Source organism: Tinamus guttatus, unplaced genomic scaffold (genome assembly GCF_059628265.1).
Source record: "Tinamus guttatus ecotype Peru unplaced genomic scaffold, ASM5962826v1 Tinamus_guttatus_pri_ptg000356l, whole genome shotgun sequence".
Taxonomy (NCBI): domain Eukaryota; kingdom Metazoa; phylum Chordata; class Aves; order Tinamiformes; family Tinamidae; genus Tinamus; species Tinamus guttatus.
This window is the reverse complement of record NW_028288890.1, coordinates 1,229,887-1,371,348: the sequence shown is the minus strand read 5'-3', so window position 1 is coordinate 1,371,348 and position 141,462 is coordinate 1,229,887.

The following is a 141,462-nucleotide window of genomic DNA, read 5'->3' as shown; positions in this document are numbered from 1 at the left end:
TGACCCGTGCAGACAGAGCTCTTCTCCAGAGTGCAGCTCCCTCATCTCTTTCCCTTTGCATTCTAGAGCCAGTCCTCTAGAGAGAGTTGAGAGACGATTCAGGAATTGCTTTTTATTATTATTACTATTTTAAATTACGCTTTTTGAAAACTTAGTTTGGGCCATTTTCGATGTTTTTTCTCCCTCTCCTAGCTTGAGTTTTTGTTTCTTTTCTGAAAAGAGAGAAAGATAAAAATGAGGACAAGTGTTTTCTTTGGTTTCCTTAGGGAAAAAATCAGAAATATTTTGGTAGAGGCGAAAGGCACCGAATCTGAGTGGCAGCCCCTATCTGATGCTTGGCGACAGCCGTGTGCGCTCCCCACTTCCCTGCGGAGCCCCTTTCCTCCTGGCAGCAGCTTTACTTGGATCTGTTGATGGGGACAGCCCTCCCTCGCCTCCGGAAGGCTCCTGCGCTCCATTCCATGGCTGGGCTGGGGGTTGGCCTCACTGGGGGCTGGAACCCTCCTCCTGGACCCGCTTCGAAGCAAGAGCGACTTTCCAGGGCGGATAAGTGCACCCAAAGAGCCTGGTCCTGCAGCGCTGCGCCCGGCGCCCAGGCTGCTCCCGGCTTTGCTGGGGTCGGGGCGGGAGGCTGCCGGGACCTGCGCCGAGGGGTGGCCCTGCAGGGACCCCGCTCGCGGTGGCCTCGCCGGGGCCGTGACCGCAGTGGAGGCGACAGCCCCGCGCTCGCTGAGTGCTTTTCTCTGTCAGGACGCGCCAGCCGCCGGCCCCATCCCTGTGGAATGCGGCCCTTTAAGCTTCCCACTTAATCGATTGCGATGAAATCTCCCTGAAGATCCTGCTTCTTCTCTTGCCTTTTTTTTCCCTGCAGTCTGCTCTGATACCTCAGCAGTCCTCCTTCAGATCCCTGCGTAGCCCATTAGCGTGTTTGTACTCTAAAATCTCCTGCCCGTCTCATAATGCAGAGGAAGTCATTTCAGGGTGTTTTTCTCCTTCTGAATATCGATGTCGATGCTACTGCAAGTGGCTCTTTCTGTTCCTGCTTTCACCCTTCTCTCTTGAGCTCACACTTTTGTTACTTGGTGCTTCAAGTCTCCCCCTTCTTTGGACAAGTGCTAATTGGCTAAAATTAATGAAGTAGAGCTGAAATACCCCTCGCAGCCCGTAGTCATGCTCTCTCCCCAGGTTCCAGCCTGCTTCTCTTCAGCCCGTTTTGCTGAATGCAGTAGATGGCTCTGCATCACTCCAACCTCACCTGCAGCATTTCTGGCTCTCATAGAGAAGCTTTAGCAGCCCCTTGTCATTTTTGGTTATTTAATCCCCCAAATGCTTGAGGGTTTTTTTGCTGCTCCTGGGGTGAAGTCATTTGATCGTCTTTTTTTTTTCCTGTTCTGGCTGCTCCTGTTTGAAGCTGGGTGAGCGGCTGCATTTGGAGATGAACCTGCATCCCCTGCCGGGCTGCTGTTTGTGGGTTGTTCCCTAAAGTGAAAGGCCAGGACCAGGTCTGGGACCTGATGCAAATTTGCAGCCTTTCCCTTGATTTCATGGCTCTTCTGAAGAGGCCCCACAGGTAAATCCTGTCCCGGATACACCCCACAGGTATATCCAGGGGGATATTCAGGGACTTTGCAAGAGATGTGGTGCTGGTTGGGTTTGCCTGGCCAGAAAGCCCAGGGGGCTGCATTTGCTTGGTGACTCTCCTTGTGGTGACATCGTCTCCCAAGGGTGAGCACACCCTGTATGGTGGCACTTGGGATGAAGCAGAGCCCAACACCCCCATCCATGTGCCCTGCAGGACGGGAACGCGGCGCCCTGACCCGTCCATTCCCCAGGCCCGTCTGCCCACGTGAGGATGAATCAGCCGCTTCTTCCATCCGTTCCCTTCCCTCAGCAGGATCCAAAAACCTGCTGGGCGCTGGATTTGCTACCTTGACACCAGCCAGTGTAGGAGTGGTGAAGAAACACCAGCTTTTCCACAGACATCTCGGGAGGGAACGCGGTGAGAGACGAACACAGTAAGGGACGAGCTCTGTGGAGCTGTTTGCAGGTGGGCCAGCCCCTTGTGCAGTGCAGGCTGTGCGTCTGAATTGCTCCATCTCTTATAGAAGGATTATGAGTAAAGAAGCTGTGTGCAAAATGTGATCACAGGGAAATGCGGAGTTGGCTGCACCGGGTGGTTTGGACAGAAAAAACTCATAACCAAAACTGATTTCTTGCATTGACCCAGATTCCCCATGTGCACATTCCCTCACTTCTCAGTTACGGATGTGAAATGGGCAGTAGAGCAGTCAAGATAAATTCAGTGCTGAGTATGAGGTTTTTGGAAACCACAGTGATTAGCAAGTGTCATGTAAGCATCAGACACACGCTGGATTTAGAGTCAGATCAAGAGAAACGCAGCCCAGTGTTACAAAGTGCAGTTCTGCATTGGCTTGGACCAGCCACGTCCGCTGCAGTGGGACATGTTCCGAGCGATGGGCAGTCTTGGGTGCCTCCCGTGGAGCTGCGAGCAGCCCCGTCCCCTGCAGCACGGCTCCCTCCAGGCCTCGCTGAAGCAGCTCTCATTTTTCCAGACGCACCGTGAGCGGTTCATCTGGCAGGGAGGACCATTCCTCACACGGATGATGGGGCTGTCACACATGCCACCAAGTGCTCCCTGTCTCATCTTTCACTGCTCTCGTTCGGCTGCGTTGCATTGGAGGAGCTGCTCTCCACGCCGCGCTGCTTGGAAGATGTTTTTGTGCCTCTGTTGAGCAGTCAATAATCTGCTAAAATCAAAACTATCCGTTTGCCTTGTTCCTATCAATAATGCTAGCTGCTTTTATTGAATCTCTCTGTTGAGCTGGCTGCTGATCTGATCTTTGTCGCTGTAGCATCTGACTGGCGCACAGATATATGGAGGACGTGGTCTCCTTGGCTGGAGAGATTTATCTGTCTCTGTTGGGCTGGTCAGCGGAGAAAGGAGAAAAGAAGGCAGAAAGAAAAGAGACGGATGTATGAGATAAAGAGAAACTGCGAAGGCAGACGGAGGATTGATAGGGGAAGAGAGGAAGGCAGGAAGGATCGAGCGGGAGAGGCAGCAGGAGGGGAATGAAAGGCCAGGAGCGCTGGGAGAGGCCGGCCTGGTGGGGCGGGCGCCGCGGCGCTGGGGAGGCCTCGCTCCCTGCCCAGAGCTCGTTTGGCAGAGAGGGAACGCAGGGATTTAGGCCGTCGTCAGATGGTGTCTGAGGGCAGCGCTAATGAGATCACAGGGGGTCGGAGAAAGTGTGAGTAGTTGAAGGCAGCAGTTCCTTCCCAGGAAGCAGCTTAATCAAAAATATTGTATCTTGTCAGGAGTCAATGAAGCACAGTTGAGATGGGCGCGTTTTTATGTAAATCCCGTGGCTGCGTGCTGGGAGAGCCGGGCCCGAGCACGGGCCGTGCGCCGCCCGCCCCGCTGCGCTCCCCCGCGCGCGGAGCCTCGGCGCGGGCTCCCCGTCCGCACGCAGGACAGGCCCTGCAGGAGGCCTCTCCTCCCGCACCGCAGCCCTGCCGGAGCTGGGGACGCTTTGGGAGGATGGCAGCACCTCCTGCCACCTCCTGCTGCTGCTCGGGGAGGCCCTCAGCTCCGCTCTGCCCTCCCGCCTCACGGGGATTCATCCTCTCAGACTCTGGGAATGGGCCCGGGAGCCTGGTTTGGTTTGCACGCGGGGCTGGAGCGCGCAGAGCTGCACGGGGAGGCTGCTGGAGCTGCAACCCCGGCACCTGGCTCCCCTTCTAGCAGCTCAGCCTCTGCGTTATTCCTGCTGCCTTCACGGGGTGCTCATCTCTCAGCATCTCCTGCTGCTGTTCTAAGTTGTCCCCACACCCTGCTTCTCACCTGAGTTTGGTGATATCCTCAGAAAGAGGCTCCCTCTCCTTTCAAAACGATTTAAAATTTGCCAGGTAATTTTTGGGTCAGGTATTTTTAGGTTTTGGGTTCTCGTAGCCTGTCACTTTTCAGGCCCTGCCATGCTCCGGAGGAGCAGCACACATGTAATTAGCAGGCTCGTCTCTGCCTTCGTCGTCTGCTCTGAGCCCTCCCGCCTGGCCGAGCGCCGAGATGAAGCACTGTCAGCTCAGGTGGGGGGATGCAGCCTGCAGGATATCTCAACACGGAGCAGAGATGAGATACAGTGTCATCAGAGGGATGTAAATGATACGGAAACTCAGACCAGTCCCAGTTTCAGTTCTCTTTATCCAGCTTTAGCTCCAAGGTATTTTGTCAGCAGAATTTTGCCACCGGTCCTAATGTCTTTACAGCCTCTGCCTACTCTTAGCAAGAGGAGACTCCCAACCTGGTGGCCTTTACCAGGCCTGTTCAAGAAGGGGGATTCAAAATTTTCTCTGAAGATGCCAGCAGCCTCCTAAGAGGAAACACAACCAGGATCGCGACCTTTTTCAGGTGAAATGTGAGTCACTGCCTCAGTCACATCAGCCCTGATGTTTTCTGGCCCAAGCTGCTCCTGAGTAGAGCAGTGTGTTAACTGTGGCCTGTGATAGGAAGGAGGTTAATTGAGGCAAGAGTTAGAGAGCAGCTGAGAAGGGACCAGGAGAGGTTATTTATCAGAGCACTGTTTGAGAAAGAAAGGATGTAGCTTTGGAGAGTTTGGAGATTAGGCAGGACAGGGTTTCACAAAGAAATTTTCAGGAGGGAGCAAAGAGTGGTTTCTTAGGCCATGCCAATGCAGCAGAGCTAAGCTGAGAAGAACTCGGGTGCAAAATGCCTGCGTGCCCTTCATTTTCCATCTCTGCGTGTCCCTTCTCCTGCCAACTGAGTCCCCAGTTGATCACTTGATCTGTGTCGTGGCTCAGTGTGGGGCACTGAGCCAGCAGACCAGATCCCGGTGGTCCTCACCGGAGCCTTGCTCCTCTGGAGGCAGGAGATGTTCGGAAGGGCTCTGGGGGTTGCAGAAGGTTAGATGTGCTGCAGCTGCAGAGAAAGGCTGCTGGCTCCATATGCACAGAGGCAGCAGGTCAGAGTTCCCTTCCCTGCATGGCAGCTGTAATATTGCATTCAGTTCTGCACACCTCATTACGAGAGATATTGACAAACTGAAGAAGTTCGAGGAAGAGCAACAAAAATTATCGGGGGTAGGGGGAGTTCAAAGGGGCTGATTAATGAGAAAAGATTAGAAAATCTAATTATGTGCAGCTTGGCAAAGTGACAGCTAGGAGGGACATGATAAGAGTCTGCACATATTGGAACAGAATAAATATCGAGGATGTATAATATTAATGTTCAGCAACTCAAGAGAAAAGCCTAAAGAGGCGAAATCTCAGTGGTTATCAGGAAAATATTCTTGCATCTGTCACATTTACTGTAGGGGAAGCTGAAATCAGCTGGGAGTTGTAAATCTGGGTAGACTGAAGCAATATAAAACACAGCGATGGAGGGAGTCGTGCAGTGGTCAGCTGGAGAAGGGGGTGAGGAGAACTTCCTCTTCCGTCCCCGTGACAATGTGATGCTCTTGCCATCTGGGTTCCATTTCGGTACCGCGCTGTGCGTGACAAGGACCTGCTTCGTGTCAGATTCACACGGGATGCCGAACCACTCCATAGATTTATGCCAATCAAGTATCTGTTCCTTTTCCTCCAATTTTTCTCCCTTGAATCCCCAAGTGGTTCCCTCATTAAAACCATCCTAGCATGTCCTGAGTTCTAGCAAACTGGGAGGTCCAATGCAGCTCCAAACGTGAACACAATAACACATTCTAATGAATCCCTGTGCTAGAGGTGACCCAGGATGCTCCTCAAAGGTCTAGGTCTTGAGGTGCACAAGAGCTTTCAAAGTGGCCTTGCATGAGACTCGTCCCATAGGCACTTGGCCAGGCCATGTGTAATTACAGCCGGTCGGGGGCTGTGGCAGGAGCATCAGCAGTGGGTGTAATGGGAAGCCCATTAGGGCTGCTGGTCCCTTTGCAGCAACTGTGTGATCTCTAATAGCTTCTGTTCTTCCCTTTCCCGCAGAGGAGGTTGATGTTTCAACTCCTGCTGGAGCACTTTGTGCCCTTAGCGCTGGAAGTCTCAGCCTTGGCTAAGATGGTATCTGCCGCACTTACAAAGGAAAATAATATTGGGGTAATCCTATCCTGGCTTTTCAGCTCCTTTAAAGAAGGCTTGGCGGCTGGAAATGCAGAAAAAAGGCCACGTGAGCGGCGAGTGCTGCATGGAGCCGAGGAGGTGGCAGAGCAGAATTTAGCGCCAGCTGCTATAAAAGGCTCCGAACGAGGGTTTTTTGTGCTGCGGCGCGTGGAAATTGGCAGCAGTGAATTTGGCTTCCGAGCCCTCGGCCGCAGTGTGAGGCGTCTGTATCACGTATTAAAACTAATGTGGTTGCGGGGGGGGATTAAATCAGGGTTTTATCAGCATAAAAGAGCTCAGAATACAAAGCAAAGTTAAACTCGGAGACTAAGGGACTGACTCTAATTCGTCAAATATCCCCACTGCTTGCAGTCCCTAATGAGAACATGTGTAACAAGCCTGCAGGGTTAATTTTACAGGGGAAAAAAATTCCAATAAAGCTCCATGAGATTTTCACGTTAAATTAATGTAACGAATGCTTAAAAGCCTTTCTAATTAGGCATTGTTATTAACAGGAATGTCAGGTGAATGAAATCAACCCCTGAGCTGACATTTCACTCATGCGAACTCGCGAGTTGGTGTTTAATCCATCGCACATTGCAGCTGCATCCTAATGTGGCCCCGGGTTCAGCGCCGGGGCTGCAAAACGCGGCTGTTTTGGAGACACTCGAGCGTTTCGCGAGCCCTTTGCCCCGCTGCCCCTCCTGCCGGGAGGCACTCAGTGTTCAGTCAGCTTGTTGGGGGAAAAAGGATGTAAATAAAGCAATGCCAAGGAAAAACAGTAACTTTGGGAGCTGAGATGAGCAGCTGTGTGATTCTTTTTCCGGAGGCGACGTATCCTTGGGGACTGCTGCAGGCCGGCAGCCCTGCTGCCGCTGGTGGGTGGAGTGGGGCTGGCTCGGCGCCGTGCGTCTGCTGAGGGGCAGGACTGCAGCAGAGCGGGAGCCCCCGCGCTGCCCTCGGCCCAGTCCCCTCCCAGAGAGGCCCTCACCCTCCGCAGCCCTGTTGGGACACGGGGACGGAAGCCCTGCCCGGGGGACACTGGTGGAACAGGACGGTGGCGGGGCCGGGACTTTCAGGCATGGCCCTGCTTGCTTTGCCCTGCGATCCAGGGACCTCCCGGGCCTGTGCACAGACCAGCTCAGAGACAAAGAGTATCTAGTGATGGCAGGGTGAAGGCTGGGGGAAGGACCCTTCCATTTCATTAGGAAAGGAAGCTACAACAAAGGATGTACCCCAAATCCTTCCTCCTACCTGGCACTTGTGGCAGCCAGGATTTTACTCAGGATGTGCCGATCCCCAGACTAGTGTCTTCACAAGGTGATTTGTCCTCCCGGGTCTCAGGTTGTGCAGTCCTGGGATAGCTTCTGATCCTCCTGGTGACATCTGCTCCACACTTCCCCTCTTGGCTAGGTGAGCACCAACAGCCAAGTTTATAAACGGGTGAAAACTTCTTAACCGGCTATTTCCTCCTTCTCCCAAGCTCTGAACCCTGCAGAGCTGCTTGGCCAGGCCATGCTTGGCCATGGTCAGTCACACTGAGCTGGGGACGGTGCTGCACCTCTTCCATGCAGGTCATCACTGAACTGAACGTTAGGAGAGGTTTTCCTGGACTCTTGTCCTGGGGATCTCCAGCTTGGCCACTGAAATCTCTGGGATTTCACTGCATTTTCAGACTTTGGTAGGCAGCCCACAGTTTTTATTAGGTCAGCTTCATCTCATCTTTCTTCATTACTGTTTCATCACCGCCAGATTCATTTCAATGCTGTTTTTTTTTTCTAGCTAGCTTGTTCTTATCCTTTCATGGTGCGTTTCCACATCTGCATCTCACATCTCACCTCTGCAGACTTTTTTTTAACTCTCAGCAGTTGTTTGGAGCTAGACATTCTCTGAAGAGGAAAAACAACAGTTATTTCAGTGTTGGGCCTTAATTTCTGCTCTCAGCTGCTTGCTTTTAATTAATGCCTGTAGGAATTTAACCTATCTGCTTTGTTGAAACCTCTGGCTATGAGCTGCTAAATGAAGTGTTCGGAATGTTCTTACCTGCTCACGGGCATGACTTGATTTGATAGATTTTCCGTTCTGTATTTTGGTTTGCTTTAAGGTTTCAGTCATCTCCAGGACTCTCCCTCTTACCCTTCACTATAGCCAGTTCACTGGCAAATTCAACAGTGTTGATATGGGGCACTTCTAAGTTTCCTCCGGTTTGAATTGTAGATAAAGGATCCAAGTTATTTAAAGGGAGGTCCTGCTCCTGGGGCCATTTTCCCTCTTGTTCCCGTCTCTGCCGCTCGTCTTCATCCGCAGGCTGAGGAGCGGCGTCGGGGTGGAGCGGTGCTGCCTCGTCCTGCGTGTTGGAGACAGGAGAACTCCGGGCATGAATTACTGCTTTGTTCCTGGGCAGAGCTGCAGTGTGTTGCCAGGGAGAGAGGGAGCCACAACTGCCTAATGAATTTTCCAGAGAAAGGAGGAGACAAATCTGCCCTCGTGGAGGAGTCTGATAGGAATTTTTCATATCACTTTTTATCTCTGCGTGTCTCTCCCACACCCATAGACACAATTTTTTCCCACCTCGTGCATACTTCAACACTCCCTGTGCACCTTCTCGCAGTCCCTTCCAACCTGCTGATCCCAATGCACCACTTTCTTTCCCCTCACTTATCTCTGGCAGTCCCAAAAGTCTTTGTTCCCCCGCCAGTGCCAAGGAGGGGAGTGCGGAATCTCCATGCTGGGTGATCTGGCCTTGGCAAGATTCCTACCAGCAGCACCACAGCTCTCGGGGCCCTCCGAACTGGAGCCTCTGCCCAACGTGTGCCCTCCCAGCAGGGCAGCGGCTGAGCCGGGACTCCAGGAGGGTTTGGGCTTGTCCCGCTGGCGCAGGAGACGCTGCGGTTCTTCCTGCGGCACCTCCCGGCACACGCTGCTTCGCTGGTGCTGTGGCCCGTGTCTCCCACATGTTCATTGAGTCATTAGCAGGGAAAAGGCCTATTAATTTGGATATACTCCCCTCGGGGCACAAGGGCAGAAGAATTCCCCACCTAGTCCTATCTACTCTTTTTTTTTTTTCATTTCATTTTCTGATGAGGTCTGCATGAGAAAGTGGTCTTTGGAGCCAGCTGGCTTGTTGCTATGCACAAGGTATCGTGCTGCTCAGAGTCTGATTGCTTTTCTTATTGAAGATGTCCGTAAGCTGTCGGCACACACCCAATAATGTTCACTGCCTTAAATGCAGGTTTTGAATAAGATACTGCTCTGTGCAAGGGCCAAAGGAAATGTAAGACAAACATTTCACAAATCATCCACAATGCGAATCTCCCCTGACTAAGAAATAGCATTAGGTCGCCAAGTCGCCTCCTGCTCCTGCCTGAACTTGGGTAGATGGTTCAATCTCTTTGTGTCCAGGTTTTGCAGCCTGGGAGATGGGAAAGCTTCTCCTGCCACCTTCACAGCGATGTCAGGGAGATAAAACTGTGGTGCATGGAGTCCAAATGAGCAGCTGCTTGCTGAGCCCTTGGTGCAGCTCCAGAGTTTGCCTCCCTTGCCATGCTCGTAGCTTGGAGTGCTTTGGCCAAGCTGGAGGGAGATGTTTTGCTAACACACGAGGACTTCAGTTTGACTGAGGTTTGCATGCAGAAGCAGCACCAATTCTGCAGCCATAGCAGTACGTTTCCCTGATGCTCAGTAAATTGTGCATTTGCATCTGTGGAAGAGTCAGCCTGAGTCTCAGCTTGTGAAAATGGCACTCACAGGGGTCATGTTTTACTTCTAGGTGTTGCTTCGCAGTAAGAGACAGACATGGATCCCTGCGAAAGATTCAACTTGGCAAGGTTGGAGCTGAAATTGAGGCTCCTACTGCACTCCATGCTTTACAAGGAACTTCACCAGTCTCTCTGTTTCTCTCAAAATGATCTTGACAAATTGGAGAAATGGTCTGGAAGAAATAGGATGCAATTTAATAGAGATAAGTGCTGGATTCTACATCTAGGCAAGAATAATGAACTCTTCACATGTAGCGTACAGAAGTATGGAGTTGACTAGGCAGCATCCTGCAGAAAAGATTGGGGCTCATTTTTGATCAGTGTGTGAATGAGAGTCAGACACATCAGGGTGCTGTGAAAAATGGGTCTGGACATGAATCCCAGCTGAGAGACACAGGAGATGGTGCTGCTGCTCTGCCCAGCATCTGGAGGTGCAGCCTGGACAAAGCAACAGGAGGGAGCTGGGAGCAAGAGGGTCTGGAGCGTGGAAGAACCATCTGCAAAGAAGGGCTGAGCACGTTGAGGTTGTTTCGTCCAGAAAAGAGAAACTCAGCAAGATTAGAGGAGTTTTTAAATACAGAAAAGACCGATGGAAGTCGAATAGGAATAATCAGTTCTCTGTGTCTGTGGGAAGAAATGCAGCTAATAGCAGTTCCAATTATACACTTGGAAAAGTCTTCCAGGAGTGAAGATACAAAGTGTTAGGGGTGATGTCTCAGGGGGTGCAGAACCCGGGATTGGTGCAAGCCTTTAAGAATGGCCTGGACAGAGGCAACAAAGACACCGAAATAGCGATTCTGCTTGGAGACAGCAGGCCCCACGATGGTACTCCTGGAGATCCCTTCCAGCCCTGTGATTCCAGGACCCTCTGAGTGTCACGGTGACGGTTAATGTCATCACTTGCGCAAACTCCGTAGCTGGGTTGTGCAGCAGGCAGTACTGGAGTTGGCCTGCAGGAAACCCCATGCAGCCGTTCGGAGCGCGCTGCCCTTCCTCGGCCTCCCTCCGCATTCCTGCGCTCCGCAAAGCACTGCTGCAGCGTCCCGCGCTCGGAGGACGCTCCCGTAATCAGCAGTTACTGTATTTGGGCGGCATTGCGCCGTCCCTGGCTCCGTGAGCTGGCTTCCTGGCTTGCTGGTTTGTAGCCGCCTTTGGAAATTTCCTGTTGTCAGTCAGTCAAGTGCAGAAGGAGTGGAGGAGACGGCTGTTCCTTCAGCCCCTTGGGAGCACAGCCCACTGGCTAACCGGCAGGATGTGTTTTGCAACATGTGGTGATGATTTTTCTTGAGGAATGTGTAACGTGTTCCCGCAGGGCCTTACATTAGTGGCCTGCATTTAAGCACTCCTTTTTCCCACCATATTAAGTGAAATTGAATAACTTAGTGCAACCCTCGAAGAAAAAGGAACAGTGCTGCAAAAGGGAAACGTTATTGCATCTGCTCCAGGAACAACCTTCTCTGTGTCTTCCCCGTAAATGTCTGCTTTCCCCTGTTTAACAGAACGAGTAATTAACGATGTTAATTTTAATCTCATTTGCTAATGAAGGCAGCCTAATTGCACAATAATTGGCAGCAGCTATAGCAGAAAACAGAAAATAAACCCTGCATATGTAATTCACTCTAACTTCTTTCTAATTGCCTCTCCAATGGCTCTCCATCATCAATGGTGTCTTCAGGGGATTTTGGTAATGAAGAGGAGCACGGGAGGCAGAGGAAGATGCTGTCGCCACGGAAAGGAAGGCGCCGGTATCGCAGCCTGGTCCTTCCTTCGCTCCCTTCTTCCCATCACCGGCTCCCTTCCAAGTGACTCCTCTGTTAATCCGCTTCCTTTTGTTTTCCTCTAATTAGCTCCTTCCCTGCCTTGTTCTCTCCAGCCCTGCGAGTGAATAACAGCCAAGCAAACATATGAGGAGGGAACAGGAGAAGGAGGTTCATTTGAGGAGAAGCAGCTGTCATTTCCCGCATCAAAGGGGCCCGACGGAGAAGGGAGGGAATGCAGCTCCATTGGGCAAATTGGAGATGTTCCTGGCTCTTCTGGCCAAGGTCTCCCTGAGAGCAGAGGGGTGGGAAAGGAGACATTTGTTGGAAGAACTCACAGCGGGCAGCTTGGAGAGATGACACTGGCTGGAAATCCCAGCAGATGCTCCCAGAGGTTCTCATGATTCACATCTCTTTTAGCCTGCTGGCCTTTGAATGAAAGCGGTCTAATTAGTGGAGCTCATTGTAATCAGTGTCTCAGGGCTGCTGAAGATCTGGAACGGGAGCTGATTCCCGAGCTTTGAAACAAGATGTGAATTCCCTCTGCGTCCGTGGGATTTCCAGAGCTTGGGGCGCTCGTTGCCATCGTGGTGTCACCTGCCTGCACTGCTTCCCTTGTGCACCCTGCCTGTCCCTGGGGAGACACCGTTGGTTCGCCCTGGCCTTGATGCCAAGGGCACAAGGACGTCACCTGGCTCCGAGCCGGCTGCAGGAGCAGTTGTCCCCCCACGGGACTTGTCCTCCCAGCCCGCGCCCCGGGAGCAGGCTGGCGCAAACCCGGTAAGCGGGGAGGGGAGGCCGGGTTTGCCTCCTGTTCCTGAAGGATACAGGCACCGTTTGTGTATTCGCAGGGCGCGTGACGCCTTCCCTTCCCTCAGCCCGCTGCACTGAGCGCGGGATGGCCCATCTCCCTCACCATCCTGCTGCTCTGCCCCGGGACGTGCTCCGGAAAGCCGAGGATCGTGGTTATGGCCTCACTGCCTCCCCTGCGGGTACCGCTGCCCTTCCCTTTCCTGGAAAGGATTCCTGCTAAGCATGATATGTTGAGGTCCATGCTGAGCTGGTTCCAACCCATCCCGAGGGGTTCAACAGCTTCCTGCAGCCGGCCCGTGAATTAGCGAAGCCACCAGCAGCAGCTGCTGGGCCAGCCCTGGGGCATTTCGGGGCTCAGCAGAAGTCAGATGTGGCGCTCGGTGCCCTGTCGCTGCCCGAACGCGCGAGCAGAGCTCAGCAGGGCCCTCGGGGTCTCCAGCCCTTGCGGGCACTGGCGAGCACATGAGGCAGCTTCACAGTGAGCATCGACTCGCAGCTAACGGAGCCGAAGCGCGGGGCCGGTGTCGCGGCTGAGCCCCCGAGCTGGCCCGGAGCACGGGAATCCGTTCGCTTTCGGATGGGCTTGCAACGCTCCCGAGCGCTCCCGGCCTGGTGCGGAGCGGGGCTGCGCGTGGCCTGGGCGCCCTGTCCGTGGGGACGTTTCTGCGGGCAGGATGTGAGCGGGGGCGCGGGCCAGCTCTGTGTGTCGTTCTCAGAAGGGGTCATTGCTGACAGATGTCCACAAGGCTTTCAGAGCCGGCAAAGCTGCTAAACGCTAATTTTTTAAATGAAGTTGTCAACTGATCTGTGATTTGATTGCGCAATTGCAGTGTTCAGGATAAATCATGCAGAAAATCATCTAATTAAACTAATAAGAAGTCCAAGGCAGGAGATGTTTTCAGTTGTTGCCTTAGTCACCAGAGGAGGAGAAAAGGCACTTTTGGACAATTTCCTTTGAGGCAGTGATGGAGGTGAGACTAACGTATAAATTCAGCATGGCCTCCCTGCAGCCTCGGAGCCCCCCGGATCCCAGGGGATATGGAGGTCCTTGCAGCTGGGGCAGGACCTTTGGGATAAAGTGGGTCCCCACGTCGCGTCACTGAGTGTTGTACAGGGACACCCTGGTCCAGTAAAGGGATTTCAGAGGTACCAGAAGCAACGAGCTCCCTTCAGTGGTGATGGAGTGGCTAGCAGGGCACCCTGCCTTTGGTGCCCAGTGTGTGGGGCGCGAATTCTCAGCTCCCAGGCTGTAAGTAGGAGTGGAAATAAGTGCAGAGCATCCAGGCGGGCTTGTGGGATGGATGCTCCTTCCCTGGCGCCCTGTGTTATGGGATCTGCCTCTTGCTTCACGTAGTGCTTCCGACCCCGGGCTCTTCTTTCAGATCCTGCCTGCATCGGCCTCTGTTAGAAGCACCAGAGCTCTGCAGTTTTACATGGATAAAAGCCATTTTGCGTGGATGGAACTAAAGCAAGGCAGTAAATAGTAACAAAAAATATCCGCCCCGGCACTTTCAGCCCATCTTTCATCTTGGCCGATTTCCCGGTGTGCTTTCCCTGGCAGGCAGGGAATGGTGGTATGGAGCAGCCTGGTCCGTGCGCTCAGCCCCCTGCTTTCCTCGTTGGGTCAAAGTGAAGGAAAACGTGTGGATACGCGAGGCAGGGAAGCAGGATTCAGGCAGCAGCGAATTACCCCAACCCAGCAGCTGGAGCAGGCGGCCGATTTTTGTTTTTTAATTAGCCAGAAGGTGTTTCTGTGGCTTTGGGACGGACAGAGCAAGCGCAGCCGTGCGGGCTGGGGAGGGGACAGGGCAGGGCGAGCGGGCAGAGAGCAGAACCGTCCCGTCCGGCGCGCTGCGAATGAGACCTTGGTTCTGGAGCAGCATCTGCTCCAGGGCTGCTGGCAGCCGGCGAGGAAAGTGAAGGGTGGGAGTCGCTAACTGCTAAATCACCCCAAACTAAAAGGATAATGCTTTGCTTTTGGCTTACATAAAGCGCTTTGGGTGGCCTTTAGCACCTTTCTTCGCTCTTTCTCATCTCGCTCGCTTATTCTGGTTTGGTCATCGAACTGAAAAATCCTTCCTCTGCTCCGCTGGAAGTAGAATTCCGTGTCAGAGATTTTCTCAAGTAGCGGCGGCGACAGGGGATGTTGTCGGGAAAGGCGGTGAGGGCAGAATTAATCCCAGCTCTGCACTTCAGGCCTCGGAGAGCTGTTAACTCACAATAACACCTTGGGGTATTATTGATTTTCAAAGTGTCTGTCTTGTTTTTGACAGCATAATTTTGTCATTCTCTGGTCATTTTACTTCCTAATGGGGGGAAAAGTCAGAGGGTCAGGCTGATTTTAGTGGGGAAAGAGGGTTATTTGGCTGTTTTGTAGCCCTGGGAAAGGGGTCCCTGCGTGACTGGGGAGGCTGGTGGGGTGTCATTCCTGGTCATGCCCCAGGTGCACCAGGCAGCCTTCGGCCCACCGCATCCTTCTGCTCTGAACCGATATTAAAAAGTTTTGGTGAACGCAGGCTTTGCACGAACATCCAAAACGAACTTCATGGCAATGGAAGAGCATGGAAGAGGAGGGAGATGTTTCTTTCCCACTCTTTCTTAGACTTTCCCTTCTCCAGTGGGAAACTGAGGAAGCAGAATGAGAGTCTGAGCCCTTGGAGAGCAGGGAGGGATCTCCCCGGCCGGTCGCGAGAGCCGGGTAGGCCGGGATCTGCCGCCAGCTCCGTGGGGACACACGTGGGGACACTGCAGGGCAGGACGGCGGTGACGAGCCCCAAAAACCCTTCCGGGCCGTCTCACTGCACCTCTCGCACAGCAGCAGCTCCAGAGAGCTGTGCAAACCTACGGATCAGCGTCCTGTTAAGGACCTCAGCAGTGACTCTCCGTTAGCAACTTTCCTCCCGCTTCCTTGAGGCTCTGGAGGTCCGGGAGGGAAGGGGAGGAGGGGAGGCTGGGGAGAGACCCTTGGCAGATAAGTTTCCAGCAGCTCATTAGCTGCTGGGAAGATTTCCATGCGCGTGAAATATGAGACTGCTAATTTGTATTTTAATATTCCTCCTGTGTCCCGTCGCGCGTATAAATTAAGTAAATTCAATCAGGGGCTATCCCTTATCTCGCGCGTGCGTGCGCCTTGCCGGGCCGCCTCGGAGAGCTGGATTGGTTACGAGCGGGAGGCGATGGGCAGAAATCAGAGATCTCTCCTGATAGAGCAGAGCGAGGCAGAGCATCGATCGCGGCAGCCAGACAACAGCCTGCGCAGGGAAAAAACAGGAGGAAGAAGCAGGCAGAACCGTCCCTCTTTCCTCTCCCCTTTCAGCTTCCGGAGCTTTGAATTACACGTGAATGAGAGCTGACTTGCTCCTTTTTTGTGGGAGAAGTGCACGCACAGAAGTCAGCCTGCCGAGAGCTACGGCTCCCCTGGCCCTCGTAGCTTGGCCCCCTCGCGTGCATGTAGTATTTTGTATTACTGTTTATGAGGCCAGCTTTAATGCCTTAATATATATGTGCAGTGTGCCAGAATTACAGCTGGAGGGGGAACCGTAACTTTGAAATTCTGACTTCAGTGCATGTAAAATCTCAGCTGTGATGGTAATTTACTTGGGTTGTTTTGGTCGTGGTCGTTTCCCCTCCACAGTTCCCTTGCAGATGCAAGAGCAGGGGAAGCGGCCGGCGTTGCTGTGAGGCTGCAAAGCAGCAGCAGCAGCGGCTCCGCGCGATGGCCAAAGGCCACGTCGTGGCTCCGGGGAAGCAGAGCGAGGCCCGGGACACAGCAGGAGCGGGGCAGGGATCCGGGGGGACGTGCGGCTCGCGCGCTGCTGGCAGCGCTCGCTCTGGGCTGCAGCAGCACAAGGGATGGGGAAGCAGCACTTCCCCAGCCCACCCAAAGCTGGGTGCTTGTCAGAAGGGCAGGGTTTTACTTAGTTACCAGGCGGTGCAACTTCTTCTAAGGCTTTTCTGTTTCTTATCTTCTGGGGATAAAGAAGCTTAAAAACATCCGTGTTTAAACAAAGGCTCCCCTGGGTGACGTGTGCGGCCTCTGGGCCCTCAGTCCTGCCGGGCTCAGGCGGCCCACGCGGCGCTTCGGGCCCCTCTGAGCTGCAGGGCCGGAGCTTGGAGGGCGGGCAGGGACACCTGGGCACCTGCCCTCGGGGGTGATTTCCTTGGAAGCCTGGCTGGGCAATAAATAAAGGGAAATGGGATTTTGAAAGGAAAAAAACAAACAAACTGGTCTTCAGAGAAAGGTAAGCTGAAAAAAATCAGCCTTCCTGCAAAAACGCGCTTCCTCCGTCTCCACTCCCCTTGCAGAACTGCTTAGGAATTCCAAGTGCTTGCCGGCTGCCTCCGAATGCCCCTCTGGATAAAGCCGCAAATAATGAGACATGGAAGGAGCCTCTCGCTTGAAGACACCTCCGCCTGCCCCTGCAAGGGGGGAGCTGGGGGCGCCGCGCTGCCCCGGAGCCTGCGCTTAACCAGCGTGCAGCAAACACGGCAAAAGCCTCCCGAGGATCCCCGCTCATCTCCCCCAAGGCTGCTGTAGCATTAAGTTCTTATATCCAAAAGCAGCCTTTCAAATTGCTGCCTGGCGAGTTACATAAATCCTCACCAGGATCCTCCGGGACTGCAAGCAATTACACTAGGTGCTGAGGAAGCAAGCGAGAGCTCAAAGGATGGTTAAAAAAATCAAGATAGAAACAACAAAAATCCCAGCGTCAGTAAGAGCTTGGAGTGGGACGGCAGCCGCTTGCTCAAGGAACGGCAGTGGGACTTGTGCGGAGCTTGCTCCGTGTTGGCCCATTCCAGCCAGTGTCCAAGGGATTTTGGCCATCTCTTAGCCATGACACTGCTTTGGGAATATCTGGGAAGATGGATTCAGGCCCTAAAGGAGGTGCCAGCCGGAACCCAGAGAGTCCATCAGCGGGAGTTAGATGTCTGTGGTCATGAAGGCATCATCTGACCAGGGAAATTCTCCTCTATGTAGACTTCCATCCTCCTCCTCCTACCTGTTTGGACATGCCTGGCTGCTCCGGGAAGGATTAGAGATGTTACCGCGTCCTGTTGTGCGACAGCAAATGGCAACAGGCTGCAGTCCCCTTCCTTGCAGCCAGCAACAGGAGCAAGAAGCCTCTGTGAAGAGCCTCTGTGAAGAGCTCTCGCAAGCTCCTCCTGCGTCCCCAGACAGAGCGAGGAACCAGCGCGCAGAGATGGAGGCAGCGGGGCTGCAGCTGCCCGGACCGGGTGCACGCGCGGCGGCACCGCCAGCCTTGGCCCTGGCAGCGCCCGGGCACTCACAGCTCCACTCACACTGCCCTGCTCTGGGGCTGCCTCATGCAGAGCCCATCTAGGGCTCTCTCCAGTGCCTTAGAACCACCCACAAGTGTAAGCCGCTACATTCCCTGCCTTCCCACATCCCCTCAGGGCAGTAATCTCCATTAGCCACCGTCTCCACAGCCGATGTCTCCGGAGTGCTCCCAGCTCCGCGCGTGGAGCCCGGCGTCCCGCAGGCTTCTCCGTGCGGGTGCTGTTTGCCTGGGCTGGCGCCAGCCCGCGTTCCCCGGCGCTTCGCTCTCCATTAGCCCCGTGACGCCGTGATCCTTCACAACCTGACAGCTCCAGCGGGTGGCTGAGAGGCAACCTCTTTCGTCAGGGCTGGAGAGGGTTAGAGTTGAAGTGAATACATCAAGTAGATTTAACAGAACTGCCTGCATTCATGGTGCTCATAACACATGCATTTCCCTAATAGACATAGGCATGGATTTAACTGTCAAGCAGTTGCATTAAGAAAATGGATAACAAATCCTAGAGACATCTGAGCGCTGTGTGGCGAAGGAAGTTTAATCCAGGTGCGCTGTTGTGGCAGATGTGTCACTGCCTGGCTGGGGATGCAGTCATCACTATGATCCCTAGCGCTGCTCCGGCAGCCGGGCCCATGAGCTGCCCTCGTCAGCAGGGAAAGCAAAGCCCGGGCAGCCGGAACGGCGAGTCGGCGGCCAGCAAGGAGCCGCGGGCCGAGCCCCGGCTCTGCTCGTGCTGCCAAGTGAACGGCCGCTCTGCGGACAACCAGAGTGGTAACAGGTCCCGGCTGCTGCAGGAGGGCGGCCAGGGAGCCGCGAGGCCGGGGTGACGCACGGCCCGGAGGACGTGGCCGCTGCTGCCTCCTGCTCTGAGGGGTCGGCAGAGGATCAGCTGGCTCCTCAGGCTGGAGTTGTCGGGTTGAACACCCTGGTCTCGGGACCCCCAGGCCGCAGTGCGGCCTTGTGCCCGTGGGCTGTGTCCCGTGCGTGCCAGCACGCGGCTGAGGACAGTCACTTCTTGTCGTCACTACAGCTTCATTCTTTGCCACCTGACGTGGTGGCATTTGGCCCTTCCCGGGTCTCTTTCCTAGGTCGTATAGTCCAGAACTGCCCGACTCCTCGGCAGCACTAGCTGATGGAGACAGGGTGCTAAAGAGGCTGAAGAGAATCCCTGAAAAGGAGGAAAGGGAGTATTTATGGGCCACTGACATCTTTCTTGGTGTCTCCAGACATCTTTGAAAGACTTGCCTCTTTCTTTGCCAGAGCCAGCCAGCCCTTCATGTGGGAACTGCACAGGTCTCAGACGACTTCAAAGCAGGACGGCTGCATTCACGTTCCCAGCTGCGGGGACTTTCAAACTCTATATTTAGGCTTTTCTATAGGACAAGGGACAGTCAGCATGGTTTCTGCTATAGAAAATTGCGTTTCTCCGACCTGCTTAAATCCTTTGGATGAGTTAAGAGACCAGTGGATAAAAGGGAATGAGAGAGTATATATACACACGGTCCTCTCTCTGAATTTCAAAAGCCTTTTTCTCTGATACAGACCCTGACGGAAAGCTATCAAGGCGACACGGTGACCAGGGGGTGCAAGTTAAAATCCCTATGATAGATTAAGGCTGTTGGAGAGAATAGGAAGAAATGGGCAATTCTCAGCAGGAAAAAATGTGATTGTCAAGGAGTTCTCACAGGTCACTGGTAGAGGGGAATATTATTCCCTCTATTTACTAATGATCGTGGCCAGGGCTGACTGGAGAAGTAGCCAAGTTTGCAGGTGACACATTCTTGTATTTATTTCCAAGACCAAAAGGGGCAGGAGGAGCTCGAGCAGACCTGGAGCCCGGTGTCTCCGTGACCGCGTCTGGCTGGCGCTGGCCGGGCTCTGCTGCCGGGAAATGCCCCCGGCTGGCGCTCGAGGCCCGTCCAGGGCGCGCGCCTGCCCTTCCCCGGAGCCGGGCTGCTGGTCTGGCGCTTTCCGCTGCCGTGTGTCCCCAATCCGAGGGCTGCGGCCGGGAGCGCCAAGCCAGGACAGCTTCCCAGCGCCGGAGAGGGCTTTCTAATTAGCCTGCAACCTGCCAGGGTGTTGTGAGAAGGAAGTTAATTAGCAGAAGCCGTTTGGACAGCTCGGCCCAGGCAGGCTGGCTGCTTCACCTCTTAATCCCGTGCGTGTGTTTGTTCCTCTACCCACAGCCGTGTGCGGCCCCGCGCAGCCCGTCCCTGCCTGCCCCTCGCCAACGCTCTGCTCTTCCCTTGTTCCTGGGGAGCTCCGACTGCTCCTCCCGGGGGAGGCCGGGCCGGGATCCCGCATCCCGGCTCGAACGGGCCGGCCGGGTGCCCCCGCGCTCCCGAGATCCGCAGCTCCTGCGGGAGCCTCCGCCGGGCAGCGCCGCCTTCGCTTCCTGCAGCCCCTCGCTGTCCCCACAGGAATTGCAGCTAAATTGAATTAATTAACTTCTGGTCACACTTTTAATTGAGTGTTGGGAGGCGGAAAAAAGAAGGGAAGTTAATTGAGATGAGAGGAGATGACACCAAGCAACAAGCTCAGGTTAATGTGCGTTGGAGTAGCCCAGACAAGAGCTCCTGTGTTTGTAGTGGGCTCAGAAAACCTCCCACATCGTGTTTATCCACCCTGTGTCAAACTGCTCTCTGGATTTGGGGACAGGAAGGGATTTTTCTCTCCAGAAGGGACTACTGAGATTAAATATCCTGGCCATTTCTACTCCCCAAATTTTCTTTACCCCACATTGGCCATTATACAGTTTGCATCTAAACCATGTGAAAATTGTCATAGGGCAAATAGTTCTGGCCTGGTGGGTTCCAGACCCTGTCAAACAAGTGGTTCTGTGCTGCTCTGAGAAGACTTGGTGGAGATGCTGCCCTTGCCTGCAGACAACATAAGCTTCACCTCCTGTGGCAGCTTTTAGGCCCTCTGACATTTTGATCTGCTTCAGGATTTATGGGAGGAAAGATGGTGTCTCATCTGTTAAGCGCAGTGCCTCAAATAAGGGCTGCATTTCAATGTATTAAGATAGTTATTGTATAATAATTAAGCATCCGTTGTTGACAGAAAACATATTTATGGAGGTTTAACAACTGCAGTCTGTGAGATAAATAGATGCTTAGAAGTGATTGGGGTTGCACATACTGCAACTCTCCGTTAAACTTCAGGGGGAGGCAGAACTTGGTGCTTGGGCCACTTTCATGACCAACAGCTGATGAGAGCAGCTGAAAATGAAGAGCTTCTTGCAGAAGGGGACTCTGTTCTGAGAGTCCCTCTGGACGTGCAGCCCGGGGTCCCCAGGGTGCTGCTGTGCTCGGGGTGACCGGCCAAAATCCCCCATCCTTGGTGGCGTCACCGGCTGCTGCCGCCGTCCCCGCGGGAGCCTGCACCTCGCTCCGGCTGTCCCAGGTTTGCCCGGGTTTCTTGCATCCTGCTGCTCCCCCTGGTGCAAGGACTCCCTGAAAGGACTCGCTGCTGCGGCAGCCCAGAGGCCGGAGCTGAACGGAGGGGGTAACAGGGAGGATGGGGACATCAGAGAAAACACGCGAAAGAGAAATCTCTCTGAAGCCCGGCATTAGGCAGGGATTTGGGAAAGTTGGGAAGATATAAAAAGAACTTGAGAGATGCATTTTCTCTGGGATTAAGACCACAGAGTCCATCTCACTGTGGCTTTTAGCTGCCTTGAGGCTGTGTAACACACAATCTTCAAAGAGGAAATCCAGAGAAATAGAAAATTAATGGTGTTTCCTCTCCCCTCAGCCAGTCCTGCTGCACTCTGGAAGTGAGAACTTTGTAGAAACTCGGGATAAGCAATTGAAATTAGACTTACGGTCCTGTCCGGAGGTCATGGTGCTATCGGATGTGCCGCAAACAGAGTCCCGGCTGTGGAGAACTTGCTTCTGGGAGAGGGGTGCATGCGGGCTGGGGTGAAGTGCCCGGAGCAAAGAGCACCCAGGAGCCCCCGTGCAGCTCTGCAGGCCCCGCTGTCCCCCCGGAGCTGCTCTTGGCCTCCGGAGGAGCCCAGGAGAGTCCCGGGAAGAGTGGGAAAGGGAGGAGCTCGGAGATCCATGATTCTGTTGGGATGTTGTCTTCAGAATGAAGAACTGACCGAAGAGGAGAGTTGTTCCCGGGCCCTTAGAAAACATTGTTTTTTAAGGCAGAGATGCCCAGCAATGGGCTGGATCCCATGGGCCTGCGTCCCTGCGCTCCTTCCCCAGTGTAGCGGGCACTGAACTGCTCCTCTGGACAGCACAGCCTCGTGCTGGGGGGCTTTGGGGATGTTTCCATGTGTCCCGCAGCTCTGGCCGTGCCTGTTCTCGCTTGTAAATCTCCCTGTTTGCTCCGAAGAGTCCCGGGCACCGCAGCTGGTCCCGCTGTGCTCGCAGGGAGGGCTGGCACGGGGCAGAGCCCGGCTGCACCCGCATGGGACAGGGCTACCACGGCACGTGTGCCCACCCGCTGCACCCACATGGGACAGGGCCACCACGGCACATGTGCCCACCCGCTGCACCCGCACGGTGCGGCGCCGCCACGACACGTGTGCCCACGCGCACACGGGCACGGACGTGGGCAGGAGCCCGGGCGCACACGCAGAAGGGCTTCCCTCCTTCACCCCCTCATGGCTTCTCATTACCACAGTGTCTCCTTTTATTAGAACATAGTTAAACCCAATAAAACGATCATTATTGCTGCAATTATTTCCAAACAGATTAAATATCTGCCATGCTCCCAGTTACAGTATAAAGCAGGAGGAGCCATAAACCATCCTAGTGCATAAAAACAGGGAGGGGAGCAAAGGGGAGGTGTGACATTTCATTTGGCTTCCTCATGGGCCTGTGTAGTTACTGGGAACATTTGCATATTTTTAATGCTCTGCCTCTTTAATAAATTCCTCCCTCCAGACACATGAAAAACGGTGCCCTCGCCGAAGCATCACTGAAGGATGAGGCGTGTTCGTGGCTCCAGGCTCTTACTTTAGCTGCAGAATAAACCCAAAGGGGTATGAACTGGTATTTAGAGCGAGGGGAGGAGTGGGAAAGGCAGGTGGGTCACTTTGGTATTTTCTGTCCACCGTCACAAAACGCCGCCTGTTTCATTTTTCACCTTTTTGTAGCCTGACCTCCTTTGAACTTCACCAGAATTCCCCAGGGTAATATATTTTCTTTGCATTCAGGGGCAGGATTATTTGCTATTAAATTGGAATTCAGGAAAGAAGACGACTTTAATTCTTCTCCTGACCTGTTAATCTTCTGGGAGTAAAAATATTGCCTGTAATTACAGGGTTTTCTTTTTTTTTTCCTTTCTGGCTTGAGTTCAGGGCAGACCCCAAACTCGCACTTTAAGCCTCTTATGGCAAATTCCTCCTTCCTGGGAACAGGCTGTTCTCCCGCGTCCCTGCGAGCCGGCGCTGAACGCTGAACGCCAAGGGGGGAGCACAAACCAGCGCTGGGGTCAAACCCGCTCTGAGCCTGGGGGCTTGGAGCACTTCCCGCGTAAACCCAACAAGGGCTGGTTTAAACCCAGCAGGAGGAGGGCCGGTCTGACACCTGAGAAGGGGAAGATGTCGCTACAGCTGCTGCAATTCAGGCAAAATGGAGCCATTTCCCTTGCAGAGACGTGTAGTTTGGAGGCAGCCTGCTCTCCATGTCCTCTTTGGGCCAGGGGTCCCATCTCCAACAACACGTTGCAGCAGGTAGCACTGTGCAGTGTGGAAGGGCCCTCGCAGGAGAGCACGTCCAGATCCATCTCCGCCTCCCGGGAAGTGCTGCGACGGCCTCAGGAAATTTCAAGGCCTTGAACTTGGCTTGAAAACCCAGCACCTGAGTGAATTTCCTTCCCCACCTCCTCTTACCCCCTTTTCCTGGCTAGCCCAAATGCCACTATCAAAGAGATGCTAATAAATCAAGAGGGCTGCGTTTGAGGGTCCTTTCTGCATTGTGCCTACACGGGCTCTAATTCTGCCTGGCAGCCTGAAGGCACCGAGAATGCAGATCGAATCGTAAATAAGAAGAATTGTAGTTAATGCACTCCAGCAAGTTGCTTTCCAAAGCACCTCAACTGACTATTTTATCAGCAGAACAGAGCACGAGAGAAATTGTAGATGAAACAAATACAGAAAATACATTAAGAGAGTAAGTAATGAGATCTGGGTGAAATTGCATCTTATGAAAAAGTAATCTGCAGCTTAGTGTGCAAGGAGGAGGGATTTGATGGAGTAGAGGGACTCTCAAGGAAAGGATGAAGGAGCACATTACAAACAGACAGCGACAGCCAGGTGTTTCGTGCAACGCAGGGAAGTAGTTAAATTAGGATGTAATGGAAGAGGTTATTTTAATATTCTCCTTTATGGATATTGGTGTCAATATTATCTCAGGGAAGGAGAGAGTGAGGGAGGTGGAAAGAGGTGTCTGTTTGCAGAACAGGCAAATAAATTGCATCCTGTGCAGATCCGGGAGTCCTTTTGTGAGGGAAGGCGGAGACGTGGCAGCCGGTGCTGCCGCAGCTCGCGGTGACGCTCCGGGGCCGCACGCACGGCCCAGCGCCGCCCGGGTGTCCTCCCAGCCCCGCGGGTCCGGGGAATCCTGGGGACTGCGGGAGGCAGCGGCGCCAGCCCCAGGGCTGTGTCACCCCCTGCGAGCACAGACCCTCTGGGTGGCTCCTCCTGCAGGAGATTGGAAAATCTGACCGTAAATGTCACCCAGGAAGGTCGCACATCACAGCAGGCCGCACAGCCTGGGCCATTCCTGAGGCAGCGCAGACCATTCCTTTAGTCCAGAGTGGAATTTTGGCAAACTGAAGTTTGATGAACTCATTTGCTACCTTTTTACAGTCCAGCTCTAATACCTGCTGTTCCCAAGCAAGCTGGGGAATTGATTCGTTTCACACCAAGCCAGAGTGGGTAGTTTTCTTCTGTTGTTATAAGTTGTTAGTCAGCAGTGGTTTCATTCGGGGCTAAGGGAAATGCTTTGTTCACCAGCAAATGAGAAGTGGGAGCGTTTTACCCTTTCAAGCACGCTTGTATGTAGGGACGTGAGTTTGAGAAAAGAAAGGGCCCTCTGCAATGAAAAAATAGAGTTATGCTTGTGAAAAATGTCAAAGTTAAAGGTTCCAGACTCCCTTTCCGATGCCGGGAGGGCAGATACTGCTTTCCATTTTCTTTATGAACATGGTGCCAATCGGATGTTTTCCAGCCCAACCTGTGTCAGTTCTAGTGGGGGTAGAGGATCTAATCACAGGCTCTTGAACCCGAATCTGAAACCCGGACACAGTGTTTGCTTTCCATCCTCACCACGTTTGTAGCTTCTTCCATGAGACAGTATGGACTGAAGCCTGGGAGGAGGAAAAGGAAAGGCAAGAGAAGGCTAAAAGGAAAAGGGTTTGAATTGCTTCCAGGCCCTGGGCTTTTTATTGACCCTTAGCCCATAGTTGCTGCGTTCTGCAAACCGTCAGGTGTGGGGCAAACCAGGCGATTGAGTTTTACCGCTTGTTCCCATACCTGGTTTTTGGACAGCTTCATCCTCCGCAGCTCCTCCTATTCCTTACCTGATCTGAACCCGATTGCGTCCTCCTGGTGCTATTGGGAACAGAAAGAAGATAAATTAGAAGGAATCCTTCTAACAAAAGGCCTCTCGCACAGGGCAGCTTTGTCCCTTTTTCAGTGGAAAGGAGAAAGCTATTTCCCTGGCCAGGGCTGCTGAAATGAATGTGGCTGAAATGCTACAGTGTAATTAATTAAAGCGTCTCCAGGACCTTCGGCGCGTCGCCCATACACGGTGCCCGTAATTGGGTACATGGCGTCCAGGCAGGTCACTGCTGGCTCCGGGCCGCTCGCAGACGCGTGTCCAGCCCTGGGGGTCGGCCAGGCGCTCTGGGCCTGAACAGCATTTGCCAAAATCCTTTGGGGGCTTCTGGATGTGAAGGGGAGCGGCGCTGCTCTCCCTGGCATCTCCCCAGGAGCACTCTGCACCCTCGGGTACCTGCTGTGCTGCAAGGAATTTGATTCTTCCAGGAATCCCAGGATGTGCCGTGCTTGGGAAAGGTGCTTTCTAGGATGCTTTTGCAATAGGCTTTACTGGACTAGCATGAATCACCTGTGCAGCAATTTCTGAAAACGTCGTCTTGGCGAGTTTGGGGGCAGCTTCTTCCTGTGGGATAGTCCTTGTGCCTCAGGGCAGCTGTGTTTGGGTGCTCAGGCTCTTAGTTCTTTCTTTTTTCCCTTGTTCTGGCCTGGGAGGTGACTAGTGCAGCGAGGAGGGTAGGCAGCAATCTGGGGTGCTGAGCAAAGCCTCAGCCTGCCCACACTTGGGCCAGTTTGGTCTGGGCTCAGGTTCTGGTTCTCCAGGGTCTGAGGCAAAAACTTCGCCGTTACCAACTCCATCACCTGATTCCACTGGACTTTAGGCTGGACCAGGCAGATTCATGACACAAGGAAGGCAGAGCCGTGAGGGAGGGCAGCCGCGGAACCGCACAGAAATAGAGCTTTAAGCACTCGAGAGGCAGAGCGGTCAGGAAAGCGTTTTGTAAAGCCCACTCCATGCAAACAGGGCTAGCGACTGAGCACCCGCGCGATGGGTTTTGCAGCAGGAGTGTTCGTGAGGAGGCAAAGGGATCCACCTGACCGAACCTTCCGAACGCCGTCTCCTGGAGGAGCTGGCAGTGCCTGCAGACCAAGTGCTGCTGGATTCCCTGTGTGCTGCACGCGGCAGGGAAGAGCGTCCCTTGCTGCGGGGGCTCCGCGCAGGCAGCCCGGCAGGGAGCGGCGGCCGTGGCAGCGAGCGGGAGACGGGACCGGGCCGTGGAGCAGCGGGATAACGGGCTGGAAATGAGGTGCAAGCAGCGCCGCTGCTTGTGGCCCCGCGGCCTTGCGGGCCCTTTCCTGGTCCCATCCCAGCACGGGGAGGTCGGTACCCGCCTGCCCCGGCCCTGCCCCGCGCCCAGCGAGGAGGCCCCCAGGGTCCCGCTGCTCCGGGGCGCTGGCTGGAAGCCCGGCCGGGACACGGCTCCGTGGGGAGCCCCAGGCAGCTCCCTGCTGGAAAACGGCCTTCTCGGGCTGTCCCCCCTGTTCCGTGGCTCTTCCTCCCCTCCTTCCCCAGCCCCGTGGTTCTCCCGCTCTCCAGCCCATCTCTTCCTTGGGCTCCTGCTCCAGGGCGCTTTGTCCATGTCACACAACGCGTGAGAGCTGAAGAGGGGGAGGAAGGGGAAAATACAACTTTAGAGCAGAGGCAGTAAGAACCCGGTTTATTATTTATAATGCTCAGCTGTAAGCAATAAACACAGGCACCAAATGTAAATTCTGCCACTTCCCCTACCCTCTCCATATAATTCCCTGGTAAATTCACATCATTCACTGTCTGCCTTAATGCGCTTCTATTTGTCGGAGCTACGGATTCCTCTGTGTGATTTTTTTTTTCTGATGAAATAATATCTCCAGGAACAGTTCTCTTTCCCTGCCTTCAGTCTTGTAAATTCAATTCATTTAAGATTCCAAGGGATAATGTTCTGATAAAATGATCCCCTGTCTCATTGCAGGTCGGTGTTGGGCTGAGAAGGAAGAGCCTCATAACTTACCATCTGCAAGGCTTTCTTCTCCAGAAACCAACAGCTGGGTGAGCAGGACCATTTGATTTCCTTTTACATGTGGTAGAAATTTTCCTTTTACATACGGTAGAAAATGAGTGAAGTGAAAAGAGAAGATGGCAGAGAATGATTGTGTTTAGGTTTGCAATGGGCTAGAAGTGTCGCCACTGCCAAAAAATTGCTGCACTCCCACAAGATCTGCCCAACCAACAGTACAGAGGGTTTGTTTAGAGTGAACCAAGAAACACAAAAGCTGCATGTGCAAAATCTGGACTAAGCCATTTTAATTAGGCAATTTAATAAAAGTGAGGGAGAGACATAGAGATGCCACTTCTTTTTGATGGGAGGATTGTGAAGAGGAGACTCATTTTTGCCACCTTCTCCTACAACTGAGCCCTATTTGCAAGTGCTACACAAATGGTGCATTTTTTCCCTGCTAGAATGTCCTTCCAGTACCAAAAACTTGAATTTGCAGCCATCTAAGACACGGCAGATGCTGTGTTTCCCAGTGAAACAAGGACACCACCGCCCTTCCCGGGCTGGTAGCCGGAGCTTGGCCGAGCGGCAGTGGCACTGGTCTCATTAGCGATGCAGTGTGACGACTTCAGCGTTTCTTCATGGTGCTCTCAAAGCCCATAATAGCTTTGTTTCAGTCACTTAATGAAGGCTCCTCACTCACACTCATCATACATCATATTTGCGATGGTTCCTTCGGTGTGGTTGGTGCTTCAGTGGTAGTTTTGTAATTTATGACACTCTTAGTGCCTTAATTATGCCGTCAGCTCCATCTGTCACTTAACTGATATGAGAAATGATGGGATGCCATTAGGCAGCTAATAGTTGCTGTAAAGTGTATTGTTTTATGCTGTTAAATAGCAAGAACATAAACAGTTTTTGCTCCCCAATATAGATGCTTGCTTTGGTAATGATATTTAAGAGGTTGGTCTTGACATCTGTCCTTCTGCCTCAAGAAGTGCTTCAGGAAATAAAAGGAAACCATCAGCAACAGCCCTAATTAGATTTACTATCAGATGATGATCACTTGGCTTCTGTTTTTTTGGTGCTGATGGAACTTTTTATTTGAATCTTGGGGCCTTCATTGCTTCTCATCTTGATCTTTCATGATCCAGCTGAGAATGTGGCGTCTTCAACCCTATAATTACTGGCTTTGCAAAATTTGCATTTGAGCTTCTCAGCTTCATTTGTGCATCTGCCCTCTTTGCTCCTACGCCAGGTATTATCCTTCCTTTGATTAAATTAAAGAGATAGGGAGATGAGGAACAGGAGATGGTGAGTCAGCTCTGCTGGAGGGGAAGACTGAGGCGCCTGGTTGCCATTTGAGATGGCCAAGTTAAAACCTAAAGCCTACAAATTCCTCTCAGTTCCTTGGTTACCTTTAATCCATTTCCCAACATCAAAGTTTCCGACGTTAAAGGTGCCAACATTGCTGCTCCGAGCTCAGCAGGGGGGTTGTGGTCCTGGCAGGACGTGGCTGCCGGGAGCCCAGCCTGGGCCGCAGGGAGCGTCGCTGCCGGTGCCGTGCGGTGACGGACCTTTACGGATGGCGCCAGCAGCGGGAAAAGGTGTTAAATGTGGGGGGAAAGGAGCCGGAGCCCCCGGCAAGCAGTAGTGAAGGTTTCCATGAGGCAGAGGGGAGCTGAGGCCGCAGCCTCTGCAGATCCCGCAGCTCCCTGCGGCCTCTGTGTCCCTGGAGCGGTGCCCCGCGGGGGCAGCTCCTGCAGAAAAGCAGCAGGACGTGGGACCTGGGAGGAACTGGAACCGCACGAGTACGTGTCCCTTTCCAGTTCTGCTCATGTATTCCCAGGTAGAGCTAAGAAAAATCCCCAATTTGTCTCCCGCCGCCCTGGCTCTTCCAGAGCAGCACATCTCCTGTCCAATCTGGTCTCCACACTCGTCAGTGCCCACGTTTGCCGTGCAAACAGGACTGGCCGTATCCTCGGCAGGGAGCCAGGAGAAACCCTGCGGCGCGCTCGTTCACTTCCACATGGAATACTTGCAGTTCCCAGTGCCACAGCATGAAACCCAGCACCCGAAGGGCTGCTCAGACAGCTCCCCACGTGCCCTGTGATCCTGTTTGCACTACTAGCCCCGTTCCCTGGATACATTGGGTCCTCCCAGTCCTCTTGGGCCGGGCCCAGATTCCCATTAAACCGGCACGACTCCGTGCCGTGACCCGTGTCCTCGCATGCGGGGGGTTAATTCGCGTTGGCTGCTGGTCAGGCTCCCGCTCCGAGGAGCAGCCATCAATCAGCAGGGATCTGCTGGCGTCGCGCGGTAATAAAACCGGAGGGATTATTTGCTGCTGTGTCATTCGTAATAAATGTATCCCAAAGTGCTTTGTAGAATTAATTAATAGCCAAGGAAGAGAGAAATTAAGAGCTGAAGACCAGGAATAAAAGCTACCGCTGGAAGTGGGTTGTGGAAGTCTCTGCTGGAATAAATGCTTGCGTCGGAGCAGCAGGGCCAGAGGCTCCTTGCAGCCCTGCTGCCTTCATCCCCACCTCGGTTTCCTCTGTAACAAGCAGCGACCGACGATGTCGCTGGGCGCCGCAGCTCCGTTCATGAATGCTTATAAAGTACGTGACAGTGTCCAAGCGAAAGGTACTCTGTAAATCCCAGGTTTTGTGACATGTTATTATTGATGGGAACATACGACCTCAGGAGTTCCCCTCCATAAAAAGGGTGTAAGATGGCAAGGTCAGCCCAGGAAAATGGACTGTCCTGGGTCAGGGTGAGAGGGATAGAGTCAAGAATGGAAGGGAGGGGAAACTTACGATTTAGATCCTGATTTTCTTCAGGATCGGCTGCCTGCCCGCCTGCAAGTCCTCTCTTGCCTGCTGAGCCCGGCACAGGTCACAAAGATTTTAAGGTTCTGCTTGGAAATAGGTGAAGGAACAAGAGAGAGGCTGTGTTAATCCCGCTGCGGAGGCAAAGGCTGTAAGGAATGGTCAGGCTTTACTAGGCATCAGAGAAGCCACTTGGGAGCAAGAGATGGGATTGCACAAAGTGAGGGAAGAGGCTGGGTCAGCATCTCTGCCTCGCCGGGCACTGCTGAGCCGTGCGCAGGAGAGCCCGGCTCTGCTCAGCGGATGGACACAGCACACAGAGCGCTGCCCGCGCTGCCTGCACCGCTGCGCAGCCCTGAGCGGGCCGGGAGCATCCCGGGAGCCACCCTCATGCCCACGGATCACCTGGAGTCCTGGTGGGCACCGGGCTCCAATAGGGGGGACGATGCTCAGCGCTGGGAACAGGACAAGTCCCTTGCAGTCCCGCCGAGCAGCCCGGCGAGGAAGCCTGGGTTCCCCGGCCTGCGTTCCCTTTTCATTACATTGCAGCACCATAAAGCAAAATGCCAATTTTCCTTTTAAACATCTTTTATGGCAAATTTGATGTGACTTGACAGATTGACAGCGCTGGTGACTGACGGTTCCCGTTTATCTGCGTGCCGCGGGCATGCAGGCTCCCCTGGCCGAGGCAGTGCCGGGACAAGGTGGTGGGCACAGCCCGCGGTGGGACCTGCTGCCACCCGTGTTCCCAGCCGCTGGCCTCTGCTCCCAGGTGGGTTGGAGCGTCGGAGACAGCATTAGACCCATCTCTTGCACGCTGGCCTCAAACTGATGCAGTTAGGGCAGAGGGGAGAAGGTGGGTAGGTTAACGAGGCTGCTAATGAGTGTTCAAAGCAACTTGTATCTCACATGGCCTTGCTGAGAGAGCCCTCAAGCCCTGTTTAACCCCCGTCCATCTCCTGGTGAAAGCCTCCACGCTCACCCACCATCCTGATGCTCTGCTGGAGTTACGTCCCAGTGGGACCCATTTCTCTTCGCTGGTGCTTGGCCATGCTGTCCTCGCCCTGGGGATGGAGGAGCTGGACACAAACGTCTTGCAGTCACCTGGCAGAGCCAAACAGACCCGTGGGTTTTCCGGAGGGCGCCTGTTGCTCAGCAGGGTGTTCCTGTGCAGGCAGGGTCTGCAGCACAGCATGACCATGTGCATGGGGAGCATTCGGGCCCTCGACAACCTGTGGCACCTCCTTGGTGACAGCCCAACAGCCCCTCCTGCGCGGTCAGATGCCGCACGGGACAGATGCCACCTGGGAGGGTGCTCAGCCCACAGGGAGCAGCCCTTTCCCTGCAGCCTTCCCTGGCATGTGGGCTCCTTCCTTTCAACTCTGCCTTTCTTCTTCCCCAGCATCAGTTCAAAGGGAGAGGAAGAAAGCAGAAAGCTGCAAGAAAAAACAAACCATTGCCGCAGTCACGGGCTGAGCGGGCAGGAATGGCCCCGTCTGTTCTGCTGACTTGGTGCTTCCAGGCGTGTGAGCGGGGCCACGGTGGGAAGGGTGGAGAGGAGCGAGAGGAGCCGCTCTGCTCCGTTTGTGCTGACAAGAACAATATTAGCATAACAAAGACTGTATTTTTCAGCATCCGGCAAAAAAGCTAAGAGATGCAGAACAGCAGAGGCAGCGCCAGTAAATGCACTCTTTACTTTTCTCTCCTCATCTGTTCTTCCCTCTTTCCCTCCCTCACTTCATTTCCAGGCTTCATGGCACCTCCAACACACTCCAGCTGCCAGCGGTGCCCAAAATAATCCAAGCACGGAGTGTGTCTGAGCTGCTGTGATCCCCGCAGCTCCTCGGAGCCAAAGTGCCGGCTGGAGAGCTGCAACCTGCCAGGTGCCCCTGCCCAGGACGGGACGAAGGGGGAGCGCAGGGCCCAGGCTGACGGGGAGGCGTCCTGGGCTGGTGGCCCGGTGCTCAGTGGTGCTGTCACGCTGTGACACCCTGCCACAAGGACTCCTGGCCCACCGAGGAGACCTTCGGGGCAGGCCTTGGTGCAGCTCCTTGGGCCATCGGCCGCGTTCCCTTCGCGGCGCGTTGCTCGGAGGAGCTCCGTGCACGCGAGGTGACATCCCGCTCCGTGCTGCAGAGAGCGCAGCCGCCTCAATTATTCATTTACCGCGTTCCTTGACGGATGTTGCTCAATTCACTGTGAAACCGGGAGCGAATGCAGAAAACAAAGGAGCTATTGTATAATTGAACTGGGTCTATTCATTAAAGCAGGTTTTAAAAATGGCACTTTTTTCTAAGAAAATTTTAACAGGATCATTTTTTTTTCTGATGGCTTAATTAAAAAGAATCAAAGTCTCCACATCTTTCATTAAACACTCCTCAATGGCAAGCCCTCAAGTTTTCCGTTCCTTGGTTTAAAAGTTTCTTTTGGTTGACGGGGAGCGGTTAGTGCTCAGCTCCAGAGACTTCAACCCAAGTGTTCCCAGGGTTATGGATCACAAGTCGACATCTTCAGGTGAGCAGACACTGGCTGTGAAAAGTCTGGTTTCATTTGTAGTCTCACTTCCTTCCTGAGAAGCCGTTTTGTTAGAGTATCACCCATCTTCACTATTAATAACAGCTTCATGGTGTTAATTTTCACAGCGTGTGTAGCGAGGGGTGGTGCACGACGTCCGTGCCAAATGAACTCCGCGGGTCTTGGTCTTTCTTCTTTTCTGAAACAAATTAGGAGTATCCAGCACCACTGCCTGCTCAAAGCAGGGAAGGATGGGGTTGCCAGGTGAGCACAAGTACAGAAATATTCTAGTCCTTGTTGGGCCTTTAATGAAGCATTTACAAGATCAAACAGGAAGAGGTGCCCTCCCACGGCCTTCCTAAAGCTGTAATTAATTGCAGAGTAACTAGCATATAATTGCTTTCCCAAGAGCACCCCAGAGAGCAGGGTGATACCTTGACAAAGGTGCAAAAGCACACAAAAGTTAATTAACATTAAGAATTAAGTGGCTAATTGCATTGTTCTGACAGCTCGGCCCTTGCCCTCAGCGAGGTGATGTTTGGAGAACGTTTCATCCCAGCACTGACCCTGGGGCCACTCCTGGCTCTGGGACTTCCACCTGGTCCAACCCAGTGGCTCATGCACTCGCAGGAGGTGCTGCTGGGTGGCTGGGAGAAGATCTGCCCTTTGCATGCTGTTGTTTTTCCCTGGGTGACACTACCTCTCCCCTCTCCTGCAGGATGTGCTTCTCCCTGGGGCCTGGCCAGGCCATCCTGGATAGACCCTGAAAGGGCTGGAGATGGCTTTCCTGCCCTCCCACCACCATGGGGCCGGTTCCTCCTTGGCAGAAGGGGGGCAGTGAGTGATTTAGACTGCAGCTTGTTGCCAGCAACCCAGAGCTGACCCTGTCCGGATGGATGGGGACACGGTGCCAATGCACGTGGTGCCGCTGCACTCACTGCAGGGCTCCAATGAGCACGCCGAGATGAAACGTTCGACATCCCCTGTACTCCAGCGAAGGGACCCCTGTCCGACAGCTGCTTCCACAGAGGGGTTTTAGAAGTAAATTGAAAACCTGCGTGTTTGATGAGCGTGTCCCGGCCTGAGCGCCTGGCCCTGCACAGCTTGGTGACATGCCCTGCATGAGAGGCAGTTTGGAAAGGGCAAAGCCTGTGCAGGGGGAGGGACAGGAGCTGGGTGTAGATCTGGCTGGGCCTCATTGCCCAGAGACCTAGGTGGGTGCAGAGCGGGCTGGAGGGAACTGTGCCCCCCTTTTGGTTGTCCAGAGAGGTTGAGGACTTGTTACTGCTGCTCCCACTGCGAGCCTGCCTGGGTAGAGCTCAGGGCAGTGCATCCCTGTCTGCAGTGGTGCCACTTGATTCTCTATAGATAGAGCAAAAGCTTGAGCCAAAAGACATCTGTGCAGGTGGCAAGCTCGTAATTTGGGACGTTGAAGATTCCTCCTGGTGCTGAATTCAAGTAATAACTCTGTCAGCTCAGCTCTGCAGAGTCCTTTTCACTGTTTGCTGGATGTGGAATCACACCTGACCCTCCCTTTCCAGTCTGTTTGGCTCCAGTTCATGTACAGGTCCCTTTTGAAGCAACAAGACGCTAAGTCCCGATGCCTTTTGTAGTTAGCAGCCTAGTAGTTAGTAGTTGTGCTTTTCCGCAGGGACCTGGCAAACCCGGCGGGGTGGCCCCGGGACACTCGCTGGGAGCTGCAGAGCTCCTACACGCAGGACGGGGAGCAGTGGCCAAGCAGGACCCTCCGTGTGTGGTTCTCTGAAAGCCTTCTTCAAAGCAGGTGGAGATGCCACGAAGGCAACTCTTAATTCAGAGCTTTGAGACTCAACAGCTCCAGATCTGACAGTAATGCTGGGTTTATTTTATTTTCGGCATTAAGTACCTGACCGCGCTTATCTTGCCCCTTCCCTGTGTTCCTGTGAGCTCCTCTCGGCAGGGCTACCAGGACCGCAGGCAGCAGGATGCCGCAAGGAACCCAGGGCCCTTGTGGAGCCCAGACAGGCCCGTGCCTACCAGGAGGATCTCCTGAGAGGTTCTCCCGGTGCTGGGTGCTAGTGAATTAGTGCGAGACTGATGTGTACTGAGGGCTGCATGTGTGAAAATGCAGCTCAGGCCTCTGAGGACCTTCCCGGTACCATCCCGGGTGGCAGGAGGGCTGCTGCCTTCCAAGCACAAGGCGGTTTTCAGAGGATAGAGTTTATGAGCCTGTTCCTTGGATAACAGCACTTGCCTTAACCTCTCCCCTGGCTCTTCTCCCTCGGTTATGTTGCTGTTAATTCCAGGGATATTTCTTCATCTCTCAACAGTCCCAACACAGGCACGGAGGTGATAAACACAGCATTAGCCCTGCTTTGTCAGGGGGAACACGGCTTCCCTGGCAGAGAGTGCAGGGCCTGAGCAGAGCAGTTGCTCTCCTGGGCACCATGTTGGCTGCGCCCAGCTGTGAGGCATCTCCTCCGGTTGTGAGGTGTCTCCTGTGGCTGTGAGGTGTCTTCTCCAGCTGTGAGGTGTCTCCTGCGGCTGTGAGGTATCTCTTCCAACTGTGGGGTATCTCCTCCAGCTGTGAGGTGTCTCCTCTGGCTGTGAGGCATCTCTGGCGGCTGTGAGGTGTCTCCTCCAATGTGAGGCGTCTCCTCTGCCTGTTAGAGGTCTCCTCCAGCTGTGAAGCATCTCCTCCGGCTGCGAGGCATCGCCTTGAGCCTCGCACCGCCATGGGAAGAGCGGCCTGAGGCTCCATTAGCCGAGTCATGGGCTTGTTTTCAGTTTGCCACCAGCCCTTGGACTGAGTCACCCCTCAGTGGCCATCTCCATGATGGCCCTCAAGGGGTGCTGGCCACAGGTCTCTCCTCCATCCCTGACAGTTTGGTCCTGGTGAGAAAAGCCCTGGCAGAAGCTTGGACTGGGTGGGAAGGTCATGTCACAAGTCCTAACCCTAACCCTAACCAGCGGCAGCCTCCTCTAGGGTGTGACCAGCACAACGGTGCCTCCTCTCTCCATCACCATCCCTGTCCATGCCCTCATGCGCTGCCCACATTTAAAAGGGGAACTCTAATGGAATCCATCACACATCTCCAATTTCTCTTCCCCCAGGTTCAGCCTTTTCTTCCTCTCCTGTTTTTTTTTCTTTTAAAAATTTTCCTTTCTTTTTAGCAAACAACAGTCAATGAGAGAAGGAGGTTTTCAGTTAAATTGCTGGTTCTCTTCATCTCTCCCCACCCTCTTTCCCTTCCATAAGGTTTATGCATTTATTTGGATAAAAGGTTTTAAACAATAAAGAACTGTCTGCAGTAATTTGTGAAGATAATAGATTATCCTGGGAGGAAGCCTGGGTTGAAAAATTTTCTGCTGCAGAATTCAGTCCTTGTCATTTGGTTATTTTATTAGGAAAGAAAGAAAAAGAGAGAGGGCAAGGGAGTAGGAGAGAGAAAAATAGAATTACTAGGCTGAATTATTTGCTAGAATAAATCCTCCTATTTTTTACTGGGCGGCATCTGAAGGCCTGTTTTTTCCACACACGTTGCCCACCCTCTGCTCAGGACCGAGCACTGCCTGGTAATTTTAGCAACGTCCCCATGGTGGGAAAGCTCCGATGGCTCCTCTCTGGGAAGCCAGCAGGGTCCTGGATGAGAAACACTCGACAACTCTGCCCTGGGGGCCTGGAGATGAATGTGCCTCACCTGCAGGAGCCAAGGTCAAGCTAAAATTTATCAGTAGTTCAGATCTGGACCTGGATTTGCCATTTAAGGCCCCAGCTTTACATTATAGGTCTATTCATAAACACTCATTAGCACTCTGTGAAGAGATACTGTGATAAATATGGACTAGCTAAAGAACTGATCAATAGCTGTAGGGATTACTTTTCAACCATAGCTCATGACTGCATTCGACACCTTCCACTGATGGTTTTAATAAACACATGCTGCTCCTGTCTGGGACATGTGTCTAAGATTGACTAATCACTTATAAACAGCTTGTAAAGGGACGGTTGATGAGAACTGCATGAATAATTGCTTTTCATTTTACTGCCTAACCTGAAAAAAATGTAAAATGAGATTTTTTTTTGAGTAGTCCAAAATAGAAAGTTGTTCAGCTTCTTTTTTTCTTGCCGTAAAGGGGCATATGCACACCAGCCTTCTCCACCTTCCAAAGCCTTTGAAATAAATGAAGGAGTTTGTAAAACACAAACAAAAATAGTTTTCTCTTTGGTTTGGTTTAGGTTCATTTTTCCCACTTCTAAAAGTATTTTAAAAATTAATTTGAGGTACATGTGAACTTAAAGTAGTGTTTTCAGTGGAAAAGGTTTTATTTTCCTGTTCTGGAAGTAGAAGATATCTTTGAAACTCAATTTAAAAATCTTTTGGCAGAGAGGAAAAAGTCATTTATATCATCTATTAAAAGTGGCTGAAAGAGCCTCAAGTCACTGCCTTCTTCAGACGCTCCTGTCATTCCTCATGCAGCTCAACCACTAGGAAGATGATGTGATTGTAACTTGCCTCTAAAGACTGACCTCCCAGAGTACAGACGTTTGGACAGCTTGGCATTTCCATGGCTTTTCTGGATTTATCCTGTTGCTGTCTCCTTCCGCAGATGCACCTCAGGAACGCCAAAAGTGGCGTGGACTGAATTCAGATAGGACCTGGATCAAATTTACTTAAACTAGCTCAACCCCGTGAGGAGGTTTTATTCTTTTTTGAACGGTTAATTTGGGTTTTGCTTATAAAACTGATCCTTAGCTGAGTGAAAGAAATTCAAGAAGCTTCAAACACACTAAAGCGGACCAGTCTGCTCCAGGGTATAACCCCATTTTCCTTTCAAGCAGGAGTGCTCCTATAAACGAGTCCTTCCCTGTAATAGCTCTAGAATCGCTTATTCTGATTCCTTTGCCTCTTTGGTTCTGAAAATTCGTCTCCGGCAAAATAGGCAGGACAGTGGGAATGTCCTAGCAGGGGTCAGGCAGCCCCTGGCTCACGCTGCGCCCCGGGCACGCGGCGGCACCGCTCACTGCCCTCCTCCTCGGGGAGCAAGGCCGGCGCCGCTCCCTGCTCCGCGTTGTCGGCCGCGTCCCGCGCCGCAGCGGAGCCCAGCGCCGTGGGCCCGCACACAGCCGGCACTGCTGGACCCGGGCACAAATATCCGGCACCGCTGGATCCGGGCACACACGTCTGGCACCGCTGGACCCGGACAGACGCATCCAGCACCGCTGGACCCGGGCACACAGATCTGGCACCGCTGGACCTGGACACACACATCCCCTCGCACTCCCACTCATCGCGTGGGGATGCTCCGTGCCCGGGCATCCTCACACCAACTGCATCCATTGCCATAAAGTCATGGCAACTGTGGGGTTATGTATGGAAACCTGGTAGCTGCCGGAGATATTCCCCATTGCGAGGATAAGAAAAAGAGCAAATACTGGAGAGAAGGTAATTTCTGGAGCAAACACAACTGGGAAAGATCCTTAGCAGGGATATGCTGGCAAAGTTTCCATGACCGGTATGTGAACAGTGCGTCTGTACCTGGAGTTGCAGGGATGGCTACGGTGACACTCGTGTGTGCACAGCGACACAGACGCCCAGGGGACACGGGGAGGGCAGTCTGGAGTCATCCAGGGGAGCAAACCTTCTGGAGGCAGCTAGATAAATAACCAGTGCAGCAACATCCACCACAGTTTAGTGAGCACAGCTGGTCTCTCCGAAGGAGTTCAGAGTTAATTCCACCTCTGCATTGAAGACTTTCAATGACTCTTAATGAATTTAAATGATGGGGATTTTCTTTTCATGCTTCATTGCATATGCTCTTCCCATTAAGATGCTAATTAAGAATACATCAGCCCAAGCTGGGAGAAATGTGGACACCGGGCAAAGTGGAGCTGAGACAGTGTCTTTGGGGCTACTCAGTGGGACCTTTTATTGGAGCCTGATAAACGATTTGCTTCAGGTTTGCCAAGTTTATGTCCCAGAGTGAGTTAAGGTTCACTGTGGCTCTTGTATCTTGATGTGCTGTTTGATTCCACCCGGACCTGAGGGCAGAGAGGGATGCTCAGCCAGCAGGGCTGTAGACACCAAAGGCAGATGTCTGCATAAGAACAGGCTCCCTGGGACCCTCGGGCACCAAGGAGAGGACCTTCCTTGAGGCACAGCTGGTCATGGACACAGCAGACACATCCCTCAAGAGCTGGTGGATACCAACCTGCCAGCACTGGCTTAGGACATCCCTGAGCAGAACGTGCTGGAGTTTGGGGCATATTCTGGGTGTAGCACTCGATGCTCTCCCTGTTCTCCCGCTTTTCCTAGGCGGAGATAGATGCTCTCCGCCTGTACGGTACCTGTACTTGTAGGTGAGTCCAAGCGAGCCCTCGGTTCCTCTCACTGGCTTTCCCTGCCGAATGTGGCACACACTTCCTTCCAGGAAGGCATTTCCTAACAAGCATCAGGATTGGGTCTAATATTGTTCAGAATCTGTCTGGTTTGCAAGGGGGGCACAGCCATGGGATTTCTTGATGTTCCAGATGGGAAATTTCACCCTCTGAAGTCCCAAACCCTGCTAGGACATCTCAGCAGCAAGGCTGTGGTTGAGAAATTATTACTTTTAAAACCTGCAGTGAGCTACAGTCTTTGATTGCTTCCTAAGTCAAGGGGAGGGGGAGAGAGAAGAAAAGGTTTATAAATCATGAAACCTATTAATCTAATCCTAGAACAAATTTACAAATTCTAAAATGGATTTGCAGAGCCAATGGAAAAAAAAAAAAGAAAAAAAAGGGGGTTTGCAAATTCTGACAATTCTTCCTTCCTAAAGAGCCTCAGTGAGCGAGGTTGTTCCAGGCGGTGCCTGCGGCCCTCGTTGTGAGGGCGCTGCAGGTGCCAATCCTGCCCCGGACACCCGCGCTCCGTCCCGGGAAGCTCCGTCACTGCGGGAGCGGATGATCCTTTACATTTAACTGCTTTGCGGCTGCTCTCCTTGCTAAGTCGGCCGTGGAAGAAATAATTCTAAATGGTGCTTTTTTAACAGCGGCAATACTCTTAATGGCTCTAATTGCCTTTCGTAGAACCAGGTGCGGAGCAAGACTGCGATTGAAGGAGGCAAAGAAGTGCCTGAAAATGTGCAGGGCTTAGAGCTTGGCTTTCATGACTGCTAGGAGTACTGATGTGTATATAAAGATATATATATATAGGAATACTGGAGGGGATCTGTTCCTGGTAAAGCCAGATTGTAGGTTCACAGAGCATGGTAGGGCTGAGAGACCGTGCTGGGAAGCAGGTGTGCTTGGAAGCATCCAAAAACTGGAGCGGCAGCAAAAGGGCTGGCCAGAGGAGCGAGAAGCATGTTTTGCCGTGAGACTTTTGGCTTATTAAGCAGAGCAAACCAGAAGCTGAGTGGGAGGAGGATTACAGCCTCCCTATAAATATCCCAGTGAATAGCGCCATGGAGGGAGGAGGATACAGAAATATACCGAAGCTTAAATATAAACTTGTCATAGGAGAAAACGGGCAGGAATACTTTTCAGAGGGAAATTTAAAAAAGAGGTTGTGCTGTCAGGAGGAGGGAGGTGGTTGCGGGCCGCAGAAGTGGTCCAGGAGCAGCTCCGGGCCCGGACGGACGGTGCAGGGAGAGGACGCCCGGGCAGGGCTGCGCGTGGCCCAGCTGGAGCCGCCTGCGCTGGGGACTTGTTTTTGTCCTCTGTGATGGGAGATGAAGGGCCCGGCCGGAGGGGCAGACGGAGCGATGGCACCTGTGCGGTGGCGTGGCTGACAAATCCAAAGGGATGCAATAAATTAGGAGAGGGAGGAGTTTATTTTCCGGCTTTTGAATGCGTGTCGCACTCGGCTGAGAGCAAAATTAATTCATTCGTTAGATTCTCTCATGGCGTGGGCAGAGAGCAGCGTGCTCCGGCGCGCTTCCCTCGCTGTGCAGCATGCCCCGGGCTGCAGAGCTCACCTTCCCGAGCCCGGAATGCGCGAGGGCAGCAGCCGGGGGCAGTTTCCCCTTGCCCCTCCTGCAGCCTGGAGGCAGCAGGGCCGACAGACCCCGTGTCCCTGCCCCCGGGTGCATCCGTCTGCACAGCCGGCCCCGTGTGCGGGTGCTCTGGGGGCAGCGAGGGCTCAGCGCGGAGGTCCTGGCAGCTTCCAGCTTTTACAGCTTTCTGCAGATGAGGGCTTGGGATGTGCTGGTGCACAGATTGCCCTGGGGCGTGACGCATATTGTGTTTATTTGGAGTAATGAATCGCAGAGGCGCCGGAAAACCAGTGTCTCCAGTGTTATTCAAAGGCCAGCGACAAGCTCATCTGAGTGGAGCTAACAGCGCGGCGCTCGGCGGCTGGACGCGGGCCAGGCCGCGCTCGCTGCGGCGCGGCCGCTGCAGCCCGCCCGGGCGGCCCTGTCTCGGGTGGGAGCGGTGGCGCCCGCACGGGCTCTGCGGGGACACACGTGCATCCCCGCGGTCGGGGTTGTGCCCCGGCCGCCGGAGGCTTCGCTCACGCAGGGTCCTGTCCGCGATTCAGCTCAGCCCGCGGGAATGATGCCTCCCACCGTCCCCAGCCGGCCAGGACATCCCGCCTCATCCTGGCAGATCCATCCTGGCTGAAGCTGCCCATGGCTTCATGGCCCCTTGGCCAGCATGCAGCAGCGCGGCCGCCCTGGGCACGGCGCCCTCGGCCCTCCTGCCCTTCAGGTGGCCACAGCAGCACAGGCCATGTCTGGAGCCCCGTGTCCCCAAGAGGAGACACGAGATGAGGCAGCCCACGTGAAGAAAATCAAGGCTCTGCAGCCGCTTAGAGCCCCACGAGACTCAGGCCGTGTCTGCTTGTCCTGACCTTGAGTTGTCCCATAACTGTGATCCAAGACCCACGTGCAGGGCCTGACACACGAGGTCTTCCTGCATGTGCTCCGCAGGGCTCGTTCGGATGGCATCAGCCTGGAGACTCTCCAGACTTCCCTGCCTCCACCGTCACCCTGGAGGTTCCAGGACCTTCCTCAGCTCCTGCCTCTCCAGCGCAGCTCAATCGTGAGTCCCTTCACTTTGATACCAGCAACTCATGGGCACGCGATAGGCGATAGCGGGCGCAGAGCTGGGGGTGCCGGGCAGGGCCTGTGGCTGCTTCCCCCCACATCTCCACCACCGCTCACTTGCTCGGTGCATCCCTTCCTTGGCTCCACAAGCTCTTTCACCCCGATGCAGTTGAGTCGCTCCCCGCAGCTGGAGTGGTGGCCGTGGGATGATGCTCAGCCGCGCTGGGAAGCAGCCCCCGCTCGCTGCTTTCTCCTCCCTTTTGTCCCTCCTTGCCTCTGAACGTGCATGGGAAGCACAGGGAAGTGGCTGCTCGGAGATGGGTCCAGGCTGCGGTTCTTCCGCAGTGTTTCCTTCAGTGTTTTCCAAGACAACGTGTAAGAGAAAAGCAGTTTGTGCACAAGAAAGAGGAGCAGGGACTTTTAGTGCATTGGCAGGGAGCAAAACAAACTGAAGAAATATGGATTCCAAAGAAATGTCAAGCTGGGAAGAGCAGGAAGATGGGGCAGAGCTGTTTACTGATGCCCCGAGCTGGGGGCTGCTGCAGGGCCAGCTGAAGGAGCAGCTCACGGTGTTTGTGCCCGAGCCCCTCAGGCTGGATGCGCAAGCTTGTGGGTGTGTGCCAACAAGGCTCATTTGGGCTGAGAAATTGCAGATGAAGATGATGCATTCATTTATCTGTTGCATTCACTGGACACCGCCGAGTCCCTCCCCAGATCCCGGTGCACAGAGGCCTGTCCCGTCCCGTTGGCCTAGGAGAGGAGAGGCAAGAACGGCCGCCGTCCTCGCAGCCGCAGCTCCCGTGCACAGCACAGATGATAAAAACACACGAGCAAAACTGCAGCGGTGTTAAACTGTTCCGGTGGCCTCTGGGTGCTCTGCACAGCTCACACAAGAGCTTTCAGTGGGAAGGGCTGCAAGAAGATGTCTGTGTTTCTCAGCAATGACATGCTGCTCCTGAGCCCTTTTCTTATTGCATTCTGTGTCCATCTTATCTGCTCCGCTCCTTGGGTCAGAGGCTGCATCTTCTCTGGCTCAGCACTGCAGGGTGCCCAATGCAGACCATTTTGCTGTTATTTTTTCTTGCTGCTTGTTTGCTCGCTTAACTTTGGGGCTGATACGAGGTGCAGAGCAGCCTGAAAAGGCCCACTGATGCTCTAAAATAGCTCCCTGCATAGACAGGCCTTTACCTGCGGCACGAATGGCGATTCCTCCATTAGCGCAACCTCTTCCAGTTCTAACCCGCCTCACTGCCCACAGTCAAGGTGTCTGTGAGCAGAGCTATCCTGGGACAGTTCCCCCCGGCAGCTTCCCTGGGCGGCTCCTTCCCCGGATCCCAGTGCTTCTGACACCGGAGCCGTGACCTGCCGAGCTCGCAGCTCGCCGGCCGGAGCTGCAGGGATTTGGGCTGTGGCAACTGGAACAGCTGGAGCAAATTAAACCTGACCTCTCTCCTCCTCCCACCCTCCAGCATCTCTCTGGTAATTTAGGGCATTTATTGGGCACAGACGAGCGTGTAGAAGCGAATTCTGTGGCGGTTGCGAATCCTGTGGCGCCAGGCAGGCACCGCGGTGCTCAACGCAGGCCCCAACCTCCCGGGTTTCCCCTCCCCACACCAGTGTCTGCATCCCATTTACCACGCCATAAAACAGGGCCGTGCACGGGGCCGCCCTCGGTCTCTGCATGTCACCCATAGGTGACGGGGCGCCGCAGTCCCCCAGCGCCGCGGGGTCCCCAGGAGAGGCCGGGCCCAGCGTGGGGAGAGCGGGACGCGGCCCCCGCGCCTGCAGGATGTGCGGAGCCACTGGGTGTCAGTAGCATCCCGCTTCCCGCTCCGCGCGCGGGGCAGGCGCCGGTGGCGGAGGCTGGGGGGAAGCGCCCGTCGCTCCGGGACGGGGGCTCCACGGGGAACCCTGCTTGAGCTGCTGCTTGCTGGCTGGGTTTCTCCCGCCCGCGGAGGCACACGGAGAGATCCGGCCATGCTCGGAGCCGCAGCAGTAGCTCCGGGATGAGCAGGATGCCCCTCGCAGTCTCTGCTCCCTCTGGAATACCCTCTGGCTTGGTCAGCGCAGCCCGTTGCTGCTGGGGTTTCTCCAGCGAGAGTCAGGCTCTGACCCGGCGTCTTCCATGCGGTGCATGCGGAGCTGGCTAAGGAGCTTCCTGCTGCTGCGGGTGAAGTCTGCTGTGTCCTGCTGCTGGGGACGTCCCGGCGGACACTGGAGCTCGCTCGTCCGCAGGTTGGAGTGAGGCTGCGTCAGAGACGGCTGCTGCGGCGGTGGGAGATCCTTGTTCACGTCTTCCCTGCGGCCCGTGAACCTCACGGCTTGGCTGCCTCTGGCAGGTGCTGTGGGGAGGAGAGCGCAGCTTCCTGCGCCCGGAGCCCCCTGAAACCCGCTCTGAGAGCAGGGCACGAAGGCCAGAGGTCTCCGAGCTGCCCCGGCGAGCGGGCAGGGGCTGCGTGTGCCCGCGCTGCGCCGCGCTCTCCGCACCCTCCTCACGCCCCGCGCAGGCACCAGCCCTGCGCAAGAACCTGCCCTCCCGAGGTTGCCCAGGTGCCCGCAGGGGTTACATCTACCCCTGCCCCATCCTATATAGCCCTTAAGGTGGGCATGGAGGTGCTCAGCGTTCTCGCATGCCCCTGGGACAGCGGCCGGGCAGGGGGAGGCACTTGGGTGTCCCTGCTGCTCCCTGTGACCATGAGCAGGAGGGACAGGAGGGTGGCCGGGGTCTCTGTGCCAACACAGCCAGGACAGGATGGGTGTAAGGGCAGAGGAGTCGCGTTCTGGAGGGGCCACTGCTGAGGTCGCCTGTCACAGGACAGGGAGCGGGTGCCTGGGAGCGGCTGCTCTAGGTGGTCCTGAGCCCCGGGCAGCCCCTGAGTGCTCTGAGCTCCAGTCCCGACCTTGTCCTCCCTCTCCGAGCTCACGTGCAGGGACATAATGACGAGGGCCCTGCGTGCGCCTTGGAACACGCTCCTGCCTGCAGGACGGGACTAGCACCTTCCTGCTGCGCCGGGCGGCCCGCTGGGCACCAGCAGTGGCAGCCGATGTAAATCAGAGTTAACATCACACCCGACGTGCGCGGCAGCGACGAGGCTTCCCTGCGCAGATCAGGAGCGATTTGCCTCCACTTAGCGTGATGGATGGCTGTCTCGTGCCGTTAGCAGCAGGGAGATCCGTCATCCCCTGCCCAGGGGCCGCAGGTTTGGCAGCTGCAGGATTGGATTCAAGCCGGGCGCGTTCAGCCGCGGCGCAGCCCTAGGGGCTGCCAGGTCACCGAGCCCCCGAGCCTTCCTCACACCTTCCTCCCCTGTCCTCACCTGGAGGGCAGCAGCGTTTTCCTGGTGCTCTGTCTGCAATCCACCCATGGAAGGGATGCTGTTATCCTGGTGCATGAGGCCTGCTGGGAACGCTGTCCCGTGTCCCCATGTGCCTCTGCACGGCGTCCTCAGAGGAGAGAGTGGAGAGGAAGGACCAGGAACCAAGTCCTTGTGCTCTGCCTCTTCACCGACTTTGTGTCCTCCAGCGAACGGGCTTTTTGCATGAGTATTTTCAGGGTTTGGGTTTTCTTGGCTGCAGCAAAGTTGTGTAGGATTGGACAGGGCTTAACTACTCACTAGCTACGGGCTTCATGGGTCCTTAGGCCTGGAGGAAACGTGTTGTGAACGCGCTGAGGCCCCACGGTGTCGGTTCACGGATGTGCTTGGCAGTGGTTGCTCAGAGCCATCCCAAGGCGGGAGGCGCCGCAGGACGGCACCAAGGGAGCCAAGTGCTGCTGTACGAGCAGCTCCCTGCCTTGCTTGTGGCCTCATTTCTATGTTCCTACTTTCCTTTTGCTCCTTTTTTCCCTTTATCAGCTTTAACAACCAGAATTGTTAAATCCTGTTTTTTTTTTTTTTATTATTCTTCCTTCCGGCCCAGAATATTTCAAACTTTATTGTTTTTCTAGAAATAGCTATTTATTTTCCTCTGCTGTTACTTCCTGCTTTCATCTCTCTTCTGTTCAAGTCAGTAGTCCCCCTCCTTGTGAATCTGTTTTCCCTTGAGACCTCCCTGATTTTATTTTTTTTCCCCCATTTCTCCATGCCGGCTCCTCTCAGCTCAACAGTTTTTCAGCTTTCCTCTCCTCATTTTCAGCCCTTTACATTTATTTTTCATTACGTCCTCTCTCCTACGCCTCCCCGTATCCCCGCCAAGCCTTGTGCAAAGCAGCCTGGAGAAGAGCAGGGAGCGCCTGACGGAGGGCAGAGCCCAGAGCAGCCGCCTTTCCTCTGCCTTGCCCCGTTCCTGCCGCTCTCCCTGTGGAAGAGTCGTCTCCAAAGGAAGCAGGGCCTGTGTGTGAGCCCCGGCGGCTGCTGTGAGCAAACCCGCAGCACGGGCTGGGGCTCGGCTGCAGATACGTGCGGCAGAACGCGGAGCAGGCAGGGAGCCCGCGGGCCGCTGCGGGTTCCTGCGCGTGCCCGGAGCGAGGTGTGAGGAGGGTCTGGGGAGCCCCGTGCGCCGTGGGGAGCTCTCGGGCTCCCGTGCTCCGCTCCTGGACCCGGCTCGGCAGGGTGCTGCCCGCCTGGATTTGGTTACGGCTCTGTCCGGGCGGGAAGCCTGTGCCAGGGGGGACGGGCGGCACCGCGGGCGGCTCTCCCTCTGCCTGGGCACCTGCAGCAGCCGTGGGGTTTGGGCTCCCTGCAGGGCATCAGGACAAGGTGCCACCCAGGCCGGGCACAGACTGGGGATCCCCGAGCTCCCATCCCACTAGTGTGGCCCGGGAGTCTCCTAAAGACGGACACGACGGAGGGATGGGGTCACCCGGCCACCCACATTGGCCTTCTAGGAGGGTTTGAGCACTCCCCTTGCAGACCTCAAAGCTCTGGGTGTTGAAGCCGCCCCCTTGAGCTGTTTTTTTAGTGTTTTCCTTTTTCCTCCTCTGATTTTTATTTGTGAACCTCATTTCGGCGATTAACCTCAGGGCCAGCGCGTCGCCTAAGAAAGACGTTCCCACTTCATTAAGAGATAATGGAAGCTGTCAGAGATTTGAAGGATTGCGCTGGTGATGGGAGCAGGAGGGGGAAGAAATATATTCGTGGCAAAGTTATATTTTCATGTAAATTGTTTAAAGATTTAAATGGTTTCTATTAGAATGGGTCACTGGGGCTCTGCAAAGGGCTAAATTAGTCCTTCTGTGCAAAAGCATAATATTGTCTATAAATGCAAAGGAAGAGAGCTGTTCGTTTTTTTCCTTTCACTCCCTTGTTTCATCTCCCTCTCCCTGCCTCTCCCCTTTCCGTTCTTTGGTCTTTCCTCTGTCCTGTTCTTATTGACAGGTTGTACATGACACGTTGATTTGGCCTGGCCTGGCCAACCCTGGTTTCTGACCAGCCAACCCTCAGTGGGGTTGTCCCCATCAACCTCCTTCGGAGCTGCCAATCCCCCCGCTTTGGGTTTCCAGGGACACAGAGCCCCGCAGGGAGGGAGGGAGGGAGCTGGGTGATCAGTTAATTGCTAATGACTGTCCCAAGCGGGCTCTTGCCTTGCCTGCTGACTTGCTAGGTGGAGCGACTGCTCCATTGCCCTGCTCCAGGCTGGCTGGTAATTCATCTGCAAACAAATCTTCGTATAAATAATGACAAGAAGGTAATTTGCTCCAATATTCACAGATGCACATGTTTTTGCACACACCATCGCCTGCCTAAATGGGACGGCACCTATGGGGAATAAGTTCTTCCTCCCGTACAGATTGCAGCCCCGTTCAAGATCCAGCCTGCCACAGGTGGATGCTACTGAACGGGGAAGAGTGAATTGCTTTTCCCTGTGAGCACATGCTTGGGCCTGTTAAGAAAACCTGTAGCTGCTCTGCCTGTCTGTAGGCACATGTTCACAGCTGAGTCCATCCTTGCAGGGGCATTTGGAGGTGAAAATACAGTCACACACATGTGCAGTGACACAAGTACCTGTTTGCTTTGTTTATTCTTGAGTTTTTCCTGCCTTCTTGCAAAGCTGTGTGGCCATGGAGGCCTCCCCCATCATGACCGTCCGCAGTGATGAACTGGTTAAATTGCACTGCGGTTATTGCACCTGTAATGCATACATGACAACAAGGGGTCTAGAGGCATAAGACAGCGTTAGAGCAATGTGTGCAAGGTGCAGAAGCCAGGGCAGAGGCAGGTGTGTGCCTGGGCTGCTCCATGAGTCCCTGCCAGGCCGTTCTGGTCTCTCTAACGTCTCCTGAACACCCAGATGTGCAGCACTCGGGCAGGATTCCCCCCACGTGCCCACAGCAGAGATCCCCGTCGTCTCTCAGCGGCGCAGGCTCCACTCCAGGGACTGGAGGGGAGGCTCTGGCTGCTCCTCACACACGTGTGGAGGGCACCTGCAGCGAGCTTAGGGGTTAGGGTGCTTGGGGTGGTGGGAGGTTTTGTGTGCTGATGAATGACAAGGGGAGAAAGATACAGGAAAAATAGAGATCTGTGTGGAAAGAGAGTGAGAAGGAGTTAGCAGAGACGGAGCAGCAGTGATGGAGAGGAAGAGAGGATCACTGGACTGGCTCATGGCAGGAGGGTTTTGGTAGCGAACAGATAAAAAGGGGCATTTCTGTGAGCATGGGGAAAGCCAGGATTTCAGCTCCTTTGTGGAGAGCGGGGAAGCAGATGCACTGCCAGCCAGGAGACCTGCAGGGAGAGCAGGCCCACATGTCCATGTGCCACCTTCGGGCCTGTGTGCCCAGCAGAGCTCAGAAGAGGTAGCTCTGTGTCTCCTTCCTTATGGACCAGTCTGACTATAACTAGGGGACAGAATAATCAAGGGTACCAAGCCACATAAAGCAACGTGAGCTGTGTTTATATCACTGGAATTTGAGACGGAGGGCATCATCTTCCTATGCTGTTCTTGGTGGAGAACGATGGGCAACTCACTCGCTAAGTCAAGCTGTAACTGTGAGCAGCTCTGGGCCGGGTGCTAGTTTGGGCCAGGCTGACGCTGGACCCGGGAGGAGGGCTGGGCTGCTGGGTGGTTCTCACAGCAGCTGCATCCTCCTGCTTTGCCGGCTGCCCTACAAGGCCTCCGGGCTCTGATCCTCATCCCACCCCTTCTCCCAGCTGCTCCGCTTTTGGTTAAGCTCTGTAGAAGATGGAAGCCTGGAGTTGTAACAGGGCTGCAAGCAAGGCTGCCTCGGGGCTTTGTGTAATGACAGAAACTCTCCTTTCTCCACAGAAATGTTTTCCCTGACACCGTCTACTGTCATATTTGCCATGATTGGCAAGTTCATCTCTGCCTTCTCGCCCCTCATCTGTTTCCAATGGATGGGCTCCTGGCTTGCTGCAGAGCCTCCTTTTGCAGGTGCTTTGTGCTGTGGGTGTTTCTCAAGGTCACTTAGTGTTCTTCCCACAGGATGTTCCAGCTGTTCCCTGCATAGATTCCTCTCAGCTTTGGAGCATGAGCAATTTTTGTAAATCCAGTATGTCTTTCTATGCCAAATGCATCAATGGAAATGCCCAAGACGTGGCCCGTGTTTGGTGAGCTCCGGTAGCACTCGTTGTTGAGTTGGTCTCCTCTATTGCAGAGCTTATGCGAATGCCCGCATAGGCTACATGTACTAGCTGCTTCTTGTCTATAATAATCGATCCTCTTCTCCAAAAACAGTGCCAGTCAGTGTCATGTCCACTAACTCTGGACTAATGTCCTTGTGGTTCAGTGGAAGGTCTGTCAGAGAATCTCATTTTCATCACAGGAGTAGCTGCCCTTGGTGCCTGTCCGCCGAGGGCACTAACTCTCTGAAGGCAGTTTTTGCTCCTGGGCTGTGCAGTGCAGGAAGCTTTGGCTGCTATTTCAAGCCCAATCTGAATTTTGACATGTTGGGTTGCTTTTTGCAAAGTTCGGGCTGTAGCTGTTGGGTGATGTGGTCACGCAGCGTGGCATGACCTATTTTCCATAAGAGCATGTTGCATTGGACCCCGTTCTCCCTTCATCTCCCAGATTGGCTAGAAATCCAAGCATGCTGTCGAGGTCGGAATAAAGGATCCGTAGCTGTCACGATTACTTGTGCCCCATTTGCTTAAGCGTGGGTGCTCTGTTTGGTAAACTCGAGGCATATGGTTCCACTCCCAGTTTGATACATGCATTAAAATTCCTAACTACCATGCTGGTAATTTTGTATGCTAATTCATTGCAGATAACCTCAGCTACTGACCTGTTTTAATTTCTGCTTCCATTTAATTTAAATGGCATCAACTTCTGATCACTGGATCCATGTTTATTTTCTAGGTCAACCTCTTCTGTAATGTCCTCACACTCACTAAACTGCAGCTAAAATAGCCTTGCCTTTTCCTGGATCAGTAACCATTTGGAGACAAAGTCTGTTTATTATCATGCTCAGAAATAAGCGGTGCCTGCAATAAGCAACATTTGCTCCGCAATCTGTGCCTCAAAAGTTAAAGTCTCTGTGATGACTCAGTCCCGTTCTGACTGGGGAGATTTAAACTCGACCTAAGAACTCATGGCAGAATCTTTCCCTCAAAAAATTCTATTTTTGTCAGTCTAACCCATCCTGTTTCTCTCTTTGCTAGTCTGATTCTACTCTTTATGCTGTGGAAGTAGATCTGGTGATTACATATTTCTCCTTTGCTCCCTACACGTCTCTCTTTCTTAAAGTATCTCCTGAGATTTGCTGCCCTTGACAGTTTGGCAAATTTGGCAATTTTTGGCAATATCCAAAGTTAACCATGAGAATATACCCTCTGAACAGATTCCTTCTTCCATGAATAGCTCAGCACCCTCAAGCCTCCTCCACAGCACCAGCATTTCGTAGGCCTGTTGGCTGCAGGAACCCTTGGGACAGTCGCCCGAACTTCCCTTCTTTGAACGCCTTCCAGTTTGGTGTTGGAATCTGCCATGAAGGTTTCTGCAAAGTAAAGGACCGTAGATAACTTTTAACTTAAACCCATCCAGATATTTTTGGGTCCTTTTTCCCCGTGGCAGATTCCTTATCCTTCTTCTCTTCAGCAGTTCCAGGCTAGCCGTAAGCTCATCATTTCATCATACAAAGGCCCCACTCACAAGTGCCCAAAGGCAGCCTGTTTCCAAGGCTGTGGAGATCTCAGGATTCTTCCCCATCTTGTTTCTTCCTGATTCCAAATTGTCCTGTTTCACGTGAAGTCCTTTGAGTGACATCCGGGAGACACTGTGATCTCCACGGCTGCCTCCTTCCCGCTGAGGTTGGTTTGACATTCCCAGTCAGAAAGTGCCTGCAGATCTGGAGCTGTGATGCTCCAGATGTAAACGCTTTCTGTCATGAGGGTATCCAAGAGTGACACACATGCCAAAACGATTGAATCCAGTTATCTTTATTACCTCTTTTTCTTTGTTGGGGCAAATTGTCACCATTTTCCTGTCCCTAGGGTTAAACATTGAAAATCTCCCAAATTCCCTTCTGGAGACTCTCACATGAGATCTCGTTTGTTCTCTTCTCCCTTTCATGATTTTTGTTTTTCCATGTAGTATTTGGGACTTGCTCTGTCACAGCCTATATATATGTATATTCAACCTTTTTCTATATTCTGTATGTTGTTCTACAGAGCAAAAGTTGAAGAGGGTGCTCAGTGAAGGGGTTGGATGGGGTTGGATAGCTGCCCTTGAGCAATCTTCCTGTCTATTTATTTTGCAGTTTGTTGTATTTTATAAGGCAGACAGAAGAAAAAGGTGTTAGCACCTAGAAGGTCTATCCCAATTGCCATATCCTCAGTTTCCTTCCTCCCATTTTACTAGCCCTCATCTTTCAATGAATCTGAGCCGGGCCCACATCTCCACTGCCCTCCTCATACCGCGAGGACATCACAGATCCCATGGTTTATTCACAAGCTCGCTTCGAGTCAGTTCTTGGCGTGTCGCAAGGGGAACAGGCCGGTGCCGGCCGCAGCCTCCAGCCTTTCTTCTCCCTCCCTCGGGGCCTTGGCATCCGAGAGCTCCTCCAGCTCGAGGCTGGGGCTCTCAGGACACGCGTCCCCAAGGCCCGCGGCCGGCACAGCCTCCCCGCACAGCTGCTGGAACACCGGCAGCCTCTTCTTGGAGGCCAGCGAGCGCCCCGAGCCCTTGCCCGGCTTCTCCAGGTGTGCGGGGAGCGCGCGGAAGAGCGGCAGGTGCTCCGGGAGCGGGAGCCAGCAGTCCACAGCGGCCCTGGGCACGCGCTTGGCCTTGGGGTGGCAGGAGATGGCCTCCTTGAAGGCCTCGTGGGCGTCCACGCTGGCCGCGGCGCGAGGGGCAGCCACGTTCTGGCAGCCCTCAAGGAAGACGTATTTGATGGCCCTGCTTGTGTGGGAGAGGGTGCGCTCGGCCAGAGGGCCCAGGGTCCGGCCTGCGCAGTGGGACGGCGCCGGCTGGGCTCGCTGGGGAGCTGGGGTGGACATCGTGGGGGTCTGGCCTCGAGCTAGCGAGGGGGTCGAGCTGGTCAGGAATTCTCTAAAAAGAGAACAGAAAAACAATTTTTGCACAGAGAACCTTCGATTTTAAGAATTATTTTCTACCTCCCGTTTTCCAAACAGACCAAGTTTGGCAAAATATACTTCAAGAACAGTAAGGTAGCTCCAGCATAGACATTCAGGTCAAAAGCAGAAGTAGATAATCCACCTAAAATTAAGCTAAGACTTTGCTCTGTTTGTCGTATAGAAGAGGCTTGAAGCTGAAGAAGCCCTTACAGATGACTGCGCTTGCCACCAGCCTGGCTGTGGGAGTGTGTTGTCAGTGAATGGCAAGTTGTCTCCATCGTTCTTGGAGCTCTTGCTCTTCATAGGAATGCAAAACCACTGAATGGGTTAGGGTATGAAACTGAATCTTCAGGGAAAGGTTGACCTACTGCACTCTAAATCAGCCCCTTTTGTTCTTCCATCATGACCCACTGAATATTTAAGCATCTTCCCAGATTATGTACATAGGCTATGTAAAATGCAGATTCTTTGGGGAAAAAGGCTTGGAGGCCTACATTTCCTCCTGCGTGCTTTGATACCTGGTAGAAACCTACAGAGCTGACAGAGAGAGAGAAGGCAACCGACCCAGTTCATGGATAATTCATCTCATGCATAACTCATGCCCACACATGTCATGGATAATTTAGAATAAGGGCTTACAGGATCAGGATCTGATATGGAAGTGGAGGGGTCTCTCACAAACCCAGCTGGTGGGAAACTCTGGCTGTGGAATGGAGGGGTTGGGAGGGTGGCAGCGTGTCCATGGATGGGACAGTTGGTGATGGGTCAATTCCCCGCCGCAGTCTCCCAGCCTGGCCTCACGCTTGGCACAATGTTCTTTCTGTCTGTGGGAATGGGAAACCCCAGAGTGGTCAGAGGAGACCAGCCATCCCCTCCTGCTCCTGTGTGGAAACAGCAGGTCTAGTATCTTGCTGCCTACCAGAAATCAGGAAAACAAAACAAAAGAAAACAAAAAAAAATCTTCCAAAGTCTGAATGTCCAGTTGCAGTAAAGAGAGAGGCAACGTTGCCGAAGAGACTTGGTCTTCTCCCAGCAGAAAACAGCGGCATCTGGACTGTTACCTTAGATGTACTCAGGAATGAGGCTTCGGATGGCAATTGCTCAGTGAGATCTTCACTCCTAAAGGATCCACTTACACAGATGCCCATGGACCCTTTGCTCCTATAGTGCTGCTCAAACTGACCATCATCGGTAACTGGAACACGGTTGGACTGTGCGAGGGCAGACTGGACCAAGAACCCCAGTGTCCTTTTCTTTCTGAGCTAATATTCTCATGATGGTTGTGATATTTCCATCCATTTTGCTAGGGCATTGGGTAGTATCTCTAGTATGAGATGAGTGGAGTTTGATATTTTTGTCAGGATTGCTTTATTCTTCCTTTTTTCTCTTCCAAACACAAACAAGATGGGATGTTTGAAACTTTTCCATGGCATGAGAGCTCCAATATTTCGTGTTGTGTGGGAAGAAATCCGTACCCTTGTTCCAGCTTAGGCTGCACCGTGGTTACAAGAAAGGCACTTAGCACCCAACCAGCGTCCAGCTCCTGAGGTTCATAGGAGGCCTGATCTTAAAGCACAACTTGCAGGCATCAAACATTTAAACAGACCAGTCGAAGGCTGAATTATTAAAATCACCCTACATGAAATGCTTCTCTGCAAGAAGATGAGCATTCTCCTTCCCTGGTTCATTGTCTCTGCGGGATGTCAGAAATACTAAGGCTCATTCTGCCTTTCCCATCCCCCTTGAGATACTCAGAGCAAGTGAAGCACTCCCAGCTGCCAAGAAATGTTGAATATTTATAACTTCCCATAATCACAGAGGCAGGGACCATTCCAGCCAGCCTAGTTTGGCAGGCTTTGGCCTTGCTTCCTATAAAGGAGCAGAACTTGCTCCCAAAAGGGTTTTTCACCATCCTGGAGCAGATCCACGATACAGCGTTCGATACAGGGGGCAACCCCTGGCAATGGCTTCAGGGGCAGAGATGCCCCATACCTGCTCTTGCACCTTCTTTTGAGTGAGAAATACAGATTTTTGCTTTGCCTTGGGATGTGTCTCCACAGCTTCAAACTTAACAGCAGAGAAAGAGCAAGTCACAGGGAAAGTTTCCTGAATTCCTTTCCATTTTCTCAGTGTTGCTATCTCCTTCCTGCGCTCAATATAGGTTTGCTTCCACTTCTAAAAGAGATGCAAACCAGATGCATCTGGTGAAGTAAAACAAGCATATTTTTGCTTTCTCCAGCTTATGATAACTGAGGGAATAGAGAGAATTAATCATTAAAAAATACATCGTTCTTTGGTCAAAATGAAATCCAACTGGGCAGAGCAGGTTTGTTTTTTTTTTACTTTTATCTTCTCGTTTGTGTTCCAGCACACACAGAAATCGTTTTTGAAATTCTTCATAAGCATTTGATATGAAAGGAGAAGCCCTTGTCTTTTTCCTTCCTTTTTTTTTTCTTATTTGTTGTGAAACAGGCTTATTACTGCCTTTCAACTGGCTCTATCATGTAGCACATTGAGAGACCGGTCTGCGAAAGCTTCTGATAGGGAATGTCTTTGACTGATCAAGGTGCTTGTGTGCAAACACTTTGTGGATGCTTGCAGTCTTCATAGATAAGAGATTTGTCAGGCTAAAAGGCAAATTATTTCCAGCTGGGTTCAGTAAGACAAATTTTAAATTTTAAACAAATTCCCAGGTGGAAAACAGGATGGGAGGCCTACATGATTGTTGCAGGCCGTAGGAGAAGTTCTGTCTGTCTTATTCAACAGCTCTTTTCAACAGGGGAGGAGCACAGGGTTTCCTTGCTGCTATGCGGATCTCGGAGCAGAGCATGTGGGGATAATGTCATATATGTCTGCGGAGTAGTTTTGAGTGGTCAATGGAATGGACCCAAACCCAAGGTCTTCTCAACCAAACTGACATAAGAAAAGTTGCAGTGAGAGTGATTCTGATCAAGCAGCAACCTGAAAAACTCAACAAGAAGTCTATCTGCAAGGACGTTGAGATAGATCGACGAGAGCTGATTCCCATTAGCCCCATTCACTTCTTGGAGATGGAGCAACTCACTTGTGAGGCCATCTGGTTGCATGGGGAATTTTCTGCATTCAGCGTTTGCCTCCTTGGACCCCAAATCAGAGGAAAAGCTAGTCAAACATTTATCAATTTAAGTCTGAGTTGGAAGACTCACCGCAATACTGTGTGCTTTTCTGTTTGGTCCTGAGCGACGACTAACGCCTGGAAACACTTCAGCATGGGGCTGCCTGCAGTGCAGCCTGGCTTTGGGGGGTATCAGCAGGGGCTGGATGGTGCCACTGTGACCTCATGTTGCCATCCAGGATGACATTCTGGGGCTCAGTTCACAAAGGACCAAATTGGGATCTTGTGGCGTGCAGGGCAAATGCAGTCTGCCCTCATCCCTGCTGAGGGGCTGTGCTCAACCTTTGGAGCAGGATAGGGGGGATCCGAGGATGGTACTTCTGACAGGACTTGGAAATGCTCCCACTCTTGGATTAGCCATGGAGAGCGCTTGTCACGTGTGTCTCAGCACAAACTGGAGGACACCTGTATTTTGGTGTCACGATGGAGGTGTCCCTGCTCACACCAAGAGATGTGACAGCAGCTGTCAGAACATGTCCCAGCTCCCTCTATCCCATGGTCAGGCACCTGTGTTTTGGTAACAGGATGGAAGCACAACTGCTCACATGCACATACGGGACCCTTGCAAATGGGGGCAGTGAGAAGCCACTTCCCACAAGTACTCATACAATCAGCCATTCACTTCCCACTTCTCCTCTGGGGCTTCCCAGAGGCTGGCAAAACCCTCCCTGCATTCCTTGGGAGCAGTGGATCTTGGTTCTGGGTTACAAGTTGTTCTCTTCTAGGTAGACCATCTCTCACCAAGCAACTTGGACAATATCTAGTTTTAATCCCACCTCCACTACTGACTTATTGCACACATCAAAGCAAGTGGGTTCTTGCTTCTATCTTCTTTCTCCTGCATCTCTGTTGACAGTCTTGGGGATTTTTAGTAGTCTTGAGCAGAAGTTGCCTGTCTCGACGATAGCTCTTGAGTGATCAGGGATCTGTATGACTTCTTTGCATGTCACAGTAAGGCTGCCAGCAGGCTGGCTGAAAAAAAGCTGGTACCTTGTGTCATGCCAGCCACACAACTCTCCAGACTTGCTGAAAGGTATCGCGGAGCCTGGTAGACTCCTGCAGGGCTCAGGCTCCCTGTCCTAGAACATTTCCTGCAGCTGTTAAACAGCTTGCTGCGGTAAAAGCTATGAATGGATTGAAGTGATTCTTGTAAAGAAATAGGTTGCAGGATTTTTAACACTCTGGGATTTAGGAGCAACACTACTTTGTAAATTAGAGCTATTAAATACTTAGTAATATCAAAATTTCATGTGGCACTTCACAGTAGTCTGAGGTGGCTCTGTTGATCAAGCAATTTTCCCTTAGACTGACCTGGCCTGTTAGAATCACCTAGGGGATCATATGTGATCCCAAGCTAATTCCTCCTTAGATCTCCTACTTCCCCAAGGCTTTCTGCTGACTTACACAAGAAGACAGACCAGAGCAGAGTCTTCATCCAGACCTTTCCCAGGTTTGATGAAGTTTCTGCAGAGCCAGCCCTTATCGCTTGCCTGCACTTTGCTAACAGGTCAGCTCAGGACTTGGAAATGAATTTCTCTGGTCCTTGGGAGCCGTGAACTTGGATCTGAGGGAGGTGATTCATTCTTGAAGTGGGTGATCTCCACCACTGTTGCATGTGTAAGAGGAATCTGCAACCACCTCACTGGGTTTTGGCTTTGCAAGGTGGTGACTGCAGACTCTGGTTTACAGCCCCGGCAATACCAAAATAACAGTGTGGATTGGTGACTTTGCAGTCAGCAGCGTTGTAACCAGCGATGCCAGTGATGCTCCGAACGTGGGCTCTGCTGTCACTGCCCGGAGCCCTCGCTGATGTCCCCGTTGTGCCCCCATGTTGCTCCGCGCTGCCCTGGGCTGCAGGGGCCGTTCGGTGCAGCACACAAATCCTTGCCCCGCTAAAACAGCCGCTTTCGCAGCAGAGCCTGAGGAATCAGTTAGCAAAGCCCAGGAAATTTATGAAATGGGAAGCCCAGGGGCTGGACTGCTGAGGATCCAGCTTGGAAAACTCTCCTTGCCGGAGCCTAGTGGCAGAGAGAAACCCTCCCGCCCGGAGCCCACGCTGAGCGCGGGGAGCTGCACAGCTCAACCACCAACCCCACAAACTGATAAACAGAGACCTCCTTTTGCAGTCACATCCTTTTGCAAGGTGCTTTTGTTCCTCTGCATGCATTCGCCTTGTTTATTCCTGCCGTGCATTGATACAACAGGCCATACATTTGGAAGAGGCTGCCAAAGATAATATACATCCTGTCATAGTAACAAGATCATCAGAAGGAAAACTGAAGAGATAATAAACCAGCAGGAAAGCTGAAGAGTGAGAAACAAAAGAGGAACAGAGAAGAAGTGACAATGTTATCTTTGTTTAACGCTCCTCTGAGTCACCATTAGTTATTTAAGATATTCATCTGCTAGCTCCCAGCCCTGTCAAATTAAGAGATCCAAGGTTCATTTTGTTTTTCCTCTCTCTGTTGCCAAACAAGTTGCTCTGGTCCAAGGGGAGAGGCGACTTCCATGAATGACGGATCGGTTTTATTGCAGCCCGCTTTGGAGGCTCCAAGGAGGCTGTTCACCCCTGCACAGAGCCCCACGGCAACACGTGGGTGTTTTCTGCGCGCGCAGCGTGCGGCGCCGGTCCAACGCGGTGCTTTTTGGTGAGCGCCGAATCCAACCTGCGGCCTCCCCGCAGGAGCAGCCTCCCCAGTGTCTGCACCGGGCGACCTTCCTGGATCGTCGCTGCCATCTCGCTGGTGTTTCACCCCAAAAACGCCTCTCAGAGAAGGGAGGGAGACCCGGGAGCCATCTGCCCTGCTGCCGGGAGGGCTGCTCCGCGCGGCAGCACGTGCCCATGCGCGTTCGGAGAGGCACCGATCTTCCCGCTGCCTTCGCTCCTGTTAATTAACCCAGGCTCCAGGCCGGTAGCCAGAGCATTAATTTAACATATGGGCTCAAAATGGTCAACACATCCTTTTCTTGGGGGCTTTGCAGCGAGAAGAGAATCACCTAGCAGGGAAAAGTGGTGGAAAGAGAGGAAAGGAAAGCAAGCAGGGGCCAGGCTCCCTCGGGCCTCTCTGGAGAGCGGCAGAGAGGGCAGGAAGGGGACAGCAGAGGTGAAGGGGGTGACTTTGCCCTTGCAGAGGGCAGCCGGGCTCTGCGCGGCCCTTTGGCTCGGCTGGGAGCAGCGTATCCCTGCAAAGCCAGAGGCCTGCGAGCTGCCCAGGCGTGGGATTAAATAAATTAATGATCTGAAGCAGGTGGATGAAAATCAGCATCTTGCAGGAAAAAAAATAAAAAGGAATTGAGGATTTATGGCAGGGGTCAAAGGGCCATCATCCCTTCTGGATGCAGGCTGAAATCTCCGCAGGGTCCCTCTTCCCCAGCACGTTCATTGCCAGCATGAAAGAGCAGGACAGAAATTATCGCAGCAAAATAATTAGCAGTAGAGCCTGGCGAGGGCTGCCCTGCGCTGGAGGGCTGCGGAGCTGCAAAACAGCAGATTTTATCATTGTCGGCATTTTCCTTTAAGCACCAAAAACCCCAGGGGAAGATCAGGGGGACCAGGTGGGGGCTCTTCATGTGCTGAATTGTCAGCAACTGCTCTGGGTGCTACATGAGTCCTTCCGCACACTGAACCCTCTGTAAAATCTGCTCTGTGGCACCGTTTTGGCTTAAACCAACCCTGACGGAGGCTTCTCTGCCCTCTTCTGTGAAATGTCTTGTAATGGAGGCTACAACCAGCTCGGTCCCTGCCGGCAGCCAGCCCGGACCACGCGGCTCCGACCTGCTTTCCCTGTGCCCAGCGCACATCCCTCTCGTGCCTTTAAGCCGAGTAGGAGCCCGAGCCCCAGATATTGCAGCAAGCAACCGAGGACCAAACAGCGTGTCCTTCCAGGCTGGAAAAAGAGATGGGAGGGCTCAAATACCCTTTCCCAGAGAGCGCATTACCCAATTCCCAATACCCCAGCGGGTCCTTGGGAAGACGAGGGGATGCAGCCGGGTCCGGAGACCCTGGGCTGCTCCTGCAGCCAGCGCCAGCCCTGTGTGCGGTTACAAGGAGCAGGCGTAGGAACCGCGGTGCCCTCTGCTCCTCTGCCGTGTGTTCATTTTGTTTTCTGTGTTTATTTTGGAGGGGGATTGCCAGTAAATTTGATTTCAATATGGTTAATCCCCGCATGTATTTACTGAAGGCAATTAGCTGCATTTAAATTAAATATACACAATAGAGAGTTAAATATACAGTTTATATAGGATAATTAGATATATACACACATATAAATAGATGCATAACTCTGTCTGCAGTGTGTGCTGGTGAGGAAGGAGCAGGGTAATGTGCCGTGACAATATTTATCACGTACCATATTTGCAACCTGGTAGCTGGAGGGATCTCCTATCCAGGGGAGAGCCCTGTCCCCTCTAGTCCCCAAGCCCTGCCAGCACCAAGCCCTTGTTTGCTCTGTAAAAAAGGGTTTTTTTTTGATGTGTTTTTTATGTTTTTCACCTGTCCCTGCTCGGCTTGCAGCCCGTCTTTAAATCACACGCAGCTGGGTTGCATGGGCAGTGTTAAAACCTGCCTGTGGCTAAATGTGGTGGGAAGCTGTGTTATTTTTTGGGAGTCTCCAATGTCCCTTCCTTTTCCTGTGGATTTCTCCTCCTGCCTGGCTGGAAAATTAAGGATGGGCTGAAATCCCAGGGCTCCTGTCGGCCCCAGCCGCCGCTGCAGCTCCCTGTGTAACTAAACCTTCCCTCGCCTAAAGTGCTGCTTGGGGAATTTGATTCCCAACCGCTATTTATGGCTATTGATTTCTGCACTTCTTATTACCACAGTAAGTGACCTGTAACCAGAGCAGCAACTGGTGGGTTTATCAATCTCTTTCAGATAATTAGTAACACGGCGAGCCGGGGGCGCGAGTGAGCGCTGCGGTTGAGCAGAGTTGCCTCACAGGCCCCATGGGCTCCCTGAGGGGCTCGCGTGGCCCTGGGCCCCCGGCAGAGCAGGGTTGCCCATGGCCGGCTCCTACAGAGCCCCCGGGGGCTCCCGGCCGGCGCTGGGGCCGGCTCGTGGCCGTGGGCTCTCTGGGCGCTGGATTTGGGGACGCGTTGGCCTCGGGGATGCACCGGCGAGGTGGCCCCAAGGGAGCCAGCAGGGCCCCACCGTGATGGGCGGGAGGGGAGCGCGGGTTGTGCGGAGGTGGCTCTAGAGACCTCGGGAGGCCCCGTCCCTCTGTGCGGCCCCGCCAGGGCTGGGGACACTGCGGCAAAGCGACTGCCAGGGCAGGGACGGGGGCTGGGAGCGCGGAGTTAAAAGTGAGAATTAAACCCGCGTCTCCTCGGGGCTAGGCCAGGGTCTCACCCCCAAATAATCGCCTTGCTGCTCCTGGCTGACCTCTTCCCCATGTAAATAGCTTTTCCGTGGAAGGCTAATTCATTCTCCCAGCTAAAAATGATCATTGCTGTGAGAAAGTGTTCTGGGCGTGAATCCTTTTTGCAGCAAATAGCAGCATTAACAAGTTCATTTTCTCGCAGCAATGCTATCAAAATCTCCTTAAGCTGCTTCCAGAGCGTGCCGCAGATGCGCTCAGCCCAGCCTGTGGAATGGAAGGGACTGCAGAGCCCCCATCTCCGCACCGGAGCCCGGCACAGCCACGGGCCGGAGCCGGCTCCTGCTCCCGGTGCATCCCGGGAATGTCGTAGGGGCATCTCCCCGTGCTGGGGGTCGGCATGGGGGAGAAATTGCGAGGGAAGAACGGGCAGGGAAGCGCAGGGAAGCCCAGCTCGTGGTGCTTGGCTGGAGACCCTTTTCGTGGGCCATCTGGGAACGCCGGGAGCAGCTTTGGCCGAGATATCTCGGGCAGTTGACGTGGAGGTCTGCGCTCCGGGCCCTGGGCAAGGCAGGAGGCTTGTCAGCACGGGAACATGCTGGAAACTGCTGCTGCATTCAGTGGTTTCACTGCACGTTGGACTGCCTTGTACCTCCTCCGTCGCAGATGGGTTGAATTTCTGTGGTTTCTGTACACTTGGAGCATTTTCTGTGTTCAGTTCCCATCTACATCCACCTTGTCCCACCTGTCCCCTAGCAGACCGGCCCTGAGCTGCTCCCTCTAACCCGTGCAGCCCATCCCCATATCTGCAGGCTCTGGGTAGAAGCAGGACTTGAGCATTTATCTGCAGCGATTTGCCCAGAAACCAAAGGACCAAGTAGTTAAAGCTCCAGAAATCATCTGGAGAGTCACAGCCGAAGGGCAGAGCCGTGATCCGTGGAGCCGGTGTCTCACGCACCGCAGAGCGGGGCTCTCCGCTGCGTCGCTGGGACCGGCTCTTCCGCACGCGCGTAGCGGCTTTGGGCAAGTGCCACGTGCCCTGGTGGCCCCGGGGCAATGCCAAGCTCCCAAGGATGATGTATTAGAGGGTTTCCCGGGGCTCCGGGAAGAAGCCTAGGGATGCAGGTCTGGCTGGGGGGCTTGGAAGCACCGTGGAAGAGATGCTGTGGGGGCAGCAGCCGGCTCTGAGCAGCCGCTCAGCAGAGGTCACCAGCGATGCTCCCGTTGCAGGGAAAACCCACCCGCTTCCCCATGACAACCTGTTACGTGCTCCAAAGCGATGCTGCTCTTTTTCCTCTTATTTACATCAAGGCCGCGTTGCCTCTTGCATCCAGTGAAGCTGCTTCTCCTACCACCTCAAGCCAGGCTGTGGCTTTGGGGACAACATGAGCCAAAACCCCACCTGGGCCGAGCTGGTTATTCGTATGGAGCTTGTGGTGACTTTCCATGTCACTGCATGGGACAGAAGACCAGGGGAAATGGAATCCCCCAGGGCAGGGCCTGAGGAAACCCCCTGGCACAGAGGGGACATTTCATTGCCCTCAGTTTTATGGAAAATGTGACTTTGGAGCGCGCCTGGGAAGGTGGGGAGAGCAGGCGCCCCAGCTCCTATTCCTGGCTCCGTCAGCTCCTTGGGGAAATGTCTTGCACTCCCTTACTGCAGAACAGAATTAATGTCGCTGGGCCACTTTGCAGAGATGTTCAGAAGGTAAAATTGGTTTCTTTCGTGAGAGGGGCCAGGGAAATACCTGTTTGCCAGCCGGGCGCAGGACTCAGCGCCCCGTTTGTACCCGACCTGGAAGCGCCGTCCCCGGAGAGCAGCTGCTTTTGTCCTTTTTTTTCCCCCCTGTGGAGCAAAAACTATCAAGATAAATTCCAGACTATAAAAGCAGCAGATCTCTGCTAACCTCTTCGACTATTAAAGCAGAATAGCTATAATAATGAGCACTGCAGTTTCACTCATCTTGGAAGATTAAAAAAAATAAAGTCAGGCCGATTTCTTCTCGCTTGCCGGCAGATAAGAGGCTGACCCAGATGGGCAGAGCCCAGCGCCCTGCGCAGCCCCATTGGAACGGGGGGATCCGGGCGGCCCATCGCACCTTGGCCCCGGAGACCGGAGCCGCCCGGTGCCCGCGGAGGGGCCGTGTCCGGAAAAGGGACAAGGGACTTTGGGACGGGGAGCTGGGGAGCGTCGCCCGGGGCTCTGGCGCTTGGAATGCGGCTGAATTCGCTGCTCGTCCTGCCCGGGGCTGGCAGGGAGGGCGGCCGCTTCCCAGCGCCGCCGTCGGCCTCTGGGTTCAGGTGACGGAAACGGAGCGGGAAAATCCGCTCCAGGCTGCAAGTGCAGAGCCCTTGGGAAAAGGAGCAAGCGAACACATGGGAATGACAAGGTTCTTGCTGTCCTCCTGCAGACAAGTGCCTTTACCACAGTTGTATTTGAAAATAATTTCTGCCAAGCCTTAGAGTTCGGTGGGGTAGAAGTCTCCGCTGTCGCTCTTTGCTCTCCTGTTTATTTATTTATTTATATTTGCACCACTTTGAAACGGCAAGTTAGAATAGGCTCAAATAATGTGATCTGATTGAATAATGAATAAAGATTAATGATTTTTTGCTAACGTAAATGATTACATGGTAATTGCTTTAATAATATAAAATTATTTTTCGCTACAAACCATGATTAATGATACCAGCGGAGCATTTGAATCGTTTGCCATGGTTTTTTTTTTTTTTTTTTTTTTTGCAAGTTCAGTGATTAAAGAACTAATATCATAGTTTACTCTTAATTTTTCTATAGGCAGTGATCATCAGCTAATGCATCAGGACACAAGGGTTGAGTGGATCAACAGCTTTATATATCAAAGCTCCCTGCGATTGCTCGGCTCCTCTGCAGCAAAATGGAAACGAGCAATAGCTGCTCTTCCACCCCATGAATCTGCTCATTAGTTTTATTTTAAGGGTAGTGGGTTGTTGTCGTGATGTGTAATGGTCCTAGCAGAGATCAGAGCCTCGTGCTGGGCGCGGAGCAGCAACGCCGCGTGCGAGAGCGCAGAGGAAGGCTGAAACTCCCTGGAAAAACGACAGAGCAAGGAGAGAAAGAAGGAAAAAGGGATTTTCCCCCCTATTATGGGGAGGAAAGTCCCGTTTTGCAAAGAGCTAGCACAGTTCAGGGCCAAGGGACTTGCCCCCGTCCCGCCTGGTGTCCGTGTTGGCCCCGTTGCACCCCGCTTCTTTCGGTGATCCCTGGGCCCCTCCAAACTCTCTGTCTCCTTGGTGACAGTGACAAATAAGCGGTGGCCTCTCCCCCCGCCCGCCCTGCGGGATGTTAATGAAGCATTTAATCATTTGGTGTTCTCTTGCTTCAGCTTCTTTTTATTTTAGTTTGCAGGAATCAGAGAAACGCTCGAGCATGGAGGAAGAAAAGGCGGGTATTGAACGTCTGTATCTGTTATTTGCCCCCGTGATGGGGAATTAATTGCCTTTTGATTAATGAGCCCTTCAGAGCAGAGCCTGAGCTGGGGACTGAGGCAAGGGGGGAGAGAGGAGGCGCAAATGCAGCGCTCTGGGCTAACCTTGACACCTGCCAGTGTGCCAGGAAGGGGGTAAAGAGCCAAAAGACCTGGGGCCTTGGGTGTGGGAATGGTGAGAAGGGAGAGGGGGAAACTGCGTGTGCTGGAGGAGAGAGAAAATTCAAGGGAGAGAGAAATTCAAGCAGCAGTTTAATTTTATGAGTGCTTTCACGCCCCTTGAATGGCAAAGGGGAAAATGATTTAATTAAAAATATATTTACTTTTGATGCAACCATCAATATTTCCATCCGTGCTGATTGTTAAGAGGGTTTGCGTGTTGGCATGTTCAAACACCGCAGGCTCTGCCGCGCTCGCTCCCGCCCCGCCGCCGCGCGCTCCTCGCTCGGCCCCTTTTGGGGACCACCCGAGCGGGGTCCCCAAGGCTGCTCAGGGCTGAGATGGGCAGGAGCCCCCGCCCAGGCACCCAAACAGGGGCCCTTTGGTGGGACGGGGCCTGCGGGACCCCGTGCGGGTGCCCCCGTGGGCCCTGCTCCCCACTGGTGCCATAGGACCAGAGAAAGCTCCTGTCCGTGCAGCTCACGGCTGTGTTTCCATTCTTGTATTTCAAGTGGAAATTTTGTTGAAAACAAAAAAAAATAGCAGGATGTTTGTAGTGCAGTAACAGCAGCAGTCTGTTAGCCGCAGCCGTTCCGTGCGGGCGGTTATTCCAACGTGTGTGTTTGTGGCAGAGCAGCTCAGGGACGGAGCCGTCACGGGGGACACTGCGGTTTCCTTCCCCTCACAGCCCGGCAGACGGCCCGTCCTGGTTGGGCCCATCCTCGAGTGAGGTGCAAGCACAATTTGCTGCTGATTTGAAAGTTTGGCTTAGCCAAACCCAAATGATTGATGATAAACGCGGACAGAAGGTCCCAGAGAGCATCTTTGTCTCACCCCCTGTCCAAAAAAAACTCTTCCTAAGCCATTTCCAAGGCCGCGCCGCAGGCAGCCGTTCGCCTTTTATTGCCGCAGTCTGTTCCCCTTCTGATCAAATACAGCCCTGGATCTTTTTCCGCCGCGCTGCTGCCCAGCCCGTCCTCGCCCATCTGGTGTTTGTGCGAGCGATGGAGCGGTGCCGCCGCGGCGACGCTCGCGCCCTCCTCCCCGGGTGCATCCGCTTTGTGTGGCGACTCCGGCTCCTTCTCCGGTTTCCCAGCGCTGCGTCCCGGACCTGCTCTGGAATGGGGTTTGTGTCCTGGCCTTTTCTGGGGGAAGCCCTCTGCGGATCTAATAAACATCTCCCCTCCTTCGTCATCCGGGAGGCTAATTGAAACATCAGATAGTACCAGGATCAGGAGAGATCCCTGACAGGGAGCCATGGATAATCCCGCTCCAGGCAGAGCCAGACTGAGGTAGAGCCGGTTCCTGGAGCATCCATGAGAGGGTCATGGGGGACGGGGGGAGACGGCCTTGCCAAAGCGAAGACGGATGAGAGCCCCAGCCCTCCCCAGCACCAGGAAAAGAGAGGGAATTAGACTGCTTTGACCCGGTTTGTTCTGTGCAGGTTTAGTTTGGCTGTTCCTCATTCCCGTGTTCTTCCAGGTGCTGCCATAGACCTTGTTTACTTTCAGCTCGTTTCAGAAAATTAGAGGCAAGCTAATTCGCCTCCTTTCCGTTTTTAGCAGGCAGGTGTTTCTGCTGCCCTTTTCGACGTTCCTGCCCCAGCACCCCAAGCATCTGCCTTGGCTCCCTTCTCCCCAGGCTCCCCTGCCTCTTCTTAGCCCCATCTCTTACTCCGTAGCGTTAATTGTGCCAGACACCAACTCACAGCCGATGTTTTTAGCGCAGCCTGAGTGAAAGAGGCTTTAGCCTTCTCGTGCTGCCTGTCGATAGCTTTCCCTCTTCAGCCACTCTGACATTTTCAAATGTTCTTTTTTCTCCTTCTTAAATTCAAAGTGACTTTTCCTGCTGTTTTAAAATTTAAATCAATTTCTTCTAAAAAGTAGGAGCATTTTAATAAGAGGGCCATGCAGGTTGAAAATAAATGCTTTGAAATGTTCCTTGCTGCTTGAGCTTGGTTCTGTTTGCAAGAGCTACTCAGGATTTGGCCAGAAAGTCCTTTTTTTTTCCCCTCCGTCTTCCTCTAAGCAAGGGGAATTTTTCAGCCTCCCCCCAGCTTCCCATAATTTGCTTTTTCAATGATCAAAACACCGTATTCACTCCATACCATGCTTCGGCTCGACCAGCACATTCGCTATGGTGGCAACTATTTCCCTGTAAGATTTCCCGGGCCAGCATACAAGAAAACTCTGGATGCTCCTGCAACTCCATCTGTATCGACAGCAATCAGCACAGCCAGCCTGAGTCTGCAACAGGGAAAATTGGACGGATATTGAATAGAAATGTGTCTTGTCCCACGCGCAGCGTCTGCAAGCTAGTTTTAAATGCAAATAGGATGGGAAAGACGAGGGAAATTCAATAGCAAATGTTCTTTAAGTTACTTTGCATGGATCATTAAGTAGAGCTCTAAGTGCCCAGAGACCTCTGGCATGAAACAGGAAAAAAAAAAAAAAAAAAAAGCAGGATTCATTCAAGTCAAAGACAGCTCCATCAAGTGTGATTCTTCAGGAATTTACCCATCTGCTCCAGCTCCATCTTAAAAAGGATGATATTTCTGGTCCATTTGATCCCACTGGAGGATCCTACCAGGGATCCTCTGCTCTGGTTGTAGCAGTCTCCAGATTTGCAGCATGGGTTGATTTGTGGCCCAGCTGCTCTTACACAAACGTTGTTCTTTAACGTAAGTGCTGCTCCCAGGTGATGGATGGAGAGGAGCGTGTCTGTCCCCTCAGCTCCATCCCCCGGCACGTGCGGCTTCGAGGGAGCGGAGGGCGGTTGTTTTCGTCTGTACAAACACCCTTCTCTACAAAACAACTGTTCCCCCAAAACAGTGACTGACTCTCTGCAATCAGCACCGAAGCTCTCGAAAATTTGCATTGAAAACTGAGGGGTTCGTTGCAATGAAAATAATAACTTGTATTCCAAAAGTCAAAGCTTCCACTTCTTTCCTTTAGTTTTTGCTGAAAAATCATCTGAAATTAAAAAAAAAGCCTTTCCTGAAGGCGTTTCCAGGCCGTGGTGCCTCGCGGGGTGTAGAACCAGGCCTGGGGGCTCTGGGGACAGCTGCCCTCTGCCCCCGCGCGTGTCGCTGCCCTTGGGGACATTGGTGGCACAGGGGGAGGGTGGCAGTTGCCATGGCTACCGGAGCGGCCCACGGGCGCCATTTTGTACCAACTCCTGCTGCTGGAATCGACCACCCTGGGGCCTCCTGGCGGGCGCCTTTTCCGTGGACAGGGACATGTGGAGCACATGGGACACCCATGGGTACCCAGCCATCTCCAGGGGCATGGCTGATGCAGCCCAGGTTCTCAGGTGACCCCAGAAACCCACCGTGGGCACCTGAGCCCTGTTCTTGACCCTTCCCCGTGGACCCTTGAGGTGTGAATGAGTTCAGAGCATGTTTCCTCCTCCGAGCACCATGCTCAGTTGCCGGTGTCCCCAAGGCTAAGACCTGGTCACCGTGTGCCATATGGAGGAGACAGCACGTGGGGAGGTAGGAGTCCCATGGGTCTTGGCTGACTAGGACCTCCTTTGCTCCCAGGTTGCTCTGAATCATCCACGATTACATCTGGACGAGCGTGCCGTGATAATTGTGGATTATTGCTAGCTCCCGCGGGACTGCTTCCCTTTGCGAGCGAGGCAAGGAGACGGCGCGTGGTATTGATGAGAAATTCGGATCAGCAGCGTGTTTCTGGAATGGGCTCAAGCACTGAGTAAATACAGGAATAAATTAAATAAGCAAGAGGTGTGGAGGAATGAGCGAGATGGCCTTGCTGTGTCAAGATAACTGTACCTTGTCCCCCTGCTCTGCAAACTCTGTTGAGCAGATTTATTAGTTTTAATTAACAGGAGAGAAAAAAAAAAAGGGCTGGGAAAACATCCAAATTCCAGCTCACAAAATCACTGCTCCTTCTTCAAGATTGAGAGAGAAAGAGGGTGAATGACCAGAATAATAATCAGGAGAGATCTGGGTGCCAAGAAAGCCATTTCTCCGCCCAGCCTTTGCGCTGACTCCCGGGATCGGGAGGGACGTGCACAGAGCTGGATGGGAAGTGATTTAGGCTTTGGGGGCTGGATGAGGTTTGCAGTGGGTCAAACCAACCCTCCTATCAAACCTTTTCCTCGAATAGAAAATGAGGTTGGAGCTTTGGTTTTATGTCTGTGTGTAAAGTACTGGTTCCCATAGAAAACGTGGTTTTGTTTTCATTGGAAGCCCCTGTCCCCAGGAACGGGTGGCATGGCGAGGGTGGAAGCTCTTTGCAGCTGGAGCTGAAATATTCCCAGTGTGGCAGGTTGCTGTGGGGACCCTGGGGAGAAACCTTGGGGACAGGCACCCGCCTCTGGGGACCGGCTCCTTCCGCAGGTGCCGGTGCAAGCTGGACGGAGAGGGAATATTCGGCAATCCAGGAGGCTGCGTGAGGGGCAGCCTGACCGAACAGCCTCCTCATTGCACTGGGGACGGGTGGTTTTCATACAAAACCAGTATAAACCTCCTACCCGTGGTGTGGACTCGCGGACACCGGTGGAAGGATATCTAGCCATAGCGTGGCTTGGTCCCAGCAGAGGAAAAAAGTTTAAAAAATAATAAAAAATCAACTCCCAGCCCAGATAACATTGACAGTTCGAACCATCCGAAAGGAATCGGTGCGTCCTTTCATTTATTAGATTTTCTTTCCTGTTGGCATCAAGTCGACATTTTCTGCCAAAGATTTGATGAGAGTGAAATTCATTTTCTCCCTGTCAAAAATGGCTTGCAAGGGACCCCCATTCCGTCAGCACATGTCGCTCGCGCAGGGCCGAGACCCCTGAGCAGCTGCTACCTCCAATGCCAGCACGAGCACGGCTTCGTTAGCCACACGCTAATTAGGCTTGATGAGTAGCCGAAAGCCGCGTTGCCTCCGGGCTTGTCTTTGCTCGCAGCGTGTTTCATGTTTCGTGGTGTGGTCGGTCCCCATGCGGGGGATGATGCAGCCTCTACTCCACGCGAGTCCTGCAGGACTGAACCCCCTCATGGTGCTCATGGAGATGCTGGGATCTGGCAGGAGCTGGAAGACAGCCACAAAACAAGGAGGAAAAAACATCTTTGTGTTCTCTCCCATGTTCAGATTCCCTTTCAAGTTTTGTTTCAACTCATAAGGAACTGTCTGAAAAAGAACTGGGAAGAATGGACTTGGATGTAGCCACCTTATCTCCAGAGTTCAAAGGTACTTGGACTGCACGTTGAGGCTTGGTCTTGTCGCTGTCCTTTACAGATGTTCATTAAAGGAGTTTTACGAGCAAGCACGGTGTCGCTCTCCAGGAAACAGCAGCTAGAACATTTTATCTTTGACTTTAGCAACTTCAACAAGTCCCTCGGGGAACAGCACAAGCAAGTTTTATTAAAAATAAAAAACCCTCACGGAGAGAGCTAACACTTTGTCTTCCAGATTTAACGGGAGCTGCTGAAGATAGCAAAGACACTTCCGAAAGGCTCTTGGGGCACAGCAGGACATAAATAAACTGTTCTAATAAAGGCTGGAGGAGCCCAGCGCCGTGACGGACGCACAGGGCCCTAATGGCACAGCCAGGTCGGATGCATCTTTTGGCCAAGGGGACAGCAAAAGTTACCGGGGTCACCGGAGTGCTGCGTAGCACTGCCAGGAAATGAAGCCCATGATGCCCCAGGAGAAAATCCCCAATGGAAATCCAGCATTGAGCCGTATTCTGGCACCAGGCTGAAGATAGACCCCTTCTTTTTATGGAGTTTCCCAAGCTAGAGTGACAGTGGATGCATTTTCCAAGCTTTTTCTTTTCTTCTCTTAGAGAACAAAATGTGCCCGGATCTGGACTGTGATTTTCCAGTCTGTCAGAAGCCAGATATCTGCAAGATCTCATCCCATCTGTGCTCCAGACAAGCCCAGGTACGTGGCAGGACGGCAATGGAAAGGTGACAACCAGGCCACGAGAAGGTGTGATTTTACAGGCCTAATTTCCCCAGGAAACCAGCCGTGGCCATTGGTAGAGCTTGGATCTCATGGAACGTGTTCAGATTTCCTCATCAAGGGCTTGTATGAAACATTTCCATCGATGCTGCAGGGAGAAAATTGATCTTTTTTTATTTTCTTCATTTTAAACTAAGCTATGTTGTTTTTATTTCCCACTGAGAAATGTTGACACTGTGTCAAAAAAAAGCCAACCCACAAACCTAGACCAATAACAAATGTTGAACAAATAGAGATATTTTCACTTTGGAGCCAAAAATCAAAATAAATCTGTTAAAAACAGAAATATTTTCACATTAATAGCACCAGGCAGCCCGTTGCATACTCACATAATTGCACAGCCTCTCCAATGGCAAAATTCTTGACAGGCGGCTTGGACTGAGCCTCGAAGCGGAGCTGAAACCAAGTCACGTCTCCCGTCGCTGCTCCTGGCACTGTGTGCGCGACGTCCCGGGTTCCCTGCTGCACCAAATGGTTGTGGTGCTGCTCTCGGGCCCTGAGATTTGCTCTCCGTTTCCGGGCAGTGGTGTGAAGGATAATCCTAGGATTATCGCTGGAGGATAATCCTCATCATCAAAGAGATGTCACCACCGAAACCGACGTCCAAGCAAATTGCTCCTCTCCCAATGTCAGGAGCCCCGCGGGTGCCGCGTGGCCGGCGGGGATGCGTCGGCTTGTCGGCATTGCCGTTGCCATCGTGGCATTTCCAGACTGGGGAGGAGCAGGTCTCCTGCTTCCACGTTTGGTGTCTGGCAAGCTTCATGCCCTGGGGATGTTCTCCTCTGCCTTCCCCTTCTCGGTGCATTTCTCAAGCCAGGTCCAAGGTTAGCAGACAAGGAAGGGCAGCCCATGCTCCGGGGAGCAGGACGGGGTGGTCGGGCCTTCTCGGAAGCCTCCTGGACCTTGTGCACCAAGGCAGCTGGGGGAGAGCTGACTTGTTTACACATAAACGTCCTGGCACGAAGCCACCTCCACAAGAGGGAAGGAAAAAAAGAAAATGAACATGAAAAATTAATAGGGTTTTAGACTATTGCATTTTCCGGGGTTTGCCGGATTGTGGCTTTCCATCCTCAATCAATCATGTTTCAATTGGGCTGGTTAATTTTCCCCAGCGCCTCTTGTCTGGCCGTGCGCTGCGAGGCAGCGGAGCCGAGACGGGGGCTGGAGCCAGGACAGCCCCACGGGCAGTGCCCAGCCCGCATCCCGGGGGCCAACTTTCCGCCTGGACACAGGGATGCATCCCAGGAGAGCCGATCCCATCTCCTTGCAGCCTCGCTTGGATCAGGAGGGAGGGAAACGGCTTGAAACCCCACGTCCACCCCAGGCCACCAGTGCTCACTGCGGCCCAGCCCTTTCCCAAAAGAAACCTGGTGTTGGCTTGGTCCCGTTCCGCTCCGGGAATGCCCTGGGCTTCAGGAGAGCACTTGGTAGCGCCTAACGAGGCGCTTGGCGGGCCAGCTCCCGAGCAGCCGGCTCCGCCGCGCGTCGGCTCCGGCGTTTTATAGCGCAGCGGGAGCAGCGCGGGGAAGGTCTTTATGTGGTTTTAGAGAAAGACAAAATGCCTTAATAGCAGCCAGCGCTGCTGCTCGGGGACCCGGGGGACCCCGCCGCAGCCCATAATAATCATCGTAAATAAAAGGGGACGTATCTAGTGTGCAGCACGGGCTGTTAAAACAAGCCCCTGGGTGGAAGGCATGTCTTAAAAACAAGCGTTAGAGGATGTTTCTCTCTGCTTCCCTCCTCATTGCCCCTCTAATTCTCTTTCCCTGCCTGGTGAGGCAGTGGAAGGCTGGCAGCGTCCTCCTTGCCCTGAGCCTCACATGGCTTGACAAGGGCATATATATATGTGTGTATACATCATATCTATGTCTATGTCCATATCTATATCTATATATCTGTATCTTGGCTCTTCTGCCCTGGTGACCTTAGGGGGGATTTCCCTGTGCTTAGGCTCCTGCTCTGTCTTTCTGGGGAAAGAGGGGAAATCAGAGTATTCCCGCAACACAAAAGCAAGTGGAAGGGGAGGCAGATTTACCAGCCGGGGGGAGGCAGCAGCATCTGCTCTGGGAACGGCTCTAAAATCCCGTGGCATTTGGGGGTAGTCGGATGCTCCAAGACTCCTTCCGTAGTGACCCAGAGCCTGCTGGGCTCAGGAGGGAAGGAGCCTAAAACAGGTTTTTCGGTATAGACGATGCACTAAACCCTTCACTAAATCCGCCCCCCCCCCCTTTTTTTTTTTTAATATGTGCCTGTCTCAGGATCTTTTCAGGGCTCTGCAAGCAACATATTGGAAGCTAAAACTTTTTCTCTCATTTCTTTAGTTTCTTCTTCCTTCTGCAAGTGGTTGGCAGAACGGAGAATCCGCAACAAGAACAAAAAAGAAGGAATGTTGATTAAAAGCCCCGAGCCTTAGCCGAGGAAATGTTTCAGAGCACCTGTAACTACCTTTATTTTCTACATAATTCTCCCATTCCGTCGCCTTCGCACCCTTCACAGGCACCTGGCTGTAACTCTGCCGTGGAGCGTGACGGGGACCCGATTCCGAGGGACTCCCGGCGCTTCCGTGCGGCCGCCTGTCCCCGGGAGTGCGGGCGGCCGCGCGGGAGCAGCATCGCTCCTCAGGATGCAGTGACATGAGTTCATCAGGCAATTAACATCTCTTGCATCTAAAAGCACTTCAGTTCCTCCTGCCTCCTCTGCCGTGGAGCCCCCGCGTCCCCTTGGAGGAGCGTTTTGGCTGTGGAAGCGCGGGCTCTTCGGTGGAGCGGGGCCGCTGCCGCCGCGTGCCGGTGGGGAGGCCCTGTCCGGCCTGGCGCGGGCAGCGGAGGTACCCGAGGGACCCAGACCCGGCAGCGTCCCGGCAGGCACCGCTCGTGGAGCAAGGGGACTCCTGCCCTCCCTTGGCTTTGCCGCATCCCCAGGATTTGGGGTCCTGCTGCCGTGCTCCCCTCCTCTTCCTGCTCCTCTTCCTCCTCCTCCTCCTCACACGGTTAATGTCCCCCTTGCCTCTCGCTCGGTAAGAGCATCCCATAAATGTAATCATGCGGTTTATGGGCTGTGAGGATCTGCCGGCATCAGCTAAATCAATAAGGCCCTTAGAGCATCGTGGCCCTCGTGCTCCTGGTCCTCTTGCGTCGGGTATCCGTGGAATGGGCTGCGTATTCTCAGCCACCACCAGTCATGTTGCAGCAATATTCAGGATGTGGAATCGTTTCCCACCCATGAGCCCATGACCGTGTGGTTTTTGAGCATAAAACAAGCAGTTTGCGGGCAGCACATCCACGGGATCTCACAGCCTGGAGGGGCAAGAGGGAATTTGCCAGAGATGGGGGCAAAGGCAAGTTTGGCGGCAGCAGGTCACAGGCCTGCGCTTGAATGGGCTGCAGGGGATGGTGCTCGAGGGGGAGCTTTGGCAGCAGAGCTTGTTAGGAGCGTGGGAGAGCGCCGGGATGGAAACGGGCTGGCCAAGGGCAGCACCGGGAAAGAGGCTGGGAACGGCATGGGAGGAGAGGGATGGAAATCACGCTGCCGCCAGCCCATAGCTCAGGGAAAGGCAGCCAGAAATCCCCTGGCTCCTGCCCAGAGTCCTGGTAAAGCGGCGGGCGGCACGTGCTGTGCCTGGGAAGTGACAGCTTTTTCCTTTTCATTTTCCTCGGGTCTTGGCCCCAAACCTCTCTTCCTCTCCAGACAAGGTGCATGAATAAAACACAGCAGCAGCTGCTCCGGCTGCCGTCGAAGCCCTAAGCCCCACACACTGCAGGGCAGCACCTGGAGAGCATCCCCAGCGCAGCCCTGTCCCCACTGCCACCAAGTACTGCAGTCCCGGGGGTCGGAGGACGGGGAGGCTGCGCCCAAGCAGGGGGAGAAGCCTGGGTTAAATCCCACTGTTTTTTGTGGCACAAAAATGCACAAACCCTTTGGGAGCCCTTGCTCTGCCTCTGTAAACTGGGGACACGTGGCAGCCACCATCACGGCGGGCACTGACACGGCGACCTCGGGGCCCAGCGGCACAAGCTGAGGACGGGGAGGGCTGCGGCGGCCGCGCCGGGCGGCGCTTTCCATCCCCTGCAACATCCAGCTGTTTGCAGCGGTTAAAAAAAGCTTAGCAGAAATTTCCAGGCTTGGGGCGGAACAAAAGCCTTCCCTGGCGATTGCAAACAGGCCGGCTATTTGCATTGATTTGCACGGCGCGTTTCAGTTACAAATGGAAACGCTGCGTTCGTGCTCCGGCGGTGCAGCACGGCCGGGGGAAGGACTCCTCCCTGCAGCCCCAAATCCAGGCTGCGGCTCCGGGGCTCCCTCGGAAGCGGCTGGTGCAGGGAGCAGCCGAGCGGCTCCGTGTGAGCAGCGGGTTGCAGCTGCCTTGCAGGGAAGGGACAGCAGGGACGGGGGCCAGGCCACGCTCTTTGCCTGGTTATAATTGCTCTGACTCCGTTACAAGTGGCTGCATGGCACAGAAGGGCATCAGAACCACCCTGCTGCCCTCGCGGTTTCCTCTGGGGCCAAATTTCTCTTGTTTTGGCCCATTGTGAGGAAGGAGGAAGACTCTGGGCCGGTCTCCTGCCCTGCTGCATCTGCTGCAAAGTGAAGTGGCCGAGAGCAACCGTTACACATGGATTTACTGCTGTTCTGCCCCATGGGAGCAGCACGGAGCTGCCAGGGGACAGCAGTGGATCTGGTCCCTTAGTAAGGGACCCAGGATTTAAGCGTTGTCCTGTTAAGGATCTGAGTACAAAAGGACCCTTCAGCGTGGACCGAGACGGTGTCGCAGCGTGTCCGCCGCACAGGGGTCATCTCCATGTCCCCACGCGGAGGTGGCTGCCAGAAGGCCTGGCCTGAAACGTCCCCCTGACCACGTTGCCCATCAGACCCTGGATCCGCCACAGGCTCCTTCAGCTGCGGATGGAAGAGCAGTGGGAACAGCTGCTGTTTTCCAACTGAACCAAGGGCTCCAATGCAGCGTTGCCCTGGCTGATGTCCTGGTTTTTCAAGAATTCATGGTTACAAATGGCTTCCTGCAGAAATGGGAGACGGGATTGGGGGATTCAGGAGGAATTCCCTGCATCTGCCGCCTCTCTAAAGCTCCCTCCACCTGGAATCGGGATTAGCTCGATTAAACTCGATGCCGCTGCAGTGCCTGGCTCATGCTGCACCTCCCATTCCACGGAACCCAGGGTGTGTGTGTACATATATATATGTATATTTATATATATGTATGTATGTATGTTTATGAACAGCTCCAGTGGGGCACTGCAGTGGTTCAACATGGTGCTGAGCTGAACAAAAGCATCACAAATAAATTCCCTTTTTATTTGTAGCACTGAGTCAAATATTTTGACTCAGGGAAGTTTTTTACAGATTTCTTTTCCTATTAGTGCAGTTTTTCTTTAGCCCTTTTGTACAAAGCTGAACACCTTTGTCAAAAGTGTGCTACGTTGAAATCTCTGATTTTCTACTGAAAAACAGCATTTTTGGGGGTGCATCTGGGGTTTCTCATTAACGCAGAGGATTCGCAGCGGAGCTGAGAGCCGCTCGTGCTCAGAAATCCGCCCGGCTCCCTGTGCTCGGAGCCCTGTGCGCTCCGGCCGGCATGGAGAGCCGCGGAGAACACCTGCAAATTAAAAACAAACAGAGGAGAGCCAAGAACCATTTGTTTGGGGAACATTTTGCGGGTTTTGTTTAGGGTCTGGTTTTAGCTTGGCACTTGTTGATTGTGTTCGCGCTGGAAATAAGATAAATGTGACACCTGCTCCATTTAATCTTTCTCGCCCCTTTCCTTTTTTCACCCCTTTTTCTTAAGAATTCGCCAGAAGAGTTTGAGAGAGAGAAGGAGATGTTAGATTGTGGCCCTGATTAATGGTCCTCTGGGGGGAAAAGAAATCATTTAGCCACGATATAGAGCACTCTTGATTGAAAAGAACTTTAAATTCCATGTCTGAGCCAGGAGCAAAAATTGGAATTATAAACTAAATAAAGCTCGTGTCCATCGAGTTTATCACCACTGGCCTCGAGCGATTTGTATTACTATTAAAACTAGCAATCATATAAATAAATAAGCAAACAAGGCTTCCAGATTGGAGAGCAGGCAGGGAGACGACAGAGAGCTGCTTGGAAACGGGGGGATTTGAGGGGTGCAGGGACCCAGAGGATGGGTTTGGTTTGGGCCCGTGGCAGTGTGAGGCTCGAGGGCGGCCTGGCCCCCGGTTGCGTTCTGGGTTTGTGTTTCTGCCGTCGCAGCGAGAAGCCCCAGCCGGCCCCTCAGCGTCCCGGGAGAGGAACCGGCGACTTGCAGCTCCCTCCGAGTGAGTGACGGAGCCCAAGAGCGAGGCCAGCGTGGTCACACCTGTGTTGTGTCCTCAGGGCTGCCCTGGGAGCCGCTCCTGCCGCCAGGCCGGGTCCCCTCGTCCCTCTCCTCCCAGCTCTCGCGGGGACGCGGCCGCAGAGCGAGCGCCGTGCCCAGAATAAGCTGTTTGCTTTTCCCTGATTGTTGCTATTAATAAAACATCACATTAAATCCGTGCGGGGAGAGGATAATTGGGCTCATCCGTCACGCTCCTAGGGAAAGGAGTCCCGCTCGTCGGCCGAGCGGGGCCGTCGCCGCTGTGCCCGGCCGCGGGGCTCATCCTGGCGGCGCCTCCCGACCCGTCCCCATCGTCACCCACCGCCCGCTCTTCATTCCATCATTCCGGATGCCACCAGGATTTGGGATGCGGGCCCGGGGGACCCGGCGTGGCAGGAGGCGCCGGGAGGAGGGCACAGCTCGAAGGAAACCCCTGCCGAGGGGTCACCCCACCAAACCCCTCCATGACATACATGCGCTGCAGGATCAGGCGCAGTTTCCAGGGTACGGGGTTGTTTAGCCCCATTTCTGTGAGGTTTAAAAAGCCCCTTAACATCTTCTCGTGGTGGAGCATATTCAGCACGTTACGTTGGGTAGCTCTGGATCACTTGGATAAATCACCCGGATCAAGGCCCTTTGCTCTGTCGCTGCGTGGTGCTTTCTCCAGCTCCATTCCCACGTCTCTTTTCTGAATCTTTGATATCCATCTTCAAACCGCTCACGTAGGCAGGACGCAGTAATGCCCTGCCAGCCCCAGCAAGGCAGTTCACTACAAGTGCTTTTTTGTTAAGAAACAAAATATCCTCAACTCATCATTTAGGTTTCCTACATTCCGGTTTTGTTTTCCCATTTGTGGCTGCGCTAAGAACAAGAAGTAAATGAATGCCTGATGCGTACATTGGACCTGCAGCAAGCACTAATGAGTCTGCAATAAAAACACAGCGATAACTAGGAAGACGGATTAATAAAAAAAAGATAAATGCAAGTGATAAGATATTTTAAAAACATGTTCCTAATACCAGGGTATGAAGATGCGATCGCAGCTAAAAATGTCATCATCTGTCAAAATCCTGTCACATGGAGAGTTTGGGACTCATTTGAGACAATGAAGAACTAAAAGAAATGCCGAGTTTCTTAAAATATTAATACATAACCAAGCAATCTAGGAGGAGGATATTACACTAATGGCATAAATGAATCACAATAAAAGACCATTCTGACATGTCAGTGCTTGTGCTCCATTATATCGGAGAAATCCAGGCTGGAGAGGCCTTTTAGCGAGGGCTGCAGCCGGCGGCGTTGCCGATGGGGCGCGGGCGGCAGCTCCCGCCGTGCCCGACGGGGCCGTTCCGGAGCGGGACCCGCGCACGGGCGGCTCCGAACCCTCCTGTCCCCTTTCCCGGGAGCTGGAAGCCCTGCACGAACGCGCCCGGGTGGCGTCGGCAGCGGAGGGAGGAAATCTCCTTCTGAGCAGGAACCCGCTCTTGGGAGCAAACTTTGCTGTTTGTGTGCAGCGCGTTATTATTAGGGCGCACTTGAAAATCAGTTTGCATTGTTCCAGACCCCCGGCGCGAGCAGCGCGGCTTCAAGGAGTTGAGAGATGTTTTATGTGCAGGCCTGGAAGGTTTTCAGTGGTATTTTTTCCTTTACTCTTTCTTTTTTTCTTCCTGGGCAAAAGCCTGCTCTTTCAAGTGATAGGAACTTCTTTTTGTTTGTTTGCTTTGGTTTGTTTTTTATGTGTGTGAATTGGAAATTTCAAACTTTGCGAAACAGGAGTCAGGGGAAGTAAGGAAATCTGTCGTGACGCTGTTTCTAGTGCTCCGAATGTTCTCATCGCCTGATGAAATGAGTCCAACCTTAAACTGTACCTTGAGTCTCTTTGAAAGGGAGAAAGACTGTTTTGGTTTCAATTGAATGGGACTGAAGGGTTTGTTTTTCCTTTTCATTTAACTGAAAGGGACTCCCATTTAAAATACAGTAAAACAAAACAAGCCAGGGGAAAGTCTCCTATGGAGAGGAAGAAAAATAAAGGAGGATATTATCAAAATTAGAAGGAGATAGAAAATGGTCATTTGGGGGAGCATTTTGACTTAGGAGGATTTTATTTTTTTATTTTTCAACCAGACTTGGCAGATAGAGAGAAAAGTAAAGAGGAAGAGCAGATGCCCGAAACACATTTTGTGGGATGGGTAACATCCCAGGAGGGCAGGAAGGGGAGGATTTGGCAGGGAGGATGCTGCTGTCCTCGCTGAAAATCCCCATAGCCTCTTGCTAGGGATTCCCCGGGCAGAGCCCCGGCTTCGCCGCCCGCTTGTGGCTCTCTCGAAGACCCCCCGGCCCTGCCTGCGTGTTGCCACCCTCATCAGGGCCTTCCTCCCCTCGCAGCCCCCCGGGCATCGCGAGAGCCCATGTGCAAAAAGGAGGTTTCTGGAGAAACATCGACTGATGGTTCAAGACACTCTTTTTTTTTTTTTTTTTTTTTTTTTTTTGGTGGGGAGAGGAAATTCACCGTTTTCAAGGAGAGAGGAGTATTCCTGTCTCCTGCCCACCAACTCGCCCAGGGTGCCTGTGGGCTGCCCACCCATGAGATTAGGGCACCCAGTGCTCCTGCCTCCCGTGGACACGGAGCCAGGAAAATGCAGTGTGGAGCATGGCAGGAGGCTGGAGCAAGACAAGGACTGCAGGGATGTCCCTCACCCTAAACAGCCCTGGCCTTTTGTGGCCATTTCCCTGAAGTCCAGGAGGACCCTGCCACAAAACATCGACTGACTTGGGCTTGGGCTTGCAGGTCTGGGCAGTATTTTTGAGGACAGATGGTGTTTTTATCGCACATTCCTCAACTAACAAGATTGTCTTTGCAAATTTGGTGCAGCACCTACCTCTGCTGCATCAAAACTTATGCTGAGCTCTGTAGGTGGTATCAGAAAACAACTCCTGCTTGTAATTGTGAGCAGCACCTTGCAAAGTTGCCTTTCAACATTTGCACCACAGCCCTCCTCTGTTTTCCAAGAAACCTGCCTGGAGCATTTCTGTATCCCAGCCCACTCTTGTCAGCGAGTCTGTTATCCTCAACTAGAGATTAACTCAGAAAGATGCTGCCAAATCAAGTAAAACTATAGATCAGATTCTGTGTCCAGAGGAAAAAAACATTGCTTTCTTAGCTAAGCTACCCACTATATCCAAACATCTTGCAACTTCCACCAGATTCACCCTCCCAGCATGGATGTGATCTGTGCACTATGCTGTATGATATTGAGTGGGTTGAAAAGGTGATGAGGGGTATCATGAGCTGGTAAGCCCTAAAATGAGGAGATAGATAACTTCAGATTTAAGATTTTCTCCCCCCGAAAGCAAGAGAAGTATTTCTGATGCCTGCCCTGTCCTTGCAATCTTTCTCCAGGCAGCTGCTCTTGGTCACTGTCACAACCGGGATGTGAAGTCCAATGGATTGGTGTGACCCACATAGAGCCCCATCCGTAGCCTCCTCTCGCCATGGAGAGCCCCCCGTTTGGAGCCTCCCCATGAACCACACAGAGGGCAGGGCAGAAAATAACGTGGTTGTGAATTTTGTGCTGACCCAAGCTCTCACACGGGCTTCACTCTCTGTTTAATAAAAGAAAACATAAATGATCTGAGCAACTTCAGGCACATTAGTCCAGCCCCCAGAGTATACACGGCTTTAGAACAAATTTGGAGGGAAAGGAGTCATTAAAAACATAGAACTAAATAGCAAATGACATGAAATGCAGCACAGGAGATGTCAGGCTCATCTCGTGTTAGGTGCTGGACATAGGGAATGCTGCAGAGCTCTTCTGCCTGTGCTCCGGTCAGGTGTCTGATACGGTGCCTTGTGGGATGTTATTAATGAGGACAGGGATTAATGGAAGAGCGGTGCAGTGCATACAGAACGTGCCAAAGAGGAGCTGACAGCCTCCTGTGCCCCATGCAATGGTGTCTGCCTTAAAGACAATCGGTCCCGAGGACAAATTAGTGATTTGTTCCCTGACCTCGGCAGAAAAATTAGGAACGCGTCAGTGACAATGCAGGGAAGCGCCGTCAGCGCAGGGAAGAGGGGACGGTGCCGCTGATTGAATCACTGGTGGGATCGTGTCTTCAATACTCCCTGCTCTTCTGCTGAAGGAGATTTCACATGGAAAACAGGGCAGGGAAGGACTGTGGCAAAACTGAAGGGAGCAGAGCACCCATTAGATGAGAGAAGACTCTAGGAATCACTTTCTTGGCCTGTTGAAAAGGATAGTAAGAATACATCAAGGAAGGAGAAAGAGTTCTTTAGTTTGAAGGACTATGACCATCTTTGCATAAGAACAGCTTGTTAAAAACTAGGCAGTAATACATTTAAGCTCAAAATTGGGAGGAGTAAGGAATATCTGGTATGGTAAAACAAGGAAGAAAGCAACAGATGCTGCTGGAGATGGAGGCTGATACAGTAATGGACCAGGTGGTTGTTTGACCTGGTTGCTTTCAATAGCAGCTACTCCTCGGCTCAGGACATCCTTCCAGGAGGTGGATGTGGCTGGTCCCCTCTGTGGTCTCCGTGCCACCCTTGTGGCCATCTCGCAGGGGAAGTGAACTAGCTCTCAACTCAGTTTTGTTGCGCGGTGCTTCAGCTCTTGGGCTACTTTTCCGGCTCTTCAGCAGGATCTCTTGCCAAGGGGCACCTTGCCATGAGCAGCCAAGCAAGATGCTCCTTCCAGTCACGTAGAAGAAAACATGTCCTTCCAGCGCGTTCCCAGCCGGAGCCCGCGGCGGGGCCCATCCGCCTCGCAGCGGCCTCACTCCTGTCACACGCATCCGTATGAATAAAACATCTTCCCAAGGACCTCAGTTTTCCTGCGGCTGAACCTAACCTCCAGTAGCCGTGAACAGTTACTCGACTCGCACTGGCTACAAGTTCCCCCAGAACGGCATCAGAAACATTAAACAGGTCAATGCTGAAGACAACGTTAAGAAAAGGAAACAAAACAAGAAAGAGAGAGAGAAAGCTTGTGTCTCCAACACCATGTTTCTCCTCCTCCTTTTATTTGATTTGCTCTCCCTGCTGAGGGATTTATGCACAGCCGTCTTCCTAGGAAAAATAAACCTACTGGATCCCAGTGGCTTCTTGGTGCTGCATGAGACATAAATAATTAAACCTTCTGATGCCAGTGGAAGTTGGGGAGCTCAGCAGCCCTGTTTGCACATCTTTGAAGTGAGGCAAGGGCGTTCGTCAAGGTGGGTGGGCAGGAGATGCTGCTGCTGGGAGGAGAGGGGAGCTGAGCTCGCTGCTCCGATGGTCCTTGGAGGCCTGGGAGCCTTTGGAGTGGAAAAGTTCTCTTGCTCCTTTCCAAGGACGTTATCCTTGAATTAAAGGATATGCAAACCCCCCTGAAAAACAACTGCTGCTGAGGTCGGACTGCCTGGGAATGCACGGATACTTCATCCCAAGGAAAGCCCCGGTTGAAAACAATTAGGAACGAGAGTGGCCTTGGCCTGCCACGCTGCAGGAGGAAACACGGCGTAAAGGAGGGGCCTGCAGCAGCCATTCAGCTCCGCTTCGCATTCTTAAACGTGGCAGCGCCTCTTCATCACGTCCCTCGTGTCCCTCAGCGTCTGACACCGGCACTGGGAGGGAGCTGCCGGCAAGGGCCCGTCTCAGCGAGGAGCGGCGCTCCAGGACCCAGCCATGTCCTGCCGTGGTGCTCCGGACCATTCCGAGCCATGTCCTCGCTGACAAGCAGAGCTTCAGGTGCCTCGCCGTGCGGATCGCGCGGTCCCGCTCCGAGTTCCTGCTGGGGAGCAGCCACGAGGGAAGCGCCTGCTAATCCTCATGGCTGTGGCGGGATTCCCTCCGCATCGCCCTGCGCCCGGCTGTGCTCGCGGGAAGCAGGACAGGCAGCTCCGGCTCCGGATGCTCCTTGCCGGCTGCTGTCTCCGGAGAGGGGAGGCAGAGCACGCGCGGGGCTCCGGAGCGGCTGGGAAAGGGTCCCGCAGCCGTGCGGGATCCCCCCGGCCTCCTTTGAAGCTGCTCCACTTTGTTTGAACAACCAACTCCTCACCAGAGTTGGGATTTGAACCCAAATATAAGCCTGAGCTGGGGAGCTGTTGCTCTCTTCCCTTTTTGATCAGCGTTGTTTATATCTGTACGTCTCTCCCGCAGGAGCGTAGGAGCCCGCTCGCCTCCCCGCTTGCTCGGTTGCATAACTCCTCTGGAGAAGCCCATCCGTTAGCGCTAGCCATGCTCGGCTTTCCGCGTTTCCAGGAAGGTCTCACTCAAGGCACAGCAGAGCCAATTCGTGTTGCATCCCAGAGGTTTCAGATTGATCAGAGAAATGTGCTTTTTTGACATTTTTTAAAATTTGGTTTGCGAATTCTTGCCACCATCTTGTTGCATTTGGCAGAATTGTAGCAGCCTTGGCGTATGAGGAGGTGAAACCACTTGTAGCTCTCACTGGCACTAGGACACTGGGCATCCCCGCGGTGGGAAGGGTGCAGGAGGCCAGAGGGCCATGGCTGGGGAATGTCACTAGGGCAGGAGGCCCCTTTCCAAAAAGGACCACAGGACAGGAAGCTTCTGCATGGGTGAGAATCAGCTGCACAGTCAAGTAAAACCTTTGGCTTGATGCAACTTGATAAGTTTGGCCTCTGTCTTGGGTGGGTGGGGGCTTTCCTTTGCTAGAATGGACAGGGTGAACATTTCAGAAAACACTAGTCATTTTGAAGTATTTTGCTTTGGAAAAAATGCTTAGACCATGGGGGATTCCTTCCTCTCCCTTGCAGCAGTTTCTTTCTCATTCACCAAAATCTGATGAAGTTCTGGAAGATTTGGGTGCTTTTCAGAAGCAGCTTCAAAATGACCTTGCATGCAGCACTGCTTATGAGGGTGGGAAAAGAGAGCTGCTGTTTTAGCAAAGCACTTGGCATGGACTGGGGTGGGCCGCGTGGTGGGCGCAGATGAAGAGCAGACTCTTGCTGGTTGTGCAAGGCATCAAGTGGGGAGAAGCTCCTAGGTGAAGCTGCAGGGAGTTACTGTTTTCCGCTTATTTGGGGGTGGGTTGGTTGGTTCTTGGTAAAGCAAAAGCAAAACCATTCCTCGCAGCTTTTACTTCATTTTCAGATTCCTAAATAGTGTCCCTCTGAAGTATCTCAACCTTTTCATGCTCAACCAACCTGATAGCAGTGCAGCCTGTAAGCACAAACGGGGCAGGAGGGCCCCGCGGCAGAGCGTGGGCCAACGTGGGCACTCCATTTTGGTGGGTCTCGTCCTCTCCGTGTGCGGGCCCGTGTGTGCATCGTGCGCGCGGGACCCGTCACAGGAACCCGTCCGGGTACCAGGTAACCCAAAGAAAGGCCCTGTGCTGGGGATGTGGCCTGCCAGCCCCCCCTCCTCCCGGACGGTTCCCCTCGCAGAAACATTATTCCTTTCTTCTCAGTTTTTATTTGTTGCTGTGCTGGCTTGTTTTTTCCCTGCAATTATCCATTTATAACATGCGTTTAATACTCTGCTTAACTAATCAGAGAAGGCCGCGCTCTGCTTTAACATAAATTAAACAGTTAGATAAATCTTCCCCGCTTTCGCTCTGAGGTTTTCCATGCTCTTCGTCCAGCACAGACTTCCAAACCCCCAGCAATTCCTGGCGAAGGAGCCTGCAGGATCGGCCCCTATAAAAACCCATCAGGGTGAAGGTAGGTAGTGGAGGTTTTCTCGGGTAGTTTTAGGTCTTGTTTTTCTATTAATTAAAAAGAAAAGACCTTTTTTCTCACTTTTCTTCTCTGCCTTGGGCCGGGATGGGAGTAGTTTTGCCCAACTGCGTTTCTCTGTTGTCTGCTGCTCCGGCCGCTCCGGAGAGCCGCGTGCGCTGCCGGGGACGCGTGTGCCGGAGCCACCTACAGCAATCGCTGCGCGATGGTCCCCGCGGGGACCCCCAAGCTGCTGGGATGTGCTGGGACCCCGCTGCAGGCCGGTGGTGGGAACACGGGTGGCCTTTGGTCCCCAGAGCCGGTGGCCCTGGACAAGCTCAGGTGACGCTGGGGTGACGCTGCTTGATCGCTCAGGGCACCTGAGCCAAGTCATAGAATCACAGAATCACAGAATGCTGAAGGTTGGAAGGGACCTCTAGAGATCATCTAGTCCAACCTCCTGCACACGCAGGGTCACCTAGAGCACGTGGCACAGGACTGCGTCCAAGCAGGTTTTGAAGATCTCCAGAGAAGGAGACTCCACAACCTCTCTGGGCAGCCTGTTCCAGGTGTGCCCTAATGAATCACAGAGGGGATGGGCGGTGAGACCTGCTGATTTGGAGGTCTCCTGTGCCAGGGTTGGCTGGTTTTGCCTCACAACGCGTCGCTCTCAGCAGAGGAGCAGAGGTCCGCGCTGTACCCAGCAAAGCAGCCACCAAGTCCTCTGTTTTCAGTTGAGAAACACGAGGGGAGGAGAGCTGGAGCCCTGGGTCTCCTGCAGCGCCAAGGCTGACATGGCCCAAGGGCATCGGGAAGTCAGACTTAGTCCCTGCAGGGGATGGGGAACCGCTGTTGAACTGCAGAGGTGTCTTCACCTGGGGCACGTCGGCCCCGTGGTGTCCGAGGGGCCCTCGGAGGAGCAGACAGCTGTTCAGCTCCTTCTCTGTGGTTTGCTCATGCAATAAAAGCCAAAGGAGATTGTAGATCATAGGAACATTATGCAAACTGCCATTTGCATAACCATTATGCAAATTGAGATGGATAACCAGCTTTAACCAGGCTCAAGTTGCTTTCAAGTGTCTCTTTCTCAGCCAGCCTGTTCATGAACTTCAATCACTTCAAGAATAGAGGAAAAAAATACACCGAGCAGTTACTTTCTTCTTCCTCTTGGTAAAGCTCTTCACGGGGGCAGTTAGAGGGGGCTGCCTGGCTGATTGTGCAGCCTCTGCAATACCCAGGTGGCCTGGTGGGGTCACTGGTGGCTTATACATCCATGTGAGGCTGTGCTGTAGCTCCTAAGAGCCTCCCTCCTTGCCGTTTTGGAAGGAAGTTGCTGATCTCCGCTGGTAAGGATTGCTGGAGTGCTTCAAAGGATGGGTATCAGGTGCTGGTGGGAGCCAAAAGATAAGGGCTGTCCAGTGCTCAAATCCCTCTGTTTGAAACTGGAGGAACCAAATGTATATCTGCTCTCAGACACAGGTTTCTTGAGACATCTTCGGACCTGGCTTCCTCATCTGAAAGCATTTTGTGGGACACACAGCACTGTTGTCTTCTTGGAGAGGACCAACACCTGGGCCAAGGATTAGTTTTGCTCTGTCCAGAGCTTTCCTGCTGCTCTTGGCTTTCCTCTTTCTGCCTGAGATGACACCTGGCTCTGTGGCCACTTTCACGGTCTTCCTAACAAGAGAGGAGAGTATTAACCGTTAGATGCTTCTCATTTAGTTCTCTGCAAGGAAGAGATCCCTCCTGATCCCTGTACACTGCCCATGTGAATTGGTCTGTGGCCGCCTGGTCCCAGGGCCGTGCTGGGCCCGGAGTCGCCGCGATGTTCACATCAAGCAGAGCCGCTGGCACAAATCCCGAAGGACAGATCCTCGGAACGATGACCTTTGCCTCTGGCTTGCTCCTAAGCGGGAAATCCTAAATCAGCCTCTCCTCTTTCAGAGTCTTCCATCAAGTATAATTTACAGTGGGCCTCTCGCTCCTGCTCCCTGTGAAAGATTATTGACACAATAAAGAAAAAGAATTGACTTTTCTTTGCCTTAATGCTGGGGAAAGAATGTGGGAAAATCATGGGACTCGAACCATTGCTGTGGTCATTTGCCTCTTTAGGGTAGTGATGGAGAGCAGTCTCCTTTCCATGTCCTGCAGCTTGTAAATCTTCCCAGCTATGCATTTTAGCTCCAACCTGCCTCTTCTCTACACAGGGGTGATTGGAGCTCACTGTCCTGATGGTCTCCATCTTGCAGAAGAAGGATTAATCTCCTGAGTTATCTCTAGGAGGATTTTATGTCAGTGAGGACTATCAATACACAGATGCACAGGCCTTCTCAAGGTCTGGATCCAAACAGAAATGGGGCACAGAAGGAGAAGTTTAATTTGCTTAAATATGAGGACCAATGCAGCTCATCATGTTTGGCCATGAGAAGTGCTGGAAGTTAAAGTTGACTGAAAATCTGTATTTATTAGCATGTAAAAAGGAATCACCACAATTTACCCTGTAGAAGCAGAGCAGGAAGGGAATGTGGTGGAAGGTGAGACCTCAGAGGGGTACAGACATGTAGGAGCCCAAAGGTCTAAAAAGCTAGGGAATGGGCAGGAGGCTCTTTAAATGCTCTCAGATTTTGCTGGAGAACAGGATATATTGCTGAACCATCTGCTTGCGAGCTTTAGGAAGATGATTCAGGAGTTGGGGGAGAAAGAGGAGTGACTTCAGGAAGACTTCGTGTCATCAAGAACAAAACAACTTGGGACTGAACTGAAGTAATGGGTGATTTCATACTGCGTAGGGCCTGCACCCACCGCAGCAGATCTCACTAATCAACCTTTTCCCACCAGACAGAGAACACTAATTGCTGACTGGAAAATCAATGCAGGTGCCGGAGGAGTGATCAGGATCTGATGACAGCCCCTACCTGCCTTGTGGGATCTGCTGGGATGACAGCATAAGGCACTAACCAATGTGATACACTCCAAGTGTTGTGAAACGGGGCTTTTTTATGGAATCCTCCACACTGCACAGGTATAGAGAGGAAGAAGAAGACAAATAAATGTTAGTGAATGCTGAAAAAAGGCCGTTTTGCCTAGAAATGCAAGTATTTGTTGGTGGAAATCAAAGAAGCTAATGGACTGTGAATGACCACAAGGGTCATAGACAATGAGGAAGCACAGAAATTTATTTCTGTGTCAAAAATGGCTCTGTTGCTAGAGACAGATGGTAAAATTGTAAATAGCAGAGTGGAAAAGGTAGAAACGCTCCATAGATATTCCAAATACAGAAGAAATGAGGCAGGAGCATGTATTTACCAGAGACAGTGCTGTGGCTGGAATATAAAACCTGCCATTTGTAACAAGAGAGGCTGTGCAGCAGCCTGGAGAGTATCGAACATTTGTCAGCTGGGAGGGTAGAGTCCTAAAAGAAGCAGCCAAGCAGTTCACCAAATTGCTGCTTCTTTCTCCTCCCAGATCTTCAAAGAGTGGGAAATTTCCAAGGGCTGAATTATCATCACTCTACGTCAGAAAGAAATTGGGTCATTCTGGGGCAGGTATGTGACAGTTAATTAGGAATGCTATCTAAGAAGGAGCAGAAGCTGGGACTACTCTTGGTGTGAGTTAACATGGTTTGGTGAAGGACAAGTCAACCAGGAGTGGGGTCTTCCTTGTCTCTGGTCTTGCAGCATCCTGCGAATGGCCAGGATGTGTTAGGATTTCTTCAAAACTCCCTTGACTTTGGCTTCTTGTTTCCTTTAGATGTATTGTGGAGCATTGAAGAGTCCTTGTTCTCTGGGTGGTGGCTTTCAAAATGCAGCTGTTCGTGGAGAATCGGTGAGTGTTTCTGTCAGGATCTCCCATGCATGTCTTAGTTCAAAGTTATTTCATGTCTTGATGGTACCTTGATTTCATGTCTTGATAAAATCCCTGTTGGCGCCCTGCAAGTGGTGCACAGAATGGGAGGAAAGGGGCAGTCCCATCGCTGAATCTTCAAATTCCCTTCCTGGAGAAGGGATGGATTTGCTATTCCTTTGAGGTTTTCGGTGTGGTTAAATGTACTTCCCAAACTGATGATTCAAATCTGGCTTGTAGAGAAACTTCTCTCATGAGATCGAGTGGATCAAGGTGTAACATAGCTGGGTGTCTTGGGGGTTGTGCCTCTTGACTTTTCCTTGACCTTCCCTTTAACAGCTCGTGAAGAGACCAAGGCAGAAATCCAAGGTTACCTTAAATGATTGTAAATGAAACAGAGATTTTAATTATCTACTCAGTTGCCTGCACCTGTCCCCTTTCCCAAATAACGTGTTCAAAGAATTATTCTGGAAAAAGCAGGAAAAGGGAAGACAGAGCTTCTTTTCTCTGAATTATCAGAACTAGAACATGACTGGGAATGAGCGGCCACATGTTGTGGCTCAGGGGCCTGGAAGGAGCCAGATCCCCCCATTCCCGACGTCTCAGGGGCTCTTGGTGCTTGTCTCGTCCTGTACTGTCCTGCATTTGGCAGCTGGATGGTGGGGACACGTGCCCTTCGGCCTCGTGGGGACTTGGGGACAGGCAGGGCTCCTCGAGGTGCTGCCCCCAGTGCGGCAGAGGCCTTGGGAACTTGTTGCATGTCGGTTTTTTTCCAGGAAAGGCAGGGAAGGACAGTCTGCACGTTGCTGGCTCTCATTAGGAAGCTGGCTATGGGCTGCAGTCCGGAGAGCTGCCTCTCTCCGTGCTCCTGCCGGGGGGAAAACAGGCGATGGCCTCAGGAAAAGGAACAGAGGAAGGTGCAGTGCCCTGGGTTTGAGCCCCTGCTTGGGCTATGGGGAGGTTTCTGCAATAGACCTGTCTGTTAAGTGTAATAATATGTCGTGATCGTCATCGTGACCATTGTGGGTAATGGCATCATCCGGTGCCGTAGCAGGTCAAGGGAACCCTTGGAAGAAGCCGCAAGGTCCGGCCTGGAGCACAGTGTGGGAAGCAGGAGATAGAGCAATGGGGACGGAGCGAATCATCAGGCCCTCCGTCGTGCCATGTGTGTGGGGACAGGGAGCTTCCCGGCTGCCGGGGAAAGGCAAACCCAGAGCACAGGATTCACGTGGCCGCAGGAATTTGGATCCAACAGCAGCCGTTCCCGGGCCCAGGAAGCGCTCCCGGAAGGAATGGGGCTGCTCTCTCCAAGCTGCCCGCCTCTCCTCCCTGCTGCAATTCGGAGGCGCTGGGCAGCAGGGAATTACATGCATTATTCTTTTTAAAGATGAAAATAAATAAATAACCCTCCGAGTCCCCTGTTCCCACACTGGAATCACAACTGGCTATGAATAATTTACATGCAAATAATTAATTATTCAGCTCATTTCTTCATTAGTGGAAGAACCTGAACGCAATTAGCTGCTTACCTCCACAAAAAATAAGCTTTTTTATTTTTTATTTTTCGGAATGCAAATAAATAAAACATACGCAGCTTTTCCCCGGAAACCCATGGGTGACCCTTTGGACCAGGTTCTCCAAAGACCTCTTGGAGTGCAGCATTCCCACACTAGCGCTCGCCCAAGATGGTTAAATTAGATCAAGGCCCTTCTGCGCTTGGCTATTGCTCCCTCAAAGACAGGCTCCGCAAAGCTGGGTTCAGCCAACCGGGATGGGGGCCACAAGCCCTGGGGAGCTCCCGTCTCCCAGATGGGCGTCCAGAGCTGCTGCTTCCAGCTGCTTTCATGTGGAGGGATCGCTGCCTTTTCATCCGTCTTTAAGATCTCATCGTACCAGGGCTGTGTATCCTCATCCCACCAGCACCTTGTCAGATGGGTTTTCTGTGAGGGAGAAAAAACAACGCTCTAAGCAGCTCTTGATGCTGCTTCCTTTTATTTTATTTTATTTTTTCAAAGAGAAGCATTGCAAGAAGCATTTCCCCATCTTCATGCGTGGTGGGGGAAATGCCACTCATCAGTTCTTCACTAAGTGCCGGTTTCCTAAATGAAAGAAGCAAGCCCAAGTATGCAGGGGAGGATTTGGAGATGAGTGACCCTCTTTGGAGCACCACGATCTGCTGGCCCATGTCATGCTGCTCCTCTGAGACCCCCTTGCTCTCCAGACACCTTATTGATCGCCCCTGCTGCCCCAGCCATGGCCTGTGTTTCCTTAATATTTTTATAGGCTGCAATATGGATCAAAAATCAGAAGAGTGTAAATTCACCGGGGCTTTTGCTAAGGAGGCAGCTGAGGTTAAGGTGCTGCTCTCAGCATCTGGGAGCTGGATGCTGGACCCATTCCTGTGCTCCTTTAGCAAAGCAGGGGTCTGTGCTGTCTGTTTGTCTGTCCATACACGACACCCTCTGCAAGGGCCAGCAAGGGCCTCCCCTGGCTTTTTGGGTATGCCACCATGAAGCTGCGTCCCCAGGATAAATAACCGGGTGCACTTTGAGGTTTGCTGTTCCCAGGCAGCGTGAACAAACGTTTCTCAGCATCTAATTTTGCCCTGAGCACTCTGCTTTCCTCACCTGTGTTAGGACCGATCCAGCTCGTTCTGCTGCTTCTCTTCCCATGCCCGTAGCCCCCCAGGCATCATAAGGGACATCTCCAGTGACAAGCGCCAACGCTGGCACTTCTGCCCTCACAGCATCCGTGTCCTTTCCAGTGCAGGCACTTGGTTCGTGTGCGGCTTGCAAGCACCAGGGCCCAGCGTAGCTTGTGGGGCCTCGCTGCATGTGCACGGCTGGAGTCGTTACCCACCACGGTCGGGTGCTGTCCAGCTATTAGTTTCTTTAAGCGAGTCCTGTGACCTGTAAGTAATAGAGCTGCTCCACTCGCTGGGTTGTTGCCTGCTCGCTGGGATCAGCTCACGGTGACGCCGCACGTGGGACCGCGGCCGCACCGGGACTCAGGGCAGCGCTGGCTGACGAGCGCTCCGGTCAACGTCACCTGAGAAGAAAAGGACGGCAATAACCAGAGCGCGGATTCCTCGGGGTCTGAGCAGCTCCTCTGCCCGCAGCCAGCCACCCTCCTGGATGGGTGTTGGAGGAGCCGAGGTCCTGGTTGGATAGTGGAGGACAGAGGTCCTGGATGGGTATTGGAGGAGCAGAGGTCCTGGTTGGATGGTGGAGGAGCAGAGGTCCTGGATGGGTGTTGGAGGAGCCGAGGTCCCGGTTGGATGGTGGAGGAGCAGAGGTCCTGGTTGGATAGTGGAGGACAGAGGTCCTGGATGGGTATTGGAGGAGCAGAGGTCCTGGTTGGATGGTGGAGGAGCAGAGATCCTGGATGGGTGATGGAGGAGACGAGGTCCTGGTTGGATGGCGGAGGAGCAGAGGTCCTGGTTGGATGGCGGAGGAGCAGAGGTCCTGGTTGGATGGCGGAGGAGCAGAGGTCCTGGATGGGTGGTGGAGGAGCAGAGGTCCTGGTTGGATGGCGGAGGAGCAGAGATCCTGGATGGGTGGTGGAGGAGACGAGGTCCTTCGCAGTTCTGCCTCCAGGGCTTCGCATTTACACAGTCGTCTCAATCCTGTCTACTTCTGCTGTCGTTTTTAGGGTCAGTAACCTCTCTGCCATATAATATCACACTGAAAGTCTCTGCTAGAGTTTCAAATAATTCCCAGCATTTTCAGATGCATTTTCAAATGCATTATCTTTGGCCTTGCTCTCTTTCCTCCATTAATCTCAGTCTCTGGGGTCAACTCTTTTACCCCTTGTTCCAGAGTTTCTCGTAGCCAGAAGCCTGGACGGTGCAATTCATGGTGATTGCTTTCTCTGAAGAGGGCTCTGTGTAATTCACTGCAGGGTTAGAGCATCTTCTGTGCCTGTTTTGCTTTGTTCCCTCTCCAAATTGCTTCACAGGACTCTGCTCCAGGCGTATCTTCACCAGGGCGGGTTGTGCCCTGTCCCTGCCTGCAGAAGAGCGACACATCCAGCGGCTCCTGGGCTCTGTGGCCACGCCAAGCAAGGGCCCAGCTCTGCTCCTGCTTACACAAGGTGCCGTGGGACACCCTAGGGCAACAGCTGAAATCTCAGCCAGGCTGCCCCGGCCACCCATCCCTGCACACTGCAGTTTGTCCCTCGGGTCGGGCTTTGCTGCTGCCTGGCACGCGTGCTGCTGCACCGGAAAACGAGATGGTTTCAGCTGACTTGCATTCTGTTTGGATGATTTCTTTAGACATCCTCTGTCTCCAAAACCATTAGGAAATCTCTTCTTTTCTTCCGCTCTGAGACATGCCTTTATGGATTCCCTGCCTTCGGGATTTCTGTCTACTCAAGTGATTCTAAAATGTGCAGACACAGTGTTTTGGTTGGGCTGCCCTGTTTGTAGCCTTGGCAAAACCTGCTGTCCCTGATGTGGCCAGCACATAACCCTGCCTCCTATCCCCTGCCACCTGTGACACCTCACTGTGCTTCTGCTGACCCCAGGAAGAATTACGCATGCTTTATTGCATCTGTTTGACTTTCTTTTTTCTTGCCTTGTACCAGAATCAAAAAGGCCTCAAAGTCCCGTTGCTAAGTTCTCCATCTGCAGGCACCACATACCCTGCTCTTCTGTGCATGTTCATGCAGTGGATTTCCTCTGTCCTAATTTTTGTGATAGCCCCATTTCCCATCTGGCTTGGCGTGATGAAGTCCATGCTGCTCGCAGAGCCCTTGCTGGGTTCTGCGGGTGGTTTTGTGCGTGTCTGTGTGCCGGCCGCATCTTTGCTCCTGTCACACGGGCACACTGGTGGGTTGTAATGGCTGCTTTTATCTGTTCTTGGATGGTCTCACTCTTCAGGTGGCTTCTGCAAATGCTCCCTTCTCTTGCCTTAGTGATTTTCCTTTTTGCATTTCATCTGGTTGAGACAGACCGTGTGCTGCAGGATGTGCACTTGGTGGTAGCCTTCATTACCAGCTCTACCTGGGTTGCTGAGTGCTCAGCTCAGCAGGACCCGCGTTTTCTCATGGAAAACCTTTCTGTGTCCCAGGATGGGAGAGGGCAGTGGGGAGGGGTTGGACTGGCCAGGGCAGGCAGAGGCAGAGAACGGTTGTGGTCGCTCAGACAGTGTCTGCACATTCCTCGCGGTGTCTCAGCCCACCCCACACATGGCAGAACACGCAGGGAAGAAAGCCAAGGCACTTGCAGGCATGAGCTGCTGGGTGCTGAGGTGCTCTGGGTCCCGCCTACAGAATTCCTGCCTCCACTTCCCACTTCATCCCATTGCAAACAGCCTTTCCGGGTCCAAGTCTTTGGATCTTCCGCTCTCCTGGTATTTCCCCGTTCTTCTGGAGGAAAGACACCCCTCATCCACGCTTCAGCAGGGAGCTGCTCAAGGCCAGGGGTGGGCAAAGGGGACCGAGCTGCTCTCGGGGGAAGGAAGCCTCCGTGGCGAGACACCTCCAGCGTGTCACCGCGGGGCCACGGGAGCCGCTCGCCCGTTGCCTCCCGGCGGGGCAGGGTCGCTGCCTGGGTCCTGTCCCGACGCTGGAGCGCAGCCGGCCGCTCCGTGCGCCCGCTCCGGCTGCCGGGCCGGGGGCAGCGCGTGGTCCGGCCCGGGCCGCGTTGCCAGGCAACCCCTCTGCCGCCTCCCCCGGTCCGCGTTGCCGTGGCTACGCGTTCCCGCCGGGACGGGGAGCCGGGCGGATGCTGCTGCCGGCGGCGCCGCATGGACCCTTCCCGCGGGCCCCGGGGCCCGTTCCTGCGCGGGGAGGACACGGCGCTGCAGGAGCGCGGGCGAGAAGCTACAGGTGACCTTGGTGACATTCGGACCTGTAGCAGAGGGACCCAAGAAGCCCCGTGCGGAAAGCTTCGGTGCTTGAGCCAACGTTATTGAGAACTTTTAAAAAGACGGCTCGGGCTTCCGCTCCATGCCTTGATGTCCTCGTGTGTCTCATTCGTAACTCCTAGACTGCCCGGCGTGCAGCGGCCTCCCTGCTCTGACCATGGCACAGCAAGGACTGGCCTTTGCCAAGAAGATTTCCTGTGAAGATTTAACATGGGGGAAACAACCCCCTTCCCGTCCTGACTTGTTTTCCTTCCAGAAATCCTGGAGGCAGCACCGTATCCATAGAGAACCGTGTCAAAACCACAGACCTGCTCCTTAGCTGTCTTCACTGCTGTGCTTAGAGCACCTGAAGTCACTCAGATTTTCTAGGTGCTAGGCCACTTTTCAACCACTCCAAAGAGAGCTTTTTCACGCCATGAAATGCCTTTTAGCAAAAGGCTGTTAGCTATGAGGCTCTGTGGGAATCCAGTTGGAGCAGGCACAGGGAAATAGGAGGCTTGCAAGGATTAGACCAGGAGAGAAAAGAGCACCTTGTGTTCATGCCCTCTGCTAGGAGTACTAGGAGTTCAAGTGCATGATCTCAGCCCTGTCTGGCCCGGCAAACACTGCCTTTCCCCTTCTAATCCCATTAGGAAGAGCAGGGAGAGAGCAGAGGGACAGCCCTGCCTGCCGGATTGGAGCTGGGAGCCTGGGATGCCAGTGCCAGAGGGGGACCCTGGGTGACACCTCAGCAGTTCCGGGCAGCGGCCGCCCTCTGTCCCTGTGCCCCGTCCTGGCAGCCGCGTGGGCACGGGCTGCCCCTGCAGAGCCGCTGGCTGCAGCGGCTGCAGCTTCCTCCTGCGGTTGTTCACAGCCTATTGCTGCCCATTTGTTCCCGTGCCAACATTGTCTTCTGGCTTAAACAGCTTTTCTCCCTTCTGTGTATTTAGACCCTGATGTATTTATAGCTGACAGTGATAGTCCTGCTCGGATTTCGGTTTGCTAATGAAGCTGCCTTCATCATGGTCTCCCTCTTGCCTGAACACACGTGAGTAGATCCCAGATCCAGGACCGCCCATACGTGGGATGAATCCTCACCCCCTGTGCGGAACGTGCTGCTCCCCTCCGTGCGTGCAGCCTGCGCTGCTCGCCCGCACAGCCGTGTGGCCCAGCTGTCTCATAGTCCTCGCTTGACCAACCAGCTTGACCTCCTCTTTCTGAGGGACTGGCAAAAATGTAGAGAACAATAGTATTAATCCAAGTCCTCGGTCTTACACCGTGTACTGTTACATGAGAATTTCATTTCACTCCAAGGGTGCTCAAGGGAAGGCATTTTGGGGGGATTTTGAACTGCCTTTCCTCTCAGGTCCCTTCTGGAGGCCAGTTCGTGATCCTTTCTGCTGTTACCATCTCCCTGTCTTCTCTACCCTCGCCTACCTAACGTTTCTTGTAGGTATCCCTGTAGTCCTCATCTTCAGGTGCTTTAATTCTGTCCAGGTAGATGAGAACAGTTCATCCTGCGGACACAGGGATGCAGTAATCCACTTTGTCTGGCATGAGCTCCCTTCGGTAAGCCCTGGTAACGTTATAGCCCATATACTCTTGCCTACAATTAGTCTTCCGTCTGAATCTGCTGTGAAATCTCATCCTCTCTCAGATGAGATTAATGGGCTTGTTCTTATGTTTAAATACAGCCCCCACATATGCTGTACTCCAAATCAGTAATGTCTCGAGGCAATAAAAGGAATTGCCAGCAGAAATGCTTTCCCTTGCGCTTGTTCCTCAGCACTCTGGGGAATTGCTCACTCTCACTTCCCTACTCCACCTCCTCATATGTCTCTTTTACCTCTAGATGTAATTTCAAGTTTCAGACTTTGCTTTCCTCGTAACAATCCTACTTCTGGCTCCGTGGGCAACCTTATCCCGGTAGACAACGGAGGCCAGGTAGTGCAGGGGTATGTCCTGAATTATCCTTTAATCATTGTCCAGTCTCCTCACATAGCAACATTCGTGATTTCTCCCTTTAAGGCAGAAAGGTTCTGGGGCTATACAACTAGCTATTTGTTTCCATACCTTTTTATAAAGTCTAACTCAGTTTGACTTCCCGCAATTTCCACTTCGTTAGAAACTTTGTGGCCTCCATGACCTCGATTGCAGGACTCCTCTCTTCCAATCTGTGTGGGGTCTCTGCTTCTTCCTACAATCTTTTTTTTTTATGGTGACTGCTCACCCCATTGCCTCGGAAGCTCTCCTTTGCAAGCTTTTATTTTTGTTTTCTATTCTTTCTGCTTGGGATTTCTTGCAGTTCTTCCACCCTTTTGCTTGATGTAATTGCAGGCATCCTGAATATTTGTGTCCATGACCCATAGCAAGCTGGCTTTACTAAACAATTCCTTTTGTTTTTCAGTGTCTGCTCTTGGAATCAAGATCCTCAGTTGCAGACTTATTTTCATTCATTCATTTACTTAATCACAAATTGATTTAGGTTGAAATATTCAATTCAACGGTATTTTCTGCGATCAGTCTTGCATAATACCCTTGTTTTTTACCGAAACTAAGCAGTGTCTCACTGGTTCAAGATGAACTTGCCAGCTCTCGCATCCAGGCTTGTCTGCTCCACTGCTGCAAGCAGAATTTGTTCTCCAGACACCCTGAGCTGGGAATTGCCAAGCCTCCATGGAGCATATTCACCGCCTGCGTGTTTGGAGCCTTGCAGAGAGGAATGACTGATGTCTGGATGCTGTGGAAGTGGGGAAAGGGAGAGCGTTTGTCACTGTTGTAGCAGGAACACAGGCAGGAGGAGACCTGCAAATCGCTCCTGACTAGTGGATGGGCCATGGGATTGTGATTTAGATATGGTTGTCCTGAGCTTTTTCCCAAAAGATCATCCTTACAGACCAAACAGCCTTAGTCCCTGGGGTGCAGAGAAAGGTGAGCAGGCCAACCTGAGCTGCAGGGTGGTTTCCACGGGGAGAAATGATTAAATATACCAAGACACTTCGGACTGGTAAAAAATGTTGGTGAGAAGGAAAAATAGGGAAAATTTCTATAAAATCCTGAAGAATGGGAATCAGACGCAATCTCTTTTATTACTACGACGCATCAAACAAAGCTGAAAGTTGGCAGGCTGAAAACAAGCAGGGGGAAGTGGTTCTCCACACTGCTTGTAAGAAGCTGTAGGAGCTCCTCACTGCAGGACCCCATGGTGACACAAATGAGGCAAAATAGTGGAAGAAATCTTCATTGACACCATAAAGAAACCTTATCTGTCTCAAAAAAATTGAGCTTTTAGTGATGGGAAATTGTCTTGGGGAAATGGTACCATATGCCTAGCTGGTTTGAAAGCACTTCCTGAGCATCAGCTGTTGGCTGCTACAGGGGGCAGGTCCCCTCTGGACCATCGCTCCTCCATCCTGAGTGACAGGGTTATTAGATATCCTTCCAGGATCATATTTGCCAACATGGGGACTCCACCTCCGAGCTTAGCTCTATTAGATATTAAATATTTAGATATTTAGCTTGGCACATGGAGGCGATGGCTTTGGGGTCTCCAGCTGGTGGAGCGAGTCCCTGGGGTGGCCCTGGCAGAGCGGCGAGGGCCGGACAGCTGCCGTGAAGACCTCGTAGTCGTCGGAAAGGCGCCTGGGCCGGCACGGAGCAGAAGGGGGCAGGGGGCCCGGCGCCTCCATCGCGGGGTTGCAGCTGCTCCTGCTCCGGTCCTCGGCAGCTGCCTCTGCCACCGCGCGGGCTGTGACCGCCCGCTCCAGCAGCTGTGACACGGCCCCTTGGCCGGCGGGAGGGGACGCTCCAGCCCTGCCTCGTCAGGCGGGGGAGGACCCTCGGTGGCCGTGCACCAGGAACTCCCCTTTCAAACCAGCCTAGAAACTGCTGAGGTCACCCAGAAATTATTGCTGCTTCCTTTCCAGGATGGCAGTTTTGCTCCATGAAGATGTCATGGTTTGCTCCCCATGTCCCTCGCATTTCTTCCAAGGAGAATTACCTAATTCTGGTTGTGGAAACTACTTCTTTCCCCCTCACACCCGTTTCGGTTTTTTAGCCCCTATGTGCTCCCCTTTGTCACAGAGCAGTTAAGCTTTCCATAGGATCCAGCTTCCATAGGCCAACCTCGCTGGAGCTAAGGAGTTCTTAATGATTATCGCAGCCTCCAGACTCAAGCCTCTGCAATCCAGGTTATCCATCTTGTTCTGTCCACATTGATCTGGACCAGGACGTGGGCAATTCCCTTCACATTGTGCCTCCTTGTGAGCCCTGCCTGCCAAGCACAGGGTCCCCTTGGCCTCTCCTCGGCTTCTCCCAAGCTTCCCCTTGGGATGACAACACAAACGGCTCCATTCTCAGGGCCAGCTATCTCAGATCCAGCCTTAGGAAACCAGAGCATGGGCGAGAGGCCAGCAAACACATCCCGGCTGGGTGCCTGTCATTAGGGAGAGCTCTTTAATCCAACAGAGGTGCCCACAGTTCAGCGCAGGGTGGCAGAAGGTGGCCAAGTTGGACGGTGCAGACGGAGGCACCAGTCTGCTGACTTTTAGGACGCTTGATTATTTCCTGACACAACCTTTTTCTTCCTCTGGGGAAATGCCGATACAATGAAAGTGAAACACATATCTCGGGCAACTCATGCAACAAGCTCCTGCTCTCACAAGGTTTGGTTGGCTGGATCAATTTGACCTTGTGGGTCAGTATGACCTGTGATAGAAGTGTCCAAAAGAGCAAAAATTGAACTGAAAAGTTTTTCAAGATAGTAAAAAGGAAACCTTCCCATGCTGAGCTTATGGCTTCTTGTGAGATAACGCTGACTTCTCAGCAGCTCAGGACAAAATGTAATTTTCTGCTTGGCTTTACTCACAGCCCACCAGACTGCTCTTTTTGCCCTTGCCGAGACGCTTGCATCCCTGCTCCCCGCTCCGGGCCGTACCCACATCCCTCTGCGTGTTGGAGGGTCAGATTTGGGCCTGACAAGCGATTGCAGCCCCACCGAGGCCCTGCGCATGGTAGGAAAGAGCCTCGAGCATCCGCGAGCCCTCGCGGCCCCGTGCTTGGGCACTTAGCAGGACCGGGCCCGCTGGGGAGGCCGAGTGGAGAGGAGGGGCAAGGAAATCATGGCAAATAGGAGCTGACTGCCCAATAATTGTGGACAACGGGGCCTTTCAGCAGGGCCATAAATCAATGGCAGATGGAGACACAGCGCGTGGTGGGTATCGATTTTCCCCCTCCCGCTTGGCCGTCCTGCTGAGCGGGAAGGCTCCGGAGGCGGCGTGGCGGGGCCGGGCTCCGGGCTCGGCTCCTCGCCCGCCTCTCCTCCCCGCTCCATTGCAGCAGGGCTGGGACCTGGCGCTGGTGCCAGGGGACGCGCTCCATCCCTCCCAACTGGCGGCTGCGCTGCGGGCAGAGCTGGGCTCCGGTGGCCCAAGGACAAGAGGAATGCGCCAAGGCAAATCCAGCCCCTCGGAGGGTGCAGGACCCCACTGTGCTTAACCTTTTCTTCAGACTTTCCCTTCTGGCGCTGCCTGTCGGGGTAGTGAGCACTCCGAGGGCAGGCAGCACCATGGGGACAGCAGGGCTGCTACTCCCTGATCTTTTTTGGTACCTCTAGGCACAGCAGTAGCACTCAGGGTGTTGTTATCTGCTGCTCGTAAAAGCTGGGTGATCCACATGGGGGAAAAGGGATATCATTTTAGTAACTGCTTTCTTTCCAGGATGAAAAGCTCTGCCATTAGAGCTGGTCTGGGCTGTATTTTTTTCCCTTCCCTTTTGTTCAGGGCTGCGGAGAGCACTTTGGAATTCATAAACCAGTAATTTATTGAACAAGTCTTTGGAGAAGGGAAGTAATGAAAACTGCCATATAAATTATGGGAACATTTGGATTCCTACCGCAGGCGTGAGCGCGGCAGCTCCAGGGCCTCTAATGGAGCCGGCGTCTGTGGAGATGCCCGTGGAGGAGACGGGTCACGGAGCTGTGACGGAGGCTGGCGGCAAAAGGTAACGTGGTGGAGCCTGGCCTGGCCGGGGCCGCACGGCCGGGATGTGCCGACGTGCAGCCCGGCTCCTTCCCGCTCGGATCCGCTGGGACAGAGCGAGCCCAGCCAGTTCCTCGCAGACAAGGGAGGAATTCTGGAGCTGTTGTGCGAGCTGGAATCAGCAGGAGCGGCAGGATGATGAATCCTGCTCGCAGCTTGCAGCACCCGGGCTGGATTCAGAGCTCCCCGAGGCTCCGGGTTCGGCTGCCGGCCTGATGCCGCTTTGCTTGTCCCTGCACGTGCGGTGCTAGCAGTTTGGTTCCTGAAAGCCAGGGCCAGCAGGACCCTGCTGAGCCCTCCGCGCCCACGTGCTGCAGAGCAGCAACCTGTCGGAGGCTGTTGGGAAGGATGCTGGATGCAGGGAGAAAGGAAACGTGCAATTCGGCAGTGAGGGGGGCTGTGAAAAGCAAGGGTGCCGGTGCAGGGAAGGGCGATGGGGTTTGTATTCAATCATGCAAGCTGGGGGCGAGGGGCACCTAGAGGAGGTAAAATTATTGCAAGCCACAGCGTTTTCTGTCTCTCTGGTTAATCAAGGTAATGGGCCGTTCACCTCCAGCTCTTGGCTCCTGTTCAATACTTCGTCCTTTCAAGGCCATCGACAAAGAGGGCTAGGAAGGGTCGGGAGGGAAGCATAGCCCTCAAAAGCGGTGCCTTCCAGCATGGACGCTGCCCAAACTTCATGGATCCGTTTATTTTTGAAGGCAGCAAGATCTTGGTTGCCTGTTTTACAGTTACTGGAATCTCCTCCCCAGCTCTTCCAGCCCCGTGTGCTCGGCAGCCACAGATGCATGTTGTGCCGTGGGCTTTCTCCATGTCAACAGGGAGATCCTTAGCAAGAGAGAGGTCCAACAGATCCATAGGATCACTGGGGATTTCTTCCCGTCATGCAGGAAGTCCATTTCCTAGATCACCTGTACCAAAGCGGGGCTAACGAGCACTAACAAATGCAGCATCTGCTCTGGGGCTGCCAGGAATGGTCCCTGCTGTCTCCACCGGGGCCTTTCCCTCTGCACATGTCCTCAGGTCTGGGAAGCAGGGGAGGTTTGGGAAAGTGCTTCCCATGCAGAGCTCCTGGAGGGGAGCGTGTGATGCTGAGCCAAGGTGTTCACAGGCAAACGTGTCCTGCACCTGCCTCTGCGTCCTCACGGAAACTTGTCTCGGGTTGGAACAACAATTCAGAGAAGCCTGGGAAAGGAAAGGGGAGGAGGCTTGTATCTGAGCAGCATAAATAAATGAATTAATGAATGAATTAAATGTAAATTGTGGCAGCTTTAAAATGAAAGTCATAGTTTCCAAAAGTGCTTTTAACCAGTACTTATTTCTGCAGCAATATAACTGCCAGGAAGCGCTTTATTCATTACCACCAGAACAAAGTGAAGACCCCGTAAATTTGAAGTCCAATTTAATTTGCCCAGAAAAAGCTTTTTTTCATCTTTTTTTTTCCTCCTTCCCTTTCCTCTGCCTCTCACTTCTCTCTGCCCGAGGAGGAAGGAGAATCTCCATCGCGCAGAGCTGCCGTGCGCCCCGTTGCAGCAGGATTTCCACAGCATCCGCAGTGGCTGCCGGGCACACGGAGCGCTGCGATGGTCCCGGAGCCTGCGGGTGCTCTGTGCTGTCCATCCACCTGGAAAAGGCAGTTGTGACTTTGGAGGGCGCGCACGGGATGGGAAGGGAAGCAGGGGCTTGGCCAAGAGCATGTTGCCCTCAGGGCTCTCCGCCCCTACCCGTTTATGAAGAAAACCCACCTTGGATTTGCACCCCCTCCCGCACCTCTCGTCATGGATTGCTCCGGTCCCCTTGGCGCTGTCCCCTGTCCCTCCCAGCCGCTCCGTGGCCCAGGGGCCGGAGGGCCGGCTCGGTTGCGGGCTCCGTTACAGAGCGGCGCGGGCAGCGCGCGGGCACGTCCGTGTGTGTGTGTGTGTGTGTGTGTGTGTGTGTGTGTGTGTGTGCAGCTGCTCCCAGGGGCTCGGGAACCCATTAATGGCATTTCTGTGCCCTGAAACATTTCAGAGACTCAGAGCAAATGACGGGAAGGGGGAGGAGGGGGCTGATGTGGGGGGAAGAGCTTGATTAGGCCTCTGCTCTCCACAGATTCTTTGTTTATACTCCTCTCATTTTCCTCTCTTTTTTTTTTACATTTTTGTTCTTTTTTTTTTTCCATGGGATATTTTTAGCGTGTAAGAAAGAGCAGCGCACTGGCTCGCTGGATGCAGGGCAGTCGGGAGCAGATGGCGAACAAGCTTCTCACGCTGCATTCCCTGTAAAAACACCTCCGTCTCAAGTCACCTCGAGGTGACTGCAGTCCCCGGCTCCCCGCTCTCTCCTCCTCTTCAGCTCATTCCTTCGCTCCCTCGCCGCCCCCGTTCTCAGCTCTGGCAGCAGCTCTTGGCAGGAGGGGGCTGGCAGCGGGAGGCCACCACGATTTATTAACCAGCAGCCCCCGTTCCTGTGCAGATGGTGAGTTGCATCCAGAGGTAGCATGGAGAAGGGATGGAGCTGGTGCGTGCGCGTGGCAGGATGCTGGGGGGCTCCTTGCCGCCCGTGTCCCTTCGCTGCTCCAGCTCTCCCTTCCCTCCCACACTCGCTGATCCCACACGGTGCATGCGGGTGGACCAGGACACCCTGCCAATGCCAGCGAGGTTGGAGCAGCGCTTCGCCCGGCCCCCACGAGGCGCAGGTGACAGCGGTGGCCTTGTCTGTGTGTGCCAGCATCCCTTTCCAAATCTCTCAAGGAGAAGGGAAGCCCTCCGGGTGTCCGAATTGACCAGCGAGGGCCTCATCGTTCTCTTGTCAGACCGTACACGTCGCACTTAATTATATGTATTACACTCTGCTCGCCAGTGGAGACTGACGTGCAGTGTGCTCCCAGAGTTGATTTAAAGCACAAAATTACTGGTGCAGCTTTCATGTGAAAGAATCGTGGCTGTGACCTCTGGGTGATTAACGAGACTTTGCACGGCCAGCAGCCGGAAAATAATCCGTTGCAGACATAGGAATGTTCTCCGTGGCATGGTGCTGCCAAGGCATGGGATCCACGGCGCTGGTGCGAGGCACGACTGGTGGTGCTGGGTAGCCTGGGTGGAATTCCAGCACCGGGAAAGGGTAGGAGCTTGATGGAACCAGAGATGTTCTGCTGGCATCTGCAGGAAGGCATGGAAAGAGGTCACAAAGGATGGCAGAGAAGGGAGCTGTTAAGGAATAACATTTCCCAGGCACATTTGCTGCGGTCTCCATTGCAGACATTGATGTCTCGAGGGTTTTTTCTTCCCTGGGGCAAAAGGTCTTGTTATTTGCATGCACAGTTTGGCTTCCCCTGGCGAGGGAAGGAATGACCGGAGACACAGCAGCCCTGCTGGCTCCCTGCTCATTTGCTTGGGACATTTCCCTGGTTCTCTCCACCACCTCTGGCCAAGGCTCAGTGCTCTCAGTGCTGCAGCATTGATTCATTCGCTGTGTTTGCCCTATTGATTTCAATGATCCCGTGCAGATTTACATGGGCTTGAACAGCACGGTGCTGCTTTAGCCATGGATCTGTCCGGCTGCCCTCGGCAGGGCCGTGCAACGAGGCCCGTCCGGACAGCGGGGCTGCTTTGATTCAATGAGCAGAAGTCCAGCCCCAGCAGCCTGAGATTTCCCTGGGGGCACCAGTCTCCAGGCTGCATCGTAGCCCAAAAAGCAGTTGGTTGAGGGCACTGGAGGGGGAAGAGTAATGATTTTAGGCAGAAGGGCAGTACGAGCTCTTTCGGGGCTCAACCTAGGACATTTAATACCTCCAAGATGGGTTTAATGGGTTGTTTGAGATCCGGGCCTGTGCGGTGCAGTTGGAAGCGCGGTGTTTGACTGTTGTTATAATTGTTAACAGGCTCTTTTGGAAGCCTTGTGCAAAGAAATGGATAGACTTCAGCCATCAATAATATCGCTGGAGGAGAAAATTGAAGGGATATCTGCCCAATTAAATAACCTACAGGGCTGGAATTGAGAATCAATGTGGCATGAACGATGAGGTATGGACTCCAAACGCTGAGCGCTAAATCCGCCGGAGCCTCCGATTTCACCAAGCGAGAGGGATGGAGGGGAACGTTGCACCGTGTGGGTGCCCAGGCTGCGCTGGGGGCAGGAGGCGGCCGGGAAGGAGCGGGCAAGGCCGTGCCGTGGAGAGGGGAGATGTCGGAGATGGATCCACAGCGGGATGCGCGTGGGCAGATTTGCAGCGCCTGGGCATGGAGAGGGCTCCGTGGCTGTCCGGGTACATGCATTGGTCACAGGAACAGCCTGAGCACGATAGGGAGGGACCGCTGGGAGCCCGGGGGTCATTTGGGGGATTTGCTTCTGCCAGGGTAGACCAGGCTGGGCAGCGCGAGGAGTGGAAATGGAGTCTGCAGAGCCACACCGGGTTGTTTAAAAGGAGTTTCCATCCCCTTTGAGGCCTCTTTAAGGACTCTTCTCTCCTCTTCCCTTCACCAAATGCAAGGTGAGGAACTTCCATCCTTATGGGTGCCTCCAAGGGCCGCATCCGTGTGGCCCCAGGCCAGCTCCTCTCACCCGTCTGTTCAAAGCCAGGTCCTTTGTAAGCACCGAGCCCAAGGGGTCCCCATCAGCTGCACGTGGGCTGTGGGTCCCACCACGCAGCTGCTCTGCCCCTTTAATTTTTGTTAAAGGAGAAATTAATTTGGTCTTTGCCTAAGTACCTGTCACTTTAAATTAATGTCTCTGATAGTGAAAATGACGAAGAAGCCAGGTCATTAGGCAAATTTTAATTAGAGGCTCAGATGTCCTTTACTAATAAGATGCTACGTTTATTTTGCTGCGTTCTCACTTTCCTTCCACAGCCCGCGTCGGCCGGGCTGGTTACAAGCCCTGTGCTCGGATGCTCCCTCCTCCAGGTCCCCGATCCTACCTGCAGTGTCACCTCCCGCCAGGCCCTCGGTTAGGCCGGAGAGGCCAGGTCGGTGGTGGTTCCTCACTGGAGACAGGGAAGGTTCCCCGGCTCATGTCTTAGCCCGTGTGTGGGCTGAGCCTGGGAGACTCATCCCATCCCTGGGCGATCTCCTGCTTCCTGACACCCAGTGCGACAGGAAAGAGCATGTTCGGAGCTAGAGCTTCCGAGCGGCACGCGGCCCGGACACGGAGGGGAGGAAGGTAGGAGCGAGGTGGAAAGGAATATGCTCTTTTTTTCCATTCTGCACTGGCGAAGGGATCAGAACTCCTCTCTTCCCTGGGAGACCCAGCCTCTGCCCTGCAGGTACACATGTTTCTCTGCCGGATAATTTCACAAGTGAGATCCATCCATTAAGCTGCCGTTCCAGGCACTCTGTCCGGAGCAGAATCACTGACAAATGGGGCTCTGACCTACTTACATGGTTCCCGTCGATGCCGTGCGGGTGGAGCGGGGCAGCCAGGCAGAGGGGCAGGGACGGAGGCCCCGGGGGCTCCTTGGAGCAGGGGGCACCTGGGCTCTTCCCTCCTCGCCTGGGATCCCGCACTGGATCCTGTGCAAGGGCCGCCCTGAAGCTCCTGTCACCCCAACATCTGCCTGGGCCTGAGAGGGCAGCCTGGCACGTCGGAGACCTGTCCTGCCACCAGCACCAGCAGTCCCCAGGCACCGTGATGCTTGCTCTGCTCAGCCTGCTGGCCGCGCTTGCGTTGCCCGAGAGAAATCTGGCAGTGATTTTCATGCCATCCCGAGACTGCTGATGTTGGCAGCAGGAACGAGTCCTTTCACTTGCAGGTGACGATTGCCAAGAGAAAGCCAGGAAGGACTTTGCGTGAGCCAGCGTCCTCCAGGCACGGGCATCCCGTGTGCGCAGGGCTGCCAAAAGATGGAGCAGACCGGAGCCTGCCCTGGGAGCCGCTCTAGCAGGAAAGCAAGGACAAGGGAAAGAATCGTTTCCATTCACAGAACTTGCTATATCCAAACAGGAGATGGAAAGGTCTCCCATGGGGTCTCCTCCATGTCTGCAGGTAGTTGGGTCTCCAGCTCCAGCAGGGTTGGATGGGTCCATCCCAGGACACTGTCCAGCCCCGTGACAGACTCCTTCCCCCCATGGCCCTGGCGTGCTGCCTTCATTGCTCAGCACACTGACCACCCCACAGACTCACGTGCTCCTTGGAAATCCTCAGCGGGAACAATTTTCTTGACAGGAACAGCTGTTTGCTCAAAATGGAAACTTCCCGCGGGAAGTGTTGCTTTCAATCAAATTTTGCTTGGGAGGGTGAAGAGAAGGGAAGAATATGTCACTTTTGGTATCATGAAAACATCCGTGTTCCCACGTATTTGGGAGGGAAAGCTTCAGTTTTTCTCTTCCAAATGATTTCCATTTTGACATGTCTTTTGTTCCATCGAAGCAGGCGGTTCCCAATATTAGAGGCTCTGGCCATCAGAAGGGAACATCGTGCCTGAGCCGCGTCCTCCCGCCGCAGCTCCGTGCCCCACGCGCTGCCTCGGGGCCTCTGCATCCCGGGGGCTCCGAGCCCAGGTGAGAACGGCCACCGAAATGGCCTTGTGCTAGACCCAGCTCTGAGCCGTGTGAAAGCACCAAACCCTGTCACCGTTGGTGACACTGCGCACCTGGGTGCTGAGAGCCTGGGAAATTCTGTAGTGGTAACCAGCAAAAAGGGGACACAAGAAGATTTATAAAGAAGATTATGCAAAAGCAGTAGTGGCCCTTTTTTTTCCCCCTTTCTCCTCATCTTGTGCAAATTACCCTATTATTCTGCTCCCTTAGGATGCCTGATTGTCCTTATTTCTTCTTTTGAGCTAAAGTCATCCATGCATTAAATTAGTTCTCTGCCTAGAAATAGCTTGATTACTTTCTCCAAGCTGCAGTTAATGGGAGGTTCCTGGAGAGTTTCAAAAATAAAAAATGGGCAGAAAGGAAAAAGAGGTGGAAAGGAGGCCGGGGGAAGCACATGGGCAGGATGTGGCCTTCTGGATCCAGCAGAAAATGGGTTTATCTAGAACACGAGCTCTGCAAGGTGTCACAACGCTGTGCGACCACAAGCTTCTCCTCTGCATTTTCCTAAAACCATCGCCTGGTCATGGTGTGAGAAGAGCTCCAGGAGGGTGATATACTCCGTGAGATCACTAGAGCGTTTTTCCCTAAGGAATGTCCTGATCTTGTGGGCTGCTGGGATGCAGCAGAGCTCCTCGCCGGTCCTGAAGCCGCTCAGTGCAGAGGCCGGGCGGTCGGGACCCAGCACGTGTCCCTGCCACCTACCAAAGCTCAAGGAATAATTTGCCGTTACGCGGAGCGCAGGCGGCCTGCCCGGCCCGGCCAGCATCCAAGCAATCAATTCCCATCCAGCAGGACGGCTGCTCCTGCAAACAATGACAAATGGAGCCCTGCATCGACTTGGACGGAGCGGCCAGCGTCCGCAGCAGGAATAATTACCCATTTGCAGGATGAGGTGGGATGGGCTTTTCCGCACGATTCCGTCCTGGGAGCTGGGCAGCTCAGTGGGGAGCAGAGGAGATGATCCTCAGCATGGAGCAGGGGCCGGGACGCAAGGAGCCATCCCCACTGAGGATGAGGATGCTTTGGGGGGTCATCAGCCATGTTCCTCCACTGTGGCTGGGGAGAGGCCTGCGCTGGGGACATGGTGGCATCGCTGTGGTCCAAATAGTGGCTCCTCAGTGGAGCTGGAGGAGCTCCCAGGTGTTTGGCAGAGCCTGCAGCCTTCTCTGTGGTCTGCATGGAGAAAACCCACATGTGGAGCAGCTCTTGCACAGTCCAGCCTGGCTTCTGTGTGTGAACCTGCAAAGATCTCTCTCCAGGAGCTAATATTTACCCTCCCAAGCACAGGAGAGCTCCCTGCCACAGAAGAGGAGGAATCCAGTTCTCCGGACCAGGGTACGCTGGCACTGGGGGACGTCTCCAGGCCCCTTCCGTGGCCCTTGTGGCTGCATAAGAGAAAAACGACTTCAGTGGAACCCTGGCCATGTCAAGAGGTTGAGTGATGTGTGTGTATCACTAGAGCTTTCCTCTTTTTCTTCTTTTAATTAAAATATCTTTTTCCAAAGTCATTAATTGCTAATGACACAATTAGAACCAGTAAAGAGGGAGAGAAAAAGCAGGAGGAAAAAAGACCAAAAAAAAGCAAAACAATCCAAAACACCCCCCTACCAAACCCTCTGGCAATCTGAGCCATGTGAAGCTTAGTAGAAATCAGGAAATAATTGCTTGCTTTAAAGTTTGTTCTCATTTCTGCTTTCTTTAATCACTTCTCGCATGTCTTTATTCTCTTCGTGTGTGCACTACCAGTGTCGGCTTCTCTCGCAGCCTGAGCCCTGCTGCTTCCTCCTGATGGTCCCACCTCGCTGCCAAGTGCAAGGAGGGCTCAGCCTCCAGTGCCAGCCCGGCCTCCAGCGCCAGCCCAGCCTCCAGTGCCAGCCCGGCCTCTGGCCCCGCTTCAGCCTCCAGCCTCGGCTCTGCCTCCAGTGCCGACTCTCCGGAGCTGTTGAGCAGCAGCGGGGCAGCGTCGAGAGCCGAGGGACGGGACACGAGCAGGACAGCTCTGGGGTCCAAGTTCAAGGCTCCCCAGCTTTGTAGGGGAAGCATAAACCCCTGGAAGACCCAGTGACACGTAGCTGAAGGGCATGGGAAGAGGGAGCCCAGCAGCTCCCGGCCGCCTGCGCAGCCCTTGCTGGTTATTTCCGTGCCTGGGTGTTGTAGATGGGTAATTGCGGATTGAAGCAGCTTTGCGGCAAGGACGGAGCGGCGCCAGGCCAGGCAGCTGCTCCACGGGGCCCGGATTAGGTCGAGAGGCCCCAGATTTCAGCCCCTCACTGGGTTTTGGCTTCCCGACCTGGAAGGGTGTGAGCCTCAGCCCAGGCTCCGCCGGGACGGGTGACGCGGGGGCCCGCGGTCCGGCTGCCTCTGCTCACAGAGATCCTTGGGAAGATCTCAGCACCGACCAAAGACAGCCGGGCTTGGCTGTCAGCCCCTGTTCTCACCCGCTTTCCTCTTCTGGACCCATAACAGATGTGCAAAAAGAAGGGAAAAGCAGGAAAAAGAAAAGAAAATCCAAGTTCTCACTGACTGAGGCCCTAGCAGGCAAGAATAGAAGGGAGGAGGGGAGAAAAGCTCCAAATACATTGTTTTGTCTTAAAGCAATTATGGGAAAATGAGTTAATCACAGGGTCACAGAAGCCATAACCATTAATTAATCCCCAGCAGGAGCCGGAAAGACGAATTTCCCGCAGTAAACAGACGTGAGTAACAGTGTGGCGAGTAATCAAGTTAGCGAGGGATTATTGGAGCAAGCGCCAGCGGCGTCGTGATGTCTTCACCAGGGCGGGATGAAGGTTCTCCTGCCACGGGTCTGCCTTAGGGTGGCCCTGAGAGGGGCAATTTCAACAAATATTGGGTCATTCTTCTCTCTATCGATCTGTTCAGTTATCTATCTACTACTGACACATTGGTGCTGTTTAAATGATGGTCCTGCATTCTGGATATTTTTAGCCAAATCCCAAAGGCCTAGCAATCCAACAAAGTGTTCTATGGAAAGGACACTGATGCCAGCCCAAGATGCTGGTGAATTCAGGCAGATCCAGAAAAAAACTGTAATGCTGCCCTTCTTTCCTGGTCCTCCCTGCCGTTCCCTGTGTTAGGTCGTTAGTCGCTGGCCCTTCTGGAAGGGAAAAGCCTCTGAAAATTCGTGCGGGAGCAGGTTCCATAAAAATTATGATTTGCTGTAAGCTCTGCGAGTTGGCTGCGTGCGCATGATTAAATTAGTTTAAACCCAGCTTGTATTTATTTAGCTAAATGGAATAGGAATGATGTTCAACCCAAGCTGTAGCCGTCCAAATCCTCCCGGGCTGTCAGAGCTTGTTCAGGGCAGGCATGAAACTCCGCTCGCTGCGTCTCCGTGTTCGCTCCCAAGCGCTCGCTTAATGTGCTAGTGTCCGCTGGGAGCTTTCCCCAAATTTTTCGGTGCCAGATGGGATGACGATGTGTTTTAAAGGCAATTCACTATAAAACAAGATGCTTCCATGCTGCTGGAGCGGTCGGAGCCGGCCGGATCCGCTGCAGATGGAGATGCTCCTGCTCGGGGTGCCTCAGCCTCCTGCAGTTTGTGCCGTGGGATGTCCCGGTCCGGCTTTGTCCTCCTCACTGTGTCTTTGTGGATTGCTCTGGGAATAGAGATGTGCTCAGCTCATCTGCTTGATTTGGCTGATGCCCACCTGAAATAGTGATTTTCTGAGGTGTGGGGCATATAGGGAGTATGTGGGGGGAAGAACATGAAAAATGTTGGTGCGGATCAGTGGGAAAGAGATTTTTTACCCCCACTAAACATTCTTTTTGGGCACGTTTATCCTTTTTTTTTTTTTCTTTAAAATGAGACAGTTTTTATTAAAATACTGCCATTAAGAAGAAGTCAAAACAATTCACTTTGAAAGGATCCAGGGGAAACAGTCTGAGTGTCCTGAAGTGAAATAGCTTGTTCTGAAAGCATCGGAAAGAAACATTTCAGCTTCCCCCAGAAACATTGCTGGGCTTTGATAGTGCAACCTGCTGGAGCTCAACACCCATGTGTGTCACCTCCATCAGACATTCACCAGTTAATACTATTTAATATGGGAATAAATGTCTGTTGCATTGATACAGGAGCTCAAACAGCTGTTTGCACCGATTTAACTGACTCTGGCTAGCCACAAATTCGTGCTCAGTTCCACCAGTGTCTTTGCATTCAGAGAACAAAAATTAACTCCAGACACTGCCAGACAAAACATAACGGAGCCCATTTTAGAGCCCATCGAGGCTTTTGCTCAATCAGATGTCTCCACGAAGCAGGGACGTTTTGCTGAAATTTCTCATTCCTCTCATTTATTTGATAACTGACCTTTTTGAAATGTGCCAAATCTCGCAAGGCCCAAGTGCCACTCGGCGCTGCTCATTCTCCTTCAGCCGCCTTGCAGCTCCTAATGATCCGTCTCTCCGCAGGCACGCCAGCCTCCGACAGGAGCACTCCATGGGCTTGTTAACTGCTGGGAAGTGAGGCCGTGCCCCAGGGAGGCAGCGACGGGAACAGGAGGAGAAACTCTGGGCCTAATGGGGAGTTTTGCACGAGATTCGGCTGGCAGAGGTGGGTGCCCGTCACTACCCACATCCCACCGGGATGTTGGTCCTCCCCGTTCATCCCCAGGGACACATGCCCATTAGGACACACATAGGCACATAGGCACATAGGTGACATTTCCTGAATGTCACCAAGAGTCTCTGCGCTGGTCCCCAAATTCACACCCAGCCTGGTCCCTTATTACATCTGTGCAGCCCCTTTCCGGGGGTAGGGAAACAAAGCCCCCACCAAAGAGGAAACGATGCCAGTGTCTGGGAAAACTCTGGGATATTGTATAAATGCTGTCAGCAGCAGAGCAGAAGGGAACGCAGAGAGCTCCCTGCTTTGAGAGAGAGAAAATGAGCCTTTGCGATATCCTCACCCATTTACACACATAAAACTTCCTAAATGCTAAGCCAAATAAAGTCGTCTTATCGGAGTATTACCACTTAAGGCTCTTTCAGGCAGATTTAGAATGAATTAGTGCTTTTTTTAACTACAAATAGGAGCAAAGTGAAATTTGTTACTCCATCACCCTAGGTGGCTTCAGCGTTAACCCTTGGAGGGGAGAGCTGCCCCGGGAGCCACGTTGTCCCTGTGTGGATGCTTGGCGCTGATGTCTGGTTCTATGGATGCAGTTTCCCAGTTATCCTTCCCTTCTGCATCCAGGCAGGGTTGGGATGTGCTGCACACAAGTGCAGCCGCTGCCTTCATCGCGCATGGAGAGGAGTCGTGATTAACTGGAGCGCGTCTCCTCGCTCGCAGTCACAGTCTTGACAAGGGGAATGACAGAGCCGGGCAGAGGCAGTAATTGACTGGGGGAGCGATCAGGGTGATGCTTTTGCTCTCCCTGTGTGTGATATTTAACAGCTCCATGTGCCAGAGCGTGGGGTTCTTGTTTGGGATTTATTCATGGGAGCTTCCTCGTGCCCTCTGTGGTGGGGACACTGCAGGGTCCCACCTCGCAGCTCTGGATGTATCTGCTATGCCTGGTGTGGCCGGGTCTCCTGGGGACTGTGCCCACCACATCTGGACAGGGACCCTTGCTGCCTGCCCAGATGTTGCTTGGGGCAGAGCCTGGAGGTCTGCTGGCCCCGTTGTGCCAGGCCTGCTGCCCCCCAGCCCCAACCAGGGTGCTGCACGTGTTGGAAGCCACTAAAGAGGAAGGAGGTTGAAAAGAGAAAAATGGACATTATCCATGCAGGAAGGTGTCTGTCACCCAGACACTTGGCACTGGAAGCCCCTGGTGTCCCAAAGGGGCCACTCTGGGCTGGTGGCCAACTCCAGAGACATGGGCAGGAGCATGAGCCACTAGCAAGGGGGTGGCTGGGCCCACAGTGGCCATGGGGAGGCACATGGGACTGTCACAAGGGCACCCAAATGAGCAAGGTGTCCCCAATCTGAACATTTCCAGACCTTCTCCAACTCACCCAACACCACCAGGTGAACAACCACTTCCATCCTTGCCTGCGTGGCCGGATGCTCCTGGGCATCTCCGCAGGGATCGTCGCACGGCGGTACCCAGGGAGCCCCTGAGATCCCCAGTGTCCCCTAGCCGGCTTGTTGGCAGCGCTGCTCCTGCAGAGAGCCCCTGTGGCCCTATCAGAGAAACACTATTGCTCATTAGCAATTAGCTGCTTCCCTTAATTGCTCCCCAGTCCTTTGGTCTCTTTGAGACAAGGGAGGGCTGTTTTTCACCAACGCTAATGTTTTACAAAGCTTTTTATTCCGGGGTTGGGGGAACAGCCGTTGGAGGCTTCACGGCTGAAATTATTTATAGAGATTAATGGCTGTGGCTTTTGGTGCCTCCAGGAACAGAGTCACCATATGCCAGTGTTTCTCGTGCAGACACGTGTCCCTCCCCGCCGTCCCCCTCTGCGCTGGCGGGCAGGAGGCGGCTTGCAGGGCCGCCGAGGACACTGCAGGTGAGTGGGGACAGGGTGGGTGGCAGCAAAGGTGCCGCAGGGGGGCACTGCCACCTGGGAGGAGGGATGCTCCCTCATTTCCAGGGCTCTCCAGGGACGTGATCGCCACTCTCTGCAGCCCTGTCCAGGCTGCTGGGACACTGCCCTGTGATGCTCTCCTACCTCTGTCCAGTACTGGGATTTGCTTGTATTGGCTGAATCCCTGAGGCTGGTTCAGCTTGTCACCTCCTGTCGCACCAGCCTTGTCAATGCTGTGAGCCTTGGGAACGTTCTTCCAACGCTTTTCCAAAAATGCCAAAGTACCCCCCAAGTCCTGTGCTTGCAAGTCTGCAGGCTGCTGCGGAAGGAGAAGACACCAAGATGTTGCTCCTGGTTGTTGACTAGCCTTCAGGCTAGCTCCATCTTCACTGGGATATCATCAGCCAAGGTGTACAAGGCCCAGGAAACATGGAAAATGACGTATTTGGTGGCCATGAAATGCCAGCTGTTCAACACATGTTGAGTGACGCAGCCCAAACCGTTTGGGCTGTGTAAAGGTGAAGCTCCTAAACCAAATCCACTCCTGAAAGGTTCACCTTCAAAAGGGGCATCACTGGTGCCCTTCCAGAGTCTTGCTATTAATAAGGAGTCATTAGCAGAGCAGCTGTTGGAAGGGGCCTCGCGGGACCCGGTGTGCGAGAGCCATATGGTGAGGGAGAGATGGGTGGAAGAGCCATGTCAGGAGCCGGTCGGCGTCTGCCAAGCCAGGCCGTTCTGGGAGGCATCTCCTGCCACATGCCATGTGATAAATGGTGGTAGGAGCAGGGCTGACATCTCCATTTGCTCCTCTTTGTTTTGCAGCTCTTGGAAATGTTCTTTACACATTGGGTTAAGGCCATGATTCTCTTCCCTACGCAAATGCATGTGCTCTGTTATCTCAGGGAGCTGGAAGGAAATTTGACATCAAACATGCAGAGAGGAAATGTAGCTACGGTTTTGGTTGCTCTTATGCACCGTGTTACTACTCCACACTCTCAAATGGTCTCTGACTGCCAGCACTGACTGAAAGGACAGAATTTTCCCCTTCATGAATAACCAGCTTGTTCACAATTCCTTTTCAGTCCGTATCAGTATAAGGTAAAAATATATTAAATATCCAGCCAGGTAAGAAAGACCCTTTTCAGTCCTTCCCAGGGCACTTTGCAGCCTGTGAACACTACCCCTGCTATTTTATTCTTACTGATTTTTGACGGCTCCTGGGACATTCTACCAAATTTAGAAACTGTCTGGGTCCTTTATTCTTTCTTTCTTTTCATTTTTTTTCTTTCCTTAAAGAGAGTGTCTTCTCCCAAGGCAAAGGCAGACTTTCCAAGCGTGGCCTTTTCACGCAGGAGCAAACGGAGTTCACATTGAATAATCACAGGAGTGTTTCCCACAGGAGTGAGTCCCACCAACCGTGGTCCCAGCCTTGCACCGCCCCACGTCAAAGCAAATTAAAAAGCAATTTGCAAGTGCTCCAACCAAGGCACAAACACCAACGTGGGGTCTCAGCACCAGCTTCATCCGTTCCCGTGGCCTCTCGCGGCATCATCCCCAGCTCCGCGGCTTAGGGACCATGACACTGTCCCCACACAGAGCCCGAGCTCTGAGCCGGGGCCTGGCTACTGCAGGCTGCCCCAAGCCACTGAAGAGGGACAGGAACCAGTGCCATTTCCCACAGGAAAAAAAAAATGAAATTCAGAGTGAAACAAATATCCTTCTTTCCCCCTGTTTACAGCCTCAGTCTTTTATTCATGTGTCTGCAGAGTCTTTCTGTGGAAAAGGTGTGAAGAAAGACCTTTATTGCCTCCCACTCCCATCCCTGGTTTTCCTAAAAAAAGCCTAATCTGCATTTAAGCTTGTCCTACCTAAAGACGTCACGTTGCCGCTAACGAGTCAGCCCAGTCGCTGTCGCTTTGCCCCGGGATGGTCTCTGCGGTCCCAGCAGTGGCCGGGGGGGACACTGAGGCTGGCGGGGGGCCGCGCGGGTCCCCTGCCTCACCGGGGGTGGCAGTGGCCCTGGTAAGTGTTCCAGGCTGGGCCTGGGACCTGCCTCTGTGCGAGCTGCTGCCCCAAGGAGACGCAGTCATTCCGCAACGCGCCGCGAGGCCAGTGCCCTGCGCCTGCAAGCGAAGGGGGTAGTTTCCTCCATCGCTAACTCCTGCTGCCCAGAGGGACACGGGCAGCAATGTCCACCAAAGACGTTAGATGTGGACATTGGATAAGCTGTGAGGAGCCCAAACTCTTGAGGTCCCTTCATGTTCCCAGAGTGGATCCACCTCACAGACCCTCCAAGTGATCGTGTCTTGTCCTGATGCTGCAGGCTCCATCTTATGTGAGACGTGTTGCCCCACCAGACTCTCAAAATACTCTGCCAGACCAACCATAATTCAAGCCCTCCGGCAAGTGGGTGCCGGTATTTCATTATGTCGAGGGCCTCGGGTTTTGTGATTTTTTTTTTTTTGCCTTTTTTTTGTGCCAATTTCCTCTGTTCTTCTTGAATGTATCTTTTTTTCCTCGTAAAGCAATGGCATTTGGTACTAGACACCAATCTGTGCTTGCATGGCTTGTGGCCAGCAGCGTTTCTCTTCCTCGCCAAGGGCTGCGTGCCCAGCCAAGGAATCCCACCACAGGATGACAGCCCTGGACGCTCTCTGCTTCGTGTAGTCCTGAGTCATCCAGAAATCTGGGATCAAGGCGGAGGGGGAGCCATCAGCCCCACAAGTCCTTCTGTGAAGGCTGGAGGCCTCTGTGCCCACAGACTGGCCTGGTGGTGGATGGAGAGCCCCAAGCCAGAGCTCATGGCAAGCCTGGACGCTGCCAGGATGTTCTGCACCAATGTGAGAGATGGATTGAAGAAGTCTGGCCAAGTCCTTCATCTGTTCCTCCCCGTCAGACCAGAGAGTTTTCTCCTCAAAGTTTTTGCATTATTAGATCTGATACAGCCCAGTCTGTCTTTCCTGGAACACTGTTTATTCTCGTGGTCCTAGCATCCTCATGGTTGGCTTTTGTGGCCATCCCTTACTCTGTATAGACAGCTGAATGCCTTGGGGGCAGAACGTGTAAAAGATAAACAGTTTTCCAGAAAAAGAAAAAAAAGAAAATTCCTGGTTGCTAACTCCTTGCGGGCATTGGGCTTGGTGCCTCCCTGGTGGATGTTCCGGCGGTGCAATACGGATCTATCTCCTGGGCCTTTGGCAGGAGAGCTGGGGGCTGCTTCAGGAGGGGACTCAAACCTGAATTCCTGTGGGTCAAATCCGATCCCTTCTCTGCCCCGTTCCCACCCGAGCAGCTTTGGGGAGTGTTTGCTTTTCTTCCCATCCCACATTTGAACAAGACTTAGCAGCAAATCAGTGTGTGCAGCAGATTCGGGACAGGAACTGCTGTCCTTCCTTTTCCCCCAGGTTGTTCTAAGTGTTGGCGCAGCTCATGCAGGAAAAACACTTGGGAGCAGCGAATCTTTTTCCTCCATGAAACTGCTTGGGAGCAGCAGGCAGAGGGAATTTTCTTTTGCTGCTGCAGTGGGACAGGAAGGCTGAGTGCTCAGTGTGAGCTGGGAGCCGTGTTCCCTTCTTTTTCCCCTAAATCCCAGGCTGGATCATCAAGGGATTCATCAGAGATCCCAGGACCTGTCCAGCTCGCTAGCCCCAGCCAGGGAATGGTGGGTAGGAGGAAACTGGAGCAGCTGCTCTGGAGTCACAGATGTTTCTGTCTCCTCCCCAGGATGGAGGAGGTGACAGGGACCACATGGCTTTGAAACCTGCGGTGTTCAAAGAGGCGCAGGAGGAAGCCAGCACAACCTGCCCCTTCTGCATCTCTGCCACTTGCTCCAAAGCCCCCAAGAAGCCCTTTCCCTCATTTATTGCCCTCTTTGACATTCTTTTCTTCCCACTGCTTCCCTTCTGGGAAGGGCAAGGATTATTCCAAGGAAAACTGGTCCTTGAAGTGCAGGTGGGTTGAGGTTCACCTGGATGTGTTTACGTGCTTCCCAGGTGAAGGGCTTTGGCCGGATCAGGGCACTCCTGGGCTGGCCTGAGCTCTCTATAAAAGGGGCCCTAGGGACCCCAGCTGGGTTTGGGCTCAGGTAGGTTAATCTGGAACTGCAGATCCTTCTTTTGGGGCTAGGATTCCAAAGAACAGAGTGTTTCCCAACTGCTGAGCCTGCGTGCTCCCGTATCTGGGGCAGGAAAGGCAGCCCCTGCATCGCTTCTGGCACCAGACTTATTTTTGGCAGCCTTCTGTGGCTGCGGGCGGTGGGTCGAGCTTTTTCTGGGATGCCGGCAGCGCCTTGGTCTCGCTGCAAGTTGCATAATTTAGGGAGAGGGTGATCTGAGAAAAAGCACAGAGAAAATACGAGTGGGCCTGGGTGGCTGCCGGGGTGCAGAGCTTGTGTCCCTTGGCTGCCCTGTGCTGCGCTGGGGTGACATCCTGGGGTGCTGCTCCCTGTGCGGTGCTATCCCAAGTTCTCCTGGCTCCGGGCCCTGTGTCCTGGTGCTGCCGAGCGCCTCCAGGAGCTCCCTGCACCCTGCGCAGGGCCCAGGAGGGCAGCAGGGCTGGCGTGGAGCCCTGTGGGCAGCTCTCCCCATCCCGTGGGGATCCCTTAGTCCCTTAATGCGCTCTCCATCCGAGCGCTCCAGCTTCCCGAATGTTGCTTTTTCCCTGGAGCTGTTTTTGAGCCCTTTGTTACTTCCTAATTGTCCAAACCACTTTTCCACGTTTCCGTTAATAAAGGCAGCTTCCTAAGAGCGGTTTGGCATCACAGCCATTTTAGAGTCATCGTCTGCTTCATCCCTTTTATTGTTTAGCAAATGGCCTACTTTCTCCCTAATGTCCCCCCAAGAGAGGGCTCATTGCCCCCCTTCCCTTCCCTCCCCTCCCCCTTTTTATGGCTTTCTTCTTCATCTTAAATAATTCCTGTAATATTGACTCTTTCTGCCTTTAATTATTTCATTCCCACCCATTTCTCTGCTGTGCCAATTTCCCTGTGCTCTGCTGCTTTCCCGCACCATAATTTTGGCTTGCTTATTTTTTCTGCCCTCCTGCTTTTGAAATAAGCAGGGTAAAACACCCATCAGAAGAGCCATGTGTGGAGGCCCTGAGGATCCTGAGACTTTGGCCATGGCTGGGCAGAGAAGGGCCCTGCCTGGGGAAAAGTGTTGAATTTGCCCTGTTCACATTTGGGTTTTTTGCTGAAGAAAATGGTTATTGTAGGGGGAATAAAAGCACCCAGCCAGGTATCCTGCCCTTCCTTGCAGGATTAACTGGGCTCTGCTTTGCTTTAGCAGCACCATGTGGTTCTTGCTCCATCCCTATGCCACAATGCTGCTTGATGGCAGCAGAATTTCCTTGTTGCAAAAACTTGCTGCTGAATGTGACAAAAAGTGTCAGGCAGAGGAGTTTCCTTTACCAATACTGCAATAAGGGGCATGAGGGAAAAGAAACTTTTCATCTTGGAGGCAAACAAAACCTTTCTCTTGTGCTGATGTGGATATCATAGGAGTGATTTGGGGACAGGCAGACGTGTATTTCTCACCCAATGTGTGTGCTGGTCACAGAAATGCTGCTGCCATCTGTGCCCTGCAGAACCCACCTGGAGAGGAGGCTCCCGGACCCCATGGCAGAGATCCAGCTCCCGGCCCAGAGAAGTGTCCTGCTCCCGCATCCCGGCTTGATGGGAAGCAGGGGGAAAAACCTCTTTAGCTCACGAACAGGCGCTCTCGCATTCTCTCCTTAAGACAAATAATTTTTTTATAAGGAAAAAAAACCCCTGTCAGGCAGATTAAAGTTTAGGTTTGAAATAAGCCCTTTATTAAGTCTCCTAAGGATTCAAATTGGTATTTACATCACAGGGCTGGAGCAGAGTGCTTGGCTGTAATAGCGACTTTCAGTTTGATTCTGTGTGTAAGAAGTGATATTTTAGGATGAAATGTGTAAAATGCTTCCATGGCCCCAGTCGGAACTAAATGGAAATGGCAGAAAAAGCGCGTCGGGGCCCCAAAAGCCGGCACAGCGGTGTCTGTGCTGGGGACAGTGTCACCTCCTCTGTGACCAAAGCCCTGTGGGGCGGAGGAGCTGGGGCTGCGAGCTGCATTTTGGCGTGTTTTTACAGATAAAGCTCATTTAAGGCATTTTAAGTGGAAACCTGTGGCCCGTGTGGGTGTACCGGAGCCAGAGTTGTTCCTGCTGCTACTTTGCAAAGCAGCGAGCCTGGAGGTATCTTTGGGACTGCTGCAGGCTGGGGGGCTGTTTTCAGGGGTGAAAATTAAAATATGGGATGAAACCAGCAGCCTGTGGCCTGAACTTTGCTCCTGCAAAGCTGCTTTCCCTGGTGGTGCAGCTTGCTTGGCACAACCATGTAAAAGACACTGGAGAATCCTTGCAGGAGAGCCCTGACCTGAATGTCCTGGGCAGGAGAAAGAGCTGCCTTTTATGAACCTGCCTTGCTGGACACCCTGGTACCCTCTTCCCAGCTGGCGTTTCCTTTCTGGTGGGTTCTTGGGTGCTTAATCAGGTGTGTTGCTGACTCGCGCTTAATCTCGTGTAGATTCTCTGATGCCTCGTAAGGATGACATTCACATGCAGCCTTTTCCTCAGCAGGGCAACTAATTTCATCTCATTCCTCTGCCAGGCTGCGGAATCTCCCAGGTCCATAGCAACGTAATTCTTCCCAGCTTCCTATCATTACTGTCAAATTTGGTTGAAATTGGCTGATAAGCTATAAAATTGAGAGAGAAGAAATAAGCATCTGTGGCATGTGGTATGTGGTTGCAAAAACCTCTTTTCTTCAGGAAGCAAGTCTTAAAGGGAACAAAATACTAAATATACTTTCGTTTCTGAGGAGTTCAACACATTAAGTTGGGAGCCGCCGAGGGCCATGGCAGTGCCGCCCGCTGCGGCTGTTCTCCGCAGGAATCTGCATCCAAGGATTGCTCTCCCTGGAATGCTGGTGTGCAGCCCTGAGGCTCCCAGCACTGCTGAACAAACCTTCCTGCAGGAGCCCTGGGCCCTGGTGCGGAATGGGATGGATCCCCAAGCCCCGTGGGAGACTCCTGGACGGCCCCGTGAGCCCCCGTGTTTGGCCCAGCTGCAACTGTGTGGTAGGTGGGCGATGCCCTCGCGTTGGGAGTTCTCGCTAGGGGTAAAAATGGGATTTAAGCAAATATATATATATTTTTTTCACTCCCAAATAGCACCTGCAGGATCCTAAGCCCAGACTCTTGCACTGCCTAATGGGGTGTTTCGGTGCTGCCCAGTAGATGCTGTGGAGCCCCAGGATGGCTGCAAGGAGACTGTTTTTTGGAGGGGTTATAAGAGAAGCAGCTTTGTAGTGTTAATCCCATGGGAGCAGGGGCTGTGACAAGTGGCCAGGCCACCCGTGCACGGACCCTCCCTGGGCTCCGGGATGTCCTGTCCCGTGTGACCCAGCTGCCTCCAGCAGATCCATGCTGGCTTTGAGGCAAACGAGAAGAAAAGATTAAATGTTTCCTCTCCCATTTTAGTGGCTTTATGCCTTATTTATGACTCATGGAAGACCGGGAGTGAGCACAGGGATGTGGGGAGAACAACGCATGGGCAGCGGGTCACGCGTGAGCCCTGAGGGTGCTGGATGGGAGCAACTGGGGGGACGGCGCTGGGTGGAAGGTCCAGTCCTGAATCTAGTGTGCAGCTAATCTCAGCCCTAGAAAATGTTTGGGGAAGACAGTAGAGTCTGTGTCTTTTTGGGCTGTTTCACAGCTTGCAAGTATTTTCTGTTACTCTGTTCTGATGTGGAAAGGCTTGAATGCAAACATGAATCCCTCGCATCCTTCGGTGTAAAATAACTCCCTCTTCCACTGAAATAAAGCAAGATAATTAAATTCTCGTGCTCCTCAATACTGGAATTGAAAAAGAGTCAAGTTCCAACTCCAAAACAGGCTGCAGGGGAGCGCGATGCCCTGGTGCCCGTGTCAGTGTGTGGAAGTGTTTGTGTGCACTGGGTAACAGTGTGTGATTATGTGACGCACAGGAAACCCACGTTAAGAGAACACGCTTCACTTTAGGATGCCAAGAAGTTGGAAACTGGAAAATGCTGGAAATGAAGCTGCTGAAGCCACAGTAAGGCAGCCCTGCTGAGCAAAGATCAGCCTTGCCAGCCTGTCCTGGTGCTGCAAAGCAGATGTTGCTCATCCTGCTGCACCGGCACTCACTTGCTCGCATGGAAGTCCCTGGTTAATGAGCAGCTACTCCGTTTTTGCCCTTGTACCGTGAGTCATCCCTGCTCTGGTTTCCTGCTCCGTACCAGCTTCAATGGCAGAACCACCGATTCCTCCTGGCTCCCTTTGCTGTGCCATCCTTCGGAGTGCCCGAGCGGTTCAAAACCATCCAGGTCAGATAGAGCACAAGGGCACAGCTACAATGCGGGGGCTTCTGCAGCACTGGGAAACTGAGGCACAGCCTGTTCTAGTAGCTGGTGGGCTGCGGGGAGACTCATCACCTGCGGGATGCTCACCTGCCAACAGCTGATCTTTTCCAATTGATGGACTTGGGAAGCAAACCAGCATCCTGACATCTCCACTGAGCTGTATTATTAGTTTGGTGATTAAATAGAAGCCTGTTTACAGGTGACAATGCTGTAAAAATCAGAAGATACCAGAGCCGACATAGTGAAAATAAGGCAGGAGAACAGAGCTCCAGCAACAAACATAATCCTTGGGGAAATAAGTGTGTGAATAATGAATGTGCACTGGAAAAATAAAATACATTATTGTGGTAAAGATAAGTCTATTAAAGTCTTGCTGCAGAGGCTGTGCTGGGGATTATTGAATTCCCCACCTCCAGGCTCGGCTCTCCCGCGCTCTTGGCCAGCTCTGAGGTGCTGCGTGTTTGCTCGAGGCCCCAGCACATCCAGGAGCAGCCGCCCACGCGCACCCAGCAGCCGGCCGGAGCATCCAAGGAGTTTGTCTTGCTGATCGTTGCCGAAGGAGCATCCCAGCGAGCGTGTGTAGGGGGCTGCCGCCCAGGCTGTGCTTGCAGCTTCCTGCAGTTGGTGTTTACAGAGGGAGTCATCACATGTGAAATACTGCGTTTCATCGTTGCTCAAGGGCCTGTTCTCCAAAAGTTGGTGTCTCCTATTTCTAAGGGATTTATGCCTCTGATCCTGCTGTATCTTCCAACGAGGCATGGGGCGAGTGTTTCCTCTGGTTTTAATGCCTTCCCGACACTTTCGTTAAGTTCCCTTTACAGAGACCATTTCTCTGTCATTGACGAGTGTCAACTCTGCCTTAAGATGGAGAAATAGATTTACAGCTGGCTGTGAAGGGGGAGAGGGCATGGGGAGAGGAGCAGATGCTGTGCTCTTAACCTGCCGAATGCAGAGTTAGTGTCCTTGACTGCGAGCAGTGATGGGATCACTAGTGCGCTGAGGTGGCTCCAGCAGCTTCAAGAATTCACCTTCCTCTGCCGCCTTCTCATGGTACTGACTCTGCTTCTCTACCCCTAACAACATGGGCTCACAAGAGAGGACTTTGGGCCTGATCTGAAACCCTCCTAGTCCAGTCGAGTCCTCATGATGGTCCACGGGTCACCTGGGGGATGCTCAGCTGGGTGGATGCTGCAAGTTTCTGGCCAGCCTTCACTTGCTCCCAACTCTGTGCATTGCCCTGGGAAGCAGATTCCTGGTCCAGCTGTGCCAGGCACCATCTCACCAGGTAGAGGCCACCAGAACAGGCTTTGGAGGAGCTTCATCCCCTTCAACACCACCTTCATGAGGTCCCAGGTTTGCCTGTGCACGTGGGCAAGGTTTGGCTGGGATGTTCCCAGAGCATCCCGGGGCCTCGTGTGACCCGCTGGGCCCCGCCGCGAGCAGGACCAGCCTCTGCGGCCTGGCTGAGCACCGAAGGGCTCTCCTAATGAAAACGATGACATTAATTGATTCATTTCTTTTTCACTGCCAACTCTCCTTCACCGTGTGCTCCCCGGGAAGAGCCTGTGTTGTTTTGCACTGACCTGAAACAATTTGTCTGTGGTCAGCTCAGCCGTGGCGGGGGGATGGTGTCTGCTTCCATTACGTGGTTTGGGTCTGATCTGAGCTTTGTTTCTGTGTTTTTTCTTTAGAAAAGCATTTTTGTTCCTACAGTGGGAGGAAATTTCCAAAGGAGCAGTCACTTTGAATCAAAATCTTTCCCTTAGAAACTGGTCCATGTGGTTTGGGGAGATTTTTCCATTTCTTTTTGAACTTTTCCGGGACGTGACTTGGGTGAAGTGGGATGATTTTGCAGAGCGCTTTGCTGAACCGCTGTTGTTTTGTTCCGCCTTTCTGCACACCTTGATCCCTAAGCCCTGCACTCCCACTGCTGGGGAAGGCAGTGGTCCCACAGGCTGGGTTGTGGCTTTGGGGACAAAGAAGTGGATTTGAGGAATGCGTGTCGATCCGTGTTTTACATGCAAAGAGCAAGAATTGCCTCTTTACAAACACCTTCTCAAAGGAATGGAGAACAAGACAATTCATCACTTCTGCTTGTCCAAATACAGGCAGGATTTGAACTCTAGAGTCAATACAAGGAACGTGCAGAGCCGGAGCCCCTGGACAGCTCCGATGGGGAGAAGATGCCCAGTGGTCATGACCATCATGGAAAGATATTTCAGATCTCAGCTCTCCCCAGTGCCCTCATGGCCTCAGTCCAGGCTTTATCTCTCTGGTCCATGCTGCAGGAGCAGTGAAGAGAGGATGAGGCCAGCCAAGATGTGCCCCGATCCCTCAGGCTCCCCTAAATCATCTCTTAGAATCATAGAATCATAGAATCATAGAATGCTTAGGGTTGGAAGGGACCTCTAGAGATCATCTAGTCCAACCCCCCTGCATACGCAGGGACACCTAAAGCACGTGGCGCAGGACTGCATCCAAGCGGGTTTTGAAGATCTCCAGAGAAGGAGACTCCACAACCTCTCTGGGCAGCCTGTTCCAGTGCTCTGTCACCCTCACTGTTAAGAAATTTTTCCTTAAGTTCCTATGGAATTTTTGATGTTTCAGTTTCCGGCCATTTCCTCTAGTCCTATCAGTGGCCACCACTGAAAAGAGACCATGACCGTCCTCTGCACTCCCTCCCTTGAGGTATTTATATACACTGATTAGATCCCCTCTCAGCCTTCTCTTCTCCAGGCTGAACAGGCCCAGCTCCCTCAGCCTCTCCTCATAGGGCAGATGTTCCAGGCCCCTGATCATCCTTGTAGCCCTGCGCTGGACTCTCTCCAGCAGCTCCACATCCCTCTTGTACTGTGGAGCCCAGAACTGGACACAGTACTCCAGATGTGGCCTCACCAGGGCTGAGTAGAGGGGCAGGATCACCTCCCTCGACCTGCTGGAGACGCTCTTCTTAATGCACCCCAGGATCCCATTGGCCTTTTTGGCCACGAGGGCACACTGCTGCCTCATGGTCAACTTGTCGTCCACCATGACACCCAGGTCTTTCTCCGCAGAGCTGCTCTCCACAAGGTCGGTCCCCAGCCTGTACTGGTGTCTGGGGTTATTCCTCCCCAGGTGCAGAACCTTGCACTTGGCCTTGTTGAATTGCATGAGGTTTTTCACCGCCCAGTTGTCCAGTCTGTCCAGGTCCCTCTGGATGGCAGCGCAGCCCTCTGGGGTATCGGCTACTCCTCCCAGTTTGGTATCATCAGCAAACTTGCTGAGGGAGCACTCTGTGCTTTCATCCAGGTCATTGATGAATAAATTGAACAGGACTGGACCAAGGACTGACCCCTGGGGGACCCCACTAGCCACAGGCCTCCAACTAGACTCTGCACCGCTGATCACCACTCTCTGGGCCCTGCCATCCAGCCAGTTCCTAATCCATCTCACTGTGCACTCATCTATCCCACACTTCCGGAGCTTGCCCAGGAGGATGTTGTGAGGGACGGTGTCAAAAGCCTTGGTGAAGTCGAGATAGACGACATCCACCGCTCTCCCCTCGTCTATCCAGCCGGTCATTTCATCATAGAAGGCTATCAGGTTAGTCAGGCAAGATTTTCCCTTGGTGAATCCATGCTGACTACTCTTGAGCACCTTCTTGTCCTCCATGTGCCTGGAGACAACGGCCAGTATGAGCCGTTTCATCACTTTTCCGGGGACGGAGGTGAGGCTGACTGGCCTGTAGTTGCCTGGGTCCTCCTTCTTGCCTTTTTTGAAGACTGGCGTGACATTGGCCTTCTTCCAGTCTTCCGGCACCTCCCCCGTTCTCCAGGATCTTTCAAAGATGATGGAGAGCGGCTTAGCTATGGCATCTGCCAGCTCCCGCAGCACTCTGGGGTGCATCCCATCAGGGCCCATGGATTTGTGGGTATCGAGGTTCCTTAGGTGCTCTCTGACCCAATCTTCCTCTACCCAGGGCAAGTCTTCCTCTCCACCCGCTTCTTCTCTTGCCTCTAGGGCCTGGGGCTCTAAAGGGCTGCCCTTGGTAAACACCGAAGCAAAGAAGGCATTGAGCAACTCTGCTTTTTCTGTGTTATTTGTAACCAAGGTGCCCATCCCGTCCTCCAGCGGACCCACGTTCTCCCTGATCTTCCTTTTGCTGTTAATGTATTTGAAGAATTTTTTTTTGTTATTTTTAACGTCCCTTGCCAGCTTGCCTTCCAGACGTGCCTTAGCCTTCCTTGTCGCATCCCTGCACTCCCTGACCATGTTCCTGTATTTCTCCCAGGGGGCCAGTCCTTTTTTCCACATTCTGTATACCGCTGCCTTCTGCTTGAGCATTGCCACAAGCTCCCGGCTCATCCACGCAGGTCGCCTGCCCCCTCTGCCTCCCTTCCTACACACAGGGATGCACTGTTGCTGGACGTGGAGGAAGTGCCGCTTGAAAACTAACCAGCTCTCCTGGGCCCCCCTGCCTTCTAGAGCACTAGCCCATGGGATTCTACCGAGGAGGTCTCTGAAGAGGTTAAAGTTGGCCCTCCTGAAGTCCATCGTCGCAAGGCTACTTACAGCCCTGCCTCCTCCTCGTTGAATCCTGAACTCCACCAACTCATGGTCACTGCAGCCGAGGCTACCCCCCACCTTAACATCTCCCACTAGGCCCTCCCTATTTGATAGCACGAGGTCCAGTAGCCCACCTCTCCTCGTCGGCTCCTCCACAACCTGCGTCAAAAAGTTATCGTCGACGCTCTGCAGGAACCTCCAGGACTGCTTATGCCTGGCTGTGTTGTCCTCCCAGTTGATGTCGGGGTAGTTGAAGTCCCCCATGAGAACCAGGGCCTGTGACCGTGAGGCAACATCCAGCTGCCTATAGAAGGCCTCATCAACCTCCTTGTCCTGGTCAGGTGGCCGGTAGCAGACACCCACCACAGTGTCTCTTCCTTATCCAGGTAACGGGGGAACAGCAAGTTAAAGCACTGGTGTTTGAACCGTGAGCTTTTAATACCTGCCAAGAGCAGCTGGGGCTGTCGCCAGCACTTTCTGCTTCTGGTGGGGATAAGTGTGAGCCATCCTGGGGCAAATATCTTCCCGTTCTGCTCCACCGCTGTGAGAGGGAGCAGAGACAGATGTAAGAGGACGAACTGCTGAATAATGATCATAGCCCATTAGCTAAAATCCTGCCTTGACAGATCAAGGGAGGTGGCTGCAGGGTCTTTTTCTCCACACTTCAATCTGGAGCAGTGACAGCCCAGGATATTGCTGAGCATTTATCACGGCAAAGAGGGCAGCGGTGGCGGGAGGCTCTGTCTGCTACCAGCCGAGGCTCAGCCCGGGGCTTTGGAGGGGAAGGCGGGAGGGATGAGAGCGGCGGCGCTGCCTCGACGGCCGCGAGGAGCCGTCACCGCGGCACTGAACGGGGCTGCTCCCGCTGGCGCGTGTCCGTGCGCGGAGCGGTGCCGGGCGGCCGTTCGGAGCAGCTCGCGGAGTCCTGTCCCCGGTGAGCACCTGCCTGTGCCAGCAGAGAGCCGCTTCGGAGCACACGTCTCCTTCGGGGAGGAGGATGGGAGAAGCCCTTGCTGTCATGGGAGAAGGAAACCTTGCATGAAACGTTGGCGGGACCTACCAGCACCCTGTGAGGGCTGCTAATTGCAAACACCAGGGAAACTGGTCTGAAATGGGCCAAGCAAGGCTGCCCAAGCAGTCACCTGCAGGCCACACCAAGGTGGCGAAACGCTGGCTTTGCTGCAGAGGGATCTCTGCTCCCTGAGGCTTGTCCTACTGCCGCGTGTCCTTAGTGCTGTGTTTTCCTAGCTGGGGATCACTCAGAGAGCCAGGGGCTGTGTCTGTTCATGGTACCTACAGTTGCCCATTTGATACTCTTAGTTTCTAGCTGAAGGTTCTCAAAGAGAAGAGGAGAACAAGACAGGGGCGGAGATTGAAATCTCACAAGGTTGTCCAGATGGGTCTTTTGCTGCAGGCAGCTTCAAGCATCATTTCTTAGTTCGCATCAATAAGGAACCTGAAGATGTTTCAAAGGAGTTTTCATCTAATCACAGGAATCAAGGCCCAGATGCTGAACTGGTGAACGGGGAGTCTGTCCCCCTCACAATCTGCAGAGGGGCTGGTGCTGCTGGGCAACACTCTCCTGAACCTCCAGCTGCTGCAGGCAGGCGATTAGGGGCGAGAATGATGCTTCGTTTAAAAAATAAGCAGTGACAGTCTACATCTCAGGTTGCAAATGTCAGCACAAAAGGTTCCCACGTCAGAAAAAAAGAATCAGCCCCAATTCAGCAGCTGAAGAATGAATTTGATGCACATGAGCTGGAGAACCGGAGAGGGAGGTGGAGGAAACACTGGCTTGGAGCATTTGGGGGTAAAATAACATCAGCAGTGAAAAGAGCAGAGGGAGATCGGGCAGGCCTGGCCGTCAGCTCGCTGATTCAAGATCCACCCTGAAAAGTTATTCCTTTCCTGGGGAAAAGCTGCCTCCCTGCACCAAGAGCCGGCCCTGACGCACTTCTCAGGGAGAGGCATCTTACTGCTCCCGCAGGAGATGCATTTGGACAGTGCAGTAAGTGATTTCAAGAGCTGCCAGTGTATTTACAATAAGCCCGAATTTTCCCGTGCTGAATCGCTTGGGGAGAGGTGTTGGGCCGCAAATTCCCAGCCAGGCAGTCGGATCACACCTTGACAAATTGCAGCGCGGGTGGAAGTTTGCTCTGCGGTGGTGTTAAGCGCGCAGCGATTAGCAACCTGCTGCGCCGGGAGCGCCGCGACGCGCGCGGTGACCGCTGAGCCCGGCGCTGGCCGCGGTGTGGGGGCTGCGAGACCCTGTCACGCTGCCCGGGGTCTCCCGCTGTCCCCCCCGGGGCTGCAGCCCTCACCCCAGCGCGGTCGGTCCCGGCCGGAGGGCTCCGCTGCGGGATGCTGCTCCGGGATGCTGCCCGCCGGGTCTCCAGGCACTCAGGATGGGGCAGGAGTTTTGGTGTGGTGCTGTTTTTTGGGAGGAAAGGTGGAAAACGTAAGTTGCTCAACATAAACCGCTCTGCAGAGGGAACCACCTCCAGGAACATCTGCAGAAATGCTGCCCCATGCTCTAGGTGGGAGAAACACCTAGGGCAGGGGGATCCCCTTGCTCTGCAGGTCCACAAGGGAGCCAGATCAGGGCTTGCCCTGAGTCACAGCCCGGAATTCGCAGCACTGCCATCCCCATCCATCACCGCACGCCGGGCTGGGATCAGACATTCCCAATTAGCTCATGTCCTGTCTTTGCGAGGCTCCTTTCAGGCTGATCACTGTGAAGCCGGTGGTCGCTGGCTGCTCTGAGGCTGTTCTCCAGCGCTGACATCAAATCAGCAGTTTCCCTGCTCAGCTTAATGCGACCTAGTGGAAACGGGCTGGTGTAAGAATCCCCACGCATCTCCTCGGGAAGAGCTTCAAAGCCTCCTTCTCCTTAAATGTCTTTTCTACTTACATCTTCTACTTTGCATTTTTATTTTTCAAACACCTCCTAATCACATTAATTAATACATTCGGGTATTATTCTTTCTGGCTTTCGTCTAACTTAAATCATCATTAATTAGCATATTGCCATGGCTGTGTTGTTATTAAAGTCCGACATAACCTTGCACTTCATCATGAGCCCAGGAAATACTTTGGAAATGAGCTCAAATGTTGGAGAGCCCTTTGGGCTGCGCACCAGGACTCCTGCCTTTATTTCCCTCTAATTACTAGAGCCTGTCTGGGTCCTGCAGTAGCATCTTGAGAGCAAAGCTTGTCCCCTCGCCCAGAGATTGGAGATAAATATAAAGCAGCTTAAACACCATCCAGCTCTGTCCATGTGAAGGGCTGGAGGGAAGGAGGGTCTTGGAAAGGAGAGGATTGCAGCAGCTCTGCTCGGAGGGACAGGGACATTCGCTTGATGTGATACTTCACACCACTCCCTCCTGCTTGCAGTCTCTCATGGGCAAAAGCAGATGTTTAATCCCTTTGACATCCTGATTACTGTGGCCAGGGAAGCTGGGCAAGTTTCGAGGCCTTCAGACACAAATTGCTCAAGATTTTGGCCTTTAACTGGGTACACTTGGGTCAAAAGATCCCTTGCCCCTTCACCTTCCCTCTAGCCCGGCTGGGAGGCAGACGCCACAGGGGCAACGTAAGGGGCTTCAGGGACCCTTCAGCCTGTTTGTTTGTGTCCCCTGGGAAATTCCCACTCGGGAGCAACGCGAGCCCTCCCTCCCCTCCTCGCGTTTCCTCTCCCTGCTCCCGGCAAGCGAACAGCCGTGATCGATGATGGGTGTCAGCGCGGTGCCGGCGCGGGGCCGCGCGCGGTGCTGCCAGCGCTGGTCCCCGCGGAGGGGAGTCAAGCAGATAAGGATCACGGCCATTAATCATAATTAGAGGTGCCAGGGCGGGTCAGGGTAAATAGACCCAGGCTCATTGCAGCCTTCAAGCTGAAGGCGCGGGGGCCCCGGCTCCTCCGCTCTGTTTTCTGCTGCTTGGTGCAGGATGTGGGCTGGAAATTAATGAGGGAAGATGCTGCCCCTCTCCCCATGAGTCGGGCCATGTGTTAGAGAGGTGGACAGACAGACAGACAGCAGACAGTGTTCATACCTGTCTCTTGTCCACGCACTGAGATTCCCAGAACCTTTGGCCTCTGGCGAGTCTGTTTCCCTGGCTCCGGGTGTTCACAAGGCCGTGTTGCTTTTCCTTATGGGCAGAGTCACAAAATACTCTTGGGGCTTTTTTTTCAACTGTCTGACAAGATAGAAGGGCAAAAAAGTGGTCCAACTCTGCAGGCTGCTCCGTACACAAGAGCTGTGCTGCTGCTTTAGCTCTATCAGCTTGGAAAATGTATCCTTCAGTCGGTTTAAGCCCCTAGGCTTGATGTAGTTTTACTGCTGCCGTCTCTCTAAGGTGCTTTTACAGCTGCTATCTCTGAGTATTTACAGATGAGGAGACCAGAAAGTGAGAAGAGACTTCGCTGAGTTTGTCCAGGTCGCCAGCAGCAGCTTGAGGGGTCGTCCAAGGTGGGTTTTCTCCGTGTTACCTGGGGGGACCCAGGCTGCAACCCGCCCTCCTTGCTGCTCAGGGCAAAACGCCTCTTGCAGCCAGGCCAGAAACACTGGCAGAGCCTCCGGCATTGGCAGAAAATGCAGCGTTTGGTGGCCCTTAAATGTTCCCAGCCCAGCTCTTTGGGAGGGAAACTGAATTTTGTGTGTGCACAGCATCTCTCCAGGATGGTTTTGTCCCTGGATCAGGTTGTGCTTTTGCACGAGAAGGCGCTCGTGGGCCCGTGCTGGTGTTTCCACATGCTGCCACTGCATGAAAACTGCAGCGCTGATGGCTTTATAATGTCAGGTTATAACTGAGTTATATTTTGCCTCAGTCTCTGTTCATAAAAATTATTCTTGAACACGTCTCCAAAGCTTAAACTGTCAGCAGAGCTGTGACACCTTTTTAACTAACTCAATAAATCAGGTGCAGACTAAGCAACACGCTAAAGCGTTTGCTTAATCTGGAGTCAGTGAGACGATGGGACCCGCTACAAGTTAAGCACTCAGTTAACTGCCATGCGGGGTGGGATGAGCTTGCTAAATCCAGCCCTGCAGAGAGCTTTTTAAATATAGCTAATTGTGCATTGTGTTTAATGGGCAAGATCTAGCCTCCTAAATAACTAACAATTAATTATTAGGGACGTTCTTTAGCAATACATAATAGATACGGATTGCATTCAATAGCAAGGTCCATTCCATCTGTATTTGGAAAGGTCCGTTAGCATTTTGTTCAATATAATAAGTGGCCTATTAAAGCAGAATGAGATCTGTATTTCAGGCACTTTTTTCAGCGTGCGACTGATTCATCTCCTGCTTGGATGTGTTGGAGCAGGACCGACACAGCAGGCAGGAGCTGGGAGGGTGGCACTGGTGGCCCTGCAGCCCTGAGCATCCTCCTTGGAGCTCTCCTGTCCCTGTCACCTCCCCCTTACCCGCATGTCCCATGGGGGCAGTTTCCCCTTAGATGCTGCCTCTCCACATGTGCGTTTTGGCTTGGTGATGGCAGACACGGCCCTGTGTGTGGGGGAACACGACGAGGTTCATCTCGTCACTGCCAACCCGCAGCACCCAAAGGCCTGGTGTGAAGCAGCAAACATCTTGAAGAGACTCCAGCTTCCCTCTTCCTCGGGCGAAACCCAGCCTGGCGTCGCTCCATGTCCACGTGAGGCTCTTTGCTCTGGGATCTCAGTGCAGTTTGTATTTCACCTTTTTTCCACTCTGCAGTGATTCACTCACCGAGCCCCAGCCACTGCAGGACTAACACAGCTTTTTCCAGAGCCTGCTCCTGGACTTTCATGTGTTGGTCCCAAGCCTCTCTCCTCTAGTCCCTTTGCAACAGCCTTGCATAGAGGAAGGGTAGAAAAGGTGAGGAGTGACTGTGGAGAGCAGCAGGAGCGTCTCCTGTGATATCTTGGCCTCCTTTCAGCCCCATGGCCTCATACTCGCACAGCCAGACAGGCAGAGGAAGGATGGGGATGGCACAGGCATCAAAAAGCCCCTCTGTCCACCCATCCCTCCGTCCTGCCCTCTGCTGCTTGGCCTGCACTGAGGCAGGGCCACTTCTTGCCTTAAACCTGCAGCTGCTGGTGTGGTTGTTAGTGCAGGAAAGGAGATGCATTAACCAGAGGGGAGAGAACAACCTGAAGTGTTCATTCATCCATTTACGGACTTTGAAGTGTTCATTCATCCATTTACAGACATTTTTAATGGTGCTTTTGTTTGCCTATGTCTTCGTTTTGCCTCTCCCTCTTGACGTGTGCACAGAAATTTCAAGACTGAGACAAATTGGAAATTCCAGCACAGAGAAGGAGAAAATACCCCCACACACTTCCTTTCACATCCTCAAAACTCATGAGGTTGCTAAGTGATAGCAGTTCCGCGCTCCACTAACACACTTCAAGAACCTAAAATCTTAAAAGCAAGAAAATGGCTATTTAAGAACGTGATAATTCGTATGTTCCTCAGTAGCTACTAACAAGGTGCTCTGAGGGGAACTCAAAGCAGATGAGCAGTGGCTTCCATTTGAACTTGGCCCCATCTACATCTTGTCCAACAACGTGCGCCGGGACCAGCCCTGTGCCGGGCTGCAAGGAGCCGTGCGGTGCTGGTGTTCTGGTCCAGTTTGCCATCACGGAGCGTATCCAGTGGAGAGCCCGAGGCACCCGCACCGCTATCCATGCCTTTTCCGTGCCCAGGGAGCCACCACGAGGGCGGCATCGCCAGTACGAGGCAGGCAGGACATTGCTGTAACTCCAGCCTGGGGCTGGAGGCCGCTTTCCTTTGACCCGCGCTCCCATTGCTGCTCCAGACCCTCCACCAGCTCCTGCTGGCAGCAGAGAATGAATGAAATCAGCCCGGCCGTTTTCCTCGTCTTTCTGCTGGAGAGTCCCCTTTATTATTATTTTTTTCTTTTTTATGCTGCTGTTGGTAGGATTGCTGTTCTTTGATCCCATTTGAAATCATTGATTTACCGCAGAGTCCTCAATAAGCAATTTGGAGCAATTGAAGCTGTTACCTTGCTGCAGTTCACGTGGTGCTGGGAGTGGTGGCAAAGGGGGAAGGGAGGAAAGGAGAGGAAAAATAAAGAAAAATGGCTGGAGCTCTCCTGCTCCATCACTCATTGCATTGCAAGTGTCCAACCCCTGCAGAGGACTGGCTGTGATTTGTGTGGTACAATCCACGGAGGGGGAAAAGGATTAACCCAGATTTAATGGAGCAGAGGGCAGGAAATCAGGCTGAGATCCGTGGGCCTTGCCAGGGCACAGGAACTCCTGCAAGACAGGAGAAGATCCCAGGATGGATCCCAAGGGAAAAAAAAAGGATGAGACCTTGAGTTTTCCAGCATTGAATAGCAAGTGAACACAAAGTCTGTGGAGCAGCTGATAGGAAACACAGCACAGATACTCCAGCACCAGCCATGAGGTCTCTATTCCAGAGGTGAAACAACCAAATGTAGATGATCCTCACAGTGAGTCCAGGACCCCTGTTTAAAAAAAAAAAAAAGAAAAAAGAAAAAGAAAAGTACATTCTTTAAAATGTTGCAAAACTTTGTTGCAAGGTTTTCTTTTTCAAGTCAAAACTTACCTCTTGGTGCTACATGACATTTCCCCAGGAACCTTGAAAACCCCAGGTCCTCCCAACCCGAAGCTGCAGAAGGTTTAACTCCAAACATTTAGGAATTGTCAAAGCAAAAAGTTTTGGCTGACCTGAAGCTAAATGCTTCTTTCATTTCATTTTCATTTCTGGTTCAAAGATTTCTCCTCTTTTTACTGACATGGTTTGAAGTGGGAGTTGGATGGGTCAAAGATTTGTAACCTGAAGGTGCTAGTTCCTTTCCTACCTCTTTCAGTAGCTGAAAGTCTCCCTGGATTTGTATTTGCTGCCATAACTGTGCCTTGAGATTGGGGAAAGTACCTTTTTGTGATATACCAAGTTTTTGAAGAAGGGAAAAGGAAAATGCATCTGTAATTGGGCTGAGATTTCTATCTCTGCATCAATGATCCACGAAACAAAGCATTCCCTGCGGTTGTTAGGAGGAAGGCTACTTTCACAGCCATAGGGAAGAATGAGAAAACATCCCGGTGCCATGTGCTCTGGCTTGTAGTATTTTCTAGCAGTAATTTTCCAGTAACTTTATAAATTCCCAATAATAAAGATTCTCAGGGTTAGAAAAATAGCTCTCCCTAAGACACGAGGAAAGCATTTCTGGAACCTTTGCAATAGGAATCCACTTCTGTGGGATATTAAAACATGGCTTTTAAGTTACCAACATCTTTTTGACTGTAGCTGTTGGTGAGGAAGTCACAAGAGGTCGGAGAAGCTGCCCCAGACAGACGAAGCTTCCATGCTACCAGGTGAGAAGATCTCTACTTATCACTTTAATCTGCGTACAAGGAAGGCCACAAAGCCAAAGTAAAAATATAATATAATACAGAAATGACATGGCAAATGTGTGCTGTAGTGGCTTGAAACATTTCTGACTATGGTGAGTATAGAAAGTAATAAAATCAGATATAAAACAGATACCTGAAATCTACAGTAAAGATGCTTTTAAAGACAAACTAATAGGGAAATGATCATTTAGGGCAGAGATCTTGCTGTGCTTGCTTTGATTCAATAGCTGCTTTCCAAAAGAGTTGGAACTACTGTATAGAGGGCAGAGAAATGCAAGGAGGGTGCTTGTCCCCTCAGTACATTCACAAGGTGCCGTCTCTTAATCTAGGTAAATCAGTGCAGTCTGGTGTGGCCGGATCAGTTTTTTCCAGTCTAAAGAGGAAAAGGGTGAGATTTTTTTTTTAGGGAAAAAAAGGGGTTCTGAAGTTGTTTCTTCTCATCTTCTGCTGCTTGGAAAGCTCTGGCTTGTCTCTTGTATCTCCAGTTCAGCACCAACATTTCTCCTGTGACAACTTTTGCCTTTGGGCCAGGAATGGGGCTGGTGGGCTCCCATTTAGGCAACTCCAGAGACTAATAAGAGGGTTAGAGGAGCTAACAGAGGCACCAACATACACAGCAGTTTGTGCAGTTTTCTGGGCTTTGCTTAGATTTCCTAAAACAATAGTGGAGGTTGTGAATATTTTTTGGGAACCCTCTGAAGCTGCTTGCTGAGAGCCTTTGGTGGCCCCCAGAACGGCTGTGACACAGAGTGACACATTTCCTCCCCGTTAGGAGCCGGTTCGTCCCTGGCTGGCAGCAGGGCAGGGACCCCACGCTTGCCTGGGTCCCTGCTGTCCCCTTGTTCACAAGGGGAGCTGATTGGGGAGAAAAAAGATAAATCCCTGCCAGTCTTATTTTATGATGAGCCACGACTGAGTCACCCCCCTGCCCCAACCCCAGTCCATGTGTCCATGGCCCTGCACTTCCCTGGGATCTTGTTCGGCAGCTGTAGCTGGTGCTATAGCTGCGCCGAGGCCAAAACCCACCCGGAGACGTCCACGTTCTCAGTGTCTCCTTCTCAGCTGTGCCAACAACAGATTTTATTTGGGGGTTTTCTCCTTCTCAGTTCTGGAGCAGATCAGGAAAAAAAAATCGTTTCCCAGAGACATCATCTGTGTTTACGCTCTGTTCCAATCAAAATGTAAAGGGCTGGGGTTGGTTTCCAACTTTTTAAGGCAAACTGTAAACAGATGCAATCAAAGGACGTGTCAGGGGCAAAGAAACTTTGGATCAAAAGTTGAAGCACCTTATTGCAAGCCAAGAAAACACATCAAAGGAAATATTTTTATCTTTCAGTGTGGTTTGTTTCTTTGATTGTTCTTTTTCTTTCCCTCCTGGAGAATCTTGGTGTTTTAGACACAAAGGAGCTCAAGCAAAGTGGGAATGAAGCCAAGCAGCTGGTACAGGGCTTCGTGCAGGGCACAAACTCCAGGGCACAGGGCAAAAAATCCCGTTGTCCCCAAAACACCCATGGAGCATCTCCCTCTGGCTGCCTCCCGGCAGCACACGTCCCTCCCAATGGCCAGTGCTATCTATTTATCTAATGCTACAGTATGTGTCCTATTAAGCTGGAATTAAACGGCCGTCTGGGAGCTCTAATGAAAAGCCTCATTGGAGCTGCTGGATATTAGTGCTTATTTAGGCAGCAAATAGGGGGTTGGCAGCATCCAACAGGACCCAGGGAGCAGAGTCGGGAGCAGCCCCAGCCTGGCTCCCCTCGGCAGCTGCTGCGGGATGAGATGGGAATGCCCTATGGGATGAGAACAAGGAGGATGTCTGGCCGATGGGAGACAACAGCGAAACTCCTTTGGACAGGGAAGCTCCTCGGTCTGTTCCACCCTATACGACTCCCTCCCACCAGGGAGCTTTTGCTTGGCCCGCTTTCCACTCCGAGCACCTCCAAATCTGTTTTCTGCATCACTTTATCCACTTGGAAACATTTACCCGTTTAGATTTGAATGTCACCAACATGAACTGCATCCAGTGATTGATGGTGAGCAGCGAGGAATCCTTCCAAAGCTGCAGAAGGACTTTTTGAGCAGCTGGGAACAAGATGTCCATTAAGATACTCTTTTCTTCCACTGTCACTTCTGTCTGCATTTAGGCTTGGGCACTTTTTCCCTGCTTACTTATTTGACAACATTTTCTGAGCCTAATCCACTGAAACAACCTGAATTTTACAGGCTCTTGTAGTCATTTGGAGAGGGGAGAGGCAATTTACGGGAACATGCTGACTCCCAATCGGGCTGCCTCTGTTTTTAGTAGTTTTGGAAGGGGTTGGTCAGCTTGAATACAGTGGCTACAGTCTTAACTGGGAGCAGGCACTAGGAATTTGACGGAAAATGAATGGGTATGTAGGAAGATCAGCCTCCCTTGTCCCCAGCGGAGGTGGCCCTGCTGCAGCACTCCCTGACCTGGCCTCGTGTCACTTGGAGCTGCTCTGGACCATTTTGGGGGGCATTTGGGGCTCTGCAGGGACAAGATGCTGGCAGCTCTGTGCTGCTGGTCCCTCCATGTGGTTGATACAGCTGTCGGGGTGATTTTGGTCATCATTTGCCTCAATCCAGTTGCAGAATCCAGCACTTGGGACCATGCGCTGAAGCTCTGGCATTCCCCGGAGGCCTCTCAGTCCATAAACCAACGATTGGATTATACCAATCTGAATGCAGCTGTGTTTGCTGAGAATGAGAATACTCCTCGTTTACCAGGTAATCCCAGAATCGTTCAATATCAGCAAGCAGCAATTATTCCTCATCTGGTTTCACAGTTGAAGCGAGAAGTACGGGGAAGACAACACCTGCACGCGCGTCCACCACCCCAAGGCATAAACTGAGCCGGTGTTTATTAATCTGCTCAGCGGGGACCCGCCAGCCGGAATGTATTTCACTATTGAAACAGAAAGAACCAGGCTCCCGAGAACAAGCGTAATCATTTCCAGGGCATTGATCGGTGCCCGGCCGGTGCTGGCTCAGCAGTTTGGACCCTCCGTTTCCATTTTTGGAGTGCTTAACCCTCGGATAATTGGATTTGCGGTTGTTATTTTGAGCTCTGCTGCCCCCGGTGCCTCTGTGCAGCCCCCAGGGTACCGTGAGGAGCCGAAAGGGACGGGTGCTGCAGGGATGCGGGAGACAAGCGCGTCCCGGCATGCGGGGACGTCGGTGCCCTGGTGAGCAAACCCAGCAGCGCCGGAGCTGGGGCCGTGCACGGGTTTGGGCCCGTGCAGGGTTTCCATCATTGGCAGCAGTTTGAACCCTCCTAAAAGGCATCTTACAAGGGACAGAACTGGAAAGAATTAGTCCCATTGAGGCCATGGGAGGGCACCAAAGGCAGCGGGGACAGGAGGCAGGGGCAGCACCAACAGTGGGTGTAGGAGGCTACACTGGAGACATCCCATGGGAAAAATCCTACTGAAGAGGCAGAAGGAAACCTCCTACACGGGTCTGATGGCCCCAGCCCAGAACTGTGTCACACTGCATGGTCACGGATGCTCAAGCTGACATTTTAAGTACCTGATTAATTAATTAGCACTGAAGGCTGCACTTGGGGCCGCAGCCCTGAGCCACCACTGAGGCGCAGTCGCCCAGCATCTTGGTAGAGGAAAGATATATTAGGGTCAAGGTAAACTGAGGCACGGAGCAATGGATGAAGCGATTCTGCAGGGGACCTTGACAGGCTGAGGCTCTGAAACCAGAACCCTTTTTGTGAGATCGTGATGTGGTAGCAATGATGTCCAGAGGCATCAGGGCGGGCTCTAGAACTGGTCTGTGCCTGCAAGACTTTGCCACCAGTGAAAGGGCCAAGGTCCTTTCCAAGGATGCCCACCAAAGCCCTTGGAGTGTGTCCCAGGATGAGCAGAGGCAACTTGCAAGGAGCCTTGGGGATGTCCAAGAGACTTTCTTTGAACCTAGAGGACCCATTTGCCCCGCTGGTTGCCAGCCCCTCTAGCTGTTCCTACCACCTGCATTGCCAGGACCTGAACACTGCCGATTTTTTTCCCGTTTTCCCAGGTTGGCATCAGGCACCAAAGGTTGGCTCTGAGAGCTCGGCGGTCCCCACCTGGCTCTGCCAAATGAGGCACATGCCTCAGTTTGACTGATTGCTTCGGTCGGGGTGATTTATCCACTGCTGTTCGTGAAAGGATGGAGAGTGCCCTTGACACAGGTTCATTAGGATCGAAAACCAATAGTGCAGCAGGTTAAATTCTCCGGCTTTTGAGTATAGGGAAATGGGCTAAATGAGTGTTTTGAGTCAATCTGCTGGAAAAAAAAAAAACACCACCACACCTTGGTCCTGATCTATAGCCCTGCCTTTCAATCCACAAGTAGCCCATCAGCACTGTGTTTCCCAGGGGATAATGAACAAGCCGTGGCCGGGGCTGTATGTGATGGAACACGCTGGGTGCGTTTCCTCACGGAGCAGGACACCCCTAGCCCGGGTCCATCCAGGCTGGCGAGCGGCAGGAATTAACGGCAGGGAAATGATCCCACCCCGTGCTGATTCAGTGAAACCAAAAGGAATGTTTTGCATTACGGGAAGCAATGAAGCTTGTTTAAAATGCAGCTGTGATTCAAACGGATCTATCTCTCGTAATGACATGTTGATAATATCGCTGAAACGTTACCAGGGCAGTTTAACACAGGCCCCAACGTCACCTCGGGATGTCGAGGAGCAGAAGCAGCAGTTGGGCTGGCAGAGATGGGAGCCCAGAGAGGGGAGAGCTGCCCCCTCGGCGGGCACCGGGTCACGGGCAGATGATGCTTTCCCAGGAATGTCCTGGGGGCTGCAGCGGGGACGGTCCCATCACGCTCTGTCCCCAGGTTTCTGCTGCGTCACCTCATCCTATGCTCTGCCTCTTGGGAAAGTCACGGACTTCAAAAGAGGCCAAGGACATATCCCAAACCCTCCATGTCCCCCAGTCTGGTTCAAAAGCCAGTTTGAGCTGGGGCTGCTGGGAGGAGGTAGGTCAGAGATGAAGATTTGGGGGCTAATAAAGCTTTGGAGGAGCATTTCCATGATGGGGCTTCTTTTCATTGTGCAATGGGTCCCCCTGGGTCTGATTTTCAGTAAAGTCCAGAAGCAGATGATCCTCAGAGGTGGGTATTAAGTGCACATGTAAACGCAAAGACATAGAGAGGGCTGGGCCCGTGGAACAAAAAGTGAGACTTGAGATAAAGGAGGGTGAAGGGACTGCTCCTGGGAAGCAGCAAAGACGGATCACAGAGCACAAAGGAGGAGAGAGGAGAGGAGAGGAGAGGAGAGGAGAGGAGAGGAGAGGAGAGGAGAGAGGAGAGGAGAGGAGAGGAGAGGAGAGGAGAGGAGAGGAGAGGAGAGGAGAGGAGAGGAGAGGAGAGGAGAGGAGAGGAGAGGAGAGGAGAGGAGAGGAGAGGAGAGGAGAGGAGAGGAGAGGAGAGGAGGAGCGCTCGAAATAGGCGGCACCGGAGGCCCCACTGCCGGGCTGCAAATACCTGCAGCAGGGATTCCAAAATGCTGGGAAAGCAGCAAAGAAAGGCAGAGAAGATGTTTGGGGAAGATCTGCAGGCTGGAAGCAATCACTGCCAGTGGGGGACAGAAAGGACTTGCTGCACTTTGCCTTTTTGTGGGAAGCAGAAGCAGGAACTGGGGGCAAATTCCACCTCCCAAAGACGTGATGAGAGCCGCTGCCGGCAACGTGAAGCGAGAGCAATTCAAATGAGAAATTAGGTGCAATTTATTACGTGCCAGGGCAGTTTGCCAGGGGAGCAGACAGGCCCAAGGAGTGATGGATTCCCCTCTTCCTGACATCTGCAAATGCAGGTCAGGCAATTTTCTGAATGAGGCGCTTCGGCTGAGCTGCTGCTGCCCACACTCGGGGTGTTCCCGCAGGAGCGATGCTCTGGCTATTCCTTGGAAAATTAAAACCTTTTCCCTAGGTGCCAATCATTTTTTTTGTGCCCCAAGTTGTCTCCCATTGCCTTGTGCCATTGCAGGGCTTTGAAGCACCGCTTAGCTATTGATTTGCTCAAGTTTGTTATTCAACATTGGCATCCAAGTGTTGGAAACCAGCTCTAGAGTCTGGAACTTGGAGAAAGCTGCGGGAAATTCCTAGAAAGCACAAGGATATTCCCCAAAAGGCCCTGGAGTTCCTAGAAAGGATCAGGGGGTTCCTGGAAAGCAGCAAATGTCCTAGACAGGTTCCAGATTGAGGAGCCCCAGACTGGTTCCAGATCCTGCAGTCCCCAGAAAGTCCCAGAAAATTCCTACAAAATGCTGGGAAACTCACAGCAAGTCTCCAGAGTGCCTCATCCCTGGACATTTCCCCTTGTTTTTTCTGGAACTAAACCCTTGTAAAGGGGATTCCAAGTTTCTCCCTGCTGCTGCCCTATCTGAAGCAGACTTCACCAGGGAGTGCCTGGGCCTCGGCATCGCTCCTCTTTTTCCAGTGAAGTCTCCCTCCTCCACCACTAAAACAGTGCAGAGCCCTGCGAGATTCAGAGCCGTTGCCGCAGCTCTCCCAGCCCCAGGCTGAGCCTCATCCCTCCTTGCTGAGCTGGGCAAAACCGCAGCTGACGGACCCCAGAGATAACGGTGCCATTTCCAATGAAATGATCCCAGCGGCCGTGCAAATCCTGCACTGTTAATGTCAGGAGCGGAGAGGCAACAATGCAGCGGTCCGGCTTTAATTAAACATCCCCAGAGAAACAGAGCAAAAAAAACATCCATTTGGAGAGACGCCTCTTGCTCCCATTCCCGGCAGATAAACCTCTGCCATGCCTGGGAAGTGCAGGACCCAGCAGCAGCCCCTCACCCTGGCGCCAGGCCTGCTGCCTCCTGCGGCTGGCAGGGGTATGTTCCTGTTTCTTTTCCTCCTTCCGTGCCCATTCTCACTTTTTCTTACTGGGGGGAGGTGGAAGCTTTATGAGGTTTGATTTTTTTTTTTTAATTAGTGTATCCATTTTTTAAAGCGAAATATTAAGTTCACAAGAAGGTGGCAGCATGGGGAGGGGGGGTGAACCAGGCATCTGTTTAAAAGACAACGGCGTGAGCTGATGAATAAGGAGACGGGAGCTGCATCCGCAGGCTGTGCCGAGTCACAGGTGTTTTGTGTAGCCTCACAACACCGCATTAAAATGCAAATTTGTCCCTGCCTGCTGGGAGCAGATAGTAAAGCGCTAAACAGCAAAGAGGCAGCGTAGAATAAACAGA